The sequence below is a fragment of the Malania oleifera genome, chromosome 9 (genome assembly GCF_029873635.1).
Source record: "Malania oleifera isolate guangnan ecotype guangnan chromosome 9, ASM2987363v1, whole genome shotgun sequence".
Lineage (NCBI taxonomy): Eukaryota > Viridiplantae > Streptophyta > Magnoliopsida > Santalales > Ximeniaceae > Malania > Malania oleifera.
The window spans coordinates 33,871,814-34,015,992 of record NC_080425.1 but is presented as its reverse complement, the minus strand read 5'-3'; the positions used below and the strand labels follow the sequence as shown (position 1 = coordinate 34,015,992).

The 144,179-nt window shown below is 36.0% G+C and overlaps 1 protein-coding gene across 1 annotated transcript; it reads right to left on the bottom strand.

Annotated features, from left to right (window-relative positions):
- Nucleotides 1-44,488: 44,488 nt before the first annotated feature.
- Nucleotides 44,489-85,411, bottom strand: LOC131164526 (secretory carrier-associated membrane protein 4). The gene is made up of 12 exons (XM_058121790.1): nt 85,039-85,411; nt 67,354-67,461; nt 67,148-67,210; nt 66,899-66,932; nt 66,673-66,795; nt 60,473-60,535; nt 60,291-60,384; nt 56,535-56,580; nt 56,387-56,454; nt 55,623-55,671; nt 52,077-52,142; nt 44,489-44,753 (listed from the first exon to the last, which is right to left on the bottom strand). Exons 1-12 carry the CDS (start codon nt 85,093-85,095, stop codon nt 44,721-44,723), a joined length of 804 nt encoding a protein of 267 aa, XP_057977773.1. The 5' UTR covers nt 85,096-85,411; the 3' UTR covers nt 44,489-44,720.
- Between the last annotated feature and the right edge of the window lie 58,768 nt (nt 85,412-144,179).

The window sequence follows — 144,179 nt, the reverse complement described above, 5'->3', positions numbered from 1 at the left end:
GTGACAGACACCTGACCACAAGGTGACAAGCGACTACCACCCTACTGCCTACGAAAATTAACTGTGTAATTAATTGACATGCGCCTGGCTAAAAGCTCTTAGGCTACTGTCACGCGATAGATTTTAAATTTAATAACGGACGTATTTTTGAAAAATAGATTGCTTAGGGCTCAAACTTGTTCCTTGGACACTACTCTAAGTAAACTTGGGGAACAAGTTATGTTGACTCTATGATTTCAATCCTATTTTGATAATGAAAAATAACTTGGTATTTGATCTGTGCATTGAGACTGTGAGCAGGAACACTACTTAGTATCCATGGATGGTGATGAAGTCATGGAAGCCACGAGGATTAAAGCATATATATATAACCTGGCATAATCTATGGAACTAAAAGAGTAGAAGAATGAAGATGCAAGTGTCTATATATATAACCCGACATAATCTATGGAACTAAAAGAGTAGAAGAATGAAGATGCAAATGTCAAGTTCAAGATCGTCATGGGAATGGGTATTTAGAATGGATGTATGTGCATGCTTTATATGATATAACTAGAAGCTCAAAACATACCATACACATGCATATCGTGAAAATATTTCTAGGGTTAATTATGGACTTAGAGAACTTATTTTGAACCCCGAAAATTTTTTTATAAGAGATTAAAGCAAGAGAGTTCAAATGTTTTTTTTTTTTTAATTAAATTAAAAATTTTGAAGTTGGTCTGCCCAGACGACTGAGGAGTACCCTCAGACGTCTAAAGATACAACCTCAGACGACTGAAGTTTTACTTCATATGACTGAATAATTTCCTCAAAAAATGGAAGAATTAGTTGAGTCATCTGAAGAATTAATTTTGAAACACTAAACAGGCAGAACACCTTCAAACGTCTTAAGCTTCAGTTCAGTCATCTGAGCTGAGACTTCAGAAGACTGAACCCATAGTTCAGTCGTCTGACCCTGTATCAAGACTATGACTTTCAGAACTTTAAGGAACTTTAGTCATCTGAACTCAAGAGCTCAGTCGTCTGAACTTGCAGAAAATTTAAAATTTTGGTTTTTAGCGAGAGAACACGCTAGTCATTTAATTAATCAAGTTGATCCAACAGTCAAGACTTAACCTAGGGCCAAGAACACTTACAAAATCAACCTTTAAACCCTAGTGCCTCACTTTTTGCATATGATTGAGGAGCCTTGAACATTCTTGTATGTCTCTTTAGATTTTTGAATACTATTGCTAAGAATCATTGTCTACACTGCAAAGAACACACATTTACTTGGGCAATCGCATATTCAAGATTTGAGCAAATACATGCGCAACCTCTGTTAAATCTATGTTTGATCATGAGGTTTGGAAATTATTTTATTGAGCTTTCAATTTTTATTAATCAATCATCTTCTTCATTATTCGTTTAGTGAAAAATCTTTTTTTGGGAGCAAGAAACTTATTTTCTCATAGTTATTTATTTGAAAAATATTTTGAGAATAGTATTCTAAAGTTTGATTCATTGTGATATTCAAAGTTATATTTTTATTCAAAGAGATCTATCTTATTGGTGCAAAAAGTATTTGAAAAATATTGTTTATTAAATCTTTGAAATACTCAAAGTCATACATTAATTCAAAGGTTTAATCTTACGAATTATTTGATAGCAAGAACTTAGATCTTCAAAATATTGAAGACAAATTTTTCAATAAGATCACATTTGGTATTCTTGCATCTAGTAAGTTGAACTAAAACCCTAAGTTCTCCAAAGCATCTACTTATATAATTATTTTGGGAGATTTGATCAAAGGGAAATTTTGTGAAGCATATCATTCATATAATGATTACATTATTAGATACATACTGAGCTTCAAGTTTTATAATATTAATATGTGTTAGGATTTTGATTGTACTCACTAGCTTGTGTAGAAGTAATATTGAGTTTTTGCAGAATTATAATTCTATATTGTAATCACAGTTCGGGTTGTGAACTGGGTGAGGAGGAAGGTGTGCCTTTGTAAGCAGCAAAGTAAGAAGAAGTTGTGTCTCTTATAAGCAGCGGATTATAAGGGAAGTTCTATCCCGGTTAAAGGAGCAGGGATATAGTGGAATCCTTAAGTGGGTTGCTCAAGGTGAGGACATAGACCGGGTTGGCTGAACCTCATAAAATCATGTTTGCCTTTTCTTTTCCCTTAACTTTTTAATTTCCGCTTGCATTTCATTACCAGTTTTTGCATGTTTGTATGTTGAGTAATATTACATGCACTTGCTAATTAATTGGTTATAATTGGATTTAGTGAGATAATAATCAGAATTAAATTCAAGCCCCTGCAATTATTTTGTTAAATATTGAAATAGGGATTAAGTGGTAAAATAAACTTAAAGACTTTTGAAATTCCTAATTCACCCCCCCCCCCCTATTGGGATAACATCATAATTCACATTTGGTATCAAAGCGGATTCACATAGACTTAACCATCATTTTTTTTAAAAGATCACATTGCACATATTGGTGTAACCCCATTCGGTGAAGGACACTCGTCCACTAGACCACCCATTTTCTGCAGTGTAAATTACACCTATTGGAAAAAAAGAAAGAGTATATATCTTTTAAATGTGGATTGGAAAGTGTGGAAAATTGTTTCCAAGGGAAACCATGTCATTATGAAAGTATTTGATAAGGTAAATGTACCCAAAACTGAAGATGAGTATACTAAAGAAGATTGGAAATATGTGCAAATAAATGCTACTGCAATGAACTTGCTATTCTATGCACTAGATGTAAATGAGTTTAATAGGGTGATGTACTGTAACACTACTAAAGAGATTTGGAAAAAATTAGAAGTTATATATGAAGATACTAAGGAAGTAAAAGATAGTAGGATAGACATGCTTACTAGTGAATATGAGGCATTTAAAATGACTGCTGATGAATCTATTCAATCCATGTACACTAGATTCACACACGTCACGAATTCTTTAAATGCTCTTAGTAAATCTTACCCTACTTATGAGTTGATCAGGAAAATACTCAAGGGACTACCACCAGTTTGGGAAGCTAAAGCTACTACAATAGCTGAAGGAAGGAATCTACAGGAGATGTCAATTGATGAATTGATTGGATCGCTCATCACTTATTAGCTAGCGATAAATGAGAGGAAGAATGAGCAAAATAAAGCAAGGAAAGTTACAGCACTTAAAGCATCTTCTAATAGTTCCAATGAAGGAAGTGATTCAAGATCAGATGATAACATGGCTCTTCTCAATAAGAAATTTGGAAAGTTCATGAGAAAGAACAAGAAATACACTAGAAAATTCGAGGGCTCAAAAATAGAAAAGGGAGAGACAAGTAGAAAGAAGCAAAAGGAGGATCTTCCTATGTGCTATAACTGTAGAGAAGTTGGGCATATCAAGCCAGACTGCCCCCAGCTGAAGAAAGCGTCCAAGAAGAAGAAGAAGAAGAAGGCACTAAAGGTCGTGTGGGATACTCAAAGTACCAACAGTTCAAAATCTGAATCCAGTGATGAAGAGATTGCAAATCTATGCCTAATGGCTCATGAAGACCACGAGGTACAATATTTTTTGTTCTGCTTCATCTTATTATTCCAACGATTCAGAAAATGAAAATGGCATGCTCTCTTATGATGAACTGCAACAAAAATATTTATATACACTTAAAATGCTTGAAAAAATGAATAAGAAAAATTCTGTTTTGAAGTTAAAACTGAAGGAATTTTCAAAGTCAGTAGAAAGTCAAAATGAATCTCACGCATCCTTAATAAGAGACAAGGATTTGAAAATTGAGGAGTTAGAAAAGAATTTGAATGATAAATCTAAGATTATTTGTGAATTTACAGAAGGTCAAACTAATTTTGAAAAACTCCTTGGAGCTCAAATAAATTCCTTAGATAAAGAAGGACTTGGTTTTAATGGAAAAGAAAATTTGAAATAAAAACATCTTTACATGGGTTATTTTGTAAAAGAATCAAAGACTTATGTTCCATCAAAAGATTCTTATAAATATACCACTTGCTTTAAATGTAAAAGGATGGGTCATATAAAATTTGATTGTCCTTTTAAAAACAGAGATGTTAATATGAAAAAGGTATGGAGACTTGAAGGAGAGTCAAGCACTAACCCCCGTGGACCTAAGAAAATCTGGGTACCAAAAGTAGATGGACCTTACAGATGGTATATGGATAGCAGATGCTCACATCATATGACTAGGGATAAAGCTAAATTCGCACCCATCACACCAAAGGATGGAGGATTTGTCACTTTTGGGAACAATGCAAAAGGAAGGATCACGGGTGTATGTTGGACTTACAAGGCTTAAAATCTTGTTATCTTATTTTGATGCTAACAAACAAGTGAAATTTAATTTATTTGTGTGAGTAATGATATTTCTGGGCTCATATATGAGAAAGCAAGGTCAAAGTGCTCACAAGGATCAAATGAAACTTAAATGAGTCAAAGCATGGATTTAAAGATGATATATTAAACCTTGAAGAATATGAGGTCATGCATGATTTGTTGAAAGCCAAGGAATATTTAAAGTCAAAAGAGCCAAAGAAAAGCAAAGTGAGAGAGCTCAAAGAATATTAAAGCTTGAAGACCAACAAAGAGCCAAAGCAAGCATGAAGACTTGAGCATTTAGAATGTTAATGTCTTAGAAGTCTCATGTAAGTGTTTTAATGTTTAAAATATCGTTTGAAATATTATGAAGCTCTTAGATTAACTTCTTGGACCTAGATACCTTTTAAAATACTTGAAAAATATTTTTATAAGGTCAAAAATTGTTTTAAAAAGGTTATAATCATTTTTGGAATGAAAAGTACCAAAAAGAGTTTTTCCAAATGCTGTCAATTTTTATACATCCACATTGAGGTGAATTTTTATCTATCAAAAAATCATTATTTTAAAATGTGTTTAACATAAAAGTTCTATAATTTTTTCTTATATTTCTTTTGACACCAAGAACACTTAATTTGGAGTTATAAATAAAAAGTTATGGCCAAAACACTAAAATAGGGTCACAACTGTCAGCCAACTGAACACTGTTCACGGGAGGAACTTCAGCTGACTGAACAGCACACAGAACCACTTCAGACAACCGAAGTGTAACTTCAGATGTTTGAAGAATAACTTTAGATGACCGAAGATTAAGTTCAGTCATCTGAAGATTTTTTGCTGAATTTTTTTTTAGGCAGAACCACAAACGACTAAACCCGAAAGTTCAGTCATCTGAACACCATTCACAAGCAGAAAATTTTCAAATTTTATTTTTTTAACATTAGTTTCTTGTGCTCCAAATTTTCTAAAAACTTAGGAAATTATCTAAGGAAACTTTTGAAAACCTATAAATACATGGTTTTGCAAATAAAAAACACACCAAGAAATGAAAAATTTATTTGAGAAAGTTGAAAGCACTCTTGTTTTTACAAGTTCTCTTGTTTACTCATTGAAAAACTCTTTTACTGAGATATTTTGAAGTGTTAATCCTTCCTCTTCTGAATTCCTACCAGCTAATCCTCATCTAAGAAGGATATTGGTGAATTCTACACTTAAGTTTCATTCTATTTCATATTGATATTTTACATTGAAGTATATAGTGCTGAACTTGTACTAACTTGCTCTTTCTAGAGAGTGTTTTTTGCACACTGCTATTCTTTTTATTTTTCTTGTAGATTGAGGATTCCAAAGATTGTTTGGATCGTTGGCTAAGCAAGGGGATATAGCTTGGAGAGGCGGGCTCTAGCCTAGTTAAGGAGTGACCGAACGAGGGGATATCGTTTGGAGAAGGCGGGCTCTAGCCTTAATAAAGGAGTGTTGTAAAGGTTTGTTCCACCCATCAATGGAACAAGTTTAGTGAATCCTTTGGTGGATTTTCCAAAGGCGAGGACGTAGGCTATGTTGAAGCCAAACCTCGTAAAAATCTCCGTCTCACTCTCTCTTTCCCTATTCTTTATTTTCAGTGCATATTTAAATTGCGTGGATGGTTTAAATTTGAAAATCATATAAACTACGTATATTTGGAAATCAAACAAACTTAAGGTTTAATTTTGATTTCGGTTGCGGAAACCAAAAGGGAGTACGTTGGTTGAACCATTCTTTGTGGAAACCATATGGGAGTACGTTACTTGGTTAAACACCCAAAGATAAATTAACTGAGAGTTTATTTCAATTCTGAATATTTGGAAAGAGTGATTGGATGATGCATTGAATATTATATTGAAGGAAAAAATTCATATATAGAGGGCTTGGTTCAAATTCATATTAACAACAGGGCTACACACAAGCTGAGAATTCTTATGATTGTTTGGCTTGATCATCATGGCAAATTGATTGGTTTGGTTGAAAAGTTGATTACTTGTTTGGTTAAGTAATAAGTGTTGTGGTTGAAGATTGAATGTTTACTTAGTTCTTGTTTGATTGACAAAATAGATAAACAAGTAAAAGAATTGGTTAAATATTAAAAGAAGTTAAGGACTTTTAAAAGAACTAAAACGAAAGTTTTAAAAGCCAATTCACCTCCCCTCTTGAGAAGTTATTCCTAATTTCAGTGTAGGTAAAGTTGGTAACAATTCATCACTTATTATGGAAGATGTTCTACTGGTTGATGGTTTAAAACATAATTTATTAAGTATAAGTCAACTATGCGATAAAGGTTATAAGGTATCTTTTGAACATTACAAGTGCATTGTTGAACATAAAACTGATAACAAAATTCTATTCATTGTTAAGCGTCAGGAAAATGTATATACCACGAGCTTTGACAATCTTGCTTGTCAATACGTAACTTGTTTTTCTACTATGAATGAGATTAGTTGGGTTTGGCATAGGAGACTAGGACATGCAAACATGGACTTAATATTTAAACTAGTTAAGGAAGACTTAGTTAAGGGATTGCCTAAGACAAAATTCGTGAAAGAAAAAATATGTGATGCATGTCAACTAGAAAAAAAAAAAAACAAGATCTAGATTTAAGAAGAAGAAAGTAATCTCTAATACTAGGCCACTTCAAATGTTACATTTAGATTTATTTGGTCCAAACCCAATTCAGAGTTTAGAAGGAAAATCATACACATTTGTTATAGTTGATGATTATTCTAGATATACATGGGTGCTTTTTTTAGGTCACAAAGATGAAGCATGTGAACAATACATTAAACTATGCAAGAAAATTCAAAATGCAAAAGGCAATCAAAAATATTCGAAGTGATAGGGATATAGAATTTTAAAATAAAAAATATGGAAGAATATTGTAATTCATTAGGAATATCCCACAACGTTTCAGCTCCTAGAACACCTCAACAGAACGGAGTAGTTGAAAGAAAGAATAGGTTTATACAAGAAATGGTCAGAACTATGCTTAACGAACATAAGTTACCTAAGTACTTCTGGGTTGAGGCAGTGAATACCGCCTACTATGTTCTAAATAGAGTTTTGATTAGACCATCTCTAAATAAGACTCCATATGAATTATGGAATGGTCATAGACTGAACATCTCATATTTTCATGTCTTTGGCTATAAATGCTTTGTGCTTAGAGACAATGAACACTTAGAAAAGTTTGATGTGAAATCAGATGAAGGTATTTTTTTAGGATATGCCTTAGATAGTAAAGCCTACATGGTATATATTAAACGAACATTAACATTTGTAGAATCCATTCACGTTGTTTTTGATGAATCCAATCCATTTACTCAAAAGACTGATGAGGATGAAATTCAGATTAATAAGGAATTTGAAAAACTATCTATTGAACATGATTCAGATGAGAGAAAATAAATTAAGGAACCATCTGCTGAAAACAATGAATTTGAAAATGAAGTTAATGAACTACCTAAAGAATGGAAGTACATAAAGAATCACCCCATTGATCAAATAATAGGTGAACCATCCCGTGGAGTAGCCACACGATCCTCACTTAGAAATGTGATTGGTCATTGTGCATTTCTTTCTCAAGAAGAACCTAAGAATGTGAGTGAAGCAATTGAGGATGAATCATGGCTGATGTTCATGCAAGAAGAGTTAAACCAGTTTGAGAGAAATAAAGTATGGACATTAGTTTCTAGACCTGAGGATTGAACATTTATTGGAACAAAATGGATATATATAAGAACAAGAAAGATGATCATCGGATAGTTGTTAGAAATAAGGCACGACTAGTAGCTTAGGGATATAACCAGGAAGAAGGAATAGACTTTGAGGAAACCTTTGCACCTGTAGCTAGAATGGAAGTCATTCGAATGTTGTTAGCTTATGCTACTTTTAAGGATTTCAAACTATATCAAATGGATGTTAAAAGTGCATTTTTAAATGGCTACATAAGTGAAAAGGTATATGTAGAACAACTCCTAGGTTTTGAAAACCATAAGTATCCAAAACATGTTTATAGACTAACTAAAGTCTTGTATAGTTTAAAGCAAGCTCCTAGAGCTTGGTATGAAAGACTAAGTGGTTTTCTACTGGATAATGGATTCATCAAAGGAAAGATAGACACAATACTATTCATAAAAACAAAGAATGAAAATATGCTCCTAGTTCAAGTATACGTAGATGATATCATTTTTGGAGCAACAAATGAAGAATTGTGTAATGAGTTTGCAAGTACTATGCAAAATGAATTTGAGATGAGCATGATGGGTGAACTCAATTTCTTCCTATGACTTCAAATGAAATAAGCAAAACAGGGAATTTTTATAAATCAATCGAAGTATATTAGAGACTTACTCAAAAGGTTTAATATAGAAGATGGGAAAATACTAGGAACGCCTATGGGCTCTTCTTTGAAATTAGACAAAGACGAACAAGGTATACCAGTAGATGTCAAGTTCTATCATAGGATGATCGGTAGCTTACTATATCTGACTGCCAGCAAGCCTGATATAATGTTTATTGTATGTTTTTGGGCAAGATTTCAGGTTGCACCTAAAGAGTCACATTTATTAGCTGTCAAACAAATACTTAGATACCTGATAGGAACCGTGGAACTCGAATTATGGTATCCTAAGTATACATCCTTTGAGATTGTTAGTTATTCAGATGCTGATTTTGCTGGAAGTAAAGTAAATAGAAAAAGTACCAGCGGCACATGTCATTTCCTACGACATTCGTTAGTATCTTGGTTTTCAAAGAAGAAAAATTCAGTTGCTCTATCCACAACCGAGGCTGAATACGTAGCGGCTGGAAGTTGTTGTGCTCAAACGTTATACATGAAGCAACAACTTATGGATTTTGGATTAAGTTATGATACAGTTCCTATAAGGTGTGACAATACTAGTGCAATAAACATCTCAAAGAACCCTATATCACATTCACGAACTAAATATATAGAAATTAGACATCATTTTCTTCATGATTATGTGTAAAAAGGAGATGTGACACTTGAGTTTGTATGCACAGATGAACAATGGGCAGACATACTCTCGAAACCACTTGCGGAGGACAGGTTTATCCAAATTAGACGCGAATTAGTCCTGATGCATAGTCGAGAAGTTGCTTATAATTATATTAGATTATATAATTCAGGGGGAGCAACATCAATTAATATTCACAATTGGTTAAAAATTTCAAATTTGGCTTATTTGTTCACATTTGGTATTAAACTCATGGCATGATGATTGCATGTTAAATGACATATGTTGATCCTCACATAACCCTTTGAACTTTAGTGACTGTTTTGATTACCCATGTCTATGTAATTTGACACACTGTGTATGTTCACATTGAAATTTAATTCAACAACACAATTTTGCATTAGCAAGGGGGCGAAGTACATTGAATAACCCAGGGAGACATATTTCACAATACAATTTGAAATATAAGGTTAAATATTTTTTAAAAAAAAATATAAGATATAATTATATCAGAACATTTTTGTTATTTACCTTTTTGTTGATGTCAAAAGGGGGGAAAGAATATAAGGTTATAGCAAAAATAGTTAGCAAAATTAGAAAATTAGCTTGCAAACATTTTTTTTACACTGTGCTAAATTTTATATTGTGCATTATTTGAGGGGGAGCCTTATTAGGCATAACCCATTTTATAGTTTTGTTCATGTATTTGTCATCATCAAAAAGGGGGAGATTATTGACTCTATGTGTCTAATCATGTTTTGATAATGACATTATTTGGTATTTGATTTATGCATTAAGAATGTGAGTAGGAACACTACTTAGCATACACGGAAGGTGATGAAATCATGGAAGCCATGAGGACTAAAGCATATATAGTAGAATCCTTGAGTATGTTGCTCAATGCAAGGACGTAGGCTGGGTTGGCTAAACCTCGTAAAATCGCGCTTGCCTTTTCTCTTCCCTTAACTTTTTAATTTCCACTTGCATTTCATTATCAATTCTTGCATGTTTATATGTTGAGTAATATTACATGCACTTGATAATTAATTGGGTACAATTGGATTTATTGAGATAATAATCGGAAATAAATTCAAGCCCCTGCAATTATTTTGTTAAATATTGAAATAGGGATTAAGTGGTAAAATAAACTTAAAGAATTTTGAAATTCCCAATTCACCCCCCCCCCTCTCGGGATAGCATCGTAATTCACAAGTTAAATGTTTTTTTACATCTATAAATAAGCTGCAAGACCAATGAATTCAACACCAAGAATCAAATTCAGCATTCAGACTTTCTCAATTGCTCTCAACACTCAAACGATCTCTCACCCTCATCTTGTGTACGAAATCTTCTAAGGCTTTGTTGATTCAAAATCACTAATCTTGTGATATAATTCTGAACTCTTTCAATCATTGAAAGAACTATCCTGTGATACACTCTCTTGTGCTTCAATCTAAGTTTCATATTTGAATTACTTTGAAGTATACAGATTGAAATTGTACTAATCAGCTCTTTTCGGAGCATCTCTTGTATTCCTTCTTTTGAATCTTGTCTTGTAGATTGATTGACGATTTAGGTTCTTGAATCATTGGACCGAACGAGAGGATATCATTTGGAGAGGCACACTCTAGCCTATTGAAGGAGTGACCAAGTGAGGGGTATCACCTGGAGAGGCAGGCTTTAGCCTACTGAAAGAGTGTATAACGATGTTGTTCCGCCCAAAAAAGGAATTGGTTTAGTGAATCCTTTGGTGGTTTTCCAAAGGTGAGGACATAGGCTAGGGATAAGTTGAACCTCATAAAAACCTGGTGTCACTCTTTTTCCCTTACTCTCTTTACTTTAAGTATACATATAAACTGCGTAAATGTTTTAAATTTCTAAATCATATACACTATATGGATTAGATATTAAATAAACTTAAGCTTAATTTGTTTTGGGGATTGCGAAAACCAAAAGGGAGTATGTTGGTTGATCCATACTTTACAGAAACCGTAAGGAAGTACGTTGATTGGTGAAACACCCAAAGACTCTTTAACTAAAAGTTTGTTTAAAGTCTAAATTCTTGGAAAGAGCATTGTGCTTCATATTGAGTAATCAATTATCCACAGGGCTTGCATTAACGATAGGGCTTAAAATCAATTTCATATACACGGGGTTACAAACAAACAAAAGATGAAAGCTACATATAAGCTGAGTCTCATATTATGGCTGATTGGTTGTTTACATAATTGATTAAATAATTGTGTGACTGTGAATTGTATCAAGGCTTAAGTTTTTGTTGTGTATTGAATAAATTAACAATAAGTCAAGAATTAATTAAAAGAAAATTTTTAAATCCAATTCACCCCCCTCTTGGGACTACACCTTTGTTTTCAATTGGTATCAGAGCGGGGTTATAACAAATCCTAATAAGTAGTTATATAAAGATCTTAATGGCTCACATAGGCGTAGCTCCCTTTGGAGAGGGCCAATCCTCAACTAGGCCACCCATCTTTTGTGGTTTAAATTATACATTTTGGAAACAAAGGATGAGAATATATCTACAAACCATCGATTGGAAAGCTTGGAAGATTGTCACACATGGTGACTTAATTCCTACTAAAATAGTAGATGGCAAGGAAATACCCAAACAAGAAAAAGAATGGACCAACAATGACCATAGGAACAACAAGTAAATTCTAGTGCTATGAATGTTTTATATTGTGCTCTAGACATGAATGAATTCAATAGGGCCATGGCATGTAAATCGGCCAAGGAAATATGGGATAAATTAGAAGTTACCTATGAAGGTACTATTGATGTAAAGGACAATCGATCGATATGCTCACTAGCGAGTATGAAGCTTTTAAGATGGAAATGGATTCAATCACTAGCATGTACACTAGGTTCACCCACATAATAAACTCCCTAAATGTATTAGGAAAAATATACACCACTTATGAAATGATTAGAAAAATTCTTAGAGGGCTGTCACCTATATGGGAACCAAAAGTCACTGCAATAACCGAAGGCGGAAATTTGAAAAATACCTCCTTAGATGAACTTATAGGTTCTCTCCTCACATATGAAATGGCAATGAATGAAAGAAGTGGAAAAACTAAAGCTCAAGAATCTATAGCCTTCAAAGCTTCAAAAGAAAACTCTAGTGATGAGGATAAATATGAAATGGATGAAGATGAACTAGCCTATATATCTAACATACTTGCAAGAATACTAAGAAGAAAGAACAAATTCAAAAGGAGAATCCAAAACTCCGAATCAGATGAAGAAGAAACTAATACAAAGAAATCAAAGAATAAAATCCCCACATGTTATAATTGCAAAAAGGATGGACACATAAAACTGGAATGTCCATTACTTAAGAAAGAGTCTAAGAAGAAAAAGAAAAAGGCAATGAAAGCCACTACTTGGGACAATTTGAGTACAAGTAGTTCCGATAATGAATCAGGTGACCAAGATGTTGCTTATACTTGCTATATGGCTTGGGACGATAAGGAAAGCTCCTCATCCAAATCGGTTATAATGGTTATAGTAGTGATGAATTCAATGATGAAAGCATGTCATCTTATAAAGAGTTACAAAACGATTTATTCAAAGTGCATAAGATGTTAGTTAATGTGACTAAACGATACACATCATTGAAAAACAAGAATGAAGGAACTATGAAAGAGTTAGAATCTCTCAAACTTGTTGAAAAAGAAAAAGACTCAAAAATCAAGACAATAGAAAATAAGAATGAAACTGTGATAAAAGAGTTAGAAGCTAAAAATCTTACTGAAAAGGAAAAAGATTTGAAAATCAAGAAATTAGAAAGTAAGAATGAAAAGATGATGAAAGTAATAGAAGATCTAAAATTCCAAACTTCTATGGAGAATGAGAAAGATCTATATATTTCTGAATTAGAGAACAAAATCATCAAAATGTCTCAAAACCAAGACAAGGTGAAAGAAAAAGGGAAAAATATAGAAAATTCATAAATCAGTGATCTTAAAGGAAAAATTGAAGATCAAGCTAAAGTAATCAACAATTTCACAAGAGGAAAAGAAAACTTTGATAAAATGATTGGATCACAAAAAATGTCCCTAAACAAATAAGGCATAGGATTTAATGGGATTGAAAATACAAAGAAAAGGATTCTTTACATGGGATACTTTACAAAAGCATCTAAAGATTATGCTAGCACTTCTTCAAATGCTTACACTCACACCATATGCTACCTATGTAAAAAGAAGGGACATATAAAGTTTGAATGTCCATTAAAAAGAAATGGTGTGAAAACTAAACAAGTATGGAGAATAAAAGAAGCATCCTTTGTTAAACCATCCAGACCCAAGAAAGTATGGGTACCTAGATAAAAAAACCTTGTTCAAATCATGAAAAATCTCAAAGAAGAGTTTAAGAGCTTATTGAAACTAATGAAAATTATTGGCCTCAATTGACGAATGAATCATACAAGGCTTAACTTAGAAAGTATTAAGTTTTGAAAAGAAATATGAATATTGAGAATCCATATGAAAGAAAATGTAAAATCAAGCTTATTGTATGAATATCTTTAATTAAGAAAAGATATTTGAGAATGAGAACAAATTGAGCAAAATTGTAGTGCAATGCAAATGATAATGATATGTTCCCTGCTTATGTGATGTGTTGAGATGATATATGCTACATGTGTATGACCTGACTTGACTTGACTTATATTGATAATTATGACTCATTATATATTGAAAATCTAAGCATGAAGTTATTAAGCATGATTTAGAAGCATAAATTTTGATATGTTATTAATATATGAATATGAAATTAATTCTTGACCATACATGCTAATGATGGATCACATGGATAAATTGAAAAAATTTGTATCTAAATAATTTAGTATCCATGAGCAGTGCATAATGTGACATTAGCAGTAGTATCTATAAAATATACTGGTTTTCATGAATATATCAGTTAACATTTGAGCATGACAAGCATAATTATACCCATAAGCATGTTATGACATTGACATAATGTTAGTATTTGATATTAGTTTCCATGAGCATATACATGATATGAATCGAATGTTTGAAACATGGATGATAAATTTAGAAAACATAATTGGTATCAAATCTGAATGTATTAAATTCAGGGGGAGTCATATGACTTATTGCTTGCACTATGTTTTGTTTCTCCCTAATTTTTCAATTAATATCATGAATTAATGAAATGTTCAATTAGTATTATTCTTTAATGTTTTAATTGGTATCATGAATTAATGAAATTATCATTCAGTATCATAAATTAATGAAATTTTCAAAAAAGAATAATGTTGTTAGTAAAGATATTACAACACATATATGAATTACAAATATGAAATATATATATATATATATATATGATTATTTGTCTATTGAAGCACACTACATATGTCATATTGAAAAATAATGAATTGAGTGTGTACATATGCTTAATATGCATGTTTGATATTCATATGCTCAGAATATGATTTTATTTGAACTTAATTATTTTTTATGTCTTACTCTTTTTGATTGATGTCAAAAAGGGGAGAAGTTTTGAGCAAAAATTGAGCATGGTATTGAAAAATTGAACATGATATATGTATCAAAAGGAAGAGGAGTATTTGAACGTGAATGATGTTCTTGAACTTGAATAATGAATGAGCATGCATGATGTTTAATGATTATGAATGAGCATAATGACCTTTTGAGTTTATGAAATGAATGCTATAATAAAATTATGAAGTATATGAAACTATGCTATAATGTTAACTTTGAAGTTTTATGCTTATTGTAAGGGGAGCCTTTTTAAGGCTTACCTATTTTTGTTCTTTATTTGTCATCATCAGAAAGAGGGATATTGTTGGCCTAAACACGGCTTATGACTCTTAATTTTGATGATAACAAAGTGAGGTTATTTAATTTGCTTCAAAGTTGTGGTGTTTCGGGAAAAACATATATTGAAGCCTAGCATACTTCACAAGGAATTATTTGAAAGCTCATATCAAATTCAGGTGATCAATATGGAAAGCTCAAGGATTAATGAAGCTCATAATTTAAAACATAAAGATTTGAAAGCTCATATCAAATTTAATATTGAAAGATCAAGGATCATTGAAGCTCAGAAACAAAGAGAACTCAAAGCAGCAATGAAAAGTCAAATGTGTCCTTAAGAAAAGCTTTGTAAGTACTTCAAGTATATTTCAAGTATGAAATTTTTGTTGAAGTTCATTAGGCAAAAGAGAAAGCAAAAGAGACTTAGAGACCTTATTGTAAACTTGGAAAATATTTTTTAAAAGAAAACAAATTAACATTCCAAGAAATGAGAAGCAAAGAGAGTGAATACAAAAATATTTTAAAAACCAGATTTTTTACCTGACAGGAGCCTAACTGAATATTGTCAACAGACTGACACTTTAAAGGTTTTTAAAATACATAGACAAAAGGTAGTCAGACTACTGTCTTAACCTTGACAGGCGCCTAACAGTGCAAACTGAGAAGCCTGTCCAGATTTCATCAGGCTGTTGTCACCCTTCTGCCTATTTTTAAAACAGGAAAACTCAGTGACAGGCACCTAACCGCAAGGTGATAGGCGACTGCCACCCTACTGCCTCTGAAAATTAACTGTGTAATTTATTGACAGGCGTTTGACTAAAAGCTCTCAAGCTACTGCCACACGGAAGATTTTAAATTTTATAACGGATATATTTTTGAAAAATAGATTGCTTGGGGCACAAACCTGTTCAAAACTTGGACACTACTCCAAGTAAACTTGGGGAACAAGTTAAACGATTTTCTATATCTATAAATAAGCCTCAAGACCAATGAATTCAACACCAAGAATCAAATTCAGCATTCAAACTCTCTCAATTGCTCTCAACACTCAAAGGCTCTCTCACTCTCATCTTGTGCATGAAATCTTCTGAGGCTTTGCTGATTTTAAATCACCAATCTTGTGCTACAATTATGAATTCTTTCCATCATTGAAAGAATTATTCGGTGATACACTCTTTTGAGCTTCAATCTAAGTATCATATTTGAATTACTTTGAAGCATATAGATTGAATTTGTACTAATCAGCTCTTTTGAAAGCATCTTTTGTACACCTTCTTTTGAATCTTGTCTTGTAGATTGATTGATGGTTCAGGTGCTTGAATCGTTGGACCGAATGAGAGGATATCATTTGGAGAGGCACACTTTAACCTATTGAAGGAGTGACCGAGTGGGGGGTGTCACTTGGAGAGGTGGGCTCTAACCTACTGAAGGAGTGTGTAATGGTGTTGTTCCACCCGAAAAAGGAACTGGTTTAGTGAATCCTTTGGTGGTTTGCCAAAGGCAAGGACGTAGGCTGGGAATAAGCCGAACCTCATAAAAACCCGGTGTCACTCTCTTTCTCTTACTCTCTTTACTTTCAGCAAACATATAAACTGCGTGGATGTTTTAAATTTCTAAATCATATATACTATGTGGGTTAGATATTAAATAAACTTAAGCTTAATTTGTTTTTTGGATTGCAAAAATCGAAAGGGAGTACATTGGTTGATCCATACTTTGCAGAAACCATAAGGAAGTACATTGATTGGTGAAACACCCAAAGACTCTTTAACTGAAAGTTTTTTTAAAGTCTAAATTCTTAGAAAGAGTATTGTGCTTCATATTGAGTAATCAATTATCCACAAGGCTTGCATTAATTACAGGGCTTAAATCAATTTCATATACACAGGGCTACAAACAAACAAAAGTTGAAACCTGCATATAAGTTGAATTTCATATTGTGGTTGATTGGTTTGGTTGATCGGTTGTTTACTTGATTAATTAAATAATTGTGTGACTGTGAATTGTATCAAGGCTTAAGTTTTTGTTGTGTATTGAATAAATTAACAATAAGTCAAGAATTCATTAAAAGAAGTAAATGAGGTTAAGGACTCTTAAAAGGAATTAAAAGAAATTTTTTAAATCCAATTCACCCCCCCCCCCCTCTTGGGACTACACCTTTGTTTTCAGTACCTTTCATAAAAAGTTCTTCCCACCATGTCTAGAGATCAAAGACATGCGGACGGCAGGCATTGCTCTTGATCAATGGTCTCATATGCCTGAAAGACGGATCAAGTATGATAAGGTCTTCTGGCTCAATGATCCCATTCTCGGTAAGGTTCTGGACATTGAACTTATACAGATGTATTTTAATAATATCTTAGACATGTTCAAATACCAGGGATGGTATGAGTTTATGAGCTTCCAGCCTAGGGATCCCTATACTCGTCAGGCTGTTCTATGCCGACATTGGGTAGGATGACCAGGGTTGGTACTCTAGGGTGTTTGAGACGGACATCTGGTTCTAGGATGCATACCTGGTCGAGGTGTTTGATATCCAGCAAGGTGACTTCAACTATCCTGACTCCACTTCGACCTGGATCAATGAGCAAGACTTCACCGTGAGCACTTTCGTGGATCTTGTGATATCTCATCCTATTGTAGATCTTGCACACACCCCTAGTTATAGATCATTGACTTTGGAGGCAAAGGTGGTACATCACTTGATTTCATATAATATCTTGCTGAAGTCAGGGTCCAAGGATCATGTCTCATACCTAGACTGCTTCGTCATGTGGTGTTTATTCACGAGGAAGAAGTTGGATCTTCCTAAATTGATCCTCATATGGATGTTCATGAAGACTGTAGGGAAGAGGATCATACTTCCATATGAAGGCATCCTATCTAGGATGTTTGTAAGAGAGAGAGTCATGAGGACTCCATATGCAGTTTTAAAGAAGATCAAGAGCACCGACGTCTTCTCCTCCACTACTCTGAAGTTGATGGGGTACGAGCTCGCTGGTAACATGTGGTTACCTACTATTCTTAAGAGGGGTCTTGGGGCTCAGGAGGTTCCACAGGAGCAACCCCATGTGCCGTCAAACGCCGAGATCATGGCAACCATCACCGGTCTCACTGCATCATTTCAGGAGTTTAAAACCTCCATGATAGAGCAGGCATCCTCCTCCCAGGCCAGGCTTGATGCTCCCTATGGCGAGTTCACAGAGTTCCAGTCCGATTTGCAGGCAAACTTCCATATCCTCGGTGAGCGCCTGAGAGAGATGAATGATGAGGACATTAGCGAGGATCAAATGGAGGTGAGTGGTGATGAGGATGATGAGCACGATGATGGTGAGACTTAGAGGAGTCTTTGGAGTTCAGTTGCTTTATATTTTATCTATCTTATGCTTTATTTACATACATTTACATTTGGGTTTGTAATACCTAAAATAGTCTTTTATTTTATTTTTTTCAGTTGTACACACTCACCACACACATACACAGATACATACAGATACTATCTTGTGGTGATTGTCATTTTTCTTATACCTTTATATACATATATGATGTTTATTGGCTTGCATGCCTATATACGTATATGATTGCCTAATTGAAAGCCTCCTGCATGGCGGATGCAGTTGATGTGAAATTGTCTGCTGGTAGATATATTAGGTTCTTGCATACTCAAAACTATGTGATATACTATCTACTTGAGAACTTTTTGTGCAGATTAATATGGTAAGTGTCCTGTTTATAGACGACATGCTACCGGATTTTCGGTAGCCATTTTCCCGAAATATTCAAATGTTTTGTAAAATGATAATGTATGTGCATGTAAATTCTGATTTAGATTTCAAAATGTCGGCACTTAGATAAATTTAAATTTGAATCATCTAAAACTTGTGCATACACATTTAAAGGTTTTGAAATTGGCATGTGTTTATGGGATAAGTCACATTTTTAGACAAAATGCTGCCAAAATTTTTTAAAATCACTGCACATATCCTATACTTTTATAAATACTGAATATTTTAAAACTTAGATTGTGCTTCTAGAACATTATCTTTGTGCATCATGAACAATTTTAATATGATCTGGATCTAGTTCACTTCACTCTATTTGCTGAACTAAAATTCACTATGTGTTTTTTTTGGCAAACTATATTTCCAAAACAATAATCGGTATCAGTTTTTTAAAGGGGAAATTTCTTTTTAAAAATCACATGGGTTGAACTGATCCTAAAAGTTAATCTTGTGTGATGCAATATATTTCAAAGCTTTTAAAGTACTTGTGTATCTCGTTCAAGGTATAAGTTTAAAGAGAATGCATAATCTTAGGGAGAGCCACTTCACCTTGATATATACGGCTCTAAAACATTAAATTCATATTATATCTCTTTTTACCTCATATCTTGTAGGAATTCATATTTTTCTAACAAGTGGTAACAACAAACAAGTGGTATCATTTTGTGCTAAATGTTCATTTTATTTCTTTAACATGATCAATACTAAATTGTTTGAGTTGTTGGATGGAAATGGCTATATATTTACTGTTGAACTCAAAACAGGTCACTTAGGTACAAATGTATTTTGAGAAATGCTCTATTTTCAAATGGTATGCTGCCACATTTTTTTAAAATCTTCCCAACTTATCTTTTGTATCTAAATGATTTTTGCTTTCATGTTATATTTCTTAACCCTTTTTGCTATTGCCAAAAGAGGGAGAAGAGGCAAAATTGGGTACATTGATAAATTTAAAGTCAATTTAAAATTGTGCTTTAATTTTCTTTATGCATATAGTTAGGGGGAGCCTTTCTTGACTGTACCCACTTTTGCATAAAGTATTTGTCATCATCAAAAAGGGGGAAATTGTTGACCTAGTTGGTCTTTTTTCAGAATTGATAATGACAAATACATTTAGTACTAATGTTTGTACTGAGGCATGCATGCAGGATCACCCTACGCGTGTATTTGAACAGAGAGCTACATCATGAGGGCGTATAATGATCATGCAGAAGAATGAAGAAAATTGTGTTGTATTGGTAATTATTTTTATATTCTTTATTTTGGGCTATAATTCAATTATGGACTGTACCTCAATATGGTTTGTAATAATCTACATCATGCATGATAGGTAGATATGCTCAAACATGACCTTAGTTGGACTTTCGGTTCCTACACATAGTGCACTAAGTCCCCAATATCACATAACTTATTAGGGGAATTAATTGGAGTATAATTGGACTAAAAGGGCCAAATTTTGTGAGCGGTCAGGTGACCAAACCTGGCAGTTCAAATGACCTCGGTCGACCGAACCGTGGACGAGTCAAAAGTTGACCTGAGTTCGACAAACCAAACCAAAATGAATGCATCTTACACGGGCAACCGAACCTGTGTCAGGACCTTTCCCACCAACTCGGGCGCCCAAACATCACATTCCTTTTACCTACGGGTGACCAAAATTATGAGTTTGGCATACTAAACTTCTGACCAGGCACTCGAAACACGGTCTTTTTGAGGAATCACCTCATTCAGCAAACTGAACATTTTTTTAGGCACCCGAACCATGAAAATGTCTTTCATTGCTGTGTCTATTCGGTCGAATGAACTTAGGCTCGAGCACTCGAAACTCTTGGGTTGGTTTTATTTTTAATTGAGATAAAAGGGGTTAAACTAGGTTAAAATATTAAACCTGTTTAAAATCTTTTTAAAAATGCCCATTTGTTGACCTTATAGGTCATATCCTGTTTTGATTATGACAAATACTTTGATATTTAGGTTGATGAGTTTGTGTGTAGGATCAAATGGAAGTATCATATGGTGCATGCACATAGGCTTAAAGAAGATGAAGACCCAGAACATTTATTTGTTGTAATTTAATTGAGCTTTATTCGGGTCTATAATAGTAAATAGGAAATGATCTGTAATAATCAATGCATTACATGCATGATAGGGTAGATAAGCTCAAAGGATTATTGAATGACCTTAGGGATCCCCTTCGGTTGACCGACGCCAGATTTTTGGGGTTAACTCACAAAGACCATAGATTGTCTTTAGGACCCTAAATATTGCATAAAAATGTCTCTCATAGTCTTGAAAATAAACATCATATAAATAGGGACAATTTAACAAAGGGAAAAAGATTGAAATGCCCAAGGATGTCATGTTCGGTCGACCGAACTCAATTACAATGAGACCTTCGGTCGACCGAACCCCCACCGGGTCAACAAGTTGACCCTTCGATCGACCAACCAGAAATGTAAAGCAATGCTACGGTCAATCGAACTGACACGCGGGGTTCTCCCAACTGTACGATCGACCGAAGTCGCAGTTCAATTTTTTCTTGGTCGAATGAACACCCAAGTTCGGTCAACTAAACTCACTTCAGTCGACCAAACCGAAGAGGTTTGGAAAATCCCCTTTAGACGGTTAACCATATCTTCTCAGTTCAAATTTTCTATGGTCGACCGAACTTGGCACTACGGCCAACCGACCCTCTTGGGTTGGCGAATTTTACCGAGGTTAAAACACTATTAAATTTTATTAATCTCACTTAAACTTTTTCTAAAATGACCAATATGTCCTGAACGATTATAATTTTGGGGAATTTTATATATGCCTCCTCATTTGCAAAGATTAGTGCAAGATTAGCAAAACGATTAGTAATTTTCTCTCTAAAATTCAAAAGTTCCTACTCTGATTTTCAAGCCTCCTACACTCATTCTTTCTCACTCTTATTGCTAAAAGCATTTTGTAAGTGTGCTTGTGTGTTCTTCTCATTAGACTTAAACTCTCTTTTGTTCTTATTAATTGAGATTATTTTATTAGAGAGCAAAGCTTCAAGTTTCTTTAGGAGACTTTGTTAGTAAGTCCTCCATAGAAAAACTTCATTAAGCTTGTGAGTTTTGCATATTCATTGCAATACTCAAAGATCTCATATTGTGTTTTGGTTGCGAAAAATATTTTACAAATCATTTTCAAATATCTTTTATGCTTATCTTTGAAAAATATTTTGAGATATTTGCTTACGTGCTGAAGATCTTTGTTGCTATATCTTTTGATTGATATTATCATCTTGACACAAAGATCAAACAATTTTTACAAACCAGTTTTGAATATCTCTTGTAGTTTATTTTGAGAAAAATATTTGTTGAGATATTTGAAGTGTGTTTGTAATCTTTGTTACTGCATTGTGATTGAAACTATTATTTTGACACAAAGATCCTATCACTTACACTCTCACGTACTGTTGCAATATTTGCATAAATCTTTAAGAGTAGCCACTAAGACTACATTGAACTTATCTTATCATATCATTCGGTAGTGTATTGATTACAGTAGTACATAATCTGCTTAGTTGAGAAGCATATTGGTTGTACGCAAATTTTATTGTGAAATCTGTTGTATTCCAGGTGTGGCCTGAGGGGGCGATAATCCAGTCCGGTAAGGATTGTATGTAAAAGTTGAGGTCAGCCCTGTGCTAATTGACCTGATTGTATAAGGTTTCGCTCCACCCGTTAAGTGAGTTTATAGTGTAATTCTTGTGCAAGTGTGCCAAGGCGGGGACGTAGGCAGTTTGCCGAACCTTGATAACATTTTTGGTGTCGTCTCCTTTACCGATTTATTGTACATGTTTGGTTAAATTTATATTGCAGTTTAAATTTTGTTGTATATTTATATTGATTAATTTTATATGCACTAGATTGATCTTAGGCTTGTGTAATACTACTGTTAATAGATTGACCTAGGGGATAAAATTTTTAAATACTAATTCATCCCCCCCCCCCCTCTCTTGGGATTGCACCAAAGTCAACATCATTAAGTCCCCAACGGTCATAAAATTGTCTTTGCCTATATATACAAGTTCATTTGCAAAAATTGGTAAGGATTAGCAAGATCATTAAGGTCAAATTCTCTCAAATTTTTAAAATCCTATTTTTGCTTATACTACTCTCACACTCTCAAAAGCTTCAATTTCTTTGATTATCCAAGTGTTGTGAGTGTGCTAAGAGTGCTTGTGCTTTATTCCATATTGCTTACTACTCTCTTTTGTGTGGCTTATTAATTGATTTTGATATTGAGAGTAAAGCTTAAGTTCTCCCATTGATTTTATCTAATAAATCTTGTGTGGGAAAACTTAGAGGCTTGTGATTCTTGCATTGATATTGCAAGATACCTTAGCCCATATTTTTATTTACAAAAATATTTTTCAAGTCTGCATTCAAACATCTCTTGTGTTTAGTATATTGAGAACATATTGTTGAGGTTGTTTGAATCATCTTGCTAGTATCTTTTGAAACCCTAAACTGATATTGTGATATTTCATTCTGTGGTTCAAAGTTGGTTTAGAAATACACTCTAGATCTTGATTGCTTTTCTATACTAGATTGAGTGTTTAGTACACATCATTAAGCATTGAGCATATTTACTATCATTTATGCTTGCGTTATTATTTGAGCTATAATGTGGTACATATCTGCTTGTTTGAGAGGCATATTTCCATGTACGCAAATCTATATACATTTATTGTATTCCAGACGTGGCCCTGAAGAAGGAGACTAGCCCTATGGAATAGTCTCGGATTGGCTTAGACCCGATTAGGAAAGTTAGGTGCACCATCCTGGTAAGGTGTGGGTTGGTTGAGGTTAGCCCCGCTAATTGACCTGGTTGTAACCGGTGCCACTCCACCCGTGAAGTGAGCTTATAGTGGACTCCTTGTGCTGGTGAGCCAAGGTGAGGACTTAGGCACTTTGGTCGAACCTTGATAACATATCACGTGTGCTGTTTATTCTTCCGCATTTTATATTACCGCATGTGTATGTTTATTTATGATTACATAAACAGACCCTAGGTTGTGTAATACTATTATTAGACTGGTTTACCTAGGATAAATTTTTAAATCTCCAATTCATCCCCCTCTTGGAATTGCACCAAAGTTAATAGGCAGTGTGGTGACAGTAAAAGGAGCAATAAGGGCCAAGGGATGGTTGTTCCTTTAAAGAATGCGAAAAAATAAAATTGAAGATCGGGATATTTTAAATATTAAATGGAGATACTAAAAGAGAAAAATATCCGCACTAACGGATTATTATATTTTACCCAAAAAAAAAAAAGGAGAGTTTGATTGCTTCATGATTAAATTTGAGATCATTATAAGTTTTGAACCTTAAACGAGAATAAAATTTTAAAAATCCTCTTGTGTGCTACTATACTCTCTTAAAAATTAGGCAAGAGGATTGTTTCAACTTTTGAAAGTATTCAATATGTATTGATCCTTTTTGAAAAAAAAAAAATTGTAAAAATTTTAAGAGGCATTAAAGAAGTTTTATGACAAGATAATTGAAAAAGAAAACCATCTAATGATATTGGGAAGTTGATAAGATAACTTATACATATTTTTTAAAATTTTTAGAATAGCTTTAATTTATTAAATTATTTATACACCAATGATTTCTAAATGTTTAACCTAAAAAATAAGTTATAAATTAAGGACATTTTAAGAAGAATGATGGAATTAAATAGTTTAAGATTCCTTTAATTAATAATTAGTGGTGGGCGCACACTACGTGTGTGTGCCTAACTTTTTCAAAAAAAATTATCATCTTTAAGGAGCATTAGGAAAATCCACAGTTAAAAATATTTAAAATTTAAATGTGTGTGTTGTTTTTCAAATTTTCTATTTTTAGGGTACAGTGAGAAGTTAAAAAAGATAGTATGAACTGGAAGTTAAAAAGATGTTTTTTTTTTTGTTTGTTTTAAAATTTAAAAATATATATTAAATTACCTATGTCAATAATTTGTAAAACATTGCAATTATAAGTTAATTTATAAATTAAGAGTATTTTTGAAAAGACGATTGAGACTGTATGTATAAGTGTGTTTGTACATAATTATATGTACAATACAAAATGATATTTAAATTTGTCCATGTCCACTCAAATTCAAATCCAAATTAAAGGTGTAAAATTCATACTCCCAAACACAACATAAGAATTTTTAGATTTTTAGAATTTAAAACTAAATATTCATTGGCTATGATTTTATACTTTTCAATTTGATTGTTCAATTATTATTGAGTTATATTCTTAAAAAATAGTTAACCATTTGAAAATTGATACTTTGACCACCTCTCATTAAATTTTCAGTTTGTTCTTCACACTTGCATTTGCTTGATTCATTCAACAACGTTGCTGAATTTTCATAAGGCTGAAACTTTATTTACAAATGCAAAATAATTTATGGAGATTTATTGGACCAAACTATTTTACATGTCATTTGTATGCGCGTGTTTTAATTTTGTCCAAACTTTATTTGATTTTTATGAAAGGGGAGGAAAAAACAACTAAATTAATAAAATATCAATACTTGATCTTAGATCTTCTTTAAACCCAGTGCCGGCCAAACCTTAAGGCGATTGAAGTGTTTGCCTAGAGACTCCCAAATTTTTTTTTTTTAATGTAATAATGTTAACATTATTTATGATACTATCTTCTCATACATTGATTTTCCCACTATCAAGTAAATGAAATTGTATTTTAAAATGTAAAGTAAATGTAATTTAATTCTTTCTTTTTCAAGTCTCAATCTATTTATAAAAAAATAGATTATTTTGCAAATACATTTATTGCTTATAGAATTTTATTAATGATACATGTGACAGTAACTTCTACAAAAAAAAGTTTTTCAAAACTCAAACTTATAAAAAATTATTTGCGATCAATTATGTCACTAGAAAGATTAAATGGATTGACTATGTTATCAATAGTACTTGAAAATCTTGAATATAAAACTTTAATTTGTGATTTTGTATCTCAAAAAGTTATAAAAATTAATTTTAAATAAAAATAAAAATAAAACAAAATGTTAAGGATCCATAATTAAATCATTCGCCTATGACCTCATATTGTGAAGAGTCGGCCCTGTCTAAACCTTTACGTAGCTGTAGAAGGTAATTCGTTGCTCCCACTATTCTGTTGGTGCCTATGTAATGCCTTTATATCCCTCCGTCGAGGTCCTTTAGGCAAGATAGAACTTCAACCCATACAATAATGTTTGCATAGAACTGAGATATTTGAGAGAGAGAGAGAGAGAGAGAGAGAGAGAGAGAGAGAGAGAGAGAGAGAGAGAGAGAGAGAGAGAGAGAGAGTCTTTGAACTGAAAGAAACTTGTATTAATTTTTCCTCTCCAAACACAGGGTCGGAACTCCCTTATATAGACAAGAAAACCACTAAAGGATAAGCAAATACTGTTTTCTCAAAAGTAGATGTCTGACAGATGTCGACATAAAGAAAAAGAAAAGTAAAGATTTCTACTTTAATAAAGCTACTTTAATAAAGAAGGGGACAGTACATGCTTTGCTGACTCACCTCTTTACTTTTACTAAAGTAAGATTCTTCATAACTAATAAGACAAAACGATTGATATGACCACAATAATTAGTCTGATTATATGGGATATGATGACTATCATGTGATAAAACTCTCTTCCTTCTTTAGAGATCTTTAAGTGCTTCGATGACTCATTCATCATTATCCTTTTTAGCAAGTTCTATGAAAAATCAGCTGGAGATCAATTTTCATTGCTTGAGTTGATGGGAGGTGACATTCCCAATTTCTGATCTGACTTGCCACTTTTCTTGCTTCGATAGTGTTGGAGTGTCAAGCTTGAAGGAAAAAGGATCCAGGCTATCCATTTTGAGAGAGATCTAAAGGCAGTTGTTTTTTTCTATTTTTTGTTATTGGGAGGGGCAATAATGTAATTTGCCTGTAATTGTAAATAAGTAAATTAAAAACAGCAGAGGGGCGGGGGGATTCTATATTTTCTGTTTGCAGCTTCAGAACAATATAGCAGCACAAAAGGAGGCGTCTTCCTTTTCCAGCCAAGAGAGCCCCTGTAGAACCAAGAGCCTTCAGCAGCCGCAAGAGAGATCCTTCAGCAGCCGCGAGAGAGAGAGTTTCTTCAGCAGGTGGAGTTCCTTGCAACCAGCGCCGGTTCGACCTGGGTAAGCTGAAATAGGGAGCACAGATCTAGGTTTCTTGGGAGGGTTTCTTTTAGGGAAATCAGGAAGGAAGATAGGAAGAAGCCTAGGGTTCTTCGCAAGTGCGAAGAGGGGCTTTCTTGGATTGTTCTTGAATTGATTTTCAAAGGAGATCTGTAAGCCAAGAGAGGTAAATCTGTGTACTTGTATTTATTTCCACCGATTTAATATAGCGTCTTCGAAGGTGAGTTCCTGCCATGAATGTAGGCCAATTTTTGGGCCGAACCACGTAAATGTATTCTTGTGATTTTTGATTGGCATGTTTATGTTTTGTTGAATTTATTGTGGCTTTGCTAAATATTGGTTGGTGAATAAAATATTTTTCTTGATCAGGCTTGGCACACACGCACACGTTGAAATAAACAGGTTTTAGTTTAGGTGTGATTATGGTTGATGCTTAGATAAAATCAGATTCTTATTGTGGTTCATTTATAATTGATTAAAATCTGAAAATTAGAATAAGCAATCAGCTTATTCACACAACAAGTGGTATCAGAGCCTGGCTATGTGATGGGGACCGCTAAGTTTGAAATAGAAAAATTCACCGGAAAAAATAACTTTGGTTTATAGAGGATTAAGATGCGTGCCATCTTGGTACAATAGGGGCTTGAGGAGGCTCTTCTTGGAGAAAAGAAGGGAGCTTCCACTTCACAAGAGGGGAAACTAAGTTTACTCTCCACCAACAAAGTGAAGCCCGAAATCCTCCAAAAGGCACATAATGCCATTATCTTGTCCCTAGGAGACAAAGTGCTTAGGGAAGTTGCCAATGAGGATACGGTAGCTAGAGTTTGGTTAAAACTAGAAAGTTTGTACATGAAAAAATCTCTAACAAATAAACTCCATAAAAAGACTAGACTCTACACCTTTAGAATGACCCCTGGAACATCAATTGATGAACATTTAGATGAATTTAATAAAATTATTTTGGATCTTACTAATATTGATATTAGTATAGATGAAGATGACCAGACAATTCTTTTATTAAGTTCTCTTGATTCCCCATATGAAAATCTTAAAGAAACTATGATGCATGGGAGAGAGAGGCTGACCTTAGAAGATGTGCATGCAGTTTTGCACTCTAAGGAATTGCACACTAAGTTTGAGTCTAAATCAAGGTCAGGGGAAGGGTTAAATGTGAGAGGTAGGTCTGAAAAGAGGGACAAGAAAAGAAAAGGCAAGAGTTCTAGATCAAATTCTAAAATCAAAGCACTAAAGTGCTTTGCCTATCACAAGGAAGGGCATTTTAAGAGGGACTGCCCTGAAAGGAAAAAGGTTGCCAATGCCACCACCTCTGAATCAAAGGGTAAGGCAGCTGTGGTTTTAGATGGGTATGATAGTGAAGAAGTGTTGAACGTCTCTGAGAAATATTCGGGAAAAGAATGGATATTAGATTCTGGATGTTCCTTCCACAAGTGTTCATTGAAAAACTGGTTTGAGTCCTTTACATGCTTAGAAGGAGGTCATGTTGTCCTAAGGAAACAATAAGTCATGTAAAATACAAGGTATTGGGACAGTGAGGCTTCTAATGCATGATGGGATTGAAAGAGTGCTAAGAGATGTGAGGTACATACCTGAGCAAAAGAGGAACTTGATTTCTCTTGGTAGCTTAAATAAGACAGGGTACACATTTAAGTCTGAAGGAGGTAGCCTAAGAGTATGTAGAGGTTCACTGGTAGTGATGAAAGGAGTGCTAAAGAATGGGATGTACACATTGGTAGGAAAGACAGTGATTGGTGAGGCTTCACCTATTAATCATAGGGTAGAAAATCAGATTTCCTTGTGGCATAAGAGGTTAGGACATGTTAGCCAACAGGACATAAAGGAGCTAGAGAAACAAGGACTGCTTGGGGATAGGAAACTTGAGGAATTGTCATTCTGTGAAAAGTGTGTCTTGAATAAGTCTACTAGGGTTAGTTTTAAGAAGTCCACTCACACCACAAAACAGACTTTTGATTACATACATTCAGACTTGTGGGGGTCTGCTACAGTTAGTTCTCATGGTGGTTCTAGGTATTTTTTGTCAATTATAGATGACTTTTCTAGGAAAGTATGGATTTATATTCTAAAACATAAAAGTGATACTTTTGAAAAGTTTAAAGAATGGAAAACCTTAGTTGAAACTCAAGTTGGCAGAAAAGTTAAAACACTGAGAACAGACAATGGATTGGAATACTTGTCAAATGAATTTTTTGAATTTTGTAATGCAGAGGGTATTGCTAGATATAGGACTGTTAGGAATACTCTCAAATAGAATGGACTAGCTAAAAGGATGAATAGGACTATTCTAGAAAGGGTAAAATGCATGTTAGCCACTTTAGGTCTACCCAAGACTGTTTGGGCAGAGGCAATGACCACTATTGTATACCTTATTAATAGGTGTCCTTCCTCAGCTATAAAGTTTAAAACCCCTCAAGAAATCTGGTCGGGTAAGCCTGCTAATTATCAGGGTTTAAAAGTTTTTGGGTGCGTAACCTATGCCCACATTAGAACTGATAAATTAGAGCTTAGGGCTATTAAATGCATTTTTGTGGGATACCAAGAGGGGGTTAAAGGCTATAAGCTCTGGGTTGTAGAACCTGGAAAACAAAAATGTATTATTAGCAAGGATGTAGTTTTTAATGAAACGAAAATGGGGAGAAAACCATAAAATTCAGATAAAAGTGTTAGGCACTCTAATACTAGTGACCTGCAACTTAAGGTGGAGCAACCCTCCACTTCTCATAGCCTTTTAGAAATAGATGCTGCAGATTTTGAGGAGCAAAACTCAGAACCAGAAACTCCTGAATTAAGTAAAACCTACCTTCTAGCACGGGATAGGGAGAAGAGGGTCATAAGACCTCCTCAAAGGTATGGGGAAGCTGATATGACAATTTTTACTCTTTCTGTTGCTGAAACAGAAATTGAGGTGGAGCCTAGGACTTTTAAAGAGGCCATGGATAGTAAAAAGGCTGAAAAATGGATTCTCGCAATGCAAGAAGAAATGGAATCTCTAAACAAGAATAAGACATGGGTGATGGTACCTGGACCGGAAAAACAGAAACTCATAGGATCCAAGTGGATCTTTAAGAGGAAAGAGGGAATCCCTAAAGTTGAACCACCTAGGTATAAAGCTAGGTTAGTGGCTAAGTGATTTACACAAAGGGAAGGAGTAGATTATAATGAAATATTTTCCCCCGTTATGAGGCATAGTTCAATTAGAATTGTATTATCTTTTGTTGCTATACATGACTTGCATTTGGAACAACTTGATGTTAAAACTACTTTCTTGCATGATACTTTAGAAGAAATAGTTTATATGCATTTTGTGGGATACCAAGAGGGGGTTAAAGGCTATAAGCTCTGGGTTGTAGAACCTGGAAAACAAAAATGTATTATTAGCAAGGATGTAGTTTTTAATGAAACGAAAATGGGGAGAAAACCATAAAATTCAGATAAAAGTGTTAGGCACTCTAATACTAGTGACCTGCAACTTAAGGTGAAGCAACCCTCCACTTCTCATAGCCTTTTAGAAATAGATGCTGCAGATTTTGAGGAGCAAAACTCAGAACCAGAAACTCCTGAATTAAGTAAAACCTACCTTCTAGCACGGGATAGGGAGAAGAGGGTCATAAGACCTCCTCAAAGGTATGGGGAAGCTGATATGACAATTTTTACTCTTTCTGTTGCTGAAACAGAAATTGAGGTGGAGCCTAGGACTTTTAAAGAGGCCATGGATAGTAAAAAGGCTGAAAAATGGATTCTCGCAATGCAAGAAGAAATGGAATCTCTAAACAAGAATAAGACATGGGTGATGGTACCTGGACCGGAAAAACAGAAACTCATAGGATCCAAGTGGATCTTTAAGAGGAAAGAGGGAATCCCTAAAGTTGAACCACCTAGGTATAAAGCTAGGTTAGTGGCTAAGTGATTTACACGAAGGGAAGGAGTAGATTATAATGAAATATTTTCCCCCGTTGTGAGGCATAGTTCAATTAGAATTGTATTATCTTTTGTTGCTATACATGACTTGCATTTGGAACAACTTGATGTTAAAACTACTTTCTTGCATGATACTTTAGAAGAAATAGTTTATATGCAACCTCTTGAGGGTTTTGATACAGAAATGAATAAAAATCATGTATGTTTATTAAAGAAATCTTTATATGGGCTGAAACAATCACCTAGACAATGGTATAAACGATTTGATTCTTACATGATTCCAAATGATTTCTGTAGAAGCAATTATGATGGTTGTGTTTATTATAAATCATGTGATAAATGTCATCTATATTTGTTATTATAGGTTGATAACATGTTGGTTGCTTGTGGAGACTTGGATATGTTAAATCAAGTTAAGTGCATGCTTAAATCTGAATTTGAAATGAAAGACTTAGGACCTGTTAAAAGAATACTTGGTATGGAAATAACTAGAGAAAGAAATAAAAAGCTTCTCTACTTGTCTCAAAAGTCTTATATTTCAAAGGTGTTAAAAAGATTTGGAATGAGTCATGCTAAATCTACTTCTATTCCTGTTGCACAGCATGTTAAATTGTCTAGAAAACAGTGTCCTGAAATTGAAAGTGAGTCACTATTTATGAATAGAATACCTTATGCTAGTATGTTGGTAGTGTAATGTATGCTATGGTATGTTATAGACCTAATCTATCTTATGTTGTAAGTCAAGTGAGTAGATTTATGAGCAAACCTGGAAAATCACATTGGCATGCTTCGAAACAAATTTTTCAATACTTGTATGGAACAAAACAGCAAGGATTAATATTTGGAAAAAGGGATATGCATTGTGAAATAGGGTTAAAAGGATATGTAGATTCTGACTATGCTGGAAATCTAGATACTCGGAAGGTTTTGTCTGGTCTGGTCTTTTCTTTTTTAGGTAGTGCTATTAGTTGAAAATCACACATGCAGTCGGTGGTAGCCTTGTCTACCACAGAGGCTTATTATATTGCCATGACTGAAGCCTTCAAGGAGACTATATGGATAAAAGGACTGTGTCTAAAGTTAGGAATGTATAGTGGAAGCGTTATAATTTATTGTGACAATCAAAGTACTATTCATTTGGCTAGGAATCATGTTTATCATGATAGGTCCAAACATATAGATGTTAGGCTGCATTTTGTGAGGGATATTATTTCTAGTGGTGAAATAGAAGTAAGGAAAATTCCAACAGAAGATAATCCTTCTAATATGATGACTAAAGCAGTACCTAAATCCAAGTTTGAACATTGTTCAAACTTGGTTAACCTTGGAAGTTGCTAGTGTTTGTTTTACAGGAACCGCCATAGGAGATGCTAAGGAGGTGCAAGGGTCACAAGCTTGCCAAGGTGGAGAATTGTTGGAGTGTCAAGCTTGAAGGAAAAAGGATCCAGACCGTCCGTATTGAGAGAGATCCAATGGCTGCTATTTTTTTTCATTTTCTATTATGGAGGGGCAATAATGTAATTTACCTGTAATTGTAAATAAGTAAATTAAAAACAGCAGAGGGGCGGGGAGATTCTATATTTTCTATTTGCAGCTTCAGAACAATATAGCAGCGCAGAAGGAGGCGTCTTCCTTTTCAAGCCGAGATAGCTCCTGCAAAACTAAGAGCCTTCAGCAGCCGCGAGAGAGAGGGTTTCTTCAGCAGGTGGAGTTCCTTGTGGCCAACGCTGGTTCGCCCCTGGGTAAGCTAAAATAGGGAGCACATATCTAGGTTTCTTGGGAGGATTCTTTTAGGGAAATCAGGGAGGAAGATAGGAAGAAGCCTAGGGTTCTTCACAGGTGCGAAGAGGGGCTTTCTTGGGTTGTTCTTGAACTAATTTTCAGAGGAGATCGGTATTCCAAGAGAGGTAAATCTGTGTACTTTTATTTATTTCCACCGATTTAATATAGCGTCTCCGAAGGTGAGTTCCTGCCGTGGATGTAGGCCAATTTTTGGGTCGAACCATGTAAATGTGTTCTTATGGTTTGTTATTGGCATGTTTATGTTTTGCTGAATTTATTGTGGCTTTGTTGAATATTGGTTGGTGAATAAAATATTTTTTCTTGATCGGGCTTGGCACACACGCACACGTTGAAATAAACAAGTTTTAGTTTAGGTGTGATTGTGGTTGATGCTTAGATAAAATCAGATTCTTATTGTGGTTCATTTATAATTGATTAAAATCTGAAAATTAGAATAAGCAATCAGCCTATTCACACAATAGATAGCATAATTTGATAAGCTTACTTCTTCAGAAAGTTGGAGATATTTTTCCTCAACCTCAATTAAGGTTTCATAATCTGTGAATAGCACACAATTTAAAGCATATCTTGCTTCAAGAAGATAAATTCCCCATATATTTTGAACTAATTCATAAAATTTTCTATACTTTAGGAAATCATCCCAATCTGGTGCTTCTTCGTTAAAATCCTAAAACCAGTACATTTTTCCAGTCCTTTGGAAATAGGTTTCAAAATAGAACTTTACTTGTATTTAAGTCAATTAGTTCATTGTATCCTATCCACCATAACTTTCCTGAATTGGTGAAGTTTAATACATGTTTTATCAATGATGGTAAGAAATTAAAGACTTGTCATATTTTTCTAAAGCCAAAAAATTGGACATCTCCCATTTTGGGGGCTCTCTGAACTGCTATTAAAGTTTCAGGGCTAAGACTGCTAGGAATGTGCAATTTTGGAATACATAATCCACTTCGCATCCAATATTGCTTTTGTTCTAGGTATTCCTCAACTCTACCCATTGCTTTGGTTATGAATATTTTCTTTTTAAGTTGGATTTTCATTTCAACCTTTAGAACAATCTGCTGGTAAATGAGGGTAGCCATATTTTCCCTGTTAATTTCTTTGAAATTATCTGAAATAGTCTCAAATTCTTCAACTATTTCATTTACCCTGTTTATACTATTAGAAAAAAGTGCATTTGCTGGACTTGTTGGATTTACTAGTAATCCTTCTAGAAAATTTCTTTTTCCTTTCGAGTTCTCTGGAGTCCTTCCCAGAAAATCTTCAAGAATAAGATCTACTCTCTTTTCCTTACTAGATTCTGAGTAGCTATCTTCTTCGATGGTTAAGTCACATTCTTGTTTTTCCTTTAAAGCCAATACTTCTTCCCCTTTAGCTTTTACTTCCTGGTTTTAGGGTTCTGGGCACATTGATTGTTGTAATATCTGTACTGGTTACAAATAAAACACTAAATATTACTTTTTTCTTTGGGTTTTTTATCTTTTCTTAATAAATTCCCTTTTTCTATCTTATTGCTTTCTGCAACTCGATGGAATGAGATTGGCCTTTCTCTCTTCTAAGAAATATTGCTTCGTCCCCTCCCTCTTCCTCCTTTTCTGAAGTTAGAAGATAAATACCTCTTTTCTTTGACGAACTTCACAATTGGGCATTCTGTCGGTTTGTGTCCTTCTTGAAAAAAAGGGCATTTGATCTAGCTGCTACTACTGGCCATTAGTCCTGCAAGCATTTAGATATCTTGTTAGACAGCCTGCAATAACATTTTATTTACCCTTTATGTATTCTACAGAAAAAAAAAAAAAAGTAATATTGTAATTCATTTCTCCATCTAACTAATCTAGCTTGCGTAAATCTTCTAAGTTTAATTCCCATGAAATTTTTAACATAAGAACTATCAGTTTTGACAATAAAGTGCTTTCCTAGAAAAAGTTCATTACTACGAATGCTTTTAACTACAGCGAGAAGTTCTTTCTTATGTACTGGATAATTTAGTTCTGCATTACTAAAACATCCATCCAATATCTACTAAAATATTCTGTTTTATCAACCTTTCTAATTTTTAAAACACATCCCCATGCTATATTGAACGCATCCGCTTCTAGAATAATTTCTGATTCAGACCGATCTGGGTAATCTAACTTAGGTAGATTCTGAATCTCTTTTTCGAGGATTTTGACTGCTTCAGTATCCTCTTTTTCCCATTTCCATAGTTTCTTACTAGAAACCTTTTCTTGTATGGACAAATATTTTTCTACAAGATTCTGGATGAACCTTCTTGCATAATTTAGAACTCCCAGAAAACTCTGGCACTGTTTTCTATCTTTTAGTTCATCTGGAAATTGCAATAGCTTCTCTGCTATGTGTGGTTGGAGCTCCTCTTCACTTCCTTGAATTCCTAAGCCAAGGAATTCTATCTAGGGCTTAGATAATATGGTCTTTCTTTCTAAAAGAACCATTCCTTCTTTTATGAACACCTCAGCCACTTGCTTAAGATGCTTATAATGCTTTTCTAAGTTTTTGCTGAAGACAAGGACATCATCAATATAAATTGCCACGAACTATGACATTCCTTCAAATGCTTTGTCCATTCTTCTTTGGAAAATCCCCGAAGCATTCTTTAATACGAATGGCATAAGTATCCATTCATACAATCCTACTGGGGTTGTGAAGGCAGTGAGACCAATAGCTTCTTCTTTTATCTTAATTTGCCAATATCCCGACTCAAGATCGAACTTAGAATAAACCATTGGTTGCTCTCTTTGAATCCTGTTTCTCAGGGATTCTTGATTGAGGAGATTATAGCCATCGTTCTTAGTGGACTTATTTAATTCCCTATAATCAATTACCATCCTAGCCTTGCCTATAACTTTTTCAGCATGGTTTATAACTATGAAAGCTGCACTCCTGTGATGACTTTGGCTATGTCTGATAAGTCTTAGTTTTAATAACTCTAGAATTTGTTTCTCAAATTCCTCTATCAATAATTTAGGATGAGTGATCCCTTTACTACGAATAATTATTTCTAAATCCTTAAGAGTTATGTCTGCCTCAGGCATAGCTTTCTACCATAATGCTTGAGGATTGTCTGACCAATTTTCTGAAAGCAAAACCTTGACTTCTTCTATCTGGCTTTTACTTTCTACTATGTGATTAACGCTTAAGATTTCTCCTCCAACCAAATTCTTCCAGTTATCAAGATTTTCTTGATAAACTTGTATTTCCTTTTTCTTCTCTCCTTTTTCCATCATTATTTGGCTTCTGCTATTTCTGATAGATGAAGAAGTAGGAATAAAATGGTTTTCTAGGATAATACCTTCAGAAAATACCATAAATGGCTGGTATTTTTTAAGAATTAAATTTCCTAAGAGAAAATCATCTAGTAACTCTGGAATTAAGCAAAGTATTTGTTCCTAAAATACCCTACTATTTAGAGTTATCATAACATTTCTTACAACTTCTCTAATTTGGATTAGTGCACTGTTACCTACTGTAACTTGGAGATTTGTTGGTTCCCAATTTACTTTTGGGAATCTAATTCTTGTGCATGACCACGTACATCTAGTTTCAATTAGGGTTGTACATTCTATTCCACTAATAGATATGTTAACGAGAGTTTCCCATTTTTCAATCTTCGCACTTAAAATAGATGTTACCATATATGTTACAAGGGACTGGTCTGTTTCATCTTCTGCGTAGATTGGGATTCTTATAGTTCTTTGACCAACTATCCTTCTACTACTTGATTGCCCTAATTTGGATGGTCCAGATTCTTCTGACCGTATTTTCAAATTAACATCTTCTTCTTTGGATATACTCACTCTACTAGGAGTATAATCATTTAGTGGTTCAGTTATTTTTAATCTATTTGCTTCTTGTCTTACAGACTCTGGAAATAGGTTTTTTAACCATTCTTCTATTCTTGGGGTGACCCAAATTTGTGGCCAACTTAGTGCTCTTGGATTTACAACTTTTGGTTGTAATCCTTTGACCGAGTTAGTCTGACTATTTTTTAAGAGCTGAGTAAATCTACTAACTCCTCTTTTGAGAGTCGGTTTCCCCGTATTATGGAACTTTAAATATTATCTGTCAATAAGTCTGCATCTCCTATATGGACTGCATTTTAACATATTTTTCCATTCTCTTGTGTTAGCTTTGATCTACAGGGTCTTCTCCACACTCTTATCCTAAAGATTAATATGTAAATATGGTATTACTTTGATCCAAGCTGCTTTTGAATGCAAATTAGCCCTTGCTCCTCCTAGCAAGGACCTACCAAAATTACCAATGCTTCCATCCATGACTGCTACAAGTATGGGAAGGTCTTGTCCCTTTTTGACAAATGGATCTATCCCAACCTGGATAATTCCATAGTGAACATATCTTGCTTTCTTGTCCATAGCTTTCTGAATTTCTTGTGCTGAAAGTAAAGGGAAAATGAACGTACCTGCATATGTACTAGATACTTCTTCTGTTACTTCTTTTTCTATTACTTTTATCGTTTCCTTATATGGTATCCATGAGGTATGATATGCTTCGGCCCTACTGGCTCGAGGCATCCTTCATTCTTGGGAATCCCTTCCTCCTGAAGGTATTTTCGTTTCAACGGTATGTACTAGATTTCTCCCAATTCTTCTAATGGGACTAAATCTGGTACATTTTCTGCTGGTTTCATTATTGCTAGTTTTAGCTGATTTAGCTTTAAGTGAAATGGAGATTGATCTAAGATTTCTTCTTCTGATTCTTCTCCTTACGAATCTGAGTATTCTGAAAAAAATAGAATAGACACTATCATCGTCTGAATCTATTTATTCTCCCCAAAAAGGTCCGTACAACAATTCTGAAGAATTTTCCATCAAGATACTCTAGAGGCTACAGTTTCTCTTATCTACTTCAAGGCAGTCATTAGCTTTGTGACCCTTCTTGCCACAGAACCTAGAATAGTTACATTCTGAAAGAGATTTTCCCTATGGACACTTAGAATATCTTCCATATCTATTCTTGAAAGATTCCCTAACATCCTTTCTGACCCTATTTGGTCTAATGTAAAGACCCCAAAATAGTTATACAAGATTAGTGGAATGATCCTAAAAATAATAATAATAATAATAATAATTATTATTATTATTATTATTATTATTATTATTATTATTATTATTATTATTATTATTATTAATTCTTATTAAATTGAATTAATTAAATGAATAATATGATATTATATATATATATATATGGATAAAAGTAATATATGTATATATATATATATAATATGAATATAATATAATATTATTATTAAGTTATATATATATATATATATATATATATATATATATATATATGAATCTTCCTAAAGGAAGATTCAATTGAAATTTTCAATTGGAGTGCCCCCCATAACAGATTTTAGCTCTCTCTCTCTCTTTCTCTCTCTCATGATGCTCTCTATCTTTCTCTCTCCTCAACCTCTCTCTCTCTCTCTTCAATTTTTTCCCCGATTTTCAGCTGATTGAAGAACGGAAAATACCACTAGGTTTCATTCTTGGCCATCAACATTTTAATCGGAGTGGATTTGTGATTAAGGCATCGTAGGCACCACTCTTGTAATAAAGTAAACTCTCTCTCTCTCTCTCTCTCTCTCTCTCTCTCTCTCTCTCTCTCCTCAATTTCTCTCAAATTTTCAGCCAAATTGATGATCAGACACCACCACGAGGTCCCGACTTCGATTCTGAGCAAGTTAATCGAAGCAAATTTTTTATTTGGAGATCTTAAGCACCACTCTAAGGCTAAAGTGAGGAGTATAAATTATTTTTATCGTTTCAAAAATTAACCGATTAAATTGTAGTATATGATTATATTAGATTTTCGGAAATATTCCTGAGATTTAATTAAACTGCAAGATTTGATTAAATAGAATTTTTGGAGAATATGTTGAAATTAAGTTAAATTATAGGGATTCGATTAAATTAGATTTCTAATAATATTTTGGAATTAGATTAAACTGCGGGGATTTGATCATATTGGTGTTTTTAAATATGTTAGAAATGAAATTTAAATATGGGAAGTGAATCATACTCGCGTTTTTTGTTAGAATCTAGCAAGTTAATTGGAGTATGTGGGCCTAGGAAATGTTAAAATAATTATAATTTCGGAGTAGAACTAATTAAACCTAGGCATGTGAATACAGGGATTTGTATGAACGCCGCGGGCGCCAGTTTAGGATCCTTGCAGGCACGTTCTCAGTAAACAAGTAAGGGGAATTAAATTATGTCAGGAATTTCTGGAAATTAATTGATTAAATTAAAGTATGATATGAAGATATTATATGTGATATTCTGACTTATCATACATATAAGAAATAATAGTTTTGGGACTATCCTATGTTTTACTGGATAATTATTATATTGTTAAATATTACTGAAAAACTTGTGTGGCATGAGAAAGGATTTTGATTACTGTAAAATGAATATGTGAATATATTATATGATGAGACGTGATTTATGTTGAGAAAAAACATATATGTTTTAGATAGATATGTTGATATAAGATTTGTACAAATATGTTGTACTCTGATATAATGATATAAGTTATATACAGATATGCTTAATACAAATATGTTGAGATGAGATATATACAGACTAGTTTTATTAGATATGATGAAATGTGATATATATATATATATATATATATATATATATATATATATATATATATATATATATATATATATATATATATACAGACATGAATTTCATTGATATGTTAAAATGAGATATACACAAACATGATGAAATATGATGAACAACCATGAGCCACAGACAAGATGTGTTATTTACACATAGATACTCATGAACTTGAGCTTATTTGTGAGAAATGAAAGCTTTTGGAAAGATATTATTATGTGTACTGAGTGGTTGAAATGAGAACCTGCTTGATTAATAATATGAGAGCACGGTACCGTTGTTGGTGATTGAGTTAGTACAACCACACAACTTGGGGAGCATGTTAGTAATGGAAGTCGATTGAGCCTTTGGAGAGATGTTAACTGCCCCTAGGTCCGGACCAGGCTGTGGTGGGCCAATCGTACTACAGACGAGGTATTTTGACTTAACCTGGTAGGCCAACCAGGGTTAAGTCCCGCCTTCGGGCCTCATAACTCGGTCATGTGGGGTTATTACATGACAGTAATATGAATGAGTTCCTCATTACAGACGCAATACACTCATATGATGGTACTTTGACAGTTATGTTATTTTGAACACAGAAATATTTACTAAACATGATCATATTTACGAGAAAAATATATGGATGCAAACGTATATATATGTATGTATGTATATGGATATGAGTACAATTTTTATGATTTCTCAGTTAAGTTAATTTTTATACGAACATGATATGATACACTAAAACTCATTTGCCACACAATGATAATAATTTATTCCCGCTTACTGAAAGGTCTTGCCCCAAGGATTTTTAAACATTTCAGGAAGTCCAGGACACCAAGCGGAGCGAGCTCCGAGATAACGGAGGCTTAGATTTCCATAGTTCAGGGTATGTTTTATTTTTGAGACTGGAATTATGTTTGTATGACCCTTAGGATAACATATGGATTTTTGGGAGTTATATGTACTTTTGTGGAAACTTTAGGACTCTAGTATTGTACATAAGGGTTAGATGTTTTATGTTTTTCAGCTACGTGGATAGTTTACATGTATAGACAGGTGTATTCCACAGTACCCCACCTTGGGTCCAGGTTGACTTTATTATTATAATTATTATTATTATTATTATGGTATCAGAGATATAAGATTAAAAAAATGGTAGAGAAAATCAAGGCATCACATCTAAGGTATCTCTTCCAAGATTTCTTTCTTGGTTTCTTTCTATGGCATTGACCTCCTATGCAACTAGACTCCATAACTTCTGAAGTTCTTACTGCTCTTTGGTCACGTTCATATCTCCCTGCAACTCCACTTGTCTTAGGACAGCATGTTGGGTTCATATATGGCATACTTTTTACGTCTTGTAAGACATGCCTCTACATACAATAAAGTCTTATCATTTCTCTTACTGTTTCTGCTCTTACTCTGAGAGTTTCGAATACTTTTGTATCTCTCTCGAGTCTTTGTTTTATTGCTTGAGCTACCAATCTTGGTCAACTACCTGGTAGCTTTTGCACAAACGCTTCTTTGGCATAGGCTTGATCCTGAGGTCCTAATTGATAATACCAATGCTAAAACTCACAAAGGTATTCTTCAAAAAAAGCACATATCACAAATTTGAATCTTTGTAATTGCCATCCTTGCTTTTTCAATCAATTCTTCTCCTTTATCTACCAAGGAGTATCCTACAAACTCCTGTTTGAAGAAATCTGCTATGATAGCTATGACCTCATTTGGGGTGTGGATCGTATTTAGGATTATTGCACTCACATATGAGTTTCTTTGCAATATTTCCCAAAAATTTCCTACATTTCCCCTTAAGGTAGAGACTATGAACTTATAGGCTCACTCTACCGTCCAAGTTTCTATACTAAAATTGTACATTCCTAGCAGTCTTAGCCCTGAAAATTTAATAGTAGTTCAGAGAGCCCTCGGAATGGGAGATGTCCAGTTTGTTGGTTTCAGAAAAATAGGACAAGTCTTTAACTTCTTACCATCATTGGTAAAACATGTATTAAACTTCATCAATCCAAGAAAGTTATGGTGGACAAGATACATTGAACCAATTGAGTTAAAGACAGGTAAAGTTTTATTTTGGAACCTATTTCCAGAGGACTGAATAAAATGGACCGGTTTACTTACTGTTTCCTTATGATTTGATGGTCCTACTCCTGTATAGTTCCACCTTTTGCAGATCCTCTACTAGTTTTCGCAAGAATTGATTCAGTATTAGCTAGCTTTTTGGCTCTAAGGTTTTCTACCTCATTTAGCCTACTATTGATTTTATCTTGAATCTCTGAAACATCTTCATCTGTCCATTTTTCTATAAGTAATAACTTATTCAGCTCATATTGAGCTTTCTAAATATCTTTTGTTACAATTGACAAAACTTTTGTCTCATCAATATCTCTTAGGGCACTTTGAACTTCTTGTTCTTGTGCATCCTTACAGTCCTTAGCTATATATCTCCCTGATATACTACTTCTGATTTGAGATGATTGAGGATCTTCTCTCCTACTGAGAACTATATTTGGTCCTTAATATAGTAATTTTTTATTTTATTTCTTCCTTAGCTATATATCTCCCTGATATAGCTCGGTTTTGGCTATATAATATGCAAGGCCAAACTTTTCTTGGCTATGTTGAGTCTTTGCACTCTCTCTCCTCTCTTGTTCTTTTCTCTTCTTCTTCTTTTTTTTTTTTTTTTTTTTTGACTTTGTGAGGATTTTTTGGCCTCTCCCCCTATATTCCCTTTCTTAGTAATATATTTTTTTATTATCAAAAAAAAATCTCAAATAGTAAGAATATCATCTTGTGTGTGTGTGTATATGTGTGTGCGCGTGCACATGTGTGACTCGAGGCCTGGCGAATCCAAGGAAGGAAAGATCAAGGCTTTCTTTTATTCCTTTTTTACCTGCTATGTGTTAGTTGTGGGCACGGCTGGCGTAGGCTTGAAATTAGTCTGGTGCGTAAGCTTAGAAAACCCGACGTGTCCAAAAAAAATAAAAAAAGAATGCAAAATGAACATTAAATCTCAATGAACACTAAATTAAAATAGTCAACCCACTCTCTCTCTCTCTCTCTCTCTCTCTCTCTCTCTCTCTCTCTCTCTCTCTACGTGTATATTTACATTATACTGTTTCCCTCTTTCAAAGAAAAAATAAATAAAAATCACTTAAATCTCAATGAACACTAAATTAAATATATAATAAAGATATAACTATTATTGTTTATGTATTTTATACTAAGAATATACATTTTTTATTTTTATTTTAAAGACAAATAGCATATATGCACCTAAATTACTTGTGCCATAATTTAAAATTTGATAAGTATATTCATTTTTATTAGTGTATTTTAATTTTTGCTCTTGCATAGAAAGGAAAAAAAAAACTGGGTGTTATATAACATGAACATATTCAAAGTATTAAAATAAGTTAAAAGCAAAATACAATGTAAAATTTCTTGTCTGATGGTATAAAAATTCAAATCAAAAGAGTTACAAATTAATAAATACTAAGTGTCAGTATATAGAATAGGTATACATATGAATAAAACAGTTCAATATTTCTTAAAATAAAAATTTTAGAGAATAAAAATGAACAAAAAATTTATCATAAAAATATGTTAATTTTATCATAAATAATTTTTTTATACACGTAATTTATTATAACAAAATTCACTCTCTCAAACCCAACATTTTGATTGATATATGTTAATCCCTTAATTATGATTTCTGGATCCACCAATCTGTGTGTGTGTGTGTGTGTGTGTGTGTGTGTGATGTAGCTAATTAATATTTTAATGAACGATTGAGATATGGATGAGTGAATAGGATGAGGACAAACACAACTGCCTTTACGTAATGGCAGCGCGCTGCATTCTCGTGATGCAAAACAATGAAATGCCCATATAATAATATAATAAAAAAAATTAAAAATGAAAAATAAAAAGGCCACCCCCAACGTTTTAGGCATCATATTATATCTTTAACTTTATCTCCATTTTAAATCAAAATTTATCAATTTAAATCCCTTTTTTTCAATTCCTTAAAATTATTTCAAATTCAAGAATATAATTATTTATCTAAAATATGACTTAAAATATTTATTTCAAGAGGAGCAAAAGGGTCTAGCATGGCACTACGTCCCTCGTGCATATTAAATAGTAGAATTAAAATTAAAATTATTTATTAAAAAATTCAAAACTTATCGAGCATAAACAGAAATTTGTGATATATTTTCACGGCTCACTCGAATTTCCAGCCTGGGATTTACTTTTGAGAGGGGAAGGGAAAAAAAAGAATGCAATGCAAAGCAAGACTCGGGTTTGTGCGCAATCAATAAGATTAAGATTATGTTTGGTTTGAAAACAACAAATTTTAAAAATAAAATAAAATATGAATAGAAATTTAAAAATTAAATATTTTCATGATAAAAATATAAACATTACCATTGTGAAATCATAGAAATTTTTACATTGTTATTCAATTCATGATAACTTTTTTTTTCCCTAAATTACAGATTTCTATTACAGCTACTCTATTCTTAGGAGTTGGTACGCATTAAACCAAATGTAATCTAAATTCTTAACCCAAACATTACTTGAACCAAACAATAAAACTTCAAAGGAAAATAACCATAATTCAATTAAATGAGGCATCTTTTACCACACATTTCACTCCACCTCTTGATGATGGTGAGGAAAAGAAAAGCCCTGCTTCCATTCTCTCTTTCACCCTACCAAAGGAAAGAACTTTTTACCAGTGTTTATTTTAACATTATGCCCTTTCTGGGGTTTAACCCTCCAACTGGAAAAATTGGAGTTGGCAGGATTTCAACATAGAATTGTAGTTCACTGCACCTTTGAAGCCCATTGTAGATTTCCACACTTGACAGTTACAAAAAATCGATCAAATAAAAATATAATGAAATCAACTATATATATATATATGGGGAAATGGTCGATAAACATGAAAAGACTATCGAACTGATCAATTTGGCATTCTAACATCTTGAATCGACCCAGCAAACGTCACAACAAAAGATACGACAAACATGGTGGAAGGAGGAGGGGGTGAGGAATATACTCGGGGCACCTCCAGAAAAAAGAAGAAACAAATAATCTCCGATGGTTTACAGCCTCTTGATCACGGTCTCATTTGTGCCCTCTAAAATACAAGTAAATTTTCTGCAAATACAGAAGGTAACTATGTGACCAAATTCTGGAACAAAAGAATCCACATGCTATATATACTACAACCATAAAATATCATGGAGCATATATACATATCAAGGGAAGAAAGTTTTCAATCATCTTTTTTCTTCCTCGTTATTCTTACAATGCCCCTTTTTTCCCACAACTTCAAAACTAAAATAAGTTTATCAAATTCTTGGTAAATTAATAAATTGATATTCCTTAAAAGAACTATCAATAACTTTTAAATTTAAAAAAAAAAAAAAAAAAAATGTAATTAATTGTCATGAGCCCATAGTTTTCAGACAATTGTTTATAACCACAAAAAGTTGCCGAACATGGGGAAAAAGAATTGATATTGGAGTACTAGCATTCAAGAAGCACCAAGGCCACAAGTAGACAAAAAGTGAATGAAACTCTGCAAGTGGGCATATACAAAAAAAAAAAGGGCAGCCTGGTGCACAAAGCTCCCGTGTATGCAGGGTCCAGGGAAGGGGCTCCGCCACAATGGATCTATAGTACGCAGCCTTGCCTTGCAATTTTTGTAAGAAGCTGTTTCCACGCCTCAAATCTTGACCTCCAGGTCACATGGCAACAACCTTACTGTTGCGCCTAAGCTCCCCTTCCGAGTGAGCATATACACACTTTCTAAAATTTATTCATCACTTTTAAGGCTGATAATTTTAAATTTTAGTAAATTATTTGTAAAACTAGTCACTACGTTCTGACTTACCGAGGAAGGGTCAAGAGGGGGAAAACTCAAATTCTCTCAGCGTATGCTTAGCTGATGGGGCTATCGTGTTCTGACCTTCATTGTTCCTTCACTGTTCTAGCTGAATTTGTGAGTCATTGATTCCGGTTTTTGCAAATCAATTTGGGAGTGTTCCTGTTCTTCAATTGACATAGCTGCTATACAAAACCCATAGCAAAGATGTCTTTTGGCAAGGAGGCTTCGTCTAGCAACTCTGTCAAAAAGACTGGTATTGACCATGAGAAATTGTTCTTTGTTTCAAATGAAACCAAAGGATTAAACAAGATAATCAACGGAAAAGGGGCTATGCAAGATGATGAAAGGTGCTGGAGCAGTCTCTTCAAAGACTCGGGGCTTCGGGAACCAGAACTCCAGTTCTACAAAACTGTTGAGGAAGATGGGAGAATTGTTTTAGACCTACCTAAGGAAATTTTTGGCATTGGTAACAGAAAATGGGGTGGAACCCTTCTTGGACAGTTCTTGGGCAAAGCCCCTCCTTTTACCCTCATTAAAAATACAGCTGAGAAAATCCAGACGAGGTTCAAGGAATCAAGATCTACTCTCTGGCTTCTTAACACCTACATCTTTAAATGCATTAGGCAGGAAGAACTGTCATGGATCCTTCAAAATGGCCCATGGTTTCTCCATAACAATCCTATCTTCCTGTCTGAATGACAACCAAAATAATAGCTGAATGAACTGAAATTGGATAAGATCCCCATTTGGGTGAAGTTCAGTAATGTTCCTTCAATTTATTGGACCAACACTGGGCCGACTTATGTGGTGAGTGCAATAGGAAAACCTCTGTACATGGATTACATGGATTCCTACACAAAATTCATTAGAATTCTGTTTTTTGCAAAGATTTGTGTCCAAATCAACATGAATCGACAGCTTCCAGACTCTTGATATTAAGATGCCAGATGGGGACATTCTTACTGTTGATATTGAGTATACATGGAAGCCAAACTGTGTGATCTTTGGCCATACAGAAAAAGCATGTAAAAAATCTTTGAAATGGATCCCTAAGACACTCAAAAGTTAAAGCAAAGATGGTCACTGAAAAAGGTGTTGAAGGTAAGGAAAAGAAACAGGGCCAGCAAACTGAGAAAGTTAAGGGCCTATTTGGTATCATCGTTGTTTCCTATTTTCTGTTTATGTTTCTCCACAGTGAAAAACACATATTATAAAAATGCATTTGTTTATGTTCTCAGTTTTCTGTTTCTACAGCTGATTTTCAGCTGTTTGTCAAAAAATTGAAAACTAGATTTTATGATTTTCAGTTGTTTTGACAACCTGCTGCCCAAAATTTTAATATCCAAAAATTATTTTTTGGATTAAATTATTCATTTTGTACACTTTTAAATTAAAATCAAAATTAAATGATCATATAAAATTAAATATAATTAAAATAAAAATATGCATAAATTTTAAAAAATAATAATACCAATTACAAAATACTTTTACTATTTTTCAATTGTCATGTATAATAAAAATTTTATTATAAAATAAATTCTGAAAGTAGAACAATTAAGTAAAATAATTATAATAAATTTTATTTTAATGTATATTATTCGTAATTTTATTATTTAATCATATTTTTATAATATTTGATATAAAGATGAAAATGAGCATTTTTAATTAAGCTTTTAATTTGTATGATTTTTATAAATGTCGACTAAACAGGTTGCTGGTTTCTAAGTTTTAGTTTTGTTTCTGATTTTTATTTTTGACAATGATACCAAACGGCCCCTAAAACTTCAAATTCATTTGAACTGCTGGAAGAAAAAGCAATGGGCACTGTTAATGTAGACGAAATACCAACAACTAAAGAGAACATTGTGATTATTGAGGAGAAAATTGAGGAAAGCTGTAAGCATGTAATAAAGGATACAAATCTGACACCATCAAATAGTGATCCAAAAGGGCCAACTGACCACTGTACTAAGCACAGCAAAGATAAGGATGTCGTAATCAAAGCTCAAGAACCATCTTCCCTAGTTTCTGCAGGATCTGCAAATTTGGGAGAAGGTATAAAGAGAGAAAGAAAGGAAGGCCGCATAAAAATGTCAAAGCCACAGAAGATGACCTATCCCCTGAGAAATGAAACTCTATTGCTTCTTGGAACGTTAGGGGTCTTGATAATCCCCTAAAGATGAAATAAGTGTCTAAGCTAATAGCTGTTTAACAATTACAGATGATAAGGATTTTGGGGACAACAATAAAGGCTTGTAGATTTGCTGATGTTAGTTAAGCTGTTAAAAGAAATTAGGTGTTGTTGCACAACTACAGGGATATGGAAAGTTTATCTAGAATATGGTTTGGCTTCAACATCTGTCATAAAAATTGTAGAAATAATCAAACACCAGCAAGCTATTTCAGTTTTGTCTAATTGTGAAGGTCTTAATTTTTCGCTTCCCATTGTACATGGTTCTAACTCTTTGCTGGAAAGGAAGCACCTTGGAAGTTCCTTCTGGACATTGCTTAGTCATCCAAAGATCTGCCATGGTTGGTGATGGGGGACTTTTAACACCATGAGGAATTTTGATGAAAGCTCAAACAATTTGTCTACTAGTTGCATCGCAGGTATGAAAGATTTTCAGAAATTCACCTATCATGCTGAACTGGATAATACTCCTAGTATTGGATCTTGGTACACTTGGCCAAATAAAAGGGAAATAGGTTTCGTTGCCACAAAACTCAATAGCCTTTTTGTCTCAAGATCTCTTTCCTAATATTCAAGTGGAGTATGCTTCTCGTGGTATTTCTGACCACTGCCCAGTTGTGAGATCTAACACTGAAGGCCATGTTAGAGCAAAGGCCACTTTCAGGTTCCTGAATTGTTGGACCGCTCACGATCTCTTCCTTTCTTCTGTAGCTAACTCTTGGAAAATAACAGTAAAGGGAACTTCAATGTTTATCTTGACTCAAAAACTCAAGAGCCTTAAAAGTAAATTGAAATTGTCCCACAAAGAGCCCTATATGATGTTAGGCAGCAAGATAATGGCAGATGGGCAAGAAATGCTAAGTCTCAAGCTGAAGCCATGAGAGGAGATATTAAAGCCTCAGAAGCTAATAAGAAAATGGAAGAGTACTGGAAATTACAATTGTCTGAAGAGGACATCCTCAAACAAAAATCTAGACAGAATTGGTTGAAACTGGTAGATGGTAGACTGGAATCTTATTGACAATATTTCAGCTGAAATCCTTTATTCTACAAAAATCTCCTTGGTAAAGAAGATCCCAGTATCAAGTCCTGTAACTGGCATTATCTTGAAGAAATTCTGAACTTCGAATGGAACAGCAAGCATAAGGAGATCTCACTGCGCCAGTTAATGAACAAGAGATCAAGAAGGTTCTCTTATCCTTCTCAAATGAAATCCCCAAGTCCAGATGGATATAATGCAGAATTTTTCAAAGTATGCGGGCATTTAGTGGGAAAGGATGTTATTAAGTTGTGTTATTTTTCTTTGAAGGCAGTAGAATGCTGAAACAGTAAATTCTACCTTCATCAATTTTATTTTGAAGATTAGGAGACATTTGTATGCAAAAGACTTCAGACCCATTGGCTGCTGCAATTTGATCTCTAAGGGGATTTCAAAAATCATTGCAAACAGATTGCCACAGCATATTCGTGACTTTGTGGACATCATTCAATCTGCTTTTATTCAAGGTAGAAGGATTCAAGACAATTTCCTGCTTGCTCAGGAACTCCACAATTATCATCTCAATAGAAAGCCTGCAAAATTTGCTCTAAAGGTGGACTTGATGAAAGCTTATGCCTATTCATTGGGATTTTCTCCTAAATCTCCTTCAATGCATTGATCTGAGTAAGGGTTTTGTGGACTGGATTAAAGAAGCATCTCTACTCCCTCTTTCTCTTATCTAAATTAAGGGTCCTCTCCAGGGTTACTTTAAAGGTGCAAAAGGTATTAGGTTACCTTTTTGCTATGGTGGTGGAGGTTCTCACTGGAATGTTGAAACATGCTACAGCCCAAGGTCAGTTATCCCTTCATCCTAAATGTAAGAAAATTAAATTGGTCAATTTGTAATTTACAGATGATTTTCTCATCCTGTAAAAGGGGGGGCCTGAGAACCATAAATAAAAAGCATGAAGAACATTCTGTCCCTGCTCTATTTGATGTCTGGTTTGATTTGTAATGCTGCAAATTCCAAAATTTTCTTCTCAGATCTAACCATGGATGAAGCCAAAGGTTTCTCTCAACTTATTGATTTTCCTATTGGTAGACTTCCAGTTCGATACCTGGGTTTCCTTCTAAGCTCTAGAAAAAAAAATTCTGTGGACTGAATCACTCGTTGAAAAAGTAGCGGGCAGACTTAACAACTGGAAATACAAACTCCTCTCTCTTATGCAGGTAGGCTTCAACTAATTAAGACCACCCTGCAGAGTATCCACTCTGGCCTTTTATGCTACTTGCATCCCTATTGCTGTTGGGAGAGTGATTGAAAGGAAATTTAAATCCTTTCTATGTAAAGGTAATGACTGGAATACAAATGCCCATAAGTTGAAACTGGATTATGTGCACAAGCCTCTGGAAGAAGGATCTCTGGGGCTGAAATTGCTCACAGAATGGAATTCTGCTATTATTTTGAAACTGATTTGGAAAAATTTGCAGCTCTAAGCAGTTCTTATAGGTCGTTTCGATCCATACTTATAAATTAAAAGACAACTACAACTGGAATCTCAAGGAAAGACAGGGGGACTCTTATCTGGAAGCCTGTTTTCAGACTCAGACCAAAGGCTTACCAAAATTTTCAAAGGGCAACGGGAAATCAATTATCAGTTTCAGTGTTGCTTGACAAATAGCACCTTAAAAGCCCCTTAATCAAATATTTTGGTCCTTTAATTAAAAATGAGCTGGGGATAACCAAGACAAGTAAGCTTAGTGCCTTTATCTGCAGGAATCAGTGGGATTGGCCCAGAAGAAGAAAGCAAAAGGTAATGAGCTTGATTGATGCTATTATAGACCAGCCAAATGAGGAGGATAAGTTATAATGGAATTTGTCTAGATCAGGGGACTTTTCTTCAAACTCGGCTTGGGAAGTTTGGAGGGAGAAAAACCCTGCGGTCTCTTGGCATGGAGTAATTTGGTCAAAGCATGCTATCCCCATTTATATGTTAGTTAGCAATTAGAAATAAATTTACCACCCTAGATAAAATATTTTAATTGAAGATAACTAATGATCCCAATTATATACTTGTGGAAAGGAGACTGAAACTAGAAATCATTTGTTTTTTTTATTGAGACTACTAGACACATCTGCCACTATATTTTTGCAGACCTGGGAACACAATATTCTACTAAATCCTGGGAGGAAGATTTGCAATGGCTCAATGGGTTGGGTAAGACTAAAGCTGATAATCCAACAAGAAGAGCCTAGGCTGCAGCTGTGTACTTCACTCAGAAATGGAGGAACTCTTGCTTATATGCTGATGGATCCACTAATCTAGAAGTGACCCTGAGACAGGTCGCCCTCGATGTGAGGCTTAACATTAACATGTGTTAGGGACTCTTGTATGCTTTATTTTGTAACCAGTTGTAATCACTCTCTGTAAAGGCCTGTTTTTTTCCCACTGGTAATAAAATCCAGCTTACCAGTTCAAAAAAAAAAAAAAATTTCTGGCTTATCAATAATTTGATATCTCATCATACTACTAGTGTTACTTTAAATTTATAAAATGGCATTTATATGACCTTATGGACTAATTATAACTTTATCTCTAATGAGTTATAATTGACAATGAGCTTTTATTTCAAAACTCTATGTACCCACATTGGCATTGAAAATCTTAGTATGCACACTACGATAGTCATTGCACATCACATAGCACATGCTTTTAATTAAGCATTTTACTTGCAATCACTTTAATACAACATATGCACTATTATTGCCACTAGTGTTTCTTCTACTAACGTTCCTTTTACATTAAGAAAAAACAAAATAACAAAAAACAAAACAAAACATATTTTACTAACAATTTTCATTATTTTAACCAAAATTTAAGCATTTTTAAGTATTTAACCTTCAAGGAAAAACAAAAATTTAAGAACTTGCTAAAAAAAATGTCAAAAACATAATTTTCTACATCATTCAGTGTTATCGTAACCATAACTACCAAGCATATAACTGGACACTGAAACTGACTGAAAGACTCCTAAATTTTGCCCTAAAATAACCCACCAGAACAACTTAAAATAAGAAAATCACAACTCTGCTCCCTAAGATCTGCTGCTCCTAAACCAACAAAACAATACTAAAAAAAATTCAGTAAGCTTGCTTTTCCATGATGATTTTATTGATTGATTTGTGTGTGTGTGTGTGTGTGTGAGAGAGAGAGAGAGAGAGAGAGAGAGAGAGAGAGAGAAACTTCAATGTGAGAGAAAAAGAAGAAAAAAGTTACACTAGGTGACCAGGATGAAATTGTAACATGAGAAAGTGAAACAACAGCCACCAGTTTATCCATTTAAAGTTTTTTAAAGAAAATGTGTGTGTTGAATAATATATATTAAGCACATGCACAAAATGTATTTCTAGTCCCTTACCTGCAGCACCCACAAGCTTAGAAGTGACTCTAAGCAAAATAAGCCAAAGCCAACCAAGTAAAAAATCTGCAAGAGAACCAAACAAGATTATTTTCAGAAGGCATTCAATAAAAAACTTAAAATGCTAGTATTTTCCTCTCCTATGGGGCAGCCAACAGTTTTAAGAATGAGACATTCATGTTGATCTCAGAATCCTGAGATGGGGAGGGACGGTATGGTCTGAGGAACCATCCACCTTTTGCTGTGTAAACCAGGCCTAATGGACTTCCCAATGGATAGAGAAATAACAATAACAATAATAAGTGAATTAGGAACAAAAAGGAATGTCAAAATTGAGCACCACTTGTGGGGATATGAAAGACCCTCCCCACAACCCCCATCCCAACCAACAGGGAAAAAATAAAAATAAAAATAAAAAAAACACCACCACCAGCAGAAAGAAAAAAATTGTTTGACGCTGGATGGTAGACACAAGGGATGGATGCAGGAAAATAAGAGAAAATAATCGGAAAGTAAACAGGAAAGTAAAAGAGAGAATAAAAATGAAGACAAAAGTCAGGGCAGAAATGCTCAATATTTCAATCTGCCATAATGGCCACATATCGAGCCTTTATATATGCTTTCTCCTAATACTAAATAAGTCAAAAAAAACTTCTAGGAATTAATATCAATCATAATTTAATGAAAACATCATACAAATGTAAAATCTTTAAATCATAAAGACCCTAGATAATCTACCAGTTTGTCATCTATTATGTTCCTCCTATAGTAGGTACATCTTCGGTTGCTAAGAGACACCAAAGAACCTAGGTAGCCTTAATAGGCTTATAAATTTTCTTATATTTTGAGTAATACATCTTTCACATATCATAAATTTAAGAAGTTTGTTATAATTAATGTAAATGTTAAATGTAATACCAAATACACAAAGGGCAAGCATTGACTCAACGATAAGGGTATTATATCCAAACATGAAGGTTTGCAAAACATCAATATTGGTTTATATTTTTAATTAACTTTTATTCCAATTTAGTAGATTTAGCATCCTGTCAGACTAAATGCTTGCCCTGCACTCTCCAATCTCACTTGCTGCATAACATCAAATTTTTATTTTAAAAAAAAAAAAGGAAAAAAAGAAAAAGAAAAGAAACACCACTAGATTAACAAAGTAATGCTCTACCCTCTGTCATGTTCGTCAAATAAACCCCTCCGAAAAATCCATTCACAAAATACCAAAGGGTAGCCAGAAACAATAACTTGCACCAAATAAACTACGAGCTGCACTCCAACCAAAACACCAAGTGACAGCAAAAATAACACACTTCCCAGGAGCATTCCCTCCACAATCCTAATCCCCTAAATTGATCGAGAAATAAGCTCTTCAAGAAAGGTGGGAAGCCCAATCTTCTCCAGAAGTACCAAATTAATTGTTCCAAGAAAAGGAACAATATAAAAACAAATGAGAACTAGTCTCCCCACTCTACAACAAAACATGCATATATCAAAGATTAGTGCTATATTTGGCACTAACCTGTGAAGAAAATCATTGCTATTTATCCTAATAAGGATTACAATACAGAAGAAAAGCACGGAATTAGGACATTAATCAAATGATCAAAGAAAGATTTCAAAGAAAAATCTTAAAAGAATCCAAGCCCAACATCTTCTCTCCCCCTATAGAGCAATGAAAAGCATGACTAGTCTTGCTCACTACATATTTCCAGAAAATTAGAAATCCTAATAAGTCACATCACCTAGCAAGGAAAATAAAAAATAGTACCATTACGATCATTACAAAAAATCAAAAATACCAAAAAAGGCTTGTGTAAACAATCATCGCCAACTAGATGACCTTGCCAAAAGCAAAATCTCACCCCACTAACAATTGCATAAAAGACAATCAAACTGAGATTTCTGTTATTAGCACTGACTTCCCTCTTATTAAATTTTGCAGTTACAACTGCTAGCATGCATTGGACATGCTCAACATGATGACATCACGGCCTAAACTAGAAAAAATGGTGGTTTGCCCCAGCATATGTGGGAGTATAAAAAATAGAGTTGACAAAATAATATTCTCCTATATTCTACATATGTTTGAGTAAATTGATTTAGTAATATTTTATAACATAAATTTATTTTGACTAATTGACTTTAATAATGTTTTATAACACAAGATGGTAATTTCCTAAAGTTTTTTTTTTAAATTTTTTTTTTTTTTTAAAGATATTTCAATTCCCTGATCTGCTAATAAAATTGCAAAGATTTTTCGAATCTGCTAATAAAATTGCAAAGATTTTTCGAATTTTAATCCAAACTTCAAACCATCTCAGTATAGGAATTCTGATTACTATCTCACAACTCTAGGCAATAAATTTTCTTATTCACATCTCACAGACTACTCATGAAGATCTTCATACCAGAGAAACTACAAGCAATCTGTGACAAGACTCAAAAAGGACATTTACAAAATTACTATATCATAATTCCTAACAGATCATTAAAGCCAATTGGCCTTTTTCGGGACACAGTCATGCAATAAAAGACATACCCTACAACATACTTTCCAGAGTCAGTAACACATCCAGCCATAACCGAATTAACAAATTAAAATTATGGACAATGATTCTTTTTATAAGAGGACCAAAAAAATAAATCAACTCCATCCTAGGAGTGATTTACAATAGTAGCCAAAATTCTATACAGCAATCTGTCATACCAACCTCAAAAGCCCTCAAATGAAAAAATTAAAATCTCTCACATTTTGATACCAGGATAGCAAATAAATGAGCCCATCATCCATTTCCAGGTTACATAGGGTCATAAGATGTCAGGTCTTGATATACTCCTAACTCGTAGTGACAGTGTTCAGCATTTTTTTTTGCAAAATAGCTACCCTGGAGACTCAAACACACACACATAAACTTGAAAAACTGAGAACTTTACCATCACAATGCACATTAGCACATATGCTTCAAATTTAAATAAGAGCAATTTTATCTTAAACAACCCTTTCTAGTATTTGTACTTGCACTTTAATTGGATCTTAAATCATGCACTTCCTAATCCAACAAATATATGTGTAAAATCCTGTTCTCTGTTGGCAAGATATTTTTCTGCTCATAAACAGCTAAAAATTGTTTACCAAATGAATGGTGTACCATATTTCAAGGTGCTAATTTTTGGTTGCTTTCAGAAAAAATGAAAAGAAATCTTACTCCCAGTGTCAAACACCTAATCTACTACTGTATTAAAGGTCCAGCTCCCAACATGGTTAACCAAGAAACAACTTTGCTACCTTTGAAGTTGAAGTACCATTACAGTATTCAAGTGCCAGAAGACAACCATAACTACTATTACACCAAAGTGGCATACACATTCAACACTTCTTTCAGAGTTCCTGAACAACAATAGTAGTTAATATTTGCCACCCTACAAAAGTGGCATATCTTCATGACTCAGCAGCCATCATCATTACCATAATCCAAAACCAGTAACAAAAGAAAATATTTTGTAACAAAGATTCATTGGGAGTAAGCAACTTACCCCCACCAACACATGGTCGGAGAAGACATCAACTGCCGGAAGGATGCCCCTATAAGATTAAAAACAAAAGAAATGTTTTGAGTTCCAAAATGAAGACATACAGAAAAAAAAAAAAAATGCATACCCTTTTTATTTTTTTTTCCTTCCTTGAAATTAGAACATTTTTAGCCAAAGGAAACCATACTCCCAGTAAAAAAAAACACAAGAACTTAAGTACATTGCTCAAGACTTACCGATCGATGAAGATAGTAAATAGTCAAATTTTATACAGTAATGAAAGGTTTAACAAGAAGGCATACACTTTTGACATGAAGAATTAACAGTCTTATCCTTAAAAATAAATAAATAAATAAATAAAATGAAAAGCTACCAATTAACTTGAATTCAGTACCAGAGCCCAACTGTCAAATTCAAGAGTCTTATGACCATCTTCCAGATTTAACAACCAACAATCATTGAAAATATAAAAGCGACGAGCAAGGGATTAGGAAATCTCACTCAACCTTAAAAACCTACCAGCATTTTAATCAATTTAATTTTCTGCTCACTAAACCAAAATTTTCACAGAAACAACTGATTAACGAAAGTTATAATGAATTATTAAGAGTCTACTTTTTTGCCTGAAATAATGCAATAAGAGAGTAAATTAATGCAAAAATAGCATGCTTTACAACAAAATAAACTTGCATGCATAAACAGAATGGTCATCAACAATCTTCACAAACTTGAGTTCCATCAACTCAGAAAACAAATAAAAAACTTACGTCAATGACTTCCCATGAAAGACGATTGGAGGAGCAATGGCCGCAAATATACAAAAACCAATGTGAAGCTGCACAATGCCCAAAATAGTATGCCAGTAAGAAAGGGAAGAAAAGCATTAGCACACCAAGCTTTGTCAGCAAAACTTACCAAGTAGAACAAGAAAAACCAACCAAACTTCAACGCACTATCTGTCCTGAAAATCAAGGTGGGAAAACAATTTGTAAGAACCTTAATCATACCCACTCTTGCACGTCCATGTTAGAACTAAGGCTTTTTTATGACACATCAAACAAATAAATAAATAAGCACGTGATTTCTATGATTAAAAAGGAACAGAGCATGCGTCTTCTCACTCTTATCCAGCCAGTCTAATAGCAGTAACATCATATAATTTCAACTTCTCGTTTATTTTTTTATCACCAACGTTCTCATAAAGAGCTAAGGATACATGCACTAAGGAGAAAATTTTCTGGAAAAAGTTGGACAAAGATTTTTGTAAAAATGTAAAAATAGAAGTTTGTGTCAAAATATTTTTTTTTCCAAATGTAAAACAGAGAATAATTTCCAATTTTCCAAGTTTACACCAGAGCTTTGATAGCATCTTCTTAATGTTTTCTAGATTTTCTCAAATTTATCATCAAAGACTAAAGAGTAAAAAACAGAAAATAGATTTTCTGAAATATATTTCACCACCACCACACCACACCTCCACTACTACTACCACTACCACCATCACCATTTACCCATGCTGTCTAAAACCAGATTCTAGCATAAACTGAACAAAAGTAGTCAGCGCGCACATGAGTTGTGCACACAAAAAAGCTCACAATATCTTAATATTTTTTTTCAAAGCAACAATAATACAATTAGAATAGGCAAAAAAATAGTAATACTCCAAGCTAGAGAATCATTGTATCATACCAGGAGAACTGGAATTCAGAACAGAGTTTTTGCTAATGAATGTGCTGCCAATTGTTATACAGTACATATTTTGAATCTCAAGATATGGTAAGGTAACTCTCTACCTCAGAGTAACTCAAAAGCTAATGTTATTGTAGAGTGTCTACTGCGACTTATTGGATGTTGCACACAATGTTTATAAAGAAACAAAGCAAAGAACTTTTGAGGTTGTTGAGATCTCCATAAAAGGAAAAGGGGAAAAAAAAAAAAAAAAAGGGCTAAATACACAGGCTCCTAATGCTTCATTTGAATGGCTTCAAACTATAGGAATTCAGTTTTCATGGACTTGGATCTTATTAAATTTCTGCTATGTAAGACAATTTCGTACTTCTCTGCCTAGGCACAAGGCATGGAGTGTATATGGGGCCTAGGCACAATATGCAAGCCAGCACCTGAAGAATATGACGCACAGACTTAGTTCAAAAAAGTGTATAAAATGTTCATGTATTGAACATATATTCTTAGACAACTTATCATTAATATCTATAGAAATGGAATACATAACTACTCATTCTCTAGCAGGATACAATCAATTAAATCAATATATATAATCTAGTATGACCTTATGTATTAAAAAATGGAAGAGAAAGAGTAACATAAATCAATGCAAGAGAACGTGATGGAAGCTGAAGGGAGAAAATATAATAAAATTTAAAGATAAAATATTCAAATAGGGTGATTGGAGAATAGGGGATACAATGGATGCAAACACCCTGTGGAATAGGATGGCTAGCTCTATTAAAAAGACAGCAAAAGAGATTTTAGGTGAATCAAGAGGAAGATTCTCAAGCAGTAAAGGAAGTTGGTGGAGGGATCAAGATGTCCAAATAGCGATAAAGACAAAAATAATTTGGTATAAAACAAGGCAAAATTGTAAAAAAATAGAAACTTGAAAAGTATAAAGAGGTAAATAGAGATGCAAAAAAAATCATTAGCGAAGCTAAACATAGAGCTTATGATAAATTATAGGCTAGACTAGATACAAATAAAGGGAAAAGAGACATATAAACTTGCTAGACTAAGAGAAATAAAGAGTAAGCATTTAGGTAATGTAAAATGTATAAAGAATGAGGATGATAATGTCTTATGGTTAAAGAAGAAGACATAAAACCGATATGGTGAAGCTACATTAATAAGCTAATTAATGAAAACCAAATTGAAAGCTTAAAATTAGAAGTACAACAGAGGAAATGGCTAAAAATATGAGATTTATTTACAAAATTAGTCGCTGAAGCAAAGTAGGCTTTAAAAAAGAGGAAAAAGTGAAAAATTTCTAGGACCAAATAACATCTCAAATGAAGTTTGGAAATGTCTAGAGGATAATGGAAGTATATGGTTAACTAATTTATTCAACATTAATATAAAAATCAAGAAAATGTTAGATGAATGGAGGAAAACAAGTAAATACCTATAATCCAAAAAAACAAAAAAAAATACAGTGATATTCAAAATTGTAATAACTATTGCAAAATTGAACTTATGAGTTATACGATGGAACTGTGGGAAAGGGTAATTTAATAAATAATAAGGCCAGAAAAGACAGTCTCAGAGAATCAATTTGGTTTTATGTTTGGAAGATCAACAACAGAAGCTATTTATCTTTTCATAAAATTAATGAAAAAATCAATGGAAAAGTTTAAAGAAAAGAAGAGGGACTTGTATATGCCTATATGGTTTTCATTAACCTACAGATAGCTTAGAGTACCTAAGGAAATCTATGGCAGGTTTTAGAAAAGAAGGGAGTTTGCAGTACGTATGATATTTCTTTATATCAACATTAAATATTAAGTAAATGGCCTTTTCTCAATAATTTTAAATGTTCAGTGTGCTGAAAACAGATATAAGGTGCTGATTCTGCAGCAAAGCTAGAACCTAGACCTAGTCCAAAGGTGCATGCTGGGGTGCCTAGTTATAGGCCCCATACAGGTCGCCTCACTGCCTGAGGCACTAGCCTCAGTGCCTAAGTGTGTGTAGCTCTTACTTCACCTCAAGCATTTTTTTAGCAACTACATCTGATGTTTAATTTTGATGTTCAAATACTGCTCGTATTCATTTTTCTTTCAATAAAGATCTCTTAAATCAACCCCCAAAAAAAGTATTCTTTATTACCTCAGACATTTTTATTATTTTGGGTGCACGTTCAACATTTTATCAGAAACTCGGATAATGATTAGATGCAACTCTTTGTGAAAGTAAGGTTGCTACATCTTACCATCCCAAATCCCCAATATGGCACCAGAGCCTTCAGCCTTATGCACTTGGTGTATACGTCCTCTGTTTCGAACATTTATATGCTCAGCATATAATATACAAACTTTAAGCATACATGGCTTCACTACTTTTCAAATATAACTCATATCTTTTTCATATTGGCATTAACTTAAGAAGAAGCCAATGCATTAAAGCTTAAAACTAAGAAACTGAAAATGGGAAATATGTGAGTCTAAAACAAAATACTTCCAGAGACCATAACACGTTGCAAATTATAGTTTGCAAGTTGTGAGAAGTGCATAAAAACCAGTCACTGGTGTCTTCTGATCAATGGATTCAGACTATGCTTCTATATATTTTCAGGCAAATAGCCACTAAAACAATAAAATTTTCAACTTGAAAGATAAAAACATGTCAACTGGAAAGTTAAAAACATAAGTTGCAACTACTATGGTGTTTTTTACTAGAACCAGTATGTTATGACTTAATCAGATCAAAAACAGGGTTTAATACAGGCACTGACAAAACCATTAAGAATCTAAAAAAGGTCAGGCCCAAGCCAAACCATTTGGAGCAGTGCAACTAAAACTGTCCAATTTCCATTATTAGACACATTTCTTAAGCCATAAGCCTTGTAAACATTATAATGCAAATGAATTCTGTAACTTTCTTAAATCAAAGTGATAAAGTCAATGAAAAGGAGGAAGAGAAACGACAAGCACAGCTGCATACCTCATCGCACGATAAAGAGGCCTGTACCAAAGAACGTATGAAAGGGGGCATCCAAGTAAAGTATAGATTACAGCAAGGAAAAAGATCTTCACTCCTGCAGATTGTGAACCTTGTCAGAGACTCCAATTTGTAGTAAACCAAATATTTTACACACAAGTAGCATCAAGGAAAGAAAAGCTTACCTCCGCCTCTGATCCAGCAGACAGTCACCGCAATAACATTGAATACAAGACAAAGCACTATACCTGCACGGACAGCACAAATTAATGCAGGAAAAAAATTCTTTTTTCTTTATACTAGCAAGCAGAATATACTGGAAGTCTGGAAAGAGCCAACAAGATGAGCATGACAGCATGTGCAACCCATGCATATTGGAAGCATACAAAGAGAGGAACACAACTACCAAAAACCAAGGGCAAACACCAACACCTCCCCAAACTATCCAAAAACAAAGAGACTCTCAAGCATTAGACCGGAAAAAACAAAAAACAAAAAAAGAAACAAAAACAAACAAACAAACAAAAAAATCTGAGAATATAAAGTCTTCAACATTGACCAAAAAAGGACACAACAAATGCACCATAAGCGGTACTGCATACTCAAGATGGCATATGTTTCATTCATCACAAATATTCTTCAAACCCATGCAACTAGCATTATCCCCATCTTTGTGGAACCCCCACCCCAAAATATATATATATAGAGCCAGAACTGCTGCATATCTGGTGGTAGAATCTTTTTAGGGGGGTTTTTCTGTGATACAATGCTAACATGATTTTGCAAAAATGACTAATCAAACACATCTTTTATGCAGTTCTTGTATCCTATGTTTGCGGAACACTTAACCAAACAAGCCAAAGATCCTAAAATTTTCATAAATAATTTGAGAATCCCACGAAGTGTTTCATTTTTTCGTTCTCCTCAATAGTATGTATGTTTGGAAGCTAGAACAGCTTGAATATTAAGATCTTTTATATTTCAAAGGAAATTCATTTTCACGTTTTTTCTGGATAGTAGATAATAAAAGAAAAATGTATTAAGAGAGAAGATAAAGAGATAACAACCTAGGAGGACAAAAATTCATCAAAAATAAAAAATCTAAAAAAGAAAAAAACAAGGAAAGGAGCATAATAAATCTAAATAAGAAACTCTTCTTCAGACCCTTTCCATTGTAATTCACAGAGCACTGCAAGTTTGCTAATTCATGCTAGCCTTTCCCTATGTAGGACAACCATAAGGCAAAACCCCTTCTGCATATTGCTGCTCTTTACCCAGTCCATCACCCTCTAGAATAGGAACTCCCTCTAAACCTTCCATTGGAGATGGTGGCACATACAATGTATCAACAAGTCAGTTAGATAATTCATACACATACCATATTGTCTCTAAACCTCATCTAAAAACAAACCAACATACAAGAAAACTCACCACGCATCTCCTCATTTCTTCCTCTCCTTAGCTTTGCTAACCGACCCATTTGTACCAATTTTCTGAATACTTGGAGATTCCACATTACACAAATTCCCCTCAGCATTTCTGCTTTGATGTTTTTGTCATTATTCCATCAGAATTACCTCATTTGTCTTGAACTTTTTTTAAAAAAATTTAAAGGCCTGCAAGCACCCCCATCCAAACAAGAATAAACCCTTCTGCCCCTATCATTATCAGGACTATTTCCCTTATCACTCAATTTTTCCACCTGCAGCAACGATATTACCTTGACTATTGTCTCAACAAACTTCCTGATCCTTAGTGAAGCCCACCAATCTCTTTGCAAAATCAACTAATGACACTCCTTTAAATCTACCAAATGAACACCACCAAAGCAAGGTTAGAAACTAACTATACTCCAGACCATGTCAAGGAAAACTATTCCCTTAAAATAACATGGCCATCCACTATAACAAAAAACACCAAGAAACTACAAAAAGTAGCACATTTCCAGTGAGCTTTTTACTCCTTGCAACAAAACCAAAAGTTGCAAATTTGTGAGGGTGCTCCTCTAACAAAGAAGTGTACACCCAATACTCTCACAAAGACTAAACACCTTAGCCCACATATAGACCAAGAGAGACAATAATGCAAAAATATATAAGCATTTCCCTCACCATTCTACAAATAAAACACAAAATTTTAGAAGGAATCTTAGCTTTTCAAATAAGAGAATACAAAGGGAGTGCTCAGCATCAGCGCAATAATTTTTAGTTAAATGAAAAAATAAAGGTCGACAAGGAAAAAAACCCCCAGCATCCATAAACCAAACCTTTCTATCCTACTTTTGAGTAAGGCAGCAAGAATCAAGAACTCTCAAAAACTAAACAAGGCCACACATCTCTCTCTCTCATTTGAATTGTTGCTAACAAAGAAATTCCAAAAAAATAGCACAGCCATCAGGGAAAGAAAATAGATGTAAATAGATGTAGCAGCATCATAAGAGTTGGAAAGATGATAAAGATGTGGAAAGTGGTTACAGACTGAAAGCAATTATCCTCTATACAATTATCTTTCTAGAAATGAATGTTCTCCATCGCCAATACTAAGTTTTTAAACATAAATAAGACACATCATTAATACAAAGAAGCAACAAGAAGGAGCAGAAGACAAGCAATCTTCTTAAAAAATAGAAAATAAAAGCATGAAAATAGCAATAGACTGCAAAAAAGCAGAGCCCACCAATTGAGTTGCACTAGCGCACCAACCATTCACATCCCAGACAGTTGTGCCGGAAAAAGAAAAAGAAAAAAGGGGGAAAAAAACCCACACCAAAGCAGAAGATATCACCCCTCTCTTGAAAGTAGTTTCAAAGCAAATGCACCACAGCAAGAGTCGAAAATATTTTTCCTTCCCACTAACCTCCAAAGCTATTAAATCTCCAAAGAAAAAAGCTTTCCAAAGAAGGTGGTCACACTTAAGGTCTTAAATTTCAATTTGGACCCAAATTTTGAAGCTCCAAAAATATGTAAATTTCAACAGAAATTTCGATTGCGATGTTGATTTCGATATCGATTTGAAAAAATAACAGAAATTAGTAGTTAAGCATAGAATTCTTTGTGAAACTTTAGAAATAGTTAACAGACATAATAATGTAAGTTTTAGGACTAATATATTGCAAGTTAAATACATCTATATTGTGTATGAGGTGGAAAAGTTGTAATATAGCATTTATAACAAACATATTTGTAAAATAATGTACATTAAACATATTCAGCTAATACAAATGAAATTCATAAATCATTTAAATATTATTTATTATACAAATAATGATAATTTAAACATGAATGGTTAAATAAAATGTTGTTGTAAGTTTATTTTTTCATATAATTTCAAAAGCACTTGTAATAATTTTTTATTTCAATAAAAAATAAAATAAAATAAATTAAAAGAGAAATTTCACTCACTCCTAAATCTCTCATTTGAATTTCGACGAAATTTCATTGTATAGTTAAAATTTCAAACAAGTTTCGTTAAAATATCGAGATTTTGATAAATTTTGGATGATTCGTTGAGATTTTGACAGAAATTATGCAAGACAGAAATCGATTGCCATTTCGATTTCAAGGGTGCCGGAAACCGTAAATTTCGACAATTTCGTGGAAATTTAAAACTATGGTCACACTCAATGTTCCCCAAACATACAAAAAAACCTACTCGAATGCCCCATGAAAAGGAACAGTGCATAAATAGAGGTGCATTCATTTCGCTACTTTGGACACAAAGAACACAAACTCCCATGACAAAGATTTGAACAGTCTTCCAACCTGAAACAAATAATAGAATTAAGCCTATTAAGTACAGATAACCAAGAAAAGGGTTGATTTTGGGAGGAGTCCCAGCTTTTTTCAATTCCTAGTGTTGAGTAAATTGATAAGTGATAACAGCTAGAAGAATCATTGTTAAAATGATCGAAACTCCAATATTGAGCTTAAACCAAAAAGGAAATGATGACATTCTAATATGTAAACTTCCCAGAGCTCACATCTATGACATTAGCACCTGCTATAGCATCCCAAGCACTTTGAAGGATTAAATAGTTATTCTTTACCTAATGCCAAGGGGATTCAATCTCCAAAGGAAATCAGCAAAGCCATTTACCATCAAAGCATGTCCTCGCAGAACCCAAAAGAAACCTCTTTATAAAAGAAGAAATTTATTAAGAGAAGGTAATAAAATTATTTAAAAAAAAAAAAAGGGGGGGTGCAAGATATCCTCTTAAGAGCAAGAGAATGACACATTCGAAACTAAAAAACACACCACATAATCTCAAAACAAAGCTAAAAAATTCAGCTGAAAGTCAGTGAAACAAACACCCTGAAATACTCCTGAAGCATAGATCCACAAAGAAACAATAAACACACTTCTATTCCAAAGGAAAAACAATGACAAAAAACTGACCCCTAAAATCAGCACTTCTCTACAACAACCTACTTCCTCCCACCAAGGTCCTTAAACAAGACTTAGAAAGCATCCAAGGAATTGGGACTTGGGACAAACAAATTTTCTACAAACCATCACAATCACCAACTAACAAACAAGGTTTGCAAATATTACGAAAGAGAAAAAAACAAAAACAAAAAAACAAAAGATGAGAATGAGATTTTCTGCTCATGAGACACATCATACAAACATCAGAAAATAAAGCTTTCAGGCATTCTTACCTACAGCAAATTGTTGGAGGTGACTCGACAGAAGACTAACCAAACAAATGCATTACTCTTCAACATAACTTTCTGCTTTCCTATCATTAAAATTCCCGAGGGCAAAATTTTCAAGGGATTATCAAACCTACTAGTATCTAGAAAAAGGGAAACAGGGGCATTGTGAAGTTGGATGAAACTTTCCTATACTAGCTTCATTTCCAATATTTAAAATCCCATTATCAGAATTAATTGTCCCCTTCCTGTCAGTTGAAAACTCTTCTTGAAGACAAAAGAGTAGACTAAAAGAACAAAATTATTGCGAAGGGAACAAAGAACTAATGGCCCAAACTTGGCAGTGATGGTAATGATGATGCTCATGGCACAAAGGTGGCAGAGGGAATGCAGCTATGTTTAGGGCAGCAATTACAGTGAGGATGCAACCTACTTAGATAAAAATAGGGGCAACAAGGCAGCAGTGGCATTTGAGCATACAACATTGATGTGGCTAACCCATTCCTCAAATGTGAGCATTTGTAGTTTGAACTAAGAATTAGGGCCTCAAAGTACACCTAAAAAGAGGGAGTGAGGATTTGGAATCATCAATCAAACCACTTTATGCCAACATTCTCTTTTCAGGGCAGTTCCATTTCATAAATTATTTCCCCAAATAGCACACCGAAAGCAAACATGCTATCCAAGGAAATGGATTCGCTGTTAAGCATTAGTTCATATTTGAAAGCAACTTCTTGCAATTAAGAATAATCAACAATAAATTCTGCAAAAGTTTGGTAAAAAAACTACTAAACAATCCCAACTAAATTCATCAGTTCTGATGACCCACACCCTCTCAAATGTCACACGGAAACTTAGAATTCACATCCAGGCAATTATGAGGATGCTTTCCAAGATGCTGTTGAATTTTAGGTAGCATTTTGGCTTTGATCTGAATTGTAAAGGACTTTCTAATCCCAACCAAATAATTAAAATCATTTCAGCTGTACATGATGTTCTGGTTCTTGGAAACCATGAATGCTTCAGGTTGTGCAAAAAGGTGGAGTTAAAATCTTGAATATTGTAACACACCACACAGTGGACAAAGCTCCCATGCCACATTGAGACTCAGATTGGGGGATGATGCAGGCAACCTTACCTCCACAATTGAAGAGGCCATTTCTATGACTTGAACATGTGGCCTTCTGGCTTGAAATTTGAATGTAACGCCCTTACCAGAAGGTCAAGACTCAACCAAAATCTAGACAATTATATTCCTAGTTCCTATAATAAATCTGGATAGGATAAAGGAGGCAATTGTGGAAAGAGAAAATAGTCAATAATATGAGTTTCAAAATTCCACAACACTTACCTGCCAAAAGGAATAAGAAGGAGAAAGGATATGGATATTACAATGCAATCCTAACTAATACAATGAGAAGTATAGCAATTGTTACACCAATTTAATTCATGAGTGCTTCTTCTTGGAGATGTTACTTCCAAAGCAACCATGTCAACATTCCTAAAATTTGCAAGGTAAAATATTTATTAACAAAATTGAGGCAATGAAATTATCATTGTTTTTTTTTAAAAAAATATGAAACACAATAAACAAAGATAACTAGAAGAAAAGTTAAGGACAACAAGGCGGAGGAGATCTCTTAAGCAAGAATAAAAGAAAAGGTGCTATAATATGGCCAAAAGCCTAAACCAAGAACTTACAAATTGAAAACCCAAAAGAATGACATCCATACCTAACCAACTTGCAAAAGCCAAATACTGCAATCTTTGAGCATGAACTGGTATCTCATTAGCAATATCATGATGAATAACTGGAAAAAATGGTGGCCAGTTCTTATCATCTGAGGGAATGCCAGCTGAGACAAAATTTCAAAATTATTTAGATTTAGCATCCAAGCACATCATGTAGCAAAATTATGCTTGACAATGGACATTGTGCACTGTAGTCCCATAACTTACCTTGGCCAACAGCATCTTCTCTTCGTTTTATGTCCTACAGAAGGCAAGTTAGTGAGTAAAATGTAGCATCCGTAAATTTAGCAGCAAACAAAGTGTGTCTTGAGAGAGTACATATCTGTCTGTGTGCAAAAATATTTCTTAACTTTAACAGCAGATATGGAAACTTACTAAAGCTAATGAGAAGCTTATAATTAAGAGAAGATAAGAGAGAACATGAAGAGTAGTTCTCAATAAAATATTAAAACTAACCTTCTCCCTCCTTTTCAAGTCTGCTTCCCAGGCTGCAAGTTCTTTCTCTTTCTTCTTAGTATCCTATATACATAAGAAATAAAATATAGAAACCCTCTCTCAAGAATATAGAAGAATCAAATAGATAAATATATAAATAAACATATATATAAATATATATGTGCATATTTGTGTATCGTAACAATATATATTTGTAACTTTATTACATTCATTGTATCCAGTGGAATGTCCACAGTTGCATCATGTTTATGGCCTAAGCCCACAGGTTCAGATGGAGGAACTCGTGATCCTAACGCAGAAGCAGCGGCACCTTTCTGAAAAGATCCAAAATGGATGTTAATTTAAAAGTTTGAATACCAAGGTATAAACAAGTAAAGAAGGTTAACTACAGTAGCCAAAGTCCAAGCACGTCCAAACTAAAAAAGAAGGAAAAAAAAATGTTACCAAAAGATCAAAGTGCGCATTAACTGTCAACGTCTCCAAAACCATAGCCTCCACAATATATTACATATCAAAATTTTCTAACAATCTAGCCATCAAAAGTTTCACATTTCAAAGGCCTGCAACAACTTCAAACATCGAAATGTATTGGCTTTGGATTTTGTCGTGGTGCTTCCACTTTTTGTGGGGGAGAGAGAAATATTTGTTTCAGAGCAAACAGTACAGCAGCCCCTCATTCATATATTAGAATGCTAAAACATTGTAAGCCAGTTGAAGGATACAAAATATTTTTCCCCTTTTGAAACCTATACAAATAGAAGGGTACAGCATACCTAATTCCACCACTGGGGCCCTTTAGTTAAGACTGATTCATTATTTGCTAGTTGTCATTAATGTCACAAGAGTTTTATAAAGAATTAAAAGCTGTAAGCTATAAGTAACATTTTTATGTCTTGCTTCTTCAGACATAACGGAGATATACGCACACAAACAAAAAAAGGAAAGACCAAACAGCCAAAACCTAGTGTCAGGCATAGAAGCAGGGCCAAAAAAATTGCAGCTGAAAAAGATAGTTTTGCTAAAATGTAGAGAAAACCGAACATGCGCATCCCAATTGAAACATGTGCATCCCACAAATTACACAAAAGGAAAAAAATCCTTCAGCACTACTACATTAGCACCAATTAGTGGGACAGCTACAGTAAATGAGCCAATCACAGTAAGACTGCCAAAAGCCGAAAGTAGGGGTGAGCTTCGGTAAAAACCGAGTTACCCAAGTTAACTGATCCAATTTGGTCGGTTCGGCTTGGATAAAAAATAGTTCGGTTCAGTTTGGTTTTAATTTTAGGGGAAATTTGGTTTTCAGTTTTCGGTTTTCAATTCAGTTTGAGGTAATTTTAATTTCGGTTAACCAAATTATATAATAATATATATATATATATATATATATATAAAATCTCTAACTCTATCCGGCAGGGGATTTTAGGGTTCCAACTCCACTCCACTTTCCAGCGTCGACTTTGAGCGCAACTGGACCTGTACTAGTCGCCGCCCCAGTCGGCAGTCGCCGCTGGACCTGGACCAGTCAGTCCACACTCCGGCAACTCCGCAGTGCGCAGGCACTCCACAATCCAGTCACTCCGCAGCCTCCGGCCCTCATCTAGTCGATTTGCCCTTGCCAACTGGACCAGTCGCTGCTGCAGTCTGCAGTCGCCACTGGACCTGGACCAGTAGCAGTCCGCACTCCAGCGACTCTGCAGTACACTGAAGCTGGATTTTGAATTTAATATGTTACAGCTTCAGCGTCATCCCTTCAACCTGATTTTGTCGTTTTTCAAACAATTCCAGATTGTTTTAGGCTTCAATTGGGTATAAGTTTTCAAACTTCTTTACAAATCTCCCGTGGAAAGTGTTATTACATTAATTGATTTCAAGCACATTTTATATACATTAATTGGTTCGATTAAATTCGGTTAACCGAATTAACCGAAAATTCGGTTTGGTCGGTTAATGGTTGGTTAACAAGGCTAATTCGGTCGGTTTAGTTATGAAATTTTCTTAACCAAAATAATTCAGTTAATTTGGTTAATTGACCGAATTGCTCGAACCGGCCAAATGATCACCCCTAGCCGAAAATCAATCAAAAAATCTTTTTTATTAAATACATGAACAAATTGATTGATCAAAATGATAGACAAAAAGTCAACAGCAGGCAAATCCCTTTCTCCTCTGTAGCTACGCCCTAACTAACAACTCAAATTTGTCAAAAATAAAAAGAATGGCAATTTTTTTTTTCATCAATTTTTCAGAAGTACTATTCTAATTTTAATATTTTTTTCCTGATGAACCATATTTCTAAATATTTCTTATATCTACTCAGTTTTCAAGAATTTTCATAAATTCAACCTTGTCAAAAGCAATTCTACAGATTTAGAGAGTTATGAAAAATATGCATTGGTTTAAGTGTCAACTTGGATAGATAGGAGGCTGGATATATACTGGGGGCAACCATGTGAGGGGCCTCAAGTTCCAACAGAAAGCCATTGCAGGCAACTACCATTTCCGGTCATCGAAACGTAGGGTTCTTCTCTCACTGGCACAGAAAGAACCAAAGTCACTTGTGAAGTTCAAGTGATAAGAGGAGAGGGATTCATTATGGTGATAACCACTCTTTCAAAGCAGATAGAAAGGTATTTAATTTGGGTAGATTGGATGATGGCTCAGTATAAATCTCACCGTTTGCAGGAAGGTGCAATTCAATTCTGCTGCTGGATGGTAAGGAATTTCAATGGATAGTCCTATAGATGCGTTTTGTTCTGGTCCCTGTTGGTTGAACACTTAGATAAAGGCTCAGGGTGCTCAATATTATTGAATGCAGGAGGCTTCATTAGTTTGAGACTACTTATTAATCAGGGGGTCAATTCTTATGCTTGGAGAAAGTGAAAGGAAAAAAGCCAAAGCAGATCCATAAGAGTTTCAAAAGAAACATGAAGCATTAGGGTGGTGGAAATTACTTACAGCCTTGAAGAGAATTTCAAAATAGGGAGACTATCTGAAGAAACTTCCATTGTCATGCTTGCCTAAATAGCACCTAACCAACTACAAACACCTCAACATAGGCACTCATTCATTTTGCATACTTACTGTAAGCATCAGTACTCTGTAATAGTGAACATTGTCAAGATAGAAATTACCTTGAGCCTACTTGTACACATTTCCTCCTATCAGGACCATTGGAAACAAAAAGAAGACCAGGGTACCAAAGAAAAAGAAAGAAAGACAAATAAAACTAGCCATTTCCATCTTCAAGAAACCGTAACCTGAATCCACAACTTGGTTAACCAACTCCAGCAGACAATCATGGGATTCTGCAAAAGAGAGGCTAATTTCTGGTTCTGCACCATCATCGAAACGTTGATTGGTTAAGAAATATAGCACTAACTTTCTTTGCTTGAAAAGCATCTTGAGAAACAATTTATTTGTAACAGCCCAAGTAGGACCCCAGGATACCAAAATCGTTGTCAACCCAAGGTCCTCACCACTTTAGCTCGGCCCATACGGCTGTTAGGTCCAGTCCACTTTGTAATTCCTCCATATATGCACCACATGCGGAAGCCTCCACTAGGCAACCTTCTTCATCATGTGATGTTATATAGAGTCCATAGGAGATGAGCTTCATTGTGATGATGTCGTAGCTGCATGTCCTCCCCCTTCTGATCCACAACATAGGTGTCCTAATTCTTTTACCAATATTGTTGATGGACTCGGTAGGATTGTTAGATTGTGCTCACTTTCAACCTAAGCACAGGAATAAATAATGATGAAAGTGCAAAAAATGTAAAATTGATGTGCCTTCCTAAGATGGTAGCTTAGACCCTCCACTTAGATTGGCAACAAGAGCTAGGCAATAAGTTTGAGCGGTACAGTTTGACCAACGCATCCCGTGTTCTATTTTCCATTATGAAACTCAATAACTCTACTAAGCGATATTGATAGACAATTCAATGTGACTTAGAGCATACAAATAGGCTGCCCATGGTTCAGTAAAAGGAGATGAGAATTAGATTGCAAGAAAAATATGCCCCTGAATATGATAGGAACCACTCACTAGATTGATAGTATAATCTTAGACAGGTCACCATTAGTGTTGCTAATTTAATGACTCATTTCCAAGAACTTGATGTTGCATTGCAACATTTTTTATGACTCTAGGAGCATTGTGCCTAATTTTGTCTTTGGGTTGAAGAACAAGTTAAAGAAAGAGGTTTCCTTAATCTTTCTTAATTCTTTTGAGAAGACATATCATTGGGCTGAGGGGTCTCATAGGACTTCTATGTAGAGGAGAGTTACTCCCTAGGCTGGAATCACAAGTAAATCTACACCAATGACCTTTGATAGAGCTGTGGGGCACAAGCTTCAATTTCTCCTACTACCCCAAAGAACTCTTACAATCCTAATTCGTTAGCTCTATTAGCTTGTCAAACTATCAACCAAAGCCCCTCCACTTCTCGTGATAGAGGTCAACTGCTGTCAAGTTTCAACCACAAAACCCATCCATCAAGTGTCATCATTGCTAAGCTAAGGGGCACTAAGATGCATAGTATCCTCAGTGTGCCCTAGTGCTAGGAACCTCAAGAAAGGTGGCTCTTATACAAAATGTAACGGTCTCAATCCAACTCCACCAAGGTATGGTCCATGTTAGTCCATTAGCCTCATGGTTTTGTACTATAAAAGGCACCTCATATAGTTGGGGCCCGAACTACCCTTATAAGCCCAAGGTTCACTAGTACACACCTAGTGTGCGACCATGGCATGCTCTCCCATCCAATCTCTGATGCCCATCACAATGGCAAAAATAATTACATCTATGAACCGTCATACCCACTTCACTCCTAGGAGAAGCAAGAGGACGAGGACCCTCATGCCTGACCTAAACTTACAAGTTGTATAGTGGCCAGCCCACCAAGCCATGAGTTGTGGACTTGAAACAATATCTTCTATACTTATGCTAAAGCATGGGGATACGCATGCTTGCCATTGATAGCTATTGTTCCATGAATGTAGTGTCGAAGTCATCCTTAAAGAGATTGGAATCTCAAGTTCAAGATTTTACCACGTCCATATAGAGTTGCTTGAGTAGATAAAACTTCCTTGGTGATTTCCAAGTGTTGTAGGTATCTCTCCAAATAGGTGCATACTCCATTGAAACACTGCACTTGCCCATGGAGTTAGATAGGCAGTAGGATCTTCCTCCATTACGCATGGATCTATGATGTAATACCTATTAAGTTTGGGCGACAAAGCATATGCGTGTCCAAGCATAGCAATAGGACAATAACCTTGTGATCAATTACACCCATTGAAAAAACAGTACCTCTGCTGTGTCTAGCACAAAAGGGTACTACTTCTAACATGTAAGAATTTTTTTCCTGGGGGTAGGGCTGTTGAGCTTTGGTTAGCGTTAGCACCAAAAGGAGAGTTCATGTTTTGACTCTGAAAAGCCTCAACCACCTAAGATTACCCAATTAGAATTTAAGGATGTAGCTACTACAGAAAATGCTCAATGAGTTGCTTCCTCCACGAGATATTCAGCATGCTATTGACTTTGTAATCGTGTCCCAATTACCAAATATCCTATATTATAGGTTGAACTTTAGGAAGTGTGCTGAAATGAAACATATTAAGGGACTGCAAGGAATGATAGCCTGATCTTAATCATGTGTTGTCCCAACTCCTATGACCCTTACAAAGGATGGCACTAGAGAATATGCATTGAGGCCATCAACATAACCATAGTGAAGTAGAATTTTCTTTTTCATAGGTTGGACAATATTTTGAATCAATTAGCACTTTTTTAGGGTCTATTTGAAACAAGATCTACGTAGTGGCTATCACCAAATTAGACTTAAACCTGCAAATGAGTTAAAGACTGCTTTCAAGACCGAAGATGGTCTTTATGAGTGGTTTGTCATGCCTTTTGGGTTGTCTAATGCAACTAGAACATTTCCTAGTCATTGACAAAACCACATCTTCCTTTCTAGGCAAGTTCCCTGTCATCTACTTTAATGACATCTTGATCTAAAGAGGAACACTTGGGCCATCTTCCTGTTGTTTTCATTACTCTTAGATCTACTAAGATATATGTTAACCTTAAGAAATGTCCCTTCCTTTAGAATCATGTCATTTTCTAGTGTATGTCGTGTTGGCGCTAGACATTTCACATGACCTTAAGGAGGTGAACGCAATATCAAATCAGCAGAGCCTAGATATATTTGTAATGTCATTAGTTTTCATGAGCTAGCCACCTATTATAGCAGATTATTAGGAACTTTAGCACAGCCTCCCATCATTGATTGTTTGAAGAAAGGGGAGTTATCTAGGACAGGTATTGACAAAATCTTAAGCCAAAAGGTCACCCCTATACCCTACTTCAAAAAGAAATTTAGTAATTCAAAGTTAAAATACACTACACATGGCAAAGAGTTCTCTGTTGTACCACGAGCACTTAGGCATTGGAGGTATTATCTACTCTCCAAGAGTTTATCATATATTTTGATCACTTAAAACCTAAGTATCTACAATCTCAAAAGAATGTTAGTTTGAGCGTGCTAAATGGGTTGAATTCTTCCAAGATCACACATTTGTTCTCAAACATCATGCAAGTATGGGAAATAAAACCATTTGACGCTCTTAGCTGACTTGTTGCACTTCTACACCCTATTAGTGCTCAATCAGTGTGCTTTGAGCACATAAAAGAAAAGTACACTTCTTGTCCTAACTTTGGAACCATTTTCAAAGAAGTGCAAGATGATAACCGTCATGATTAGATTAATTTTCTGGCTATCCATACATAACTTTTTGGCTTAGAAGCTGCATGCTACGGGCCTTGCTAGCCATTTCAATAACCTGATAAGACCACTCAACCAGTTTAAGATAGGCTCTACTGCTCCTCCTTAAATAAATATGTTGCTAGGCCTAATTATCAATGTCACACCTGCCAGTTAGCCAAGGCTAAGAAGTAGCATTGTCTATATACCCCTCTTACACTTCCTCATACACATTAGAAGGATATTAGCATGGACTTCATTCTAGGGTAGCCCAATTTCATTCGTTTGGAGGTCAGTATATATTCAAAATAGCCCATTCCATTCTGTAAAAAATTAGTGATGCATCACACATATACAAGCTCCTTTTTTATGAAATTGTTCAGGTCCATGGGTTGCTTACATCAATAGCCTCTAATAGAGGATTTGAAATTTTTTATCTAGTTTTGGAAGAACTTACGGAAAATGCTTGGCACCTAGCTAAAGTTTTCAATTTTTCATGCCAAACTAAGGTTGTTAACTGTACTTAGGGTGATTGATTTAGGTGCACAGTAGGACATACATATGGAACTTGGGATTTGTTGTTACCTACCACCATGGTCTTAAATTTCCAAAAATTTGTCGAAATTTCTGCCAAAATTTTCGATTTCTGTCACCTTCGAAATCGAAATGGCAGTCGATTTCCGCTTTACATAATTTCCATTGAAATTTCAACGAATCATCCAAAATTTATCAAAATTTTGAAAATTTAGCAGAACTTGTCAATTTTTTAAACTATAGAGTGAAATTTCCTTGGAATTCAAATGAGAGATTTTGGAGCTATATGAAATTTCTCTCCTAATTTTTTATTAAAACAAAAAGATTATTACAAGGGCTTTTATAATTATATGAAAAAATAAACTTACAACAAAATTTTTTATTAAACCATTCATGTCTAAATTATCATTATATGTATAATAAATAATATTTAAACGATTTAGGAATTTCAATTGTATTAGCTGAACACCTTAATACACATTATATCACAAATATGTTTGATACACAAATCATATTACAACTTTTCCACCTCATACACAACATAGATTTATTTAACTTGCAATATATTAGTCTTAAAACTTGTATTATTACGTCTATGAACCATTTCTAAAGTTTCATAAAAGAATTTCATGCTCTACTACTTATTTCCATTATTTTTTCAAATCGAAATTGACATCGAAATCAAAATTTCAATCGAAATTTCCATACTTCTAGAGCTTTGATTTGAGTTGAATCAAAATTTAAGACCTTGCCAACCACAAAGTTTGCATATCATAATCCAATTGGTCTACTCAAGAGAGTCCTTTGAAGTTGTCGATGGTTATTCCAATAACCCTCTTGACTCTATTCCTTTACCACCTAATGCCCGCCCATTTGTGTTGCTCGAGTCTTTTTGCCCAACATATTGGTGACCTTCGTGCTCGTGTTAGACAAAAGATTGCTATGAAAACTGCACTACATGAGTAAACTGCTGATGCTTATAAGCATGTCAAATTTAATGAGGGTGACTATGTAATGCTATGTATCTATCCAAAATGTAATGCTAAGCATTCTTTTAAGAAGTTACATGCTCATGCATATAAGAACATTCCAAAAGACAAGCATGTTGCGTCTACAAAAGTATGGTATGGACAATACTCGTGAAATGGGCCGATTGACCTACTTTTGACACTACATGAGTTATGGAGGATTCTTGCATCACCCAAATACATATTTATTGGAGCAATACATTTGTCTTTCCCTGCCAATGGCTAGTTTTTCTCACCTCAAGGGAATTGATGGGGATCACACTCAACAAAACCTTTGTGTCTATAATAGGCATAGACAAAAGGTATTTATGATTTAAAAATTTTACAATTATGTGATGTTCTAATATTTAGGGATTTTATATTGTTTCCTAATGTGAACTGATATGATTTCAAAGAGGTCATTTCCATATTTAGTATTAGGAGAAAGCCTGCATAGAGGCTTGGTATTTAATGATAGAAGGTAGGTTTGAATATTGAAAATTAAGCCCTAAAGGGCGTATTGCTTTGATTTACCCTTTGTCTTTATATTTCCCATTTATTTCATGCTACCTTCTTTTAATTTTCTCTTAATTTTCTATCATTTCCTCGCTAATTCTCTATTGCCGATCAATCAAGCACCACTATGTAACTCTAACCCCATTCACTAGGATATTCATTATTCAACCATAACTACTTTCCAAAGGCTCACTCAACAACAATGCCTAGAAACCACTTTTCCAACAATATTTCATCACCATACACTTCCAACCCACAGCTCCCTCATAGACTCTCATTTTTCCACCACAAACTTCTCTAAGAAGATCTTATATTTCAAAACCCTTTTCAGTTAACAAGTTCCATGCTTTTTGTATCTTTACTTGTACCACAACTTCTATTTTTTAGTATTTTCAGGTCACTCTGTCAACATGTTATGCCCTAGTGTAACGGTCCTGGGCCAAACTCCAGAGAGGTATTGTCCGTTTTGGTCCACTAGCCTCATGAGTTTGTCCTATAAAAGGCGTCTCACTTATAAACCCAAGATCTCCCTCGTACACATCCGATGTGGGACCGTGATAGGCTCTCCCGTCCAATCTTTGACATCCTCGTCAGCGTGAATTCCCTAGAACACATCCGATGTGAGATCGTGACAAGCTCTCTCATCCGATTTTTGACGTCCTAATCAACGTGATCTCCCTACTACATATCCTATCTCAGACCATGATAGACCCTCTCATCCAATCTCTAAAGTTCTCATTAAAGTGGCTTACACCTCTATATAGGATCCATTCACATGATAAAACCCCCAAGGCAGATCCACTCACATGATAGTACCCCCAAGGTGGCTCTGATACCAAATGTAATAGTCTTGAGCCTAGCTCCGATGAGGTATTGTCCGCTTTGGTCCACTGGCCTCTCGGGTTTGTCCTATAAAAGGTGCCCAACTTAGTTAAAACCCAAATGCCCCTTATAAGCCCGAAATCTCCCTAGTACACATCCAATGTGGGCCCATAGCAGGCTCTCCCATCCAATCTCTAACGTCCTCGTCAACATGATTTCCCTAGTACACATCTGATGTGAGACTGTGACACATAGTTCGACCTAGCCTTCTTATATAATATTCTCAGACTATGTCTTTATCCTTCAAAAGCATACACACAACACATCCTTTTTTTCAAAATAAATTTCTTTTTTTCTTCAAATATATATATAAAGAAAGCACCAAATGACAATACAACAAACAACAAACCAAGCCTTACATCCCATTAGGTGGGATTGGCTACATGAATCCTTTTCTACTACTGTTTCATTCCAAGTTGTTTTAAGTCTACCCCAACCCCTTCTACTACCACTAAGGGTAAATAGCTCACTCCTCCGTTGCACTATTTGGCCTATGTTGCCCATGCCCAAGGCATCTACGTCGCTCCTCTCTTGTCTTATCTTTTACAAGTGTTATGCCTAACTTACTGTGAATAGTTTCATTCCTTAATTTATCTTTTAACATACCACACATCCACCATAACACTCTCAAGTCAACAACTTTTACTTTTTGAATATCTTGTTTCCTAGTTGCCCAAAATTCTGACCCATATAGCATAGATGTTCTTATAATCATCCTATAAAACTTCATTATAATTTTAAGGGTTTTCTACGATCACCCAACTAAAAGGAAAGTTTTATAAGATGGCTATAAGGCCAGCTTTATGGTTCAGAATGTTGGTCAACCAAGAAACATGTACAAAAAATAAAAGTTGTTTAGATGCGAACGTTAAGGTGGATGAGTGGTTTAACATTAAAAGATAAAGTAAGAAATGAACATATCCATAATAATTTAGGCAGAGCATTGATTGAAAACAAGATAATGGAGGAGCAGCTTAGATAGTTTAGGCATTCGAAACACATGTCAAATAGAGCACCTATAAGGAGGAGTGAATTAGTTATTTTGTCTGGCGTGAAAAAGGGTAGTGGTAGGCGTAAAATAACTTGGAATAAAGTAGTGAGGAAGGATTTAATAGCCCTTAATCTAATAGAGGAAAGCATCCTTCATCGGGTGTATTGGCAGAAAAGGATTCATGTAGCCGACCCTACCTAGTGAGACTTAAGACTTGTTGTTGTTGTTGTTGTCTACGATCACCCAACACGCCTGAAGTAATTCTCCATTTTACTCTCCCCATTTTAGCTCTATTTATAACACGTTCTTTGATTTCTCCTTCAACTTGCACAATAAGCCCAAGGTATCAAAATCTAGTAGTGCTATTAATTTTTTAACCATCAAGTTTAATCTTTTCTTCAATGTTCCTCCTACCACTACAATTACATTTCATATATTATGTTTTACTTCAACTCATCTTAAAACCTCTAGATTCTAAAATTTATCACCATAATTCTACCTTAAATTCTCTCCACCCTTACTTTCATCAATCAAGACAATATCATCTACAAACAACATACACCATAGAACATCACAAGTACAAAAGGATAAGGCTCAAAGCAACTCCTTTATTTACATATATATTGTAATTAGAAATTCTTTAAACTCTCCACCCATAGTCTTAACACTAATCACTACTCTATCATACATATCCTTAGTGACATCAATACACCAACTACATCGTCCCTTTTTTTCTAAAATCCATCATAAAACTTTCCTAGATACCCCATCATAGACTTTTTCTAAGTCAATAAATGCAAGTCCCTCTTCTTTTCTCTAAAATTTTCCATTAATCTTCTTAAAAAATATATTGCTTCTGTAGTTGATCTCCCATCCATAAAACCAAATTAATTTGCTTAGACACTCATTTCTAACCTTAGTTTTGTTCAACTACCCTTTCTCACCATTTCATTTTATGACTCATAAGTTTATTAAAAATTTGAATATCTACTTTATTTTTGTATATAGGTATTAAAATATTTTTCCTCCATTCGTCTAGCATTTCTTAGTTTTTTTAATTATGCTAAATAAATTAGTAAACCAGATAATTCCATTATCACCTAAGGTTTCCAGACTTCAATTGGGATGCATCTGGCATTTTCTAATCTTATTTAAAGCAAACTTAACTTCATTAACTCTAATTTTGCAAATAGATCTCAAATTTTTAACTTTTTCCTCTTTTTACTAATTCTAAGTTTAAGCTTTCTACTTTGTTTTCATTAAATAGCTTATTAAAGTAACTTCGCTATCGTTATTTTACATCTTTTCTAACTAAGACATGATCAACATCATTTTTTATGCATTTTACATTACATAAGTCCTTACTCTTTCTTTCTCTAGCTCTAACAAGTTCAAACATATCTCTTTCCTCTTCTTTTGTATGTAATCTAGCGTATAAATTATTATATGCTATAGGTTTAGCATCACTAATGGCCCTTTTTGTATTCTTTTCTTGCCTCTTTATACTTTTCAAAGTTTTCCATGTTTCTACGCTTTTGACATATTTTACACCAAATTCTCTTTCTTTACGGCTTTTTGAACATTTTGATCCCACTACCAACTTCCTTTAGTAGTAAAAAATCTTCCTCTACATTCACCTAAATCTATTTTGCTATCTTTTTAATAGAGCAAGTTATCCTACTCCAAAGAGTGTTTGCGCCTACATTATCTCCTATTATATAATCACCCTCTTTGATCATTTTATCTTTAGATTTTATTATATTTTATCTCTTTCAAATCCACCACCTAGTCCTCTTGCATTTGATTCATGTTATATCCTTTCTCTTCCAATTATATATATATATAACATTAGAACTCTATATTTTGTAGTTAAACTTTATCTTCAAGATGCTTACACAAATCAACGATCTATCCTCTTAGTAAAGAAAAAATCTACTTGAGTTTTATTTTGTCTGCTTTTGAAAGTTATTAAGCATTCTTCTCTCTTCTTAAAGCAAGTATTCACTGTAATAAGATCCTATGACATGGCAAATTCTAAGATCATTATCTACTGACTCATTTTTATCTTTATATCCAAGCCCTCCATGTATTCTTTCATAACCTTTATTGTCCTTTCCAATGCGTCCATATAGATTAACTCCTACAAATATCTTCTTAGTCCCTAATATCCATTGTGCTAAGTGTTAGGGGGTGACAATGTAATGGGGGTTAAATGGGGAAGAGAGGTGGCTTTACATGTAATTCTCCAGGGATTTGTAAATGAATGTAAATTACTTATGTTATGGCTTGTATGGTTATTCTCTTATTTGAATAAAATAAGTAGGTCTTATTTATCATTGAACATGAATGTCTCTTGCCTTCATGATCTATTGGTGTCTTTATTAATATTTCATGATTATGAGTGGTTGTCGAGACTTATGTGGTGCTTATGTTTGCAAGATTGAACATGTAATTGTTAGCTGACTCTGTCGAGGGTGAACCTCAACGAGTATCGTGTGGCCCCTTAGTTGAGTCTAATTTGGGGGTCCGTGACAGTTGGTATCAGAGCACAGTGTGTGTGACTCAGTGTGAGCACCATGAGCGGCAAGATGAGAACTTCAAAGTCTGCAAATACAAAGCACGTTGAGGCACTGGAGGCAATAGTGAATCAGTGATAGAACTTGAAACCTTGGAGACTAAGTTCTTTGAACTCCAAGCATTTGTGACAGATTGTCAAAAGAGAGAGGCGTGCCAATAAAGCTTGAGGTCACCCAAGAGAACACTAGAGGAAACCTCTATAGTGTGTATGAGCTTGAGATGAGAATTGTGGAACTTAAGAAATTCATTCCACGTATAAAATCCCTAGAGAAAAGAACCAAAGAGCTTGAGGTCTTCCAAAGGAACATCGGGCAATTGGAAGCCTTTGAGAATAGGATGAAACACATTGAGGGCATGATGTCATCCCTTACATCCCAAGGGGGAGAGCCAACAGAGCTTGAGGCCTCCCTACGGGAATTAATTGATAATTTTTATTTGCTTGCAAAGAATGTCAAAGAATCTATTAGCACCATGCCACCATGAAAAAGGATTGGAAGGAGGTGGGCAAGCTTTAGAACCTAACGAACCAATTTCAGAACAACTTAGAGGAGGTGAGTACTAAGTTAAATGTAGTGGCCCAGATGTCTCGAAGGCCAATAACTGATACCTGTGGAGGAACTCAGATTAGGGTGCCTAAACCTAAATGTTATGGGGGCGCTACTCATGGGGGCGCTCGAAATGCAAATGAGTTAGACAACTTCATCTTCGACTTGGAAAACTACTTCAAGTGCTCAAGCTTTGGTCTAGAGGAGGACCGAGTTAACCATGCCACAGTATATCTTACTGAAGATGCTAAGTTATGGTGGAGAACCAAATGTGAAGACATGCAAAATAATCGGTATACCATCAATACTTGGGAAGGGTTGAAACAGGCCTTGAAGACACAGTTTTATCCAGGAAATGCAAACTACATGGCGCGTTGCAAGGTGTATGACTTACAACAAATAGGCTCAATAGGGAGTTATGTAAGGGAGTTCCAAGCCCTAATGCTCGACATCAAGGATATGGCGAATTCTGACAGAGTCTTCCACTTCCTTCGAGGACTCAAAACATGGCCAAAGAATGAATTGCGAAGGCAAGGAGTTCGTCAACTCCCTTCAACCCTCGCCGCAGCTGAACGATTAGAGGATTTCTCAAACTCGACCCTCGCAACAGTTGGACAACTAAACGATTACTCAAATAGTTCTCAGAAAAGGAAATACCCAACATCAAACAACCATGAACAAAGATCTACCTGAGTGTACAGACCCATAAGCGGGGGAAGCAACAAGGGATCAAATAACTTCTTGAACAATAGGGGACCCTTAACAACGAGAGAGTGGAAGGACAAAGATACGAGGAATTGGGTGCATCAACAGCCACTTGCTTGTTTTTTGTGCATGGGCCCCCATCCTGTAACAGAATGTCCAGAACGAAAGGCCTTGAATGCCTTGAAAACATTCCAAAAGGGAACAGAAGTCTTGAACACAGACTTGGGAGAAAAGAGGAGTCCGGTGGGTGCCCTAAGGCTTTTGGGGAGTCCCCAAGAGCCCAAGTAGCAAGCGGGATGGGGGGAAAATACTTGCAACTTTTCTGGAATTATGTTTCCTTATTAGATGCATTAATTTTGCATTAATTTTATGAAATATGTTGCTACTAATCGTGTCTTGTTGAGATGGTGGCAGATGAACAACCAAAATCAGTGACACTTTTGACGGCTCCTAGGATGGACATTTGCTTGAAAGGCCAATCCATTCACTACTACTTCCCAACAATGATTTAAAACAGCCCCATGTCGACGAAGAAGATCAGTACAAATAGAAGTGCAAAAGCTCAACCATTCCTAAAATGAAGACGGTAGCCGAAGACGTAGCAAAGAGACAGTAGCCAGAGACATAGTGAAGATCCTTGCAGATAGAGTCAGCAACGATGAAGGTCGTCAACAACAATACCTGGTTAGGCGAGGAAGGGTGGAGACAAGACAAAAGAACTCAAGCATGTCACACAGAAGATCCAAGATTTTATGAACTTCAAGACAACAACAGAACCCGAAGATTGAAGACTCCTTACAACAAATCGACGAGGTCGTCAACAGAATGTGTGGGGGAGAATGTTAGGGGGTGGCAATGTAATGGGGGTTAAATGGGGAAGAGAGATGGCTATACATGTAATTCTCTAGGGATTTGTAAATGAATGTAAATTACTTGTATTATGGCTTGTATGGTTGTTCTCTTACTTGAATAAAATAAGTAGTCTAATTTATCATTGAACGTGAATGTCTCTTGCCTTCATGATCTATTGGTCTATGGGTGAGCATTCGGTCGGTTTGGTTTTACTGAAAAATTTCAGTTAAAAAATCTCATTAACCGAACCAACTGAAATTCCATATTTAACCGAACTCAAAACCGACCGAACCAAATTTCGGTTAAATTATTTAATCGATTTTAACCGATTTAATATTTTAATATATATATATATTAAATATATATTTTTAATATATATAAAACATAAATAATATATATAATATATATAATATATAAAAAATAAATCAAATTTTAGTATATATATTATAAAAAATATTTTAATATAAAATATATATTTATTTATTATTAATTTATACTATTCAATTAATTCAGTTAACCGAATAAACCGAACCGAAAATCAAAAAATCTAAATTCAAAGAAAATGAAAACCGAACCGAATAAATTTTTAACTGAACCAAACTGACCAAATTTACTCGGTTAATTTGATTTTAACCGAATTATGCTCACTCTTAGTGGTATCTATATTAATATTTCATGATTATGAGTGTTGCCAAAACATATGTGGTGCTCATGTTTGCAAGATTGAACTTGTAATTGTTGGCTAACTCTGTCGAGGGTGAGCCTCAACGAGTGCCGCGCGGCTCCTTTGTTGAGTCTAATTTGGGGAAGACCATCTTGATTAGATGATTCTATCCCCTACTCTTTTAACATCAATAACATTATCTCCTAGGTCTTTGTCTGCAATGATTCTTATCTCATTCTTATGTTCATCTTGTCCAATGTATCAAATTTTAAACACTTATTTTTTTTAGTTTTTCTAGCTTTCTCTACTAACTTAATTTCTTGAATGTGAATTATGCTAATTTTCCTTCTAATCATTGTGTCAACAATTTCCATGCTTTCACCCGCAAGTGTCCCTATATTTCATATTGCTAATCTAACCCCAATCTCTTGAACTAACTTCTATACCTATCCACATCAAAAATGATGTGAGAACCCTTGCATATTTAACATTGTTCCTAGGCGCCAATTTTTCGCTACACCCAATTGGTATAAGTGCAACACATTGCTTGAAACATCCCAATGCATAAAAAATTCATATTATAGATATCTGACCAAGTTCTACAGTCTTTTAGCTACCTAACACAACACTCCTCCCTTGCCAGTTTAGGACCGATGTGTGAAAAGATATAGGACATTGAGTGCATTACAAATGGATTACTTAATGACAATGGTGAAAGAGGGAAAAATGTTGAATCAAGCAACGCTAGGCAGGAGAACTGTAACATGATTTCAAAAAAATTCAAGTTCACAACAATCTCAACATTTTTATAGGTAAAAGACAATTACATTAAGTGGGTGATGGAGGATAATTTTAGACACCATATTTCATTTGAAGATTAAAAAATTAGGAATTTTATTTTAAATCATTAATTCTAGACATTTTACGAGTTTTAGTTAATGTCTGGTTACTTTGAATACTTTAGATACTTTGGAGTTATTTTGTAATATTATTTGTTTTACTAGTAATGTTACGTGTATGAATAGTTTGTGCATCATATGATGATGGAACAATTATCAATTTGAATTCAGAAGCATTCTTTGCTTCACTCTCCCTTTATGTAGAGCCCTTTCCAGCTGCATCTTCTTCCCCTTCCTTCTTCTTCTTCTTCCTTCTCTTTTCATCTTTCTTTTTCTCTTCCATATTTCTCTCCCAGAATTTCTTCACTGTCCTGCATCAGTGAGTGTTTGATCTGATTGTTTGAGTAGCTTTTGGGGTTTGCAGTTAATATTTTGGCAGCTAAGCAGTCGAAAGTAGTAAAGGCGGAACTATGTCCTTTTAAGAGTTTGGTAATGGTCTAACTTCATCAATTACCTTAATAACATTCCAAAATCAATTACTAGCAATGACTTGAAATTGTAGCTTTTCCAATCACAATCTCCAACGACAACAGCAAGCGTAAAATGCAATCTCAACAGGAACCTGCCAACCGCAACTGCAACACCTAACATCCCTAAGAGGTCACACGCTACTTATCAACTCTTTTCTACGAGCATCCAATAAGATCTAACACCCTAAGCATCTATAATAAATTGCAGCTACAAAATTGAATTCAAACTGTAGCTCAGGTAAGTAAATCCAAATATTCCAACCCACAGAAAGCAGTTTGAAAATATGTCTATATCTGTATCGTTCTGAACTTCAGAAAAGAGGTTTTCCAGATCTAGCCCCAAAAACACCCGAACCAAAAGAAGGATAATGCCACAAACTGAGAGACAACATTGAAATCAAAAGAGCATCAACGGAAACAAAATGCTAAAAAATAGATCTGAAAAGAGAATGGATGGAAGAGAGTGAATTGAGGACGGTTACCGAGAATGGATTGACCTCTTCCTCATCAAACGGGTTCGGATCGTTGTAGCGATTCATCTTTCTTTCTTCTGGTTCTCAACAGATTGAATCAGAGAGAAAGAAGGGGAGGGAGAGAGCGTGTGCGTGCCGCTTTTCACCCGCTTGTGTTGTAGTGCGAGTGCCACCAACGCGGGATGACAGTCCGAATAAATGAGGTTCTGCAATTGCCCCTCGCGAACGAGGAATTTACCCCGATTGCCCTCAGCCAGCCTTCGCCAGGTGTGCGAAGCTGAGTGTTGTCACGTGACAAACGATGACATGGCACATGCGTCTCCGCTTCGGCGAATCCCCCACTTGCACGCCTCACTTTGCTTCAGAATAAAACAACTACTTCAGCTATGATGCGGTTGGGGTACTTTCGTAAATATAGGAGTAATGATGATCGAAGAGATGTTTAACAAAATTTTACTCAAACAGCTTTCTTTTTTCTTTTTTGGGTAAAGAAACTTTAAACCTGTCCACGAGGATTGTGTGATCCACAAATATTTATTATGCAAAAGAATGTAATATATTTTATGTAATTAATACTAATTGTATGTTTTATATATTTTATGTAATTAATACTAATTGTATGTTATATATGTAATTAATACTAATTGTATGTTTTATATATATATATATATGTGTGTGTGCGCGCGCGCGCGCGCACGCATCCCACTGCTTTGAATCGTAATAAATAATGGTTTGTAAAAGTATGAATAAAAAATATAAACTTTTAAAGTAAATCAATTAAACATAAAAATATTACAAATATAATTAAAAATTAGAAAAAACTACAATAATATATATCTCGTTATCATACATAGTCAAATACATTACATTCTAATTTAGGTTTGTCTTCTCTTTTGACTTTTCCCTTACACGACAATGCTCCATGACAATGTTTGAACCATATACTTATATTTTTCATATCATGCAACTCTTTTATATTGAAATTTTTAAGTTGAATCTTGAGAATGTTGAAAATATATGAGATGGGAGATGGACTACCTTCGGTTATATAAGCTAGGTTTAGTGTGAGCTTCTAATAAAAATATAACATCAAATGACATGTCTGATGAAAATAAATAAATTATAACAACAAATATATAAAATCTGCTGGTGTCTAGGGTCAAACTTGTTTTGCAACAAAATATAGTGTACATTGTGATATAATTTTTAATTTGGTTATAAAATATACAACAAATTAAGCTTCATTTTACATAAATCATGTTGGCATGAGTTGTCTCGTTTCATTAGGGTTTCTTGGCCATGATTGGGGTTAGAATATTTGGTGTATATTCTTCCTTCTATTTTTGGCACATAAATATTTTATTTCTAGGAGAAGATTGTGCATTTGTTAAAATTAACTTCTTTTATATCTGTATAAATTGATGGCTGATAATCATTGAATATAAGAAAAAAGGATGAGTGACCTTTCCCGTGGACATGGGCTGGAGTCAGCCGAACCACGCAATTATCATGTGCATTTTCTTTTTGTTTTAACATGGTATTAGAGCGGGGATTCTAGGGCTTCCGCCCTTCCTCTTCTTCATCACGACATTTTCTACCATTTTAGCCAACAATGGCTGACATGGTTCCTCATGGCAACAACACCACCACGACGGTGGTTGATGACCTGAAGCCAAAATAGCCGATGTTCTGACCAAGAACTCGGCTCCCAACTATCATCCAATGAATTCGCAGATCGGCATCAAGTTAGACAAGGCAAGCTATGCCCTTTGGTCCCAAGTTGTGGAGATGTTCATCTCCGGTAAGGACAAACTTGGGTATATCAATGGTGATATCTCGGAACCCTCGGTGACTAACCCAATGTTCCGAAAGTGACGTACCGAGAACGCAATCGTGAAAGGATGGCTCATCAATTCTATGAACCCATCCCAAATCAGCAACTTCATTCGTTTCTCCACTGCGAAGGATGTGTGGGACGCAATTGCCACAACATATCATGACGGAAATGAGACCTCACAAGTATATGATCTGAAACGACATGTCTCACAAACACGCCAGGCGAGCGATTCCATTGAAACCTACTACAACAACCTCCAAGGATCATGGCGAGAAATTGATTTTCGCTGATTGAATTCAATGACATGTTCCGGAGATATACAAAAATTTAGTTCCTTTCTCCAGGAGGACCAAGTCTATACTTTTCTAGATGGGTTAGATGACTGATTGGACAAGGCCCCAAGTGATGTCCTATAGATGCAGTCGTTTCCCACGATGGAACAGGTGTATGCATATGTACGCCGAGAAGACATTCATCAAGCGGTTATGCTTGCAAGAACCAAGACCACAACTAGCGCTATCATGGCCTCCAAGAGCACCAAGATGGGGCCATGACAGCTGGTAGGCTCGCCAAGACTTAGGTCCTTAACTACGAAAGATAAAATTTATGAAACCTAACTTAATCCCGACTTCAATAGAAAGTGGGGAAGTCGGGTGTCGATCCTCATGAACTTAAAGCGCAGTTATCAAACCACTTCCAAATTAGTTTATTGTAGCCTTGTGTGAAAAAAAGTAAAAAGATGATATTTTTCAGGGTGTTTTCTATAAACTCAACTATTGGAAAGCATGTAAATCTAAATTAACTCTACTCCTACAAAGTAATGCTTAATCATGAATGACACCTGAGATGTTGTTTGCATAATCTAAGTTCAGTGAGTTTACCGCATCAAACTAACCGAAACCCAACTAAACAATTCAAGGAGTCATTCGATAGCATTGAATAGCAAGGATGCACCAACAGTTCGGAGCATGGTCGGGAACCGAAGTATACTCTATCACAAAGATAAGGAAAACCTCTATGGGAGACTATAGTATAATACATGTACCTAACTAAAGTAGTGGAAGTGCTTATCATGTCAACCAGACATTCATCACAACCAAGCGGTAAAGGAAAGCATTTAAATGAAAGCGGTAAAGAGAAAGCATGTAAAAAAATCATCCCGTTAGTATTCAGAACGTCTGTCACTAACGTCATAAGGTACAAAAGAGTGATCATATAATATACACAAAGAGCACATGAACGCCACCGGTTGTCACAGGTCATCGTACACTTCACACACAAATCGAAACAGGAATTAAAATCTAATCTAACTAATATACAATGGCTCTCAATGACATCTTAAGTCTGTCACTAACCTAAGAGATGTCAAAGAGGAACCCAGAGCTCATCTTCGAAGCAATTATTTATAAGCTCTAGGGTTTACAAGGTTTGATTTTTAGTTTAGGAAAGTTTGCAGCAAATCTCACACAGAAGATCATCGCTGTCGACCAAGTTGCTCCCATTCTTCCCTTGTGCGCGCCCTAGTTGAGTCTTGCGAGAAATCAGGAATTCGAATCTTTCAATGTCCTTGACTAAGTTGCACTTCAGGGTCTTGTTGGTCGAATTGATGGTAAAGACTTGCAAGATCTCGAACTTCTGGAAATCTCAGGAACTCGACGTAGTCGCCCCTCATGGTCTCTTGATCGACCACTTAGTCGATGCACTCGGTATTTATTGGCTCAGAAAAGTTCAATATCTCGCCTTAATCGCCCTTGAGGATCACATGGTCGATCACTTGGTCGACCCTTGCAGCATTTCGATCTCAGACTGAACTTTGGAATCTGCAATAGAAGACTAGGTCGCCCTTTTGTCTTACTAGTCGCGCCACTTGGTTGGACAAAGACTTCCTTTTCTTTAATGATCTGAGGCTTTGGGAGCTTGGCTAAACTTCTGAATTTAATCTTTATGTACTCTAGATACTCCTTTAGCGTCTCACATGCCTAATTCCTTGGTTTTAACATGTATTTCTTGAAAAGACCAACAACCCTTGTATTGCTCCGAACAATGATAACAATGGGTAGATAAATAATAAAGTGAGGATAAGGGAAGGTAAATAAGGGTCTAAAATCATGCATTTTAGGGACTCATAAACAGCCTCCATCTATTCAATTGTCCCAAAAGACGCCAATGGGCGGTGACAAAGTCTCTCATCTCAATTGGGGCAAGTCTCAACAGAAGGAAAGGGATGCAGCCATTTTGGGAATCTCAAGCACACCCGTTAAACTTGTTTCAAACTTCACGGGTATCCAGAGTGGTGGCACGACCTTAAGGCGCGAAAGGCCCACGAGATCGAGTTTGGTTCAAGTTGAGCAGCACAGGTTAAGGCAACACCACAACTATCCCTCATCCCGCAAACCGTGTTTGCTACAACATCTCCTACTAATCATGGTAATGAAGGACAAGGTTGTTTGAGCTTGGCTCAAGGTAAATATGATGGCTGGCTAGTTGATTCCAGAGCCATTAACCATATGACATTCAACGATTCAGACTTTATACAGATCACCAAACATTGACGGACTAGCATAATTAATGCCAATAGTGTTCCTTATCCTGTTACAGGGGCTGGCACAATGAACCTATTACCCACCCTCTCCTTATCCTATACTTTGCTTGTCACGTCTCCCGATGGACCCGCACGGATGGGTGAATATGAATTCATGGAAAACATTACTAATAATAATAATAATGTTGAAGACAAAACCGAGGATTGTGTGGATATGGCACAAAAATCGCAAGAAACTGACTATGGGATCGATATGGAAGGGGGTAATGTACAGAGGGACAATCATAGGGATGATAAATCAGAGACATCTAAAGCCGAGCCCCTCACCTCCAGAGTACCTGCTGACCCAACTCCTGAGAATATCTAGGAGGTAAGTTCCCCTACTGCTTCTTTACTTACTAATGATTTACATGCTTCTAGTGGCTATACATTAACTTTCAGGCACACGCGGAAAGCCACCCAACCGGTATTCACCTAACTGTGATAGGAAGAAATATGAATTCCCCATCACTAATTATGTTTTAGCTCAAAATCTATTCGAATCCCTCAAGTCCTTTGTGCACTCGGTATCGTCACATTATGTCCCAAAAAGCATTCAGGAAGCCTTGGTATATCGAAGGTGGACCCAGGCAATAAAGGAAGAATGGAGGCTCTATAGAAAAATAATATTTGGTCTCTGGTATGTTTTCCAAAAGGAAAGAAAATTTTTGGATGCAAGTTAATTTTTTCTATTAAATACAAGGCTGATGGATCTATTGAGCGGTACAAGGCGAGGCTCATGGCAAAGGGGTACACTCAAACTTATGGTATAGATCATTTTGAAACCTTCTCAACTATGGCAAAACTGAACACTGTTAAAGTTTTATTATCTTTAGCTGCTAACTTGGACTAGCCATTACATCAATTTGACATAAGGAATGCGTTTCTCCATGGTAGTATTGAGGAAGAAGTGTACATGGAGCTTCCCCCAGGATACACGACTACTTCAAATAATGAGGTTGTATGCAAACTTCAACGAGCTCTATATGGCTAAAATAGTCACCGCATGCATGGTTTGAAAGGTTTAGCATTACTATGAGAAAGTATGGATTCCAACAAAGTAACGCTGATCACACATTATTTATAAAGCACTGACTTGGTAAAGTAACCATCTCGATCATTTATGTTAATGACATGATTGTAACAGGAGATAATACAGAAGAGATTGCTAGACTCCAAGAGCAGCTAGCAACAAAGTTTGAGATAAAAGACCTCGGTGGTCTAAAATATTTTTTAGGCATTAAGGTTGCCAGTCTAGATAGGGCATTTTCCTTTCCCAAAGAAAGTACATTCTAGACCTATTAGCTGAGGTGGGCTTGTTGGGATGCAAACCTACAGACACTTTGATAATTCAAAATCATAAACTTGGCAAATTCTAGGATCAACGACCATCTAATAAGGAAAGATATCAGCTATAGAGACCTGCAAAATAGAATTAATAAGACAAACAAAGAAAAAAAAAGGAAAATGGTTTGATGAGGACAAAACTGGCGACGATTTTCTAGAGTGTTAAGAAAACCGTCAACGGTTATATTTTTACCATGTCCAAGTTAAGGGTAAACAGTGAAAATTGGTTTGGTTAAATACCTAACCGTCGACGATTTTTTAGGAGCCTAAGGAAACCGTCGACAGTTTTTGCCAAGGACAGAATACTATATAAGGCTATATGGTCATTTTTCTTTGCAAAAAATTTAAAACCCTCACTCTCTCTCTCTCAACTGCGAACTCTCCCTCTCTCTCTCTTTCTCTCTCTCTCTCTCTCTCTCTCTCTCTCTCTCTCTCTCCTCATTTTCTCACTCTAAACTTGCCCCATCGACAATCAGACTCCGTATCTAAGGCCTAGCGGCGATCCTCGTCAATTTGACCGGAGTAGAATGTGTTTGGAGGATCCCAGGCACTACCCCAAAATTGAGGTAAGGAAGTGATTATGGTGTTGATTGGTGGTTTAATTGATTTAATGGGTGCATAGGTTTAGGAATGTGAATATGAACATTATTTGGGGTTGAATTGATAAAATTGGGATTTGTAAAATATAGGGTTTTGGTGCGAACGCCGCAGGCATGGGATTAGGGTCCCTGCGGGCGTTTCCTCAAGGAATGAGGTAAGAGTAATAAATAGTTGATTGTTTGATGTTTCATTGATTAAATGGAGTATGTGGGTTCGGGAAAATGTGAATGTGATATTATTCTTAGGGATACATGATTTTAGGGTTTTTGAGTTCCGAACGCCGTGAGTGTGAGTATAGAGTTTTAGCAGACCTCTCAATAATTAGGTAAGAGGAATAAGTTAAGCTAGTTAATTTTGATAATTTTATCAATTAAAATATAACATGTGTTTATGAGATTTTAGCATATGATTTACTAGATATTATAGAATATAAAATCTAGAGTATGGGATTTGAATTTTACATCTATTATATGTTTGTGAAAATTCAGAAATTTTGGAATACAGGAAAATTTTACAAATGATATGTAATAACCCAAGAAAATATTAAGGGCTTCGTCGATAAGGGAAGGTCTCGTTGATGAGAAGATACCGAAAGGGGTTTGGAATAGTCTGAAATTCGTCGACGATGGGTGAAGGTTTGTCGATGAACTTTGTTCAGGACTTGTCGACGAGATGATGTGGCTCATCGACAAACCCAGGGCTATAAATAGAAAAAGCCCAAATTTTTTCAGCTAAAATGGGGGCAAATTCTTTCTTCTCTCTCTCTAAATGTCTTCCTCTCCTTCTCTTTTCGATTCCGGCTCCGTTTCTCGCCGGATCAACGACCTGAGACCACCACGACGCTCCTAGGAAAGTTCTCTGCAAGCCTGCCAAAGCGGATCGTCGGTGGGAGTGGATTGAATTTCATCCCAATCTTAGGGTAAGACATTTTATTCAAATTTTGTCTTTCCCATAGTTATATAAAATGTTGTACGTAGAAAAATAATGATATTTTATTCTGAGAGATGTTGTTTTCAGGATTTTGAGTAGGGAACCCTGCAGGAGTAGGACCAGGCTCAGTAAGGGGCTTTCGCAGAAATCAAGTAAGGGAAATATGTTATCCTAGGAGTTTTAAAATGTTAATAGAGATTTCATAGAAACATGTATATACCAGTCTATTATACAGTTTTATAGAATAAGGGTATCTAATGTTTGTGTGGCCTGAGTAGATATTTATTTGATATAGAATTTATACAACTTTTTCCAGCATATCATGTTACACAGTATAATCGAAAAATTATACAGATCGGTATATTTTACAGATATTTATTCAGGTTAGTATATACAGTATTTCACAGTATGTCATGTTTCCTAATACCATAACACTCAGTTTATATAGATAGTTTATACAGACAGATAATACAGTTATGTTATTCAGATATTACCATATTTCAGTGCAGAATGATAGTATTATGGTTATTTTGGAAAACATGATGAAAACAGCAAAGGTAATATATATATATATATATATATATATATATATGTATACAATTTTACAACATTTAATGTATATAGTATGATATCAGCAGTATGAAAGATTGAAAGTACGAATGATATAGTTATATTTTAAGCTACGATAAATGTAAAATATATTTTTACTGATTTGCCAACTTTACCGTTTCAAATGTTATTATTATTAATATGCAACTTGGTTGCCACACACTAGTAATAGCGTATTTCCACTTACTAAGGGTCGTCTCACCCTATTACTTTAACATTTTTCAGATGAGCTAGTCAAGCGAGCAGATCATGCTCGCAGATAGAGTGGTTTCTTGGTAGCCCTGTTTATAGGGTAAGTTTGTACAGGGTGTTGTGTTTTGGGGTAGATGGTACTGGAGAGAGAGATGTATTATGTATTTATGTTCTAAACATATTGAATTCTGGTATTGTATATATATATATATGTGTGTGTGTGTGTGTGTGGTTCTGTGATTTATGTTTTTCTACTGCATAGGGGTGCCCATCACTTACAGAAATATTTCGCTGCCTATCTGAGGCCTGAGAGTCTATAGCAGTGATATTTAAGAAATATATATATATATATATATATGGAATAATTTTTGGGTCGTTACATTTTTGGTATCAGAGCCTAGGTTGTTAGGTTCTGCAGACTCTAGAGTGCGGAGGAAAAACAATACCAGAATATACATACAGGATTTTTGTGATTGTTTCTGTGTTTTTCCTGGAGTGAAGATTTCAGGAAAGTCATAGTAAACTATCGATGAGTCATGTGTTTAGGTTGCATGATTTGATTTGGGGTTAGGAACATGAGGGATTGTTAATAGAGAATTTAAAGTTTAGTTGAATAGAATAAGTTAGGTTTGTATGGGAAATAGGATTCTAAGACAGTGTTCTATATATTTGCAGGATGGACCCAAGAGGTAATAGCGCTCATGCTAGTGGGGACGATGGTGCTGGGCCTTCTGAAGTAGGAGGTGCGGATTCAGATGCTGTGCTACGCAGTGTAGCTCAGCAAGTTATGGCTGAGATAGCGCGGAGCTCTAGAGAGCAGGGAGGTCCATCTCCAGCTCAGGGATGTGCCATAGAGAAATTTGTGAAGATGAACCCGCCAGCGTTCTTTGGAGCAGCTGACCCTACAGTTGCAGAGAATTAGATGCAGGAAGTGGAGAAGATTTTGACAGTACTTCACTGCACGGATGAGAAAAGGGTTTTGTATGCTACGTATAGAATAGCAGGGGAGGCTGAGAGATGGTGGATGACCACTAGACTGTTGGAGCAGCAAAGGATGACTCAAGTGCTGATGACCTGGGCCCGTTTCAAAGATATATTTTTCAATAGATACTATCCTACTTCAGTTAGAAAGGCTCGAGTATAGGAGTTTCTGAGTTTATCCCAGGGATCATTAACCGTCCAGCAGTACGCGGCAAAATTCATTGAGCTCTTGTGTTTCTGCCCTTATATCATCCCAAATGAAGTTAAGAAGGCAAAAATGTTCGAGAGGAACTTGAGGCGTGATATTTATAGACAGGTAGCCGTATTGAGGGTACAGCATTTTTCAGAGCTGGTGGATCGGGCCATTATAACAAAGGAGAGTTTGCCGAGAGAGATGGAGATGCAGAGCCAGAAGAAGAGGACTACACCCTTGAGCTTTTAGGTGGGTCCCAGCCGAGGCCCTTGGAGAGGAGGTAGATCTGGCGAGGGTTAGAGGCAAATGGTAGAGCACGGTGAATCCTAGGGTGGACAGTCTTTTGCCACTTGTCCTAGGTGTGGACGGAGACACCCAGGAGAGTGTCGGCTAGGGGAAAATGTCTGTTATCGCTGCGAGAAGCCTAACCATATGGCTCGATCATGTCAGATGCTGTAAAATTATGTACCAGCTCCCAGACCGTTTCGGGGTGGATATCAAGCGGCCCGTGGAGGTCAACAGAGGACGGCGCTAGCAAGAATCTATGCGTTGACGCTAGGTGATGCTAAGACAGCTGGAGACGTAGTTACAGGTACTCTTATTACTTTATCATATAAATTTATTATTTTATTTGATACAGGTGCCACTCATTCCTTTGTATCAGTGGGATATATAAAAATAACTGGGGTAGAGACACAACTATTAGATATAGAACTGTTCGTGGGTACGCCGATGGGATCTGTAGTAAAATGCAAGAAGGTGCTTCGGAATTTTCTAGTATGTATTCAGGAGAGAGTACTACTAGCCAATCTCGTGATCCTAGATATGAAGGGGTTTGATGTGATACTGGGCATGGATTGGCTAGCAACTTATCACGTCAGCATAGATTGCCATCATAAAGAAGTGATTTTCGGACCCCCGGGTGAGCCGGAATTGTAGATTTTTTTACCAAATACTAATTAACATATTAACAAATTAACATATACTAATTAACTTATTAACAAATTAACATATTAACAAATTAACATATACTAATTTATATTTAAATTTTAATTAATTATTAAATCGGTTATTTCGGTTAACCGAATTAAGATTCCTCTTAATCGAACTGATTAATCGAACTTTGTAAAATCATAATCGAACCGACCAATCTTGTGTTCTTAACCGAACCGAATCGATCGACCAATTTCGGTCGGTTAATTTGGGTTTCCCCGAATTATGCTCACCCCTAGTTATTACGGAACCATGATATATAGTTATTACAAAGCTATGATTTACAGTTATTATATAGAATCATGGTTAATTTAGTTTACACATAATCATGGTAAAATAGTAATATACATACATGGTATTATATAGTATTAGATCCTTGATGGACCTGAACAAATTTCAAAGCCCGGTACCGTAACTAATACAGTATAGATAGTGCAACCACACATCTCAAATAGAGTGTGGAATGATAGTTGATTGTGCCCAGAGGAGAGACGAAGAGCTCCCTGGCAGTCAGGACCAGGTTGAGGGGGTCAATCATATTATAGAGGTTTACAATTTGACATATCCTAGTAGGCTAGCTAGAGTTAAGTCCAGCCCACAGGCCGCACAACCCGAACATGCGAGGTTAATTCATGCATACAGTTATCCATCTAGGGAAGCTTTCACAGTTATATAGATAAATGTATATAGTTTTACAGAAAACATGAACTATCTATTACAGTTAAAAGTATGTTCAATAGAAAGCTTATTTTAAAAGGCATAGGTGTGAGTTATGATATGTTTTACATTGAAATGTTATCACAGTTATAGTTGAATTAATAATTATGTTATTCAAGTAAAACTTATTTGCCACACATTGGTTGTAACTTATTCTGTCTTACTGAGAGGTGTCTTACCCCAAAATTCCAAACATCTCAGGTGATTCGGATAGGCGTGCGAAGCGAGCTCCGAGATAGAGGGGACTTTAGTACTACCCTCGCTGAAGGGTAAGTGTTGTATTAGGAGATGTATTTTGAGTAGTCCCTAGAAGTTTTTGTGGATTTTCTGGGAGATGTATATGTATGTTTTGGGAAATACTAAAACTCTGGTATTGTAAATAAGGTCAATGTATTTTTATGTTTTTCGCAGTATAGGTGGTATGTTTTGTGAACAGGTATCCTCGGTACCACTTGAGGTTTGAGACTTTATAGTGGATATTATTATAGGTATCAAAGTAATATAATATAAAACAAATGGTAATAATTTTGGGGTCATTATAAGTTTGGTATCAGAGCCTAGGTTGTTAGGTTCTGTAAACTTTAGTGCATAGTGGAAAACAATACAAGAGTATAGGAATGAATTTTGATGAGGATAGGTAGAGGATGAACTAGGATTTTGGCAAAGTCAATGTGAGAGGTTAATATGAGAATTTAGGATTTTGTCTCGTAGTTTGGAGATAGGAACTTTGGGGTGGTTTTTGTGATTTTCCTGGGGTGACGATTTAAGGAAAGTTATGGTAAACTATCGTCGGTTTTTGTCTCTGAATGATAAAATTGAGCCTTAAATTAGTGAATTGGTGGCATAAAGATATGTTATGATTCTTAGTTTAAATTAATGCAAGAATTTTATTATGAAGCTAGGATTCTCAAATTATTCTCGTGTTATTGCAGGATGGACCCCAGAAATAGCAATGCACACGTCGATGGTAGTAGTGATGCAGGGCCTTCCAGTATGGGTGGCAGTAACTCTAACCAAGTGCTGCATAGTGTAGCATAACAAGTTATGGCAGAAATCGCCCAGAATACTAGAGAACAGGGCTGCCCACTAGCTGATCAGGGCTGCACAATCCAACAATTCACTGACATGAATCCTCTAGCGTTTTTAGGGGGAGCCGACCCTGCAGTTGCCGAAAACTAGATGCAGAAAATTGAGAAAATATTGATGGTGCTACACTGTAATGATGATTAGAGGGTCGTTTATGCCACGTACAGGTTAATAGGTGAGGCTGAGAGGTGGTGGACAGCTATGAGACTATTGGAGGAACAAAGACCTGTTCCAGTAACCATGACCTAGAATCGGTTCAAGGAAGTGTTTTTCGACCGATATTTTCCTGCCACTATTAAAGAAGCTAAGGTTGAGGAATTCTTAAATTTGATGCAGGGGCATCTGACAGTCCAATAATACGTGGCGAAGTTTATTGAGCTGTCACGCTTTGCTCCATATATTGTCCCAGATGAGGCGAAAAAGAGAAGGAAGTTTGAGAGAGGCCTGAGGTAAGAAATCTATGAATATGTGGCAGTTTTGAAGAAGTAAGATTTCTTAGAATTGATCGATAGAGCCGCTGTAGCAGAGGTGAGCAGGCAGAGGGGTACTGGGATACAGAGTCAGAAAAAGAGGCCCACTCCTCCTGGGTTTTAGGCAAGTAGTAGATGCGACCCATGAAGGGGAGACCAGTACGACGGAGGTCAGAAGCAAGTGACAAGAAATCGTGGATATCGGGGCGAGCAGACTTGTTCTATCTGCCCTAGATGTGATAGGAGGCATATAGGAGAATGTTGTGTGGGAGAGAATATCTACTATCGGTGTGGGAGACCTGGATATATTACATGGTGTCCGGTCTGACTATTTTCATACCCTTGTGAAGGGTCATGCGGCGCTAGCTAAAGCACTCATTTTTTTAACTAGCTAGCCTATTGTTTACCAACTTTCGTCCATGAAACACTTTCATTAGCATTCAATCAAATGGCAGTGGAAACAGTAAGCATTCATGAAAGTCGTGGCAAGTAAGCAGTAAACATTGAAGCTAACATAATTCATTAACAACACCTCCGTTGAGATTGTGTGTTTAGCGAGAGAGGCAAGTAGGCTAAACATGTTGAGAATAGCTAGTGAGTTTTACTGTAATGACCTGCTTAATTACCACATTTTTTCCCATAATATAATAAAACCAACATGACAAGCTCAGCAGATCATAATCAACCTGAACCCGTGGGTACAGGGATACATCAGAAGTATCGTACGGAAGCCTAAGTAGTAGGAAACATAAAATCATAAATAACTCATAGTTCCACATACAATACCATCTATCACAATATCAAAGTTACTATATCCACTATATTTACATACATAAACCACCCAAAAGGGTCCTAGGGTCACTTCCTACAAAATCCATCTGACCCTATCCCAAAATACATACCCTTCAGAGAGGGTAGATCAGTCATAACTATCTTAGCGGAGCTTTATTCGCTCTCCTATCCGGGGCTTCTGAAATGTTTATGAAATTTTGGGGTGAGACACCTCTCAGTAAGGGAAATAAACTAATACTAGTGTGTGGCAACATGAGTATTTCCGTATTCTATATAAAATCATACATAAACATATTAGTATAATAATTTGTATCATATATGGGAAACATATATTCTCATGTCATGGTAGAACATACATAATTTTCATAAACATAATTCATAAAATATAGTATAATACGAAAACAAACCTGGTAGGTTAGCTAGTTGTTGTCATGTATTACCCCCACATGACTGGGTTGTGTGGCCCGAAGGCCGGACCTGACAATGGTTGGCCGACCACTGCCAAGTCAAAAGTACAGTCTGTAAGTCCGATGGGTTTGCCAGACCTGGTCCGTACACCAGGGGTGCTCACACTTCTTAAAACCACATCGACTATCCAACCTCATGCTACACCGTACAATAGCATTAACACAATATCGTGATGATCACGAACACATAGCAGCGATACCGTGCAAGTGCTAGCCTAGACCAAGCCAACCAAGTTTTGATAACATATAATGTATAATCAAATTGTGATACATGGATATTTCATACTAACAATTGTCCAGTTTATCATCACATCATTTTGTATATATACGTATATCATGAAAATCGTTGGCTCGTACGCTGGTATTTCATATTTTACCATAACTTGGCCTGTACACTGGCAAATCATATCCATAGTTCGGCCCGTACGCCAGCAAACATATCCATAGCTCGGCCCATACGCTAGCAAATTATATAAAATTATCGGCCCGTACGTCGGTATTTCATTATAAAAATTCATATCTTTATCATATTCCTAGAAAACAGTATTTCATTATAATTTCTACTCATGCCACACAAAATAAGTTTCATACATATTTAAACATATCATCTTTTACAACAGTATTTCCCAAACATAAAGCATATATAAATAGATTTATTTTCCTAAAATCAGATGTTGTAATAACATACATACATTTTCATAAAATAACTAGCTTAGTTTGTCCCCTTGCCTGATTCCTAAGAAGCCCTTAAGAATACAGTTCTGCACCCGTAGGGTTCCCCGTTCAACACTCTGAAAATGACATTTCCTAGAACTAAACTTTAGTATTTCTATGCGTACTACGCTTTCTTCAACCGTCATAAAGTCAAAAACTCAGTAGAAAACCTTACCCTAGATTTGGGATGGATTCTGAGCTAACCCCACCAATGATTTACTCCGGTAGATATGCAGAGAACTTCCCCAAGAGTGTTGGGTGGTTTTGAATCGTCAAACTGACGAGAATCCGACCCGAGATCTTAGAGAGAAGGAAGTAGGGATGAAAATCTAGAGAGAGAAGGAGTTTCTCACGTAAATTCTGCTAAAAAATCCAGTTTTAGCATACTTATACACTGACCTTTGTTGACGAGCCACGTCACCTCGTTGACGAGGTCATGAAGACAACTCGTCGAGAAACTCTCTCCTCGTCGACGAAATTCAAAATTACCAAAAACCCCCCTCTCAGTATTTTCTCGTCGATGAAGAGCACCCTCGTTGACGAGCCCAATATGTTGCGTCGTTGATGAACACGAATCCCCTTTTAATTTCCTTTTCTCCCTTCATTTTATTATTTAAATATTATAAATTCTCTGGGTCACTACATTTACAATGGTTGATGAACACTCACCCTCCCCTAAAGAGGTTTTTATGTAATTATCATCCTGACACTAGGAAACATCAAAGTGACCGAGGAGTCATATTGCCTTATTTGGCATACAAAGACTCTACTAGCAGAAAATAACCCTACACTAGTATTTACATGATGGAAACCCATCCCAAGCACACGAGATAAGCGGTCACAGGCAAGCATAATTGCAATGACTCGGAATTAAAATAATTAGCAAATATAAATGAAATGGATTAATGGGATAATGAAGGAAAAAGGAAAGAAATTAGAAGGAAAAGCAGGCCTCGTAGACGAATGTCCTATATTCGTCGACGAGTGTCCTTCTAAGCTTGTCGATGAAGTTTGCTTCTCGTCAACGAAGAAATCCCAAGAGAGAATTTTGGAAACCTTGAATTTTGTCGACGAAGGTATCTTTTCGTCAACGAAGGTATCTTTTCGTCGATGAAGACTCTACAGTACCTTGTCGACAAATTGACGTGTCTCGTCGATGAAGCCTTGCGTATAAATAGGCTGTTCTTTCATTTTCAGCATGAAATCTCATGAACTCTCTCACCTCTCTCTCTCTCAAACGAAGCTCCAGCCCTCTCTCTTCGATTTTGGGCTGATTTTGACCCGATTTAACAATCCAGAACCACCACGAGGTTCATGGGATCATTCTCTTCAAGGCTATAGAAGTTGATCGTTGGGTTGTGAGGTTTGGGAAACATCCCAAAATTAGGGTAAGTTAGTCATTTTGAGTTTTTTTAAGGAATATTATTATTTGAAGCCTAGGAAGTAGTAAATAAGTATTTTATTTAAGATTTAAGTTAATTGGAATTTATTTTAATTAAGTTAGGATTTTTGGATTTAGGGTCCAAGTGAACGTCGTGTGGGTATCAGTTCGGGGATCCTACAGGCGTAGTTGAAAGTCAGGTAAGGAGGAAATTTATATATTAAATCAGGTTTTTCATGAATTAAAATGGAGTATGTGGGTTTAAAATGCCAGTCATGAAATTATGTTTTCTGAGCCTAGGAATGTTTATATAGTTACGTATATGTGAAAGTAAATGAATGAAAGTGAAAGAGATTTTTCTGAGAAAGTGAGCAAGGAATGAAATGTATTTTCAGTATATCAATGTTAATTATTTGTTGGCTTATTTTGTAAGAACTGTATATGAAATTTTTTCTGCTAAAACTGTGTGGCATGAGATTTTGTGCAAATATATATTAGATATATGAGATGCAGGTTAAGTAAGTAAAGCTTATGAATAAAATATGATATGGACAATGTTGCTTGTGTATGTTAAATGCAATCATGTAAATGTAAGACAGCTGAAAGACAGCCATGTTAGCAGATTCTAGCGCATTTCTATGTGGACTAACTGTAACAGATTCTAGCTCATTTTTATATGGAAACTAATTGATGATGGCTAAAGAGCAGCTGTAGTACGAAGTAATGAAATGAAATATTATGCAATAAAATGACAATGCAATGAAATGAAATGTGAAATGTGAACGATACGAATGAGAAAGAGTCACTTAAAGTGAAACAAAATGCAAAGTTAAGCTATGATCATGAATGAATGTGTATGAATGTATAATGACAGAAAGGAATGATGTATTATGATATTAGAAGTATGTATGTACGTAAAACATGTTTATGATTGGGCAAGGCGAACTCTTCGCCTGAGGGCTTGTTGAGAAAGGCGGGTGTACTAGTAGCTTCAGGTGTGGCAGTAGCTACATAACGTACTAGGGCAGAGGGAATCTATTTATATGGGCTGGTATATTTCCCTATCCTTAGGGCCTTTGCTGGTAAATTATTATTGAATGCGTGAGTACGAGATTAATCTAACACTTGAAGGCTTACTGAGTAAGGTAAGTGCCCTGGTATGCTTTATTTGTGACCTTAGGGTTACCTATGTATCAGAGCAGAGGGGTGCTACTTGTATGGGTGGGTAATCACCCCTATTATTGAGTAATCTCGTGGGTTAAACCTTTGCATGTGATTGTTTAGGTTCAGAAAACGATTTCCGAGTTTTGTTAATGATTTGCAAAAGTTATTAAAATGATATTTATATACTTCATGTTAGCAACACGCTGTTTTAATATGTATATTTCTTCCCTTACTAAGATGTGTCTCATCCGAATATGATTATTTCTTTTTCAAGACATCCTCGAAGTCGGGCTTAAAGAGCTCGAGGGTTTTTAGCCTTTTGAGGATTGTATAAAGAGAAAGGGTATATTTTTGATATACTTTGGGGGAATGTAAATATTTATGTTTTATGTCTTTATGTTTTAAGCCTGTTGAGAATGGAATGGTTGTGATCATATTGAAATGTTTTGGAGATTTGTGTATTTATGGAAATGTAGGTGTTGGATGAATATTGTGAAATTAGATAGGGTTAGTAAACTCGGATATTACGAAATTATGGTATTACAGGATTATGTTGTATGGAGATTATGTTAATGTTTTTCACTGCGAATGTAAGTAAGGATTTATGATTTATCAGGTTATTATTAGGCATAATGCGCCGGACCCGGGTTTATGGGTTCGAGGCGTTACAATAATTCCCTGAACAAGCTTAGCTCATGACATTCTCCCCCACTTATGCGGTCGACGTCCTCGTAGACTTTGGCGGTAGGTACACTTCAAGTTTGTCCACAAACGGTTGAATATCTTCCGCAGAAATCTAGCTGATTTCTTTGTCATCAAGGCTTTTCCATTTCACTAGGAACTTCTGCCGCTTCTTCCTTGAGGATATGAACTTTCTGTCTGCAAGGATCTCTTTAACGTCATGTCTGTCAGGTTGCACTTTCTTCAACTCTGCACTATTGGACTGACCTTTGCTCAAGTCATTGGTGTCGGCGTTGAACGGTTTGAGGCAGCTGACATGAAATTGCGATCTTCTCTCATGATCTGCCACTTCTTCGTCTACTTAGAATCTTTCTCTAGATAGGCTCAGACAAACTCTGCATTCTATCTCCATTTTGTGGTGAAGATGTACGCCCTGGGACTCTTTCGTCTGTATGGCTCGCCCACCGTGTGAGGTCACAGTGGCAGCTGGCTTGTAACAAGCTCAAAAGTGCTCTTGTTGGTTGTTAAGCTCCTTTGGGCATTGCCACGGAATGGAACCACATTAAGTAGTTGCACACCATTCTTCTAGTTGTTTTTGACAAAATGGCACAAGTAGTCTTTCAGTAGCTCTCTGAATCTCTTCATCTGTCCATCTGTTTGTCGGTGATAACTCGAAGAGATGTCAATATGTGACCTGAATATCCTGAAAAATTTTGTCAAGAAGTTGTTAGTGAACATTAAGTATCGGTTCCAAATAATAACTTGGGGACACCCCAATATCTCACAATAGTCACAAGGAACAATTGTGTCGTCTCCTCTACTGAACAGTACTTTGGAGCGACCATGAAAGTACCATACTTCTTTCACTCCCCCTTGTCTTGTTGGCAAGTGAGACAAGTTTTGGTATAATCAACCACATCATCCCACGTGTGTAGCCAACAATACCTCCCCAGTAGTTCTGTCATTGGAGTCATTCTCCGCAAATGCCCCTCAACGAAATTCCTGCAATATATAGTAAGGCCAAGAAAGGAATGCAACTCCTTTACTATTGTGGGGATCTTCCGTTCTTGAATCATCCTTACCTTTTCCATACCCCTTTGGATACAACCTTGTTCAACCACACCAAGGAATTTGTTGCTCCATTGAGCAAAAGAGCACTTCTCTTTCTTCACATCCAGACTGTTTCCCCTCAGCCTATCAAACACCTTTCGTAGATGCTCTTCATGTTTCCTCTGAAACAACACCGATGCTCCCAACAGTGTTTTGGAAGGGCGACATATCCCGCTTTCAATTCATCAAGTTGTTCCGCCAACTCTACTATCTCTTGAGGCGCAATCCGACATAGCCCTTTAGCAGGTGGTTTCACTCCTAATAACAACTCGATCTCATGCTCCACAGTCTGTCGTGAAGGCAAATTGTGAGGCAGCTTATCTGGAAATACCTCCTTGTACTCCTCCAACACTGCTTAGATGGTCGTAGGCTCCAACTCTTGGCCTACTTCTTTGTCTACCACCACCATGGTTAGACGTGTCTGCTCACCTTGACCCAATCCTTCATTGAGTTGTATGGCTGAAATGGACTTCCCGTTGTCTCCTTTTGTTGTAACGACTTGCACCATGCACTAGTGATCTCTCATCAGACACAGGGAACCAACCGAAGGCATCAGCACTACCTTCGTCCCCCTTAGCAACTCCATTCCTAGAATGACTAGAAAGTCATCCAATGGCACCGCTGTGAAATTCGCATGACCTTCCCATTGTCCAAGCTTTGCAGTAACTTGCTTGGCTACTCCCAGAGTAGGCTGGGCTACAGAGTTAACTACTTTCATGTGTCCTGTATCCTTCTCTAAGGATAAGTTGAGTCTCCAAGCTTCCAACTGCGAAACAAAATTATGAGTAGCCCCCGTATCCACCATAGCGCAGGTACTTTTCCCATCTATCCTCAAGTCCACAAATGTTAACCCTTTTGCTCGTGTAAATTTAGGTGTTTTTTCCTGCTTTTCCAATGCGCTCACCAGCCGCACTAAACCCACCCTCGGGGCATGATCCTCTTCCTCCCCGCTTTCCACCCCTTTTCCCGAAGTAGAAGCTTGTAAGGCATTGAGTAATCCCTTGTGTTGACACTCACTCACTTTGTGAGATCCACCACACAAGTAACACTAAATTTTACTCTTCCCCTTTCCATTGGGTGTGTTGAACCCTTGAGACGATGAAGCTTCCTTCGAGGTTGATGATTTAGAGTCGGCTCCCCCACTATTTGGTTTGCCTTTCTTGAAAGACTTTCCACTATTTCCCAATCTGCCAAACCATTTGGACAAAGCGGTATCATCACCAGCGTAGTCAATCAAGCGTTCTGCAGCAGCTTGTGCAGTTGACAAGTCTTGAACCCTTTGCCTATGAAGTTCTATTCTTGCCCACTATTTCATCCCCTCAAGAAAATAGAACAACTTGTCATTCTCCGACATATCCTGAATATCCGACATTAAATTAGAAAATTGTTTCACATATTCCTTGATCGACCTCGTATGCTTGAGATCTCTTAGTTTTCTTCTTGCATTATACTCAACATTCTCAGGAAAGAATTGGGCCTTGAGCTCTCTGTTCAGGTTTGCCCAATTATCGATTACACAGCTTCCATTTTCAATTTCTCTGTACTTAGTACGTCACAGTTTGGCATCACCAACCAAGTACATGGTCGCAGTATTCACCTTTGCCTGTTCTGAGGCTATCCTCATAGCGCGAAAATATTGCTCCACATCAAACAATAAGTTCTCTAACTCCTTGGCATCTCGGGCACCCCCATAAGTCCTGGTTCTGGCACCTTGGTCTTGCTAACTCCCAGAGTTTTGGAGTTTTCCATAGCAAGAACCATCAGATTCACCTTTGCATCCAGATCAGCCTTCCGCGACTACAAAGTTTCAACTGTGTGGCGAAAGTACTTTGACATGTCGCCTATTAAACCTGCTTGATGTTTTTGTAATCCCATCACTTCATCAACAAGTTCTCTCATCTAGGCCACCTCCGCAGCCATACTGTTGGTTGTTGTCTCAACTTGTGCTTCCAGCACGCTGATCCTCTCAGCATTGTTTGGTGTCATGGTCACTTACCAAATCTTTCCAAATCCCACAACGAAGGCAATCAAATTCACGTAGCAACTCAACCTTAGGCTCTGATACCCAAGTGTCACGATCCGACTATTTTCACACCCTTATGAAGGGTTGTGTGACGCGCCTATCGTTTACCAACATTCATCCACGAAACACTTTCATTAGCATTCAATCAAATGGCAACAGAAATAGTAAGCATTCATGAAAGCCGTGGCAAGCAAGCAGTAAACATTGAAGCAAATGTAATTCATTAAAAACACCTCCATTGACATTATATGTTTAGTGAGGGAGGCAAGTAGGCTAAACACGTTGACAATAGCTAGTGAATTTTATAATGACTGATGAACACTCACCCTCCCCTACAGAGTTTTTTATGTAATTATCATCCTGGCACTAGGAAACATCAAAGTGACCGAGGAGTCATACTGCCTTATTTGGCATACAAAGACTCTACTAGCAGAAAATAACCCTACACTAGTATTTATATGATGGAAACCCATCCCAAGCACACGAGATAAGCAATCACAGGTAAGAATCATGCCCTGAACAAGCTTAGCTCGTGACACATGGGCATGTCATGGGTTGTTGATAAATGCACCAGCTCCGAGACCATTCTGAGAAAACAACTAGACACCCCAAGGAGGCCAGTAGAGGAACACCGCCTCAGCGAGGGTCTATCCATTAACGCGAAGAGACGTTGAGGCTGTGGGCAATATGGTGACAGGTACCATTAATATGCTTTCAATTAAAGCTATTATTTTATTTTACTCAAGTGCCACACATTCTTTCGTGTCGAAACTCAACTGTTACACACCGAGTTGTTAGTAGTTACATCGACAGGGTCATTAGTGAGGTGTCGAAAGGTGCTTAAAGGTTATCCAGTGAGGATTTAGGAAAGATTATTACCAGTTGATCTCGTGGTATTAGATATGCAGGGGTTTGATATGATTTTGAGTATGGACTGGCTAGCAGCTAACTATACCAATATTGTTTGTCATTAGAAAGAGGTGATATTTAGGCCTCCTGGAGAGCAGGAATTTAGATTTGTGGGGGGTCTTGTGTATGCGCCCCACCACAGTTGGTGTCAGCTATTCAAGCAAGGAGATTACTCTGGGACAGTTGCCAGGGGTACATAGTTTGTATAAAGGAAATGCTAGAGGAAGAATTGAAACTTGTTGATATTCTAGTAGTTAGGAAATTTTCAGATATTTTTCCAGAGGAGTTACTTGGTTTGCCCTCGGATCATGAAATTAAGTTTGCTATTGATTTATTTCCAGGGTCGGCACTAATTTCTAAAGCACCCTACAGAAAGGGTCTAGCTAAATTGAAAGAACTGAAAGACCAGTTGCAAGAATTATTAAACAAAGGGTTTATCAGGCCTAGTGTGTCGCCCTGGAGAACACTAGTTTTATTTGTAAATAAGAAAGATGGGACGATGAGGATATGTATCGACTACAGAGAGATAAATAAAGTGACAGTTAAGAACAAGTATCCTCTTCCTCGTATTGATGACTTATTTGATCAACTCCAAGGAACCCGGGTCTTCTCTAAGATTGATCTTCGGTCAGGATATCATCCAGTAAAAATTAAAGCAGAAGTGTTCTGATGACAACCTTCCGAACTAGGTATGCCACTACGAGTTTTTAGTTATGCCCTTCGGATTAACCAATGCACCAACAACATTTATGGACCTAACGAACAAGGTATTCCACCAGTATTTGGACTTGTTTGTTGTTGTTTTCATTGATGATATTTTGGTCTACTCAAAGAGTTTTGAGGAGCATGAAGATCATTTGACGATGGTTCTACAGGTGTTGAGAGAAAAGAAGTTGTACGCTAAGTTTAAGAAATGTGAATTATGGTTGAGGGAAGTTACGTTCCTTAGAAATGTGATCTTCGAGGATGGTATTTCGGTAGATCCGAGCAAGATAGAAACGGTGCTGAATTAGACTAGACTAAGGAATGTTCAGGAGATCCGAAGTTTCTTGGGTCTGGCAGGATACTACCGGTGGTTCGTAAAGGGTTTTTCTAGATTATCAGGTCATCTGACACGACTCACAAGGAAAAGTGTGAAGTTTGAGTGGACCGACGAATGTGAGAAGAACTTTCAGGAGTTGAAGTAGCGACTCGTTATCGCACTAGTTTTGACCATTCCATTAGGGGATGGAGATTTTCTGATCTACAGTGATGCGTCTCTAGGAGGACTTGGGTGTGTATTGATGCAGCAAGGAAAAGTTGTGGCATACGCTTCTCAACAACTTAGGGAATATGAAAAGAATTATCTGACACATGATTTGGAGTTAGCTGCAGTGGTGTACACCTTAAAGATCTGGAGGTGTTATCTGTATGGTGGGAAATGTGAGATCTTTACATATTATAAGAGCTTGAAATATATTTCTTCACATAGAAAGAGTTGAATATGAGGCAGAGGAGATGGTTGGAATTAATTAAAGATTACGACTGTACTATCAATTACCACCCAGGGAAAGCAAATGTGGTAACTGATGCCTTGAGTCAGAAATCAGGGAATGCCTCTATGTCAGCGGTGGTGATGCAGCATCAGATCGGAAAGGATTTGGAAAGGTTTGGGGTAGAGCTGGTAGAAGGAGATCACCCGACATTGATTGCTAGTTTGGTACTTCAGCCAACTTTGCTGGAGAAAATTAAGATCGTTCGGATGCAAGATACAGAATTAGTAAAGATCAGAGATAAAGTACAAAGTGGACAGGGAGCCGATTTTACTATTTCAGATGATGGTACTCTGAAGTTTGGTACCAGACTGTGCGTACTTGCAGATATTGAAATTAAAAGAACCATCTTGGAGGAGGTGCATTGATCCTTGTATACAGTGCACACAAGAAGCACTAAAATGTACAGGGATCTTCGGGGATCCTTCTAGTGGAGCAATATGAAGAAAAAGATAACTGAGTATGTAGAACAGTGTTTGACGTGACAGCAGGTAAAAACTAAGCACCAGAGATCGGCGGGACAATTACAGCCACTCCACATTCTTGAGTGGAAGTGGGAACATATTTTTATGGATTTCGTTACAGGATTGCCGTTAGCACTTTGTGGTCAGGATGCTATCTAGGTAGTCGTAGACCGGTTGACAAAGACTACCCACTTTCTTCTCATCAGTGTTGGCTACTCCATGAGTAGGTTGACAGAGATATATATAAGAGATAGTGAGACTACATGGAGTGCCTATGTCCATCGTCTCTGACTGAGACCCACGGTTCATATCGCAGTTTTGGAAAAGTTTGCAAAGAGCCATGGGTACATAGCTGACATTCAGTACAACGTTTCATCCTCAGACAGATGAACAGACGGAAAGGATGATTCAGATACTAGAGGATATGTTGCGAACTTGTGTATTAGATTTTGATGGTAGGTGGATCTAGTATATGCCATTAGTCAAATTTGCTTATAATAATAGCTACCAGGCCAGCATTGGAATGGCACCATATGAGGCGTTATATGGCAGGAGGTGCCGATCTCCGTTATATTGGGTTGAAACTGGTGAGAGACAGGTTTTGGGGCTAGAGATGGTTTAGGAAACTTTAGAGAAATCAAACTCATCAGAGGTAGAATCCGAACAACTCAGAGTCGGCAGAAAAGTTATGTAGATACTCATCAGTGAGAGTTGGAATTTGGTGCTGGAGATAATGTATTTTTAAAACTGCACCGATGAAAGGGGTGATGAGGTTTGGGAGGAAGGTGTTGGCTTTTTGAGTCCGATCCTTGGTTTTGATAATGACAAACCGCAAGTTACTTATGTGTGTTTCTAGTGGTTGAACAGATTATAATTTAACACACACATAAGAAGTCTGAGATGGAAACCAGATGGAGCTCAAAGAACACATTATTTGGCATATTCCATGAAGACGAAAGAGCAAAAGAAGAAGAAAAAGAATAAGACATGTTTTCAGTTGTATATGCATTTAATTTTTCTATTTTGGACTGTACTAACTGCATACATCCTACAGGATATGTCTTAGTGCTCAGATAGAACCGTAATCAGACCTTAGGGCAGACTTCGATCAACCAACGCCAAGTTTTTAGGCTAAATTAAAAAGCCTAGATCATAGATTGACCCTAGGTCCCTGCACGTAAATTAACTTCCAATCAGGACCAAAATTTAAAATTGTAAGGTCTTCGAGTGACCAAACATGTGCGTTGAAAAAGCCTCGGTCGACCGAACAGGTGATAAGTCAAAATGTTGACCTGACTTCGGGCGATTGAACCGAAATGAACTAAACGTTCTCGGTCGATCGAACTTTTATTTCTAACTTTTTCCACCTGCCTTGGGTGTAATGACCCGAAGTATAATGGTATTTAAATAATAATTAAGAGAGAGAGAAAAATGGGAATAGAAAGAGGGCGCATAGGCGTTCGTCGATGACGCGGTAATTAGGCTCGTCGATGAGGGTATGTCTCGTCGATGAGAAAATACCGAGGAGGGTTTTGGAAATTCTAAATTTCCTCGACGAGGGGTGAAGGTTCATCAATGAAACTCTTCAGGGACTCGTCGACGAGGTGATGTGTCTTGTCGACGAATTTGACTCTATAAATAGCCTAAAACTCAGATTTAAACACAAAAAAATAAAAAAAATTACACTCTCTCTCCTCCCTACGGTTTCTCTCTCCTCTTTCTTTGATTTTAGCTCCATCGTTCGCCGGATCGACGATCTGAGGCCACCATGACGCTCCTAGGGAAGTTCTCTCCAAATTTGCTCGAGCGGATTGTTGGTGGAAGTGAGTTGAAATTCATCCTTGAGTTGAGGTAAGACTTTTTATGCCAAATTTGGTCTTTTCATAGTTATAGGAAATGATATTCACGTGAAAATACTGAAATTTAGTTCTAGGAGTTGTTGAATTTAAAGTTTTGAACAGGGGGACCTTGTGGGTGCAGGACGAGTGGAATTATGAAGGGGTTTCTTTCCAGTGTCAGGTAAGGGAATAAAGTAAAGCAATTATTTTCCACGCGTATTATTATTATTTATCAACAAATTAATTTTCAGGGAAGCATGTATCAAATATTATTGGAAAAATGCATATTTGGGAAAATACTGCTGTTATACAAAAAATATGATTTTAGAATGAAATGTACGAATTTACTCAACTTTGTGTGGTATGAATATTATTTTTCATGAAAAGTATTATGATATGACAATTTTACGAGTAAAGCAAGTTTTCAGGAATTATGAAATAATACAGTACATTATGATTTTTAAAATACATGATAATTGATTTATTTAATCAGAATGATATGTATGAGATATTCGGCACAAGGCTGTGATTGATAGCCAGCGCAAGGTCGTGTATGTTATATGTTTCCGGTGCAAGGCCGTGTTTATGAAATGTTTGGAGTAAGGCCATATTTACAAAATGTTTGGCGCAAGTCCGTATTTATTAAAGTATAGAAATGATATCAATCCATTTATGTTAAATGCTATATTATCATGTACTATATGTTATCAGAACCCGGATGTTAGTTTAGTTCAGTTTCAGGAGCATGGTATTGTAGCTATATAGATCAAATATTTATGTTCAGACTTGTACTAACCACCCCACAAGGGGGTGAGAGATGGATAGTCGATGTGGCTTTCAGTGTAGAGTTGTAGACGTCCACTTGCAGTCCGGACCAGGGTGTGGTAGGCCCATCATACTTACAAACATTTTTGACTCGGTAGTGGTCGGCCAGCCATTGTCGGGTCCCGCCTTCGGGCTGCACAACCCGTCATGGGGGGTAATACATGACATTAGCTAGCTATTTATCCTGGGTATGTTTTCAGTATTATCAGCTATAACAAGCATTTTATGAACGATATGATTTATTAGAAAATACGAAAGTATATGATTTTTTAGTATGTTATGATGAATGTTTACAAATATATGAAATGTAATGTATATGTGTAATTGCATTAAATGTTCATATTGCCACACAACTCTATTTAGTTTATTTTTCCTTACTGAGAGGTGTCTCACCTCCGAAATTAAATAATTTTCAGGAAACCTAGAAGAACCGGCGGGTCGAGGCTGCCGTTGAGTTAGTAGTACTACCCTGCTAGGAGGGTAAGTTTTGATCTAGGGACAGTAGATGTGTGTTGTGGGTTCCTAAATATGTTTATATGTATGTTGTATTTTTGGAGATTGTACATAAACACAGATATTTGGGAATGTAGTTGACTCTGGTATTTATATTTTATGGTTATGAAAATAAGATTTGTATTTACTGCTGCTTAGGTTTCCGCTGTGAATGTCAAAGGTGTCCCCGTTACCCATGGGTTCGGGTTGACTTTGTTATTAAGTATGTTTTATTGTATGAATATTTAAGCAGGTCATTACATTGGGCGCCCGAACTCCACGTTTATTTTGACCTCGGGCAACAGAACTCTAAAATTCAACAGACCGAACTATTGACCAGGTGACCGAACTTCGAGTAATTTGGAAATTGCCTTAGTTCAGCCACTCGACCATGACCTCGAGCACCCGAACTTGAAAAATGCCTTTTTCATTTGTGTCTATTCAGGAGATCGAACCTAAGGTCTGGGCGACCAAAACTATCGGGTTGCCCAGATTTAACTACGGTAATTAGGATAAAAATTTAATTAAACTTTTTTAATAATGCCCTCTATGTCCCAACGGTCATATTTTTTAGAAACTTTATAAATACCCCTTTCATTTGTTTAATTAGCAACTTTGATTAAATTCCAAATTCTCTCAAATTATTTTGTTAATCAAAGTTCCCCAAAACCATTTTTAATGCAAAATCTCTTTCATTAGGGCAAATCTTTTACACTTTCCAACTCTCTTCATTATTTTTTGAAAACCATCTTTACAAGAGAGTATATTTTCATTTGGGCATTCATTTTAATTTGCAAATATAGTTTTAAATGCATGTATTTTGTTTTGTGTGTACAAAGCTTTTGAAAGTAAAACCCTAGACTCTCCTATTTCTTATTACAAATATTTTTAGAGAAACATTTGATTTAGGGTTTAAATCTTTGAGGTCCTCATCATACATATCATATTCAAAGATTACAACAATTATTTTGAAAGCACCCTTACTCCCTGAGCAATATTTAATATCATTAGAGAGTGCATATTTTATGAGCTTTATTATGTACATCTTTACTTGTCTTAAGAAGCATGTTTATATGTACAAAAATATTTTTCATGTATCGGTTAAGTTCATCCCATTAATTAAATAGGGAAGTCTCAGCCTTGTAAGTGAGACCAGTTCGGTTCAGTTTGGAAATTAAACTAGGGAGTCTCAGCCCCGTAAATGAGATCGGTTCGGTTCAGCCCAAAAATTGAACTAGAATTTTTCCTTGCCCCTTAAAGAAATGATGTAACGACTTCTGCTTCTCTCGTTTAAGTGAGCAGGAATAGTGTAATCCATGGGGGGTATGCCTAAGGTAGGGACGTAGGCTAGTTTTCCTGAACCTTGATAACAAATATCGTGTGTCGTTCTCTCCTTATCTCATTTAATTTATGCACTTTAAATTCAACATGTATATGCCTGTTTATTCGTAGTTCTAATTACTTGCATGTACACTTTTATTTAAATGCGATATGTTGCATGTGTATGTCTACATTTATCGTTTTATTAATTTACATTCACACGTGAAAATGGGATATGATATGTCGTGAATCGGTGACACGTTTAGATTAGTCAAAAAATGTTTTAAAACCCAATTATCCCCCCCCTCTTGAGAATACACCAATTCCAACAGAAGGCTAAGTTGAGCCCTAGGTACATTGGACCATTCAAGATACTTGAAAGAGTAGGTCTTGTTGCCTACAAGTTAGCCTTACCACAAGTTCTATCCAGAATTCATGACGTATTCCATATATCCATGTTGAGGAAATACGTCCTGGATCCCTCTCATGTGATTAGTTATGAGGCACTAGAGCTTGGTGATGTCTTGTCTTATGAGGAAGTGCTTGTACAAATTCTAGATCGAAGGACAAGAGTTACGCACAAAGAGGATTCCACTAGTAAAAGTATTATGGTGCAACCATGCAGTCAAGGAGGCTTCGTGGGAATGAGAGGAACAGATGCTCTAGTGATATCCACATCTATTTATTGGAGATAAGAGATGAGATGTTAAGAGTAAAATAAATAACAGTGCATGTATTTTTGACTTGTATAGTATAGGGTAAGATAGTTAGTGTTTTTGGTTTTAGGTTATAAATGGTTTTGTGAGAGTTTTCTTTTTCTTTAAATGATTGTAATCTCTCATAACTCTTTCTTGTAACCACGCTATTCTTCTGCCATAAGTGAGGGTAATTAATAAATTGCGATGCTTTTCCTTTAGATTGGAAAATGTGATAGATAGCAAATTTCGAGGACGAAATTTTATAAGGAAGGGAGAATGTAAAGACCCGAAAAATAGAAATAATAAGAAAAACAAAGAAAAAGAGGAAAATGGCTTGGTGAGGACCAAACCGGTGACAGTTTTCTAGAGTGCTAAGAAAACCATCGACAGTTATATTTTTATCACGGTCAGGTTAAGGGTAAACAGTGAAAACCGGTTTTTTTAAAGATCAAACCGTCGATGGTTTTTTGGGATCCTAAGAAAACCGTCGATGGTTTTTTCTAGGAACATAATACTATATAAGACTGCATGGTCATTTTTCTTTGCAAAAATTTTAAAACCCTCATTCTCTCTCTCTCTCTCTCTCTCTCTCTCTCTCTCTCTCTCTCTCTCTCCTCATTTTCTCACTCTAAACTAACCCCATCGACGATCAGACTCCGTATCTAAGGCCTACCAGCGATTCTCGTCAATTTGACCAGAGCAGAATTGTGTTTGGAGGATCCCAAGCACCACCCCAAAACTAAGGTAAGGAAGTGATTATGGTGTTGATGGGTGGTTTAATTGATTTAATGGATGTATAGGTTTAGGAATGTGAATATGAACATTATTTGGTGTTGAACTAATAAAATTGGGAATTATGGAATACAGGGTTGAACCGCAATTATACAGGCAGCGCTCACCCGAACCCTGAATTCATGAACCCTAGTTTATCAATATCACACCAAATAAAATATCATTCTTTTCCAAATTTTTTAAACTCATAAACTTCAAATAAATAATTAAATTCCCAAAAACTACAAATTTGCTTAATTTCTTAAATTTTACCTTAACCTTGGATTGGTGTCTGGAAAACTCAATTCAAAAATCTGCTTCGCTAAACTTATAGAGAAACTCTCCTAGAACCACATGGTGGTTTAAAATCATCAATTAGATTGAAGATTTGAGAGAAATTGAGGAGATAGAGTGGGCTTACCTTACCCGAAGAGTGGTGCCTACAATGTTCATACGAAAAATCCACTCTAGTAGGAATGTTGGTGGTGGAGAATGGAACCGAGCTGTATTTTTTGTTTTTCGATTGGTCGAATATTTGTCGAGAAAATGAGGAGAGAGAGAGAGAGAGGGAAGGCGAAGGAAAGAGAAACGAGATAGCGCAGCTCTTTGTAAGTTTTTTTTCAACTTCACTCTGCAGAAGCTTACAAGTTAAGCTTCTATATATATATATATATATATATGTGTGTGTATGTATGTATATATATACAATACTAATAATGTTTAATTAATTAATTGATTAATAATAATAATTTTTTTTCGGGTTACTACATTCTTCCATCCTTAAAAGAATTTCGTCATTGAAATTTGTAAACTGATAATTCTATTTAGATTCTACTATTAACAAACCACCCTATAACACATATTTCAGTATACTTTACACCTATAAATAACTACATTGATCTAAAACTAGAAATAACTATTGCTTATCCTATAACATAAACTTATTACCTGCTTCTGCGCCACGGGCAACGTCCGCATCAGTTGGGAAACAAATATTAAACTGAAAAATCAATAAACGTCAAAAAATGGGGTCAGTGCTTATAAACATCACCATCGATGGATTTATCGTGGTTTTCTAAAACTCGTGACTGAATTAGAAAATCACAGAAGTCCATCAAGGAATTTTTGCCTCCAAGTCATGAAAAACAACTCAAAATTCCTAACAGTATCTTCATCTACCAATTCCTATCATCTTCCTAACTCGATCCTATACTTTGGTATTAATCCATACTAGAGTCTACAAAACCTAACAACCTAATGCCATGATACCACTCTGTCACGCCCTGAACCCGTTCTGTGGGACCCGGGGTGTGATGTGATCCAATCGCCTGTGTCTGATACCACAACCTTAATCACACGGCAAAAAAATAAATAAACATCCTCAATAATATACCAGAGTACTATATAAACATCCCAAAATAGTATTTCCCAACATCCAGTATCCATATATACATCTCAGAAAACTAATAACATAAACCAAAAATACAACCAAAATCTGTACCCTCTCATAAAAATATTATATGCCAACAAACCCAACCCCGAGCCTGCTGAGCTCCATCATGCAGAGGTCCTGAAAAAGATGAAATTCATATCGGGTGAGACACATCTCAATAAGATGGAATAGATTAATACTAGTGTGTGGCTTGAGGTTTGTGTATAAAATATAATCATCATTTACAAATTAATCCACAATTATGAAATCATTCTCTGTCCCTACTCACACACATGCAGTGTATTTTATTAACAAGAGTTTCCCAAGGATTAGGGTGATTACCTGCCCATACAAGTAGCACCCCTCTGCTCTGATACCTTATGCAACTGGGTATGGCTATAATTGATGTTCATCAGGGCACTTACTAGTTTGTCTCATATTGACACATATTCACACAATTATTTATCGGTGAAGGTTCCCAAGGATAAGGAAGATTACCCACCCATACAAGTAGCTTCTATCTGCCCCAATACGTTATGCAGCCTGGTATGGCTACATTTGATATTAATCAGGGCACTCGCCTTTCTCAGTAAGCCCTCAGACCGAGAGTATACTGCGCCCCAAATACATATAATACTACAATATATAATACATTTATTACTTTACTCTGTGTCTGTTATGTAAGAACCCAAATCGAGAATTTCAGATTTAATAGATAACAAAAGGGTAAAAAGGTAAATTTAGTAGACTTCGTCGACGAAGCCATTGTTCTTGTTGACAAAGGCCCTCATACTCTTCGTCACCGAAATTCATAGTCTCATTAACGAAGAGATATCGAACGAGTTGTAAAATATCGTAATAGGGTTCGTCGACGAAATGTGTAGATGATTTGTCGATGAAGGCGCCGTCTCGTCAACGAATTGGACTAGGTCAAGGGTCTATAAATAGGATATTTTTTTGCTTCATTGCTAAGAAAACTCAAAATCTCTCTCTCTAGAACTCGAATCTATTTCTCTTTCACTCTAAGGATTCGAGCTATCTGTTACCCGAATCAACGATCTGACTTTACCTTGTGGATCAGGAGGGGAATCTCTACGTTTATAGTGGATCAAAAATTCGTTTCGAGGAATTTTGGGTTTTGACCAAAAAATCAAGGTAAGGGTCCAATTTCGTTTTCGTTTCGGTAGATCTGTAGGGAATAATATTGTAAGGAAGTATTGTTCTTTATTGTTTAGGTTTTGGTACCTCGGTTCGCTGTTTTGGAGCCGTAGAGTTTGTGTTTTGGTTTTCGAGTTAAGGTAAGGGGATTTTGTTTATATCAGTTATTTTTGAAATCGAAAATGGTAAACATGTGGTTTACAATTGTATGTATGATTTGGCTACTTATTTGGGAAAATCTATCAGGTGAAAATACGAGGTTTTCAGGTTACTGTTTGGGGAAAATTTAGGGGTTTCGGGTATCATCTCTATTTTTTTTGGAAAATCGTATGTTGTATAAAGCTGTGATATTGAGATAACCGTACCTATATTTGTATTAAACTGTATTCTTGAATTTAAAACGATATGATTTGTTGTATACCAAATGTGTGTGGAATGAACTGTTGTATGTAAAATGTTCTAGGTTTGTAAAACAGTTATGACGACTAATTACCGTAGGCTAAGAGGTATAGGAACATGAGTTCCAAAATTGTTCTAGGTTTTGTGAAATTTGCCATGTCTCGGCTAATTACCATGAGCAAACACCATGTCTCGGCTAAATATCATGGGCCAGAGTGTCCAACTCTACATCTGAGGGTGTGAAATATCGTTTGTTTGTTCTGGTTGGTCACCGATGGGTGTGAGTTGACATCGTATTAGCAACAATATCTCTGTGGGGCTTCGGCTAATGCCAGGTTATCGGGTGCTCCGTGTAATGCAGCCGGTTTTGGCCGAAGAGTGTGATGACACTGACTGTATGTTTGGTATCGTATGTACTGGAACTGGATTGTGAAAATATTAGAACTGTATTGTGTTATGTTTTATGTCAAAATAACACTTGTATGCTAGACACTGATATAACCTGTTTTCTTCCTTATTGAGAGGTGTCTCACCCCTAATATACAAATATTTTTCAGGTCCTTCGAGTAGCCAAAACTAGTGCCCTAGCGTTCGGGAGCGTGATTGTGGGTTAGTTGCGTATAGTACTTATGTAAGTACTGATTTTGTGACTGGGTTGTCATTGTTAGGTTTTGTAGACACCCGGGGTATGTCAGGTATTTTGGAGCGTAGACTCTAGTTATGTATAGACTCTGGTATGGTACGTTGTATGTATTAGAAAGAATGTTTCTGCTGCGTATGTGACGTGTATGTATGTGTATGTGAATGTGTATAGGGTATGAATACCCCATGGGGTCGGCCCCTCATTCAGTGTAGTATCATGTATGTTTTAAATGATACAGAGATGGGTTAGGTTACTAAATTCACACCTGGGGCCCATCAACGAGTTTGGGGCTATCTCTATATTATTCATCTTTTTAAGTTCTCAGTTTTCACACTTCTCAGTATTTCAAATCACATAAATCTCACTTCCATATTTCACATTCACATTTCACTTTCTTTGTATTCCCGTCTGCATTCATCTATTATGTTCCCACATTTCAGATCACACAATTGTATTCATATTCCACACCACGTAGTCTGCTTTCACATACACTGTTTTCGTGTTATACATTGGTTAAATTTACAATTATGCATTTAGAACTCACTACCATGGATAACACACTGTCATGCTTCTCCCCATAACGGGTTGTGTAGGTTGAAGGTTCGACTTAATCCTGGTCGGCCCACGAGACTTAAATAAAAAAAAAAAACATCTTCAATCTGTAAGTCAGATTGACTTTCCCACGTTGGTTCGGACTCTAGGGGGAACTCTACCCTACACAACACAATCGACCATCTCGTCTCCACACTCTCCATGAGACGTGTGGGTGCACTAGTTCTTCAGAAATCACGAGCAATAGTACTGTGCATAACACGAAACCACAATCCACTAGAGTTCTCAAACCATAACTTGCAATTTAACATTCACATTCAACTCTGATTTAACAACCACTCACAATAAATATTCTCAATGCATTTCAGTATTTCCAACATCTCATAAATATATATATCATAATTCATCGCAATATATTCTTTTTACTCATGCCACATGATTTAAAATAATACACATATTTATACATTTACTAAAAAACCGCCAACCCACATTCATTATTCACATTACTAAAAATATACATTTAATTATCTCCACAATTATTCAGAAAACCCATTACTTTCATCATTCAATTTTCGCAGATAATAACTAATAACACAACCCTAGGCTCAAAATCACAGTTCAAACAGTTGACTTTTCTAAAATTAGCATAATAAACATATACTTACACATATTATTTTTTTCCCATTTTAACTGGTAAATTCACAAAATTACTATCTTAACCTATTCTCCTTACCTGGTTTTTAGAAACTACGCCTGCAGGGATCTCGAAATTATACCTTAACCGAACCCTGAATTCATCAACCCTAGTTTATCAATACCACCCCAAATAAAATACCATTCTTTTCCAAATTTTCTAAACTCGTAAAATTCAAATAAATAATTAAATTCTCAAAAACAATAAATTTGCTTAATTTCCTAAATCTTACCCTAACCTTGGATTGGTGCTTGGAAAATCCAATTCAAAAATCCACTTTGCTAGACTTGTAGATAAACTCTCCTAGAACCACGTGGTGGTTTCATATCTTCATTTAGGCTGAAGATTTGAGAGAAATTGAGGAGAAAGAGTGGGCTCACCTTACCCCAGGAGTGGTGCCTACAACGCTCTTACGAAAAATCCACTCTGCTAGGAATGTTGGTGGCGCAGAATGGAACCCAACGGTATTTTCTGTTTTCCGATCGGCTGAGTATTTACCGAGAAAATGGGGAGAGAGAGGGAAGGCGGAGGAGAGAGAAACGAGAGAGCGCAGCTCTCTGTAAATTTTTTTTCAACTTCACTCTGCAGAAGCTTACAAGTTAAGCTTCTATATATATACAATACTTTAACTTATATATTATAATAACCTTACATATATAAAGGATATATATATAAATAAGATTAATATAATATAAGTTATTTAATTAATTGATTTAATAATGTTTAATTAATTAATTAATTAATTAATAATTATTTTTTTTTCCCGATTACTACACTGATAATAATTTATTCCGTCTTATTGTGAGGTGTCTCACCCCTATAATTTTAACATTTTAGGAAATACCAGAAATCAAGCCTAGGGAGCTCCAGGGCAGGATCTAGGAGGTGTTATTTAAAGTAAGTACTAGTGAGATACTGTTATGTATATAGGCAGATATGTTTTGTCTAGAGGATATATAAAAATATTTTTAGGGAGTTATTTATGTAATTATGATGGTATTAGCACTGTGGTATTGTGTTTGGGATTATATGTAAATGTATGTTTTCACTGCTTAGTTTATCGTGAGAGATGGACAGGTCACCCCGATACCCCATTTCGGGTTCGGTTATGGTTAGGGTATGGTATCAGAGATATATGAGTATTATAAAAATAAAAAAAAAATCGGGGCGTTACAATTATCACCTAGCAAGAGGGTGTGATCAGTCACATGTCATTTTCTATAAAAGACTACGATGACATGAGTGATTATGGTCACTGAAACTAGGTGGACCAAACATTGCTCAAGACGCAAGGTATCACCCAAAGAAGACAAACCACTTATCACCTAGTTTCCTAAGAGACTAAAAAGAAGGTCGCTTACACAAGGCACAAAGCAAAACATTGCCTAGGAGAGGTAGTGGCTTAATGAATTAAAATATGGAATCACTAGGTTCAACAAGTTAGATGTTACCCATGTTAAGAAGGGTTGGCCTAGGAGAAACTCACATGACCTCGATAGTCAAACCTAAGTATGGGATTCTAATCAATTCAAAGCTTCTAGAATAAATAAGTCATTGATGAAGAGTTGTGGATAGTCAACTACAATAAATACTGTCAACATTTGTTGACTTGGGTCTGACGCCTTGATGAGAGACAACGACCCTAAAAATGATGTCGTAGGAGGGGTTTAATGTTAAGGGTTCTATAATATCACCACTAACATTCTATTTGCTTAGGTGTGGCTGAGTTCACCTAGTTGCTATTGTTCAACTAATTTCTAAACTAGTCTAGGTCTAAGGAATCGATAGTTATAGTCAAAGCTAGAGTAAGAAACACAATTTTGTGAGGGGAAGGTACTAGCACCCTTTAAACACATGTGTCTTTCGAATGATACCAAACGGATCCTATATAATCACCAATGTATCAATTGCCCTTTATTTCATTTTTATACAATTTTAATTAGGGTTTGTTTGATGTCATTATTATTTTCTATTTTTTGTTTTTGTGCAGTGAAGAAATAGATTATGAAAAATGCATTTGTTTATGTTACCAATTTTTTTGTTTCTATTATCAAATTTCAGTTGTTTGCGAAAAACTAGAACTAGATTTTATGGTTTCCAATTATTTTGGCAACTTGTAGTTAGAAATTTTAATATTCAAAAATAGTTTTCTTGAATTGAATCATTCATTTTATACATTTTAAATTAAAATTAAAATAAATGATCATATGATTTAAATATAATTAAAATAAAAATACACATAAATTTAAAAAAAGTAATAAAACCTGTAGACACCCCAATTTTAACCAGGCCTTTCCGAGGAGACCTTATGTCAAAACCTTCCTACACGGTTGTGGACCCCACACATCTTTGTAGGTCCCACACTGGTTGTGGACCCCGCACTTCCTTGTAGGTCCCACACTGCTTGTGGACCCCACACATCTTTGTAGGTCCCACATTGCTTGTGGGCCCCACATATCTCCATTGGGCCCCACATGTGTTGTGGGCCCCACATCTTTTGGTACGCTAGTTTGGATTCCTACATCTAATGCACGTTACTCCATCTGGTATGCTAGCTCGAGTTCCTACATCCGATGCACGTTACCCCTTGGTACGCTAGCTTGGATTCCTACATCCGATGCACGTTACCCCCTGGTACGCTAGCTCAGATTCCTACATCCGATGCAAGTTACCCCATCTGGTACGCTAACTCGGATTCCTACATCTGATGCACGTTACTCCCTGGTACGCTAGCTCGGATTCCTACATCCGATGCACGTTACCTCCTTTGGTACGCTAGCTCGGGTTCTTACATCCGGTGCATGTTACCCGCTCTGGCACGCTAGCTCAAATTCCTACATCCGATGCACGTTACCTCCTTTGGCATGCTTGTGCTGCTGGCTTAGGTTCCTATAACCCTTAAATGGCTCGTGGACCCCACATTGCTTGTGGGCCCCACATATCTCCATTGGGCCCCACATGGTTTGTGGGCCCCACTTCTCTTGGTACGCTAGCTCGGATTCCTACATCCGGTGCACGTTACCCCCTCTGGTACGCTAATTCAGATTCCTACATTTGATGCACGTTACCCTCTTTGGTACGCTAGCTCGGATTCTTACATCCGATGCGCGTTACCCCCTCGGGTACGCTAGTTCGGATTCCTACATCCGATGCACATTACCCCTTCTGGTACGCTAGTTTGGATCCCTACATCCGATGCACGTTACCTCTTTTGGCATGCTTGCACCTGCTAGCTCGAGTTCCTATAACCCTAAAATGGCTCGTAGACCCCACATGGCTTGTGGGCCCCCATATATCTTCATTGGGCCCCACATGTTTTGTGGGCCCCACCTCTTTTGGTACACTAGCTCGGATTCCTACATCCGATGCACGTTACCCCCTTTGGTACGCTATCTCGAATCCACATATCCGGTGCCTTGCTAGCTCAGGTTCCTGTAACCCTCAAACGGCTTGTGGACCCCACATGACGCGTGGGCCCTACACATCTTCGATGGGCTCCGCACAGCTTCTAGAACCCTCATATTATTATTATTATTATTCATTTTAATTTGTCAAATGCAAGCATACTTTGTCCTCCTATCATCATTCACCACATGTCATGTTTTCTCCCTTTATCATTCTTCCCATACTATATTCCCCTCATCATTCTTCATCCCATACTTTGTCCCCCTATCATCACTCACCACATGTCATGTTTCCTCCCTTTATCATTCTTCCCATACTATATTCCCTTCATCATTCTTCATCCCATACTTTGTCCCCCCATCATCACTCACCACATGTCATGTTTCTTCCCTTTATCATTCTTCCCATACTATATTCCCTTCATCATTCTTCATCCCATACTTTGTCCCCCCATCATCACTCACCACATGTCATGTTTCCTCCCTTTATCATTCTTCCCATACTATATTCCTCTCATCATTCTTCATCCCATACTTTGTTCCCCCCATCATCACTCATCACATGTCATGTTATCTCCTTTTACCATTCTTCCCATGCTAATTTCCCTTCATCATTCTTCCCCCCATACTTGGTTCCCCCCATCATCACTCCCTTATGTCTTCTTTCCTATGCTTGCCCCAAGCTAAGCCTATAAATAGCCCTCTCATTCCAAGCACAAAGGGAGGAGAGCTCTTAGTGGTGGTAAGGAGAAGATTTCAAATATTGAAGTTTTCTATCATGAGTTTGTGAAGCTAGTTTTTTTTTGAGTGAAGATCAAGAGGTCGACTGATCCCGTTTCCTATCGGTGCTGAGTCACCCCATTTGAAGAAGGCACCCCGTAGTGCCTCAAATCAGAGCTGAAGAATAACTCTCGGGAAGACGTTGTAGAGCGGCCCTAGTAGACTCACTAACAGGAAAAGAAGACCAGAGCAGAGGAAAACGAAAGAAGATCAAGCGATCGATTAATCACTTTTCCTACCGGTGCCGAGTCACCCCATCGGAAGAAGGTACTCCGTAGTGCCTCGAGTAAGAGCTCAAGAACAACCCTCGGGAAGACGCTGTGGACCAACCCCTGCAGATTCACAAACAAGGAAGGAAGACCGAAGGAGAAAAAGACGATAGGTAAAACCAATGAACTTTCTCTTCCTATGTTACATCTCCGCCCCCCTTTCCTGAACCGGCCTCTGCTGGTTTATTTGATTCTATTTCATTTCTTATTTTATTTTAAATAGCTTCTTTTTAACCCATAAAAAAATAAAAAAAATAAAAAAAGAAATTTCATAAAAGACACAAAAATTCAGAAAAATTGTCAAAGAAAATTCAAAAATTTTTTAAGGCTTTGAAACTAATTTACATTTGAAAATTTTTGAAGAAAATCCAAGAAAGTTTCCAACATGTTTGGCAAAGGTTAGATCTGTTTCCTTACATTCAAAATTTTCAAACATACATTCTAAAGTCATACCTTTAAAACTATGACTTTCATGATTGTTGTCTAAAATTCTGTTGTATTCGGAAGAACATTGGAAAACCCCGAAAAATCAATGGTCTCGACCAAGACCTTAAACTGGTTTTTCCCCAAACCAGTCAACGTTTGACCGGCTCACCATTCCTGAACTGGTTCACCCCGGTTTTCTCCATTTCGCTTGTATATTATTGTTGTATCCATAAAATTCACAAAAATCACGAAATTTTCAAAAATTCAAAAAATATTTTCACATTTTGATTTCAACTGATTTCATTTGTGTTATTTTGAAAGTTTGGGAAAAATCACAAAAATCATTTTCACACTTAGGAAAAATCACAAAAATATCTTTTTAGGCACAAGAAAAAATCATTCCAATCCCGAACAAATTTCAAAAACCTCTCGAAATAGTATTTTTGATAATTTAAAAAAAAAAATCTATAGATTTCAAAATCCTCGGGAGCGTATTTTGTATCCTATTTTCGAATTGTCTTCCCGATGATTGTGACCAAGAGCATTGGCTCTTTGGGGTATTGGATTGCCCTGGTTCTGAGGGAATACCTATGTAGTATTTTCATTTTTTTTACTTTGAAAGGGAGTAATCTTTAAAGACTTATTACATTTATTTCGGGAAAACTCTTTATTAATCTGGTACCGTTTGTAAGAACGGGCGTGTAGGGGGTGCTAATACCTTCCCCTTGCGTAACCATACTCCCGAGCCCGACTTTGGTGATGCAGACCGATTCTACCCCTAACGGGGTAACAATCAAGTGTTCTAACCACACTTCAAAAGGTTAGTGGCGACTCCACCACACATCGTTTTCCACGAAAATTCACATTTTCAAAATACACATTTATTTTTCCCAGTTCGCAAGCCGAACCATTTTTAAACCAGAGATTGGTTCTTTGGGCCAGGTCCGGGACGTCGCGACAGCTTGGCGACTCCGCTGGGGACATTGAGAGTTGAGCCAGTGATTAATTAAGAATTATCCCGATCTCATATCTAAATAAGCCTTTTTGATTACTCCTTTTCATTTTTGTACAAATTTGGTTGCATATACATGAATAATTGTGAATGCCTTGCTTGCTTTGATTCGTGAATAAGCATGTGTTTGGTTCTGTTTGTTTTTGCTAAGCATGTGATTAGCAGTACCTTGGATAAGCATGATGTTTTGTTTCCCTTGCTATTTTATTAAGCATGTGTTCTGAATAATGGATGGATGTGGGGTAGGGGGTGTAGGTTGAAATGGTTAAAACTCACACACTCTCACAGCTCTACACCCGGGCTTTCCCAACTAGGATTAGAAAGGAGTGTAATAGTGCCAGTTCCCATGTGGCATGGCCTATGGGGACCCGCGAACCACTCCGCTCAGTGTGAGCTCTATCCGAACCTCTGTGAGGGAGGATGGAATTTCAATTTGGGAACCTTTTGTCTATAAGAATAGAGCTTAACCACACGTGGTCATCCATAATCCCTAGCCTAGGGTAGAGCCTTCGAGGACCCTATGTACATACCTTCCTCGGGGTCGGGACAGAAGCCACATCCTTCTCCACGTGTTGTAATCCATGTCCGTTGTATATATGAAATGCCTTGTCTTTTGTACATCCTGCCTCCATGTCAGACATCCATATCACTTGGCCAATGTTTCGAAAAAGCCTAATTCACTTAAAAGTCAAACTTTATCTCTTAAAGTACCCTACCTAGGGGAAAATTGATCATCCTTGAGATCATTGAGGTTTTTCCCGGAACCTTGGCCAAATGATTAATTAGGTTGCATTCCATGCATACATGTTCTTCTCCAAGGGGCCGGTAATCACTCTCTGACTTCCTGTCAGGCCAAGTTAAATCCAGAATCCCAACATTGAGCCCACTACTACACACCCTTACAACACTCGCAGAAAAGCAAAAGCTATGGCAGAACAGTTGGAAAGCCGTGTTCTGGGGATCGAGCAGGGGTAGGAAGAGCTGAGCAATCAACTGAAGAAGATATTGGACCTACTGCTGAACAAAGGGAAGACAGTCCAAGATCAAGATCATGAAGAAGAAAATGACCCTATCCACCCGCCCGGTTTTACGCCGATTCATGGGCAATCTTCTGGTCCGCCCCCATTTACCTCGGACAAACCGCCGCATGGCACACCACCTTTTATCCCGGCAGTGACAGGAATGGGGATGCCCTTATCAGCAATTGCGGGTGTAGAGACAAGCAAGACCGTGACGGAATACCGTTGTGACGAGCTGGAAGAGCGGCTAAGGGCCATAGAGGGGACTCGGACCGCCAGTACCGCCAGACCCTCAGATTACTGCCTAGTGCCTAATGTAATCCTTCCTCCAAAGTTTAAGATGCCAGACTTCGAGAAGTTTGACGGGACCACATGCCCTCAGACCCACCTCCGGATGTATTGTCAGTCGATGGCCGCCTATACCGATAATGAGAAGTTGATGATGCATTGCTTCCAAAGCAGTCTTATTGGGACAGAGGCTAGATGGTATGTCCAGCAGAATAAGGCCCAGATCCGAACGTGGGGTGACTTAGCCAATGCCTTCGAAGCGCAATATCGTCATATCTTGGAAATGGCTCCGGACAGGATGTCTCTTTCTGAAATGGAGAAAAAGCCAACATAAACTTTCAAGGAGTATGCACACCGTTGGAGAGATGCGGCCACTCAAGTGGACCCTCCGGTCAGCGACCGTGAGGCAATATCGATGTTCGTAGGGACGTTAAAAGATCCCTACCGTTCACATCTGGTAGGGTCCACCCCTTATAACTTCATGGAGGCAGCAGGGGCCAAAGTGGAAGCCGACGTCAAAGCTGGACGAATAAAGACTGGCACTATCGATAACAGCCCAAGTAAGAAGTGGGTCAAAGGTAAAAAGGAAGAAGAGACCCAAATGATACAGGAGTCTATCAGGAGCCTAAAGTAGAGAAGCCGAAGTCAACAACCTAGGGGAAATTTCTACATGGAACCAGTAGTAAACCAAACACTACATATGGGCCCGAGGCCCTAGTTTGCAACCCCCCGACTAAGACCAGCACCAACAAACAATCAAGTTCGAGAAAGGGATGCACTGAGGAATGCTAGAAGGATTGACCCAATCCCAATGCCTTATGCCGACTTGTTTCCTGAACTGTGTGAGAGAGGAATGGTGACGACCATACTAGCCATTCCTGTCACCGATCCCCTACCACGATGGTTTGATCCCAATGCTCGCTGTGTATACCACGCAAACTCTCCGGGCCACTCCATTGACCAGTGCTGGGCTTTCAAATATAAAGTTCAGTCATTGAAGGATGCAGGGTGGCTGGCCTTTGACAACAAGCCGACGAGCATTCAGGGAAACCCTTTACCCAATCATGAGGGAGACCAGATTGGTATGGTCGGGGTAGAACTCAGAAAGGCACAAGAAGCCAACCTAGATCGTTTGGCTTTGGATGCTGAAATCCCCTCGAACACTTCTACAAAGTGCATCTGTCATCTCCAACCAAGAGTACAACTTCAGAACTTGAGTTCTTTTGATTTACCAGATATCATCATGTAATGATCTTTTTTTAGGATTTGTTTAGTTTTATTTTTCTTTTGTATTCCCCCACCCATTGAAAAATTAGGGAAGCTCCTTAATGAAAATGAATCATGCATTCCTTGTCATTTATGTGCATTTTGGAAATCAACTGTCAAAATTTGTTTGTTAATTTCATGCAGGAATAAAGAAAATAATAACACCAGAATCCCTCACCAAGTAATTGACATTAACTTTGAAAATCTAATCCATGAAACCGAAGTTGAAGATCAAGAAATAAACTTGTCCCCTGAAATGGAAAGAATGTTAAAGTCCGATGAAAAACCAACCTTGACCAGTAGTGATCCCACCATCGGGATTAATCTTGGAGCCGAGGAAGAACCCAAGTAGATGAAAATCGGGGCACTACTAAAGGGAGAAGGAAAGAACCAGTTAAACTTGATCAAGAAGAAAAGGATGGCCGCCATGGCCCATGGACAATTGTACCGAAGAAGGATGATAAGAGCGTTTAACCAAAAAGTGCGGCCCCGACAGTTTTAGGAGGGGGACTTAATACTGAAAATGATTTTACCGATTCATACGGACCCTCGTGGCAAATGGACACCAAACTATGAAGGGCCTTACGTGGTAAAGAAGGCATTCTCAGGAGGCGCCCTACTGTTAGCGAATACGGACGGAACCGACCTATTGCACCCTGTTAACTCCAATGTTGTAAAGAAATATTATGCCTGATGGTTGTATACATCTCCCAAGGAAATTAATGGAAGGATCACAATGTTATTTTGGACCACCAGTTCCCTTAAAGAACCCAATGTTTTTAATCACTTGATGAGCCTTTTTGAGCTTTAAAATCGAAACAATCTTCTTCGAAAAAGTCATTTCCCAAAATTTAAACCGGGTTGGGATTTTCAAAGGTTAGGCAAATCATGCGAGCCAATAATGCAGTGCCAAAATGACGGCAGGCCATTTTTCTACTACCCAAAAGTTAGAAAAAAAAAAAACACCCCTTGATACCCCCTATTGTGCCTAAAAATGTTTAATCTTTCTTTTAAACCCACCAAAAGATCACACCCCACACTGGGGCAATTTTGAAAAGACCGATCTTGAACGAAGCCTAAATAAATAAATGGAGGCACGATTCCCCGTAAAAAAAAAAGGAAAATGATGCAAAAGAACAAGGGGAAAATCAAAGCACAGGAAAGGCAGGAGATATGCGCCGTTTGTGATCTTTGGCTAATTCACCCTTTGGTAAAATTCATAAGTTCGAACCTCATGCACCCTTTCTTCTTTAACCCATACCCACAACCTACTTTACAACCCGGATAAAAAGACCTGACCAGATTGGCATATGTTGTTGCCTCAAATGATTTGTCAGACTCAATATTGAGTCTGAACTACGTAATGACCTGATCCTAAAAAGGTACGTAGGCAGCTTGTTCAAAAGGACAAGTTCGGTCAAACTCTTGCAAAAATGTCTCACCCCAAACTGGGGTAGGATTTGTTGCCATAGGATGGGTTTTTGAGCCTTGGTTTCCTTATTCTTCTGAAAACCTAAATCCCCGAACCTACGTTTCGTCCCAAGTCTTAAAGACCATCGAGAGATCGAAACGTGAAGCAAAGCACCAAAATAAGCCTTGAGCAAACAACGGACCTAGAGGCACTATTCAACCTTACAATACCAAAAGGGTCAGTCTCCTTCTAGTTGAAACTGGGGCAGTTATCGCAAGAACAAGAGATTTTAGTTTTCACAAATTAATGTCGATACCTTTTAGAACAGGGGATGCTGTTGTAAAACTTATCTTTTTCCTGAATAAATTTTGAATGTAACAGAACAACTATTTCGCACAGATTGACGTCCTGATTCAGCCCATTAATGACATAAAGGCATGATTATTCTCATTATTAGGGATCCCCCGTTTATTGAGGTCAAAAATCAGGAACCCAATAGACCAAGAGGGTGTTCAGGCACCAATGGGGAGCCTGAAGCATGTCAAACATCGGTAATGAAAGAATGTTGGGTCAGATTCGGCGTACTCCTTCGAGTTTTGGGAATCTCTGGAAGCGTTAGTGATTAACTACCAGGTTAGATCTTGAACAATCCCTGAGTTTGGAAGATCATGAAAAGTACTGACAGCCAGATACTGGGGCAGATTTTGAGTATCTTTTGGAATCTGAAGTGCCGACAGCTAGACGCTGGGGCAGAAATTGAGCATCTTTGGATTTTGAGGAAAGTGCTGACAGAATAAATATTGAGTATCTTCTGGAAAATACTGACAGTCAGACACTAGGGCAGATTTTGAGTTCTTATAAAAGTTTGAAAATGGTTAGAGTCGTGACAAGAAAACACTAGGGCAGATTTCGAGACTCTTTTGGGATCTGAAACGCAGTAAAGACTAATAGCCAACGAACGAAACCGGGGCAGTTGTTGGGTTCCATTAAGGCGAAGTTGGGTATCGTCGTGCCAGACTAGAACTTAAAAGTCTGGCCAAGATCCGGGATCGAGAAGAAAGGCCATGCATCCTCATACGTTTCATGCATGCACTTCACGCATCCTCATGCATTTCATGCGAGGCATTCCCATTATATGTAGCAGCATACAGACTTATCATGTAACGGGTATCATGTATATATAACAACATGCCCCTACATTCAAGCATCGCAATTTAGTAATATGCATAGATATAGCAGTAGAGCACCATTCATTCGTACTTGCCTGGTTGAATAAATTTTTGATTAATCCTATCGCATCCATAGTCAACCATCGTAGGGGTTTGGTCATTGTACCCCCATGGCCGAAATTTTTACATCCATAACAAGTCATTCGGAGGATATTATAACCCGGTTCGGTGTACTAGCAATACTATTGTCCTCAATAATAAAAAATAAAAAAAAATAAAAAAAGAAGAAGAAGAAAAAACACCCAAATTTTATTAATTTTCCTCACTTATGGCGGAGGAATACCGTGATTGCAGTCACGGTCCTAGGAGATTACAACCAAAACTCTCCCAAAACCCAAAAAAAAAAAAAAAAAAGGGTCTGACCTTTTCCAGGTCACGTACAGACAGATTTTCATTTCAGGCTGAAGAACGAGAAGTCGGACCTTTTCCATGCACCATGGTTTTGAGCCATTTTTGCTCCCGCTGGATGTCCTCCCGGCTTTTCTCTAACTCAGCTATTATAGGCCTAAGGTCGTCGGAGTAAACTGCCACCATTTTTCTCAAATCATCAATCTCCCGTTTTAACATCATATTTTCTTGCCTTAAGTTTCTCGATTTCTGCTGTTCCTCTTGGTATTTCGTCCGTAAGGCGTAGGTTTCATTCCCAAGGAGGGTCACGGTCTCGTTTTGTCTCTACAAGCGACGGACAAGGTGAGATGTCGAAGACATTTCCTGGGCACTGTGATAGAGTGCCTAATTGACTATGCCTACATCGGACATCGTGGCCAGTACTGCCTCATTCCTCAGCATTTCTTTTTGGAACTGAGGAGAGAGCTGGAAGGAACTGAGAACAGTAGAACAGGATGGCACCTCTGGTGCCACATTCAAATCGGGAACCTGCTTAGAAGATGAAGCCCCAGCCATGAGAGATAGTTAAGAGTGTTGAGAGATTTGAGATGGTTAAGGTACGGTTTCTCACAACAGAGGATGGCCAAAGATAGGTTACAGTCACGCGTAGAGTTTGCCTGTGGTGTTTAAGTGTGAGAGGAAGTCTGCTTAAATAGAATAAAAAGGATTGTCATGCTGAGTGTGTGTCTGACAGGAGGATGAGAGAGACGACGTGCATCGAGAAGCCCCCAAAGATTGTGAGCGAGGTAAGTTATAGGAGTTGTGCAGTCCCCTTAGTGGAGGATTATGTTCACAAGGAGGCGGAAAAAAAATCCCAAGGCGGATTTTGAGAGACGTGGAGCAGTCATAATATCTAAACCCGAGGAATAAGAAAAAGAAAAAGAAAAAAAGTGGGGCGCATTTATTCTTGGGGCCTGTTTTAAAAAGAACCCGAAGCCGGTTTGTTTTGCACAACGCCCAACTATTTAAATAGACATGGGCTTTATTTTTAAAAAAGTGGGCCGGCCTGTTTTAAATTACCTAGGCTCTATTTCTTTCTGAATTGGGCTGACCCAGTTTTAAAACTCAATCCAAGCCCAACCGTTTTAATAGACACGGGCTTTATTTTTTAAAAAGTGGGCCGACCTCTTTTAAAAATGACTTGGGCCCCATTTCTTTTTGAATTGGGCTGACCCAGTTTTAAAACTCAATCTAAGCCCAACCGTTTTAATAGACACGGGCTTTTGTCTTTTAAAAAAATGGGCCGGCCTCTTTTAAAAAAATGACTTTGGCCCTATTTCTTTCTGAATTGGTCCGACCCAGTTTTAAAACCCAATCTAAGCCCAACCGTTTTAATAGACACGAGCTTTATTTTTTAAAAAGTGGGCCGGCCTCTTTTAAAAATGACTTGGGCCCTGTTTCTTTCTGAATTGGGCTGACCCAGTTTTAAAACCCAATCCAAGCCCAACCGTTTTAATAGACACGGGCTTTTGTCTTTTAAAAAAATGGGCCAACCTCTTTTAAAAAATTGACTTGGGCCCTATTTCTTCTTGAATTGGTCCGACCCAGTTTTAAAACCCAATCCAAGCCCAACCGTTTTAATAGACATGGGCTTTTGGCTTTTTAAAAAAATGGGCCAGCCTCTTAAAAAAAAAAAAAAGACTTGGGCCCTATTTCTTTCTAAATTGGGCTGGCCCGATTTTTAAAACTCAATCAAAGCCCATTTTTTGAAAGCAAACCCAGGTCCAATTCACTCAAGCCCGTCCCAAAGACCACACGTGACCTAAACACGTGATAGAGCCCATGTGGCTCGCTCGTGATTCCCCGAATTCACTTAACTCACTCGAGTCGAAGACGAGTTGACTCACCCTCAACCTCACCACCCCAACCGAAACCCTAACGTTCGAAACCCTAACCCTAACTTCTAAACCAGAAACCTTAAATGCCTCAAGCCCTAAATTTCTATTCAAATAAACAACCAGTAATCAAGCATACACAAAATTGAAGATATATATATATATATATAAAGGGAAGAAAGAAAGAGCTTATCTCCTTTAGGAGTTCGAAAGAACTCCCTTTGCATCTGTGCGAATCTTCCCTACCGGGGCACTCTCGGTGATCATCATTTGTCTAGGCTTCACCAGATCTCTCCAGATCTGACTGCGAAGACAGAATAGGAGGCCGATCGGAGCTGGATTATCTCTAAAGATGTTTGGGATCTTAAGTTTGCCAAAATCTAAGGTCTCTGAAGAACGGTATAGAGAGAGAGAGAGAGAGAGAGAGAGAGGGAGAGAGAGAGAGAGAGAGAGAGAGAGAGAGAGAGTTTGGAGGTAGGTAAGAGTGGGAAAGAAATTACAGAGGGGCTAGGGTTTCAGGTTCGCAGCAAATAAGAGCAGAGCACAGAGATTGAAGGAGAAGAACAGAGAGGGTGAAAGAAGAGAGAAGAGAGAAGAGAGAAGAGAGAAAGAGAGGGCGTTCGAGAGAATGAAACGCAGGGAAATGAACAGAACAAAAAATTAGGTTTAAATATCTAAAGCCCCGGAGCCACGAGATTCAACCACGTGGCAACCCGTCATCCGTTTGATCAAAGAGTTTGCGTGGCCACCCAGATCACCGCAAGATCTGTGTTTTCCAAAGACGGTTAGGATTGTGCCAGGCCTTGATCCAGGTCACATTTGACCAGCCAATCAGTCACCAACACATGGCTCATTTTCCCCCACACACAAAAAAAGTCTGCGTGGCCACCCTGATCACAGCACGATCTGTGTTTTCCAAGGACGGTCAGGATTGTGCCATGCCTTGATCCGGGTCACATTTGACCAGCCACTCGGTCACCAACACGTGGCTCATTTTCCCCCACACACAAAAAGTCTGCGTGGCCACCTTGATCACCGCACGATCTGTGTTTTCCAAGGACGGTCAGGATTGTGTCACGCCTTGATCCGGGTCACATTTGACCAGCCCCTCAGTCACTGACACGTGGCACCCCTCCTCAACCGCACGATCTGTGTTTTCCAAGGACGGCCTGGATTGAGCCACATCATCAATCCACACCTGCATACATCAGCCATTCAGTCACTGACACATGGCACCTGTCCTCAACCGTACGATCTGAGTTTTCCAAGGACGGCTTGGATTGAGCCACGTCATCGATCCACATCCACATGCACCAACCACTCAGTCACTGACACGTGACACCCCTCCTCAACCACACGATCTGTGTTTTCCAACGACCGCTTGGATTGAGCCACGTCATCGATCCACACTCACATACACCAGCCACCCAATCACTGACACATGGCACCTCTCCTTAATCGCACGATCTATGTTTTCCTAGGACGGACCAGATCATGCCACATCTTCGATCTGGGTCACCCTCCATCTTCCCTTTTTCTGATCGGCACATAACCTTACCCAGAAGACGACACGTGATTAGTTGTATGGCCTGGCTAAAATAGGTATCTTTTATCTTTATAGGCCTGTTGCTATTGATAACATAGGAGAGTTCCTACTGTTACCCCAAAGCAACAAGACCTATAAAGAGGGGCAGCTGTAGATACCCTAATTTTAACCAGGCCTTTCCGAAGAGACCTCATGTCAAAACCTTCCCACACGGTTGTGGACCCCACACATCTTTGTAGGTCCCATACTGGTTGTGAACCTCGCACATCCTTGTAGGTCCCACACTGCTTGTGGACTCCGCACATCCTTGTAGGTCCCACACTGCTTATGGACCCCACACATCCTTGTAGGTCCCACACTGCTTGTGGACCCCAAACATCTTTGTAGGTCCCACATTGCTTGTGGGCCCCACATCTCTTGGTGGTGGTAAGGAGAAGATTTCAAATATTGAAGTTTTCTATCATGAGTTTGTGAAGCTAGTTTTTTTTGAGTGAAGATCAAGAGGTCGACTGATCTCGTTTCCTATCGATACTGAGTCACCCCATTTGAAGAAGGCACCCCGTAGTGCCTCAAATCAGAGCTCAAGAACAACTCTCGGGAAGACGTTGTAGAGCGGCCCTAGTAGACTCACCAACAGGAAAAGAAGACCGGAGCAGAGGAAAACGAAAGAAGATCAAGCGATCGATTGATCCCTTTTCCTACCGGTGCCGAGTCACCCCATCGGAAGAAGGTACTCCATAGTGCCTCGAGTAAGAGCTCAAGAACAACCCTCGGGAAGACGCTGTAGACCAACCCCTGCAGATTCACAGATAGGGAAGGAAGACCGGAGGAGAAAAAGACGATAGGTAAAACCAATGAACTTTCTCTTCCTGTGTTACATCTCCGCCCCCCTTTCCTGAACCGGCCTCAGCTGGTTTATTTGATTCTATTTCATTTCTTATTTTATTTTAAATAGCTTCTTTTTAACCCATAAAAAAATAAAAAAATAAAAAAAGAAATTTCATAAAAGACACAAAAATTCAGAAAAATTGTCAAAGAAAATTCAAAATTTTTTTTAGGCTTTGAAACTAATTTACATTTGAAAATTTTTGAAGAAAATCCAAGAAAGTTTCCAACATGTTTGGCAAAGGTTAGATCTGTTTCCTTACATTCAAAATTTTCAAACATACATTCTAAAGTCATACCTTTAAAACTATGACTTTCATGATTGTTGTCTAAAATTTTGTTGTATTCGGAAGAACATTGGAAAACCTCGAAAAATCAATGGTCTCGACCAAGACCTTAAACTGGTTTTTCCCCAAACCAGTCAACGTTTGACCGACTCACCATTCCCGAACTGGTTCTCCCCGGTTTTCTCCATTTCGCTTGTATATTATTGTTGTATTCATAAAATTCACAAAAATCACGAAATTTTCAAAAATTCAAAAAATATTTTCACATTTCGATTTCAACTGATTTCATTTGTGTTATTTTGAAAGTTTGGGAAAAATCACAAAAATCATTTTCACACTTAGGAAAAATCACAAAAATATCTTTTTAGGCACAAGAAAAAATCATTCCAATCCCAAACAAATTTCAAAAACCTCTTGAAATAGTATTTTTGATAATTTAAAAAAAAAACCTATAGATTTCAAAATCCCCGGGAGCGTATTTTGTATCCTATTTTCGATTTTTCTTCTCGATGATTGTGACCAAGAGCATTGGCTCTTTGGGGTATTGGATTGCTCCGGTTCTGAGGGAATACCTATATAGTATTTTCATTTTTTTGACTTTGAAAGGGAGTAATCTTTAAAGACTTATTACATTTATTTCGGGAAAACTCTTTATTAATCTGGTACCGTTCGTAAGAACGGGCGTGTAGGGGGTGCTAATACCTTCCCCTTACGTAACCATACTCCCGAGCCCGACTTTGGTGACGCAGACCGATTCTACCCCTAACGGGGTAACAATCAAGTGTTCTAACCACACTTAAAAGGTTAGTGGCGACTCCACCACACATCGTTTTCCACGAAAATTTACATTTTCAAAATACACATTCATTTTTCCCAGTTCGCAAGCCGAACCCATTTTTAAACCAGAGATTGGTTCTCTGGGCCGGGTCCGGGATGTCGCGACAAAACCAATTGCAAACATTCTTACAATTTTTTTACTCTCGTGTATAAAACTTTTATTATAAAGTATAATATGAAAGCCTAACAATTAAGTAATATAGTTATAATGATTTTTATTTTTATTATAGTATATTTTAAGGTGTACTTTTTTTTTTTGTAATTTTATTACTTTAATCAAATTTTAATATTTTTTATTTAAAAGCAAAAATGAGAAATTTTTATTAATTTTTTAAATTAATTTTTTAGTTTTACAAATATATACTAAACAGGTTTCTAGTTTCTGATTTTTAGTTATGTTTTGGATATTTGACTTTTATTTTTGTTTTCGTTTTCGTAATTTTTTATGGTGATACCAAATTGCCCCTTAACTATTGTTCCGCCTTATATGCCCATTATTTTCTAATTTGAAAAATAATGCTTTCCTCACCTCAAGAAAATTGGTAGAGGGTGTGCTATTGCATCTTCTTATGACATTCATAGTCAAATTAATTTAGGTAGTTTAAGGTTTTTTTTTTTTTTTTTTTACTACAATTCACATACAACTGCATAAGAACATATTTTGCAAAGAAAATAAAAAATGTAAAACAAGTGAAATATTTCATAAATTAACTTGCCTTAAAACATTTCAAAAAATCCTTAAGGGCAACTACAACCGTAATCGAATGTCAAATATTATCTTGAACTAAATAAGACAAATTACAACTTTCTAAAATTAAAAAAGTAATCTAAAGAAATAAAGAAACTTACCTAAATTGCGGACCTCTAACTTTCTAAACTAATCAAAGGCAAGTCAAAATTTTATGAACAAGAAATTTGATTGTTTTTGCATTTTCTTATTTTCCTATTTTTATGATTTTTTTTTTATAAGATTGGAAACCTTAATCCAAGATGTAGAAACCCAATTTTATTCGAGATGAGATTCCTCAATTAATTGAAGAATAAAATGTATTAATTGGCTGAAAAAAATTAATTAAGATATTCATCTTCTCTTAGGTCATTTTTGTGTACAATTCAAAATTGAGACACCTAATTTCACTTTTGAGGACTTAATTGCTTTAATTGTGTTATTGTAACACCCCAATCCCGAAGGGTTTGGGATATTTACTTTTTACTAGTGATTTACAGCGGAAGCAAATAAACTCAATTTTTATTAAATTAGAGTGCTAATTATCCATATTACAATCGTTTATTTCAAAAGAAGAAAAATTATACAAACATAAATATCTGAAATCATACTAATATTTCTAATTAATTTTTATTTTTCTAATCCCCACCCGCATGCTTGCTAAGCCTGATTTCCGACATGTCTTTCAGAGTTATCTGAAATAAAAATATGATTGGAGTGAGACGACGTTCAGTAAGTAAATAAGATTATTATTAGTGTGTGGCCAAAATGAGCTTTTAAAAAATTTCGTAAACAGTATTTAATACTATAACTTCAAGACTGCTTTTAGAATAAATATAAATTTAAAAATTTCTACATAAAACTTTTACCATCAATTATAACAGTAAAATTTTATAATCATATATTATAACTGTTAAATTAAACTTTTAACTTTAAAACTGTAAAAATATTTAATGATAAATATACATATACTTTTCCTTATACGTTTTCCTTAGATCGTCATTTAAGCACCATAATGATCATTTTCATGTAAACTTACATTTTTCCTTCAAATCATCAGTAACTTGGTACACGTAATTAAATATGTATAAACATATATTGTAAAAACCACCCTTAGGCCTATTTGCCGTAAGTCATGTTTACCCTCATGACTGGGTTGTGAGGTACGAAAACTGGACTTAGCTGGCTGGCCAACCAAACTAAATCAACGTACGTAAATTTTAAGTGAGATTTTCCTTATTAAGTCCTGGTCCGGAATTAGATGTGCACTCAGGAGAAATCCACTAACATAAATAGCCACTTTGTAAACAGTGTGAGTGTACTTTGATCCGTTTAAACTTTAAGTTGCGGTACCGAACATCTTTTGTTGCCATAAGGGGTTTTAAAATCATCTTATTATAATTTATGCAATTTAAAATAATAGCATGAAAATCTCATCTTTACTCATATTTTCATAAATACATGCAACGTAAAAATAAACTCATGCCACATAATTTTTGTGTTAAAAAATATTTATTTATTTATTTTTGAGTAGAAAGAAATGCTGAAAATTACCCAAGTGGATTAGAATATTTTTTAACCCAAAAATAAATGCAAAAATATTAAAATTAAAACTTGTATAATTAAATATGCGTAAAAATAAACTTAGGGGAATTTTACGAAACTAAGTAACATTAACGGAATTTACTTACAATTAAACTCAGGTATGAATTTTAAATATAAATAAACTAACATAATCAAATTTACTTAACTTCTTCCTTACGAACACTGTAACTATTTCTAAGAAATGAAATCGGAAAGAGTGGGTGAGTGAGAATTTACTCAAAAATTCTCTCTCCACCACAAATTCTTTCACTCACTAATCCTTTTCTTCCTTAGAAAATTGTTGTGAAAAATGAAGGTTGAGAGCTCCCTATTTATAGAAAAATTTTGGGAAATAAATGAAATTTGTAAAAGTGCGGGGAGAGGGGTGAAATTATAATTTTTTTAAAATTAAAGAGTGGGCAAGGGATGGGCAAGGTATGTGGTATGGGATGGGGATGGAGACCATGTGGGAGTGCTTGCCACTATTCCCATTAAATAAAATTTTAATTAATTACTTACCTAATTAATTAATCAATTAGTTAATTAATTATTTTATTAATTTATTATTTTTCTTAATCATTATTATCATTATTATTTTCATTGTTATTACTTTTAAACTATTTTTAGTATTTATTTATTTTATTATTTATTTTTAAATAAGAATTAAATTTAAATTTTGAAAACTCATGTGGGCCCCACATAACTTCGAGACCCAAATGGATCCTACATAACTCGAATAACCCTCATACGATTTTATGCGTCCTACATAACTTTGAGACTCGTGTAAATCTCTACATGGCTTCGGGACGCATGTGGGCCCCGCATAGGATACTTAAATTATTATTATTTTATCATATATTTTTATATATTATGTCAGTCAAAACATTATTTTATGTACTTATTTACATATATAAACAGTGTCTACCCTGTTTTATCCTATGAAATTCCATTTTGACAAGGCCGACTTCTAGGGAGCGACTGAACCGCAATGGTCTCTGAGCACTTGCTTAGATAAGGTCTTTCTTAGGCATCAAACATGGAATCAAGGATCCTAACAGAGAAACACTTTCGTATTGATATTAACTTAATGACCATTTTTTATTATTTTATTATTATTGTGCTTTAATCGTATATATATTTTTGGGTCATCACAGTTATGGGGTTATCCTTGATTGGATTACGGTTTCTTTCTTGGTATTAAAAGGGCATTTTTTAAAAGGAAGGTATTAGGGCAACTTCTACTTTCCCATTTCTTTATAAAAGCCAAGCCCCTTAGAGAGAGACGCACATTTAAGGATGAAGACACATGTTCTATCGTTTACACACTCAATATAGGAGAGAAGAAAAGGGGGAGACATGTCGAAGAGGAGGCAACACACACGTTAAAGCTCGAGGAGGAGCACAAATTCAATATTAGAGGAGAGACATGCTCAAGCTTGTCTTAGGAGAGGATTACGTCTCAAAAGGGAAGATATGCTACACTCAATCCATTAAAGGAACATACAGTCAAAAGCAAGAGCAAAGAGAGAGCCCAGGATCTCTTAACTTATTGGTATTGGGATTTTCACTTGGTGTTCTAGCTTTTCAACTCTTATATTTACCATGGATGATTAAAAGAAGATTAAATAGGAGCATGAGATATAGTTAAATATGGATGCATGTTCTTGTTATGTTAGATTATAATTCCTTCATGTCTGTATTAAAATTGATGTCTTTTTTTTTCATATGTATCTTAAAATTATAATTTTTATTACATGATTATGTTAAAGCTGCAAACTTGGTTCCATAATTGTGTAAAAATTGTTATGTTCATTTCACACTTGTGCTAAAATTTCAATTTTTATTTCATGTGCATTTGGAATCACAATCTTGATTCCATGTTTGTAGCAATTTTCTTCAATTCCTATATGCATTAATTTAAGTGTATGTGTGTGTGTGAACCGAAAAAATCTAACTTTATTATAAGTGTTTCTTTGAAAATTTTCATATTATTATTATTATTATTATTATTATTATTATTATTATTATTATTATTATTATTATTAGTCTTGTTGTTGTTGTCATTGTTATTTTTTATTTTATTTTTTTCCTCATAATTTTAAAAATTCAAAAAAATATTTAAAAATGTAATGAAAATCTAAAAAGTTGGATAACTTGCTAACCTTTCTAGGACCTCTAGGGTTTATCTCAAAAAAAGAAAGTAAAAAAGGAGGTAAATAGGGAGTTTTCTTGTATATAAAGTGTGGAATTTTGTTTCTTAAGTTTGGTAAAAGAATTTTTCAAAAATAGAAAAGTAAGATTGGTCGGTATTATGTTGCCTTTTATAGGTTAAGAGAAAATTTTAAAAAATATATATTTTAAGCAATTTTTTATTTTATTTTCCAATTTCTTCATTTCTTTATTCTTTTCCTTAACTAAGTTTTTGATTTTCTTTAAAAAAAATTAAATTTTTTTTTGTCTTTTTAAAATTATAAGTCTCAGTCATTTTTCTCAATTTTTTTAAATTGTGACTTATATTTTTTTACCCTACATTAATTATTTTTAAAATCTAAATTTCATAAAATTGTAGGAAAATTATATAAAATATCTAGGTTTATTTTTTTTAAGGATTTTTAGGACTTTTAAGGGCTTCTTTTTCATAGAGTAGGGCTTTCAATATTGGCAAAAATTACAATAATAATAATAATAATGAAAAAAATAAACAAATTCCTTGTATATAAAGTTTTCACTTGTGTTTTATAAAATTTGAACTCTCAAAATTAGGTAAGTTTATCTATCCTTTAGATGACTTCTTATATTCCTAGCAAAAAAAAAAAAAAAAAGTTTTGATTTGTCAGTTTAAGGTAATATTTGACCTATGATTCTAACAGTAGTTGAGTTTAAAATTTTTTGGAATGTTTTAAGGTAAGTTAATTTATGTGAGATATTTTACTTATTTGACATATTTGATTTCCTTTGTGAATATGCTCTTCAATTCTTGTATAGTTTGTATTTGGACTATATTAAAAAAAATTTTAAAATATCTTAATTTATCTCATGACGGAACCCAAAAGTGGCGTGATAACGCTCTTTGTAAGATTTTCAAGGTGATGAAAGCCCTACAATTCTAACAGGATACTTGACGGTCATAAAGTAGAAAAATATCCAAAGGAAGGTAAGTTAATTAAATCAAAGAATCAAAGACTTTGTTTAATTAATGCTTGAAAATCCAATATTATCATGGTATTGTTTGAAAGGACGATTGTATAGGAGGTACTAGTACCTTTACATCACATAAATGTACTCTCAAATTAGAATTTTGGTATGTAAACCTTAGATTATTGATTCTTTGGATCTTATGAGTAGTTAGTGGACTTAAAAATTAACAGTATTTAAATTAGATGTTCTAATCTTTCCTAAGACAAAGTAAGTTAGTGAAGTCCGCATCTGGACTTTACCCTAATTAGTGAGATTTGGGGGTGGAGGGCGCTGATCCGTAGGTTTGGTGCCGCACTAGGGTTTCAAAGGGCTCGTTGGTGGCTGGAGTTCCTATGTTATAAAAAAAGGAAAAAAAAAAAGTAAGTTTATGGTGATTCTGTTGACACATTTTAACCCACATTTCATTCTGATAGGAATGGTGTATGCCTAAGAGGGGGGTTGAATTGGGTATTTAAAAATTTCTTCCTAAATTGACTTCAAATTACAATCAGTATAGTACAACTTAGGATCTTTCTAAGCATTCACCAATTTCACAGGTATTAAGAATATGCAAATATTTAAACCATGTACAATAAATTTAAAGATAAATATGCACGTGTTGGGATGTAAAGAGTATAAGGAAGAGAAAGAACACTAAATTTGTTATCAAAGTTCGGCCAAACTAGCCAACGTGCTTGCCTTAAGCTAGCAGCCCAAGGATTCACTAAGTGCTCACTTTAACCGGGTAGAGTGATGCCACTTACACTGTCCTTACAGGGCGGACACTCCCTAGCTCAAATTATGGGGTTAAGCCACAACCAATACACTTTACGGGACGGTGCTCCTGGTTCTCCTAACCGGGTCTAAACCAATCTGAGACTTTCTTAACCGGGTCCAAGTCTTTTCGGGATTCTTGATAGGGCGAGTCTCCCTCTTCAGGGCATGCCTGAAATACAACATATAATAAAATTTATGTACAAGTAAATGCTTCTCAAAAAGCAAATGTGTACAAATTAAAATGCTATATGCACTCTCATATAATTTAAACATGAAGCTCAATAGAGTATGGTTTTTCCTCTCAAAAAAATTTTTCAAATAAAAATGTGAGAGCATGGAAAATGATTTTCTCTTTTGAAATGACCTTAAAAAATAATCAACAAGCCTTCCAAGAAAATATGTGTATGATTAAATACATGCTCAAGGCTTTTCTCAAGAGCCTTTTCAAGCCAATATATATCAATTAAATATATGCTCAAAGTTCTTGAATAACCCAAGAAGTTCTTCTCCAAAAATATTTTCAAATAAAAATAAAAGAACTTGAGTTTTCTTTCTAAAAGATCGACCTTAAAAAATCGAACTCAATAAGGCTTTCAAGCAACACATATATGAGATTAAACATGTGCTCAAGCCTTATTTGAATAACCAAAAATTTCTCCAAAAATAAATTTTCAAATAAAAAGAATGGGAGAAATTTTGATCTTTGAAAACCAATGATGTAAATAAAAAGGCAATCAAGCATTATATATAAACATGAATCTAAGCTCATGCTTTCTAAATAAAACCTCCAAAATATTTTTTTCCAAAAATATTTTCAAGAAGAGTAGGAGAAATTTGATCTTAGAAAAACAACAAGAATAAAGAGTAGAGGCCTTCAAGCAATATATATAAACTTGAATATATACTCAAGTCTTTTTCAAAAGTACCTCAAGAAAAAGAAGCCTTTGAAGTAGAAATATACGAGTGGATATATGCTCCAAGCTTCCTTCAATAACCCATAATATTTTCTGCTAAAAAAATTTTTCAAAGTGAAAGAGTAGGAGAAATATGAAATTCAATGCATAAAAGGGTATGAAAAATAAGGGAGAAACAAAGAATGCATAGATATGCTATCAAGATGTCTCTCATTCATTTTTCAAGTGTCTTTGACTTGTATTTATAGGAAAAAACCAAAACTAACCGTTTTATGACCGTTGGGGTATTAAAATATGATTTAATTTGAAAACTAGCCGTTTTTCGGTCATTGGGGAGCTTTCTGCGCGGACACCTTTCAGTTTTTTGATCATAACTTTTTCTATACAACTCCAAATTGAAAATTATTAGTATCAAAAGAAATCTAAGAGAAAATATCACAGCTTTCATGTTGAACAAATTTTAAGATAAGAATTTATGGATTGAGAAAAATGCCC

Excerpts from the sequence above, each read along its gene's own strand:
- LOC131164526 (XM_058121790.1), bottom strand. The coding sequence starts at position 85,095 with ATGAATCGCTACAACGATCCGAACCCGTTTGATGAGGAAGAGGTCAAT. Across the intron at positions 66,933-67,147 it reads ACTTGAAAAGGAGGGAGAAG|GACATAAAACGAAGAGAAGA; the intron begins GTTAGTTTTAAT and ends TGCCTTCTGTAG. Across the intron at positions 66,796-66,898 it reads AGAAGATGCTGTTGGCCAAG|CTGGCATTCCCTCAGATGAT; the intron begins GTAAGTTATGGG and ends ATTTTGTCTCAG.